General features: G+C 41.2%; 6 protein-coding genes across 6 annotated transcripts; all 6 read right to left on the reverse strand.

Annotated features, from left to right (window-relative positions):
- Nucleotides 1–22,233: 22,233 nt before the first annotated feature.
- On the reverse strand, nucleotides 22,234–68,819 carry kdm4b (lysine (K)-specific demethylase 4B). The gene is made up of 22 exons (XM_070960644.1): nucleotides 68,690–68,819; nucleotides 62,831–63,271; nucleotides 62,447–62,622; nucleotides 61,680–61,794; nucleotides 61,080–61,273; nucleotides 52,854–52,903; nucleotides 48,493–48,596; nucleotides 46,350–46,487; nucleotides 40,366–40,562; nucleotides 38,370–38,617; nucleotides 37,093–37,343; nucleotides 36,465–36,585; nucleotides 35,412–35,572; nucleotides 33,968–34,172; nucleotides 31,929–32,005; nucleotides 31,723–31,778; nucleotides 31,346–31,454; nucleotides 28,405–28,593; nucleotides 27,722–27,898; nucleotides 27,001–27,120; nucleotides 25,493–25,585; nucleotides 22,234–24,907 (listed from the first exon to the last, which is right to left on the reverse strand). The coding sequence occupies exons 2-22, from the start codon at nucleotides 63,242–63,244 to the stop codon at nucleotides 24,257–24,259; spliced, it is 3,846 nt and encodes a 1,281-aa protein (XP_070816745.1). The 5' UTR covers nucleotides 63,245–63,271; nucleotides 68,690–68,819; the 3' UTR covers nucleotides 22,234–24,256.
- A 1,758-nt stretch (nucleotides 68,820–70,577) lies between these two features.
- Nucleotides 70,578–80,611, reverse strand: uhrf1 (ubiquitin-like with PHD and ring finger domains 1). Its single transcript, XM_070960645.1, has 17 exons — nucleotides 80,595–80,611; nucleotides 78,484–78,641; nucleotides 77,752–78,018; nucleotides 76,318–76,472; nucleotides 75,780–75,995; nucleotides 75,255–75,370; nucleotides 74,931–75,117; nucleotides 74,604–74,727; nucleotides 74,219–74,326; nucleotides 73,990–74,094; nucleotides 73,746–73,852; nucleotides 73,472–73,634; nucleotides 73,165–73,302; nucleotides 72,562–72,664; nucleotides 72,297–72,442; nucleotides 71,556–71,654; nucleotides 70,578–71,270 (listed from the first exon to the last, which is right to left on the reverse strand). Exons 2-17 carry the CDS (start codon nucleotides 78,634–78,636, stop codon nucleotides 71,124–71,126), a joined length of 2,334 nt encoding a protein of 777 aa, XP_070816746.1. The 5' UTR covers nucleotides 78,637–78,641; nucleotides 80,595–80,611; the 3' UTR covers nucleotides 70,578–71,123.
- Nucleotides 80,612–81,484: 873 nt separating this feature from the next.
- kcnn1b (potassium intermediate/small conductance calcium-activated channel, subfamily N, member 1b) lies at nucleotides 81,485–89,684 on the reverse strand. The gene is made up of 10 exons (XM_070961588.1): nucleotides 89,530–89,684; nucleotides 87,161–88,306; nucleotides 86,480–86,902; nucleotides 86,016–86,111; nucleotides 85,231–85,649; nucleotides 84,891–85,032; nucleotides 83,974–84,084; nucleotides 83,553–83,680; nucleotides 83,286–83,355; nucleotides 81,485–82,876 (listed from the first exon to the last, which is right to left on the reverse strand). Exons 2-10 carry the CDS (start codon nucleotides 88,289–88,291, stop codon nucleotides 82,589–82,591), a joined length of 2,808 nt encoding a protein of 935 aa, XP_070817689.1. The 5' UTR covers nucleotides 88,292–88,306; nucleotides 89,530–89,684; the 3' UTR covers nucleotides 81,485–82,588.
- A 1,134-nt stretch (nucleotides 89,685–90,818) lies between these two features.
- Nucleotides 90,819–94,194, reverse strand: ccdc124 (coiled-coil domain containing 124). The gene is made up of 5 exons (XM_070961590.1): nucleotides 94,111–94,194; nucleotides 93,304–93,482; nucleotides 92,806–93,004; nucleotides 92,573–92,678; nucleotides 90,819–92,441 (listed from the first exon to the last, which is right to left on the reverse strand). The coding sequence occupies exons 2-5, from the start codon at nucleotides 93,460–93,462 to the stop codon at nucleotides 92,237–92,239; spliced, it is 669 nt and encodes a 222-aa protein (XP_070817691.1). The 5' UTR covers nucleotides 93,463–93,482; nucleotides 94,111–94,194; the 3' UTR covers nucleotides 90,819–92,236.
- Nucleotides 94,195–94,736: 542 nt separating this feature from the next.
- On the reverse strand, nucleotides 94,737–100,080 carry cluap1 (clusterin associated protein 1). Its single transcript, XM_070960707.1, has 13 exons — nucleotides 99,982–100,080; nucleotides 99,374–99,447; nucleotides 99,159–99,270; nucleotides 98,704–98,788; nucleotides 98,421–98,600; nucleotides 97,979–98,074; nucleotides 97,511–97,594; nucleotides 97,269–97,402; nucleotides 96,915–97,056; nucleotides 96,431–96,503; nucleotides 96,214–96,324; nucleotides 96,028–96,077; nucleotides 94,737–95,138 (listed from the first exon to the last, which is right to left on the reverse strand). Exons 2-13 carry the CDS (start codon nucleotides 99,393–99,395, stop codon nucleotides 94,962–94,964), a joined length of 1,266 nt encoding a protein of 421 aa, XP_070816808.1. The 5' UTR covers nucleotides 99,396–99,447; nucleotides 99,982–100,080; the 3' UTR covers nucleotides 94,737–94,961.
- A 5,149-nt stretch (nucleotides 100,081–105,229) lies between these two features.
- slc5a5 (solute carrier family 5 member 5) lies at nucleotides 105,230–116,535 on the reverse strand. Its single transcript, XM_070960760.1, has 17 exons — nucleotides 116,265–116,535; nucleotides 113,622–114,042; nucleotides 113,087–113,152; nucleotides 112,819–112,870; nucleotides 112,165–112,232; nucleotides 111,621–111,775; nucleotides 111,039–111,179; nucleotides 110,392–110,521; nucleotides 110,008–110,096; nucleotides 108,912–109,024; nucleotides 108,595–108,665; nucleotides 108,231–108,317; nucleotides 107,790–107,992; nucleotides 107,440–107,537; nucleotides 107,120–107,205; nucleotides 106,608–106,691; nucleotides 105,230–106,473 (listed from the first exon to the last, which is right to left on the reverse strand). The coding sequence occupies exons 2-17, from the start codon at nucleotides 113,985–113,987 to the stop codon at nucleotides 106,351–106,353; spliced, it is 1,932 nt and encodes a 643-aa protein (XP_070816861.1). The 5' UTR covers nucleotides 113,988–114,042; nucleotides 116,265–116,535; the 3' UTR covers nucleotides 105,230–106,350.
- Nucleotides 116,536–121,676: the final 5,141 nt, after the last annotated feature.

Consider the following 121,676-nt stretch of genomic DNA (forward strand, 5'->3'; position numbering starts at 1 on the left):
TTAGCCCGTCACCACGTGAAACCAGAGGGGTCAGAGGTCAAACCCCACGTCAGGTTCAGCTGCTGGAGGGCACTTCGACAAAGCAGGAGATACAGCGTTGGCAGTTGTGTCCGTCTAGTTTTGGATCAGCTTGTCTCTCCGCTGGGGCTTCTTGCCATCGCTCCTTGTGAAGGCGCTTGTCTCGGCGGTGCAGCGGCCTGATTAGGTGCTGAGGTTGAAGTACAGAGCAGAAAGCAAAGCCAACACACAACCTCTGCTTACCATGCCAAGAAGCAGCTACAGCTCCGGAGCTTCCATGTTGGCAGGCGAGGAAGCCAAACTGTCTGGGAGTCCGTCTGGTCTGGATCTCTGAATGTGCTCCTCTGCAGTCCTGCTCATTCAGATGCAAATATCACCTCCGGATGCCCCGTCACTTTAGCAGCTGTGGAATTTGCCTGTAAAACTTCCAGCACAAATATTTTTTGGTTCATATATAATTGAAAAGAAGAATTTGTGTTGAGGTCTTAAACTTTTTCAGCATGATCTTGAGGGGAACTTTCAGTGATTAGACACCACTGAAAAGGAAGAGAAGTTACAACCAGATGAAGTGTAGATGCCTGGAGTGGTGAAGAGGCAGCAGCTACAGTGGAACTTCTTTCTCAGCTGAATCTCCCATAACAATGTGAGGATAAGAGAATATAAGATGTACAAAATCCCACCAAAAGTGTCCGTTAGGACAGTATGGCAATAGATTTATCAATTAATCTAAAGCAATTATCCTTTAGATTTCAGTCCTGGTTGACGTGGCGACATCTCTGCTTCCTGATGTCAGTTTTATCAGTAATTTGATAAAGCTGTGATATGGTGTTAGAAGAGTGAACAGTAAACAGCGAAGGCAATTTTAATCCCACATGGGAATGGCGGACTCCACCACACTCAATGAAAACTACAATATAAAGAGGAAATAACAGAATGAAAATGGAATGGAAATAACACTGGCTGACCATAAACTGTGCCACAAACAGGTTTTGATTTCATGGACGGGATTAAAATGTTGGTTCACCCGATTCACAAAAGCATTGTCTCGCTTATCCCAAGTGGATTCCAACCATGCAGGTATTTTTGGTTTTACACAGCAAAGTCTGAAGATATCCGTGTCTGAATCTCACTACAGTGAGCTAAGTGGAATATTGTTTGTGCTGTTCAAAGCATTGAAAAGTTATAGCTACTTTTTTTTCTTCTTTTGTGAGTCACATCACTAGACATCACTGCCAAACAGATGTGGAGTGATGCGTATATGCAGTTACAGTACATAGTGTTCCCACCTCTGGGGCTTATGCCTATGCAAAACTAGATAAAGATAAAAATAAAGAACAGCAACAGCATACCCACCGGCTCAGACACCACTGCATCACAGCTGTCAACAATTTTCATTGAGGCTCCTCAGTGGAAAATAGTTACTTTAAAGATCACCATCCACCAGCCAGCTGTTCAACTGAATGCAGGAAGGAGCGTCCTTTGATAGTATGATGTCTAAAAATACACTAGGAAGAGCAGAAAAGAAACAATAGGGCCTCACAATAAGTGAATACATATGAGAAAAACATCAGATAATTTTGATATTCCTTACTGAAATTTCATGACAGTTGAAACTTTTTGATTATTTGGGGCTGAGTTTCTCCTTCACATTCACCTCTTGCGGTCGACTTCACAGGCTCCGCAGGTAAGAGTTCTTGCTTGATATAACACCATCAAAGCGACTGCGATGGTGAGCAAAATTCAGCAAATCCTGCAGCTTTTCTTTTTTTTTTTTTTGTTTCTAAGCAAACCCTTAGTTTTAAACAGCAGAATATTCAGGGAGAAACAGCAGCAACATCGAGCTGCTTTGTTCTTTCATATGGCAGGATTTGAGAGGTTTGGGGTTGGATTTTCCATGAAAGCTGTAAATTCCCTTCCAGCAGGATGTTAAGTAACATTTTCATTAGAGCAGAGAGGACAAGAAGTGTGAGTGGCATTTCTGCACTGTTTCAAATGATAAGCAGGGCTTCTGCAGCGGCAATTGTCGTGTTGTTTTATAGCCAAGAAAAACATGAAACTATAAAAACATTTTAGTGGTGCTACCATTAAATCCAAGGACTGGACGACAGGAACATTTTCAAACATCTTTGGTTTTCAAGACAAAATGGGAGTAAAATTGTTTTCTGACAATGAAGGTCACCACAGTTTCTTCCTCGTTCACTTGCCTCCAGCTGTGATGTGTGAGATGAGAACATTAGAAGTTCTCAAGAAGCTGCCCATTACTGAAAAAAAAACAACTGCATGATGTGATGATAATGATAATGTTGAAAGTCACAGTTTGGGATAGTTTAAAAAAATCAATCCGTCACATTTGTGTTATTTTCGCTGCTCCAGTGACGGACTGTCACATTCAGTTTAGGGCTGCAGCTGACTGCTGCATTTCATCTGACTCTTGATTTTGATTATCATTCATGTGCTGAAAACAGGCCAGAAAATACCATCACAATTAATCAAAACCATCTTAAGCAACTTGTTTTGTCCAAAACATATTTAATTTACAATGCTGTAAAATTAAATTCTCCCATTTGAATAAGGTAATTTTGCCATTTGTCCTTGCAAGATTATTCATGAGGATTAAAGTGTTGTATATTAATTTTTCTAATTTTCAGTTCACTAATCAAGTAAGCGAGCATTAATCCAAAATTCAATCTATGTATTCTAATTCTAGGTCCACCTGTCCAGGCTGCAGGGATGGATGGTTACTCACAGAAGTCACCTGTGGACAGGTGTGAAAAGCTCTCGAGGTGCCGGTGTTTTCTGCTCAGGTGCTGACGTCACTCCCTCCTGTGCAGAGTTTGTCACTTAGCCCCAGCTTTCGCCTCTCATTTGTTTATTTGGTTGTCATTCACTTCAGCTGCATCGACCATCTACACTCTCTTTATAGGTTTATTTGTTTATGATGCCTCCTTAGTTTGTTCTGTCCACTTCTGCCTCTGTTTTAAACAAGCCTAACAGGCATGTCTTTAGCTTACAAGGCCAAATTAAAGTAGCAGCTGTTGACTGTAGTTTAAAAAAAGACAGACACATCATGATTCAGGCACTGAACAACTCTGCATCATTTACAACCTTTATGATGAGGATTATTAAAACTGCATATCCAAGGTCCCTTCATGATTCAATGAAGCATTATTTTCTCCTAAGAAAAAACTCTTAAGCTGCAGCCTGTAATTTTTAACCAGTTTCCCTTCTTTTTTCTGAATGTTAGTTTGGCACCGATGTAAATGTAATTAAATGGAATTAAATTTTTCTGCAGATCAGCTGTGTTTCCCATCTGCTCTTCAACACCTGCGGAGGCTTTCAGGACACTGATTAGGACGCTCAGCTTGGATAGCGAAAGTTCTAGAGTGCAAATTTAAGCAGCTAAGAGGAGGGTGGGAGTATGTACGTACTGCCAGGTGTAGCTGACTCACACCAAAAGCAGGAGGAGGCAGGAAATGGCATGATTAAGGTTGTCAACATACACTGCTGGAGCAAGCGTGGCTAGCGGGCTACACAGAAGTCCACAAAACTGTCAATTATACAACGTTTTATCAAACATTTCCCTGCCATTAACCTCTGCCGCTTTCCTTACACTCACTACAGCCAAACAGCATCTCTGCTGCTTGTGTTATTTCGCCATGACGTTATCAGCCAAGAATATAAAGAACACGTCTTCATACCGAAACGATGATGGCTCCCAAAACGATTTATATAATGATTCCCACTTGACCTCATCTGCATGCTTTTATGAGTTCATTGAGCTGCTGCCATATTGCAACATCGCTACATTCCTGCCAGTGGTTTCATGCTGTTCTACTAACCAAGAGTTAAGATGGAAGCACACAAAGAAGACTGCCAGCTTAAAACCAAGGATGTAAACAATGCCAAATTTTAAAGAAAATTTCAAAATCAGTTTTGTCATATGGACAAAAATGCATTCAGCACGTTTTCAATCACAATGATACACACAGTGCACTTTGGTAGAAACACTGTATATAAACTTTTGCTTGTTCACAGTAAAAAAAAAAAAAAAGCGGGTGAAAACCTTGTTTTGTCGGCCTCCAGGTGGTCTTACCTCGCTGCAGTGATGTAGAAGTGCACTCAGGGGTGTGTCGGTACACTGTGACATCACTGTTGGGTCTGGCTATGGGTGTAATAACACACTTTTGATCAAATTAAAATCTAATTATGCTAGAGAGGACCAGAGAATGCAGTTCTTTCCAATTTCAGACTCTGTGAACAGCATTTCTTTTTGAGTATATATTAACTTTTTAAGTCTGAATCTTAAACCTGTTACCTGAGTGTTTGTGACAGTCAGTGCAGGGGTAGCCCTGCTGTGCTGCATGTGGTGTGCTGAACTTTGCTGAACCTCTAACTGTTCACACATCAGAAGTGATAGAAACGAGAAGATGATACAGACAACAAAATGACTGAAGAAAAGAATTGTGAAGCTACTCTCCACACAAAAACTGTCTAATGTTCGTCTGATATGGTTTTGCAAAAAAAAAAAAAAAAATGTATATGCCAAATACTGGACAAAGATTCTCTTAAAATCAGATTTTAAATTAGAGACACTTTTCAGCAATGATTGAACATCAGTCTACACGGTGACATTCAAACATCCAACTGTAGGAACAAGAGGAAACACATTTGTGACCAGAGGGGGGAAAAAAACTAGGATTTGACAGGCATTTGTGATTAAAGAATCCATTCCTCACAGACAGACAGCATCACTTTCTGTTCTGCACGCCGCCCTCTGCAGCAGATGATGAGCAGTGTCCTGCTGTACAGCTGGGAGGGACGACCAGCCAATTACATCTTCTTCCGCTCTTAAGTCCATTAATCACCTCATTACAAAGGCCTTACTTCCCTTAAAGGAGAGTTCCGTCCCGCTATAACACTTTATCACATTAGTGTTTAATTAAGAATTATGTCCCAGCATCTTGGTTTTAATTATGGGAATGCCCGGCTCCATTTGTAAAGTAACCGTGTGGTGACATGCAGCAGCAGCAGCAGCCACCACTGCAGGAAGGACAGGGAGGGAAAACAGGCTGTGGCCTTTTGTTGAACTAATGGATTTAGTTTTAATGATGGAGGAATAGAGGGCAGAGCTTCCAGGCAACTGTGGCTTATTTGGAAGAATGAACATCGATGCACGAGTAAAAAGGGGGCCTTGTGAAGTATGCGCATGTTACCTATGTGTTTGATTTGCTGACATTAACAACTGTGATACTGTCAGCACAATACAGGAGCTGCTGCAAAGAGGACGATCAGGCTCCTTCATCTTTCTCACATCGACATGTTTGTTTTGAAGAGGGAAAATAAGAGCTGTTGTTCACAGGGACACCGCTGGGCTCTATGCTTAGTCCTCCAAAACTCCTCCTGCTGCACATTGTTTCCCAAGCAGCACATGTTCAGAAACTGATTAACTGTGGATTAAGGGGCAGCCAAAGCAGCAGCAGCAGCAGCAGCAGCAGTAAGCCGACAAATATCTCTTCGTTCATACATTACAGGTTGTGTTCAGTGAGAGCAGTTCACTACTTTGCATGGGTGCCTGTGCACAAAAGCAAAAATGAAACATAAAGACAAATATTAAAACTTAGAAAAATGCAAGAGAAAGGTAAGTTTACAAAGGTGACAGGAGAGAGAAAGGAATCAAATTAGCATAAAATAAATGCAAACTCAGTTGTATGAGATAACGGCCTATCGTTGACCTTATAAATGTAGACTTCACAGACTGAAGTATTGTAAGTAAAGGTCAGAGCTAATGGTTAGACTGAACATTAGACTGATATGAAGACTGGAGTTACTGGTGATGAGGACTGGGTACAAACTTAAGTACTAACTAAAATACAGTACAAAGTAACAAAAATGACTGACAAAAGTGTTGGAAGTTGGCACTGAATGCTTGGTCAGATTTTCAGTCTTTTAGTTCAAACTACGCAAACTTTTCCTGCAGAAATATTTGTTTCTGATAGGTCTTTTTTCAGATTACAGATCAATTAGATGCCAATATCCTAATTTTATAAATGGTAAATGAATTCATATAGTGCTTTTCTGGTCTACTTTGACCCCTGCTTTACAACACGTCACCCTCACACACACACACACACACACACTTACACACCTTAGACACAGCATCTGGAGCAATTTATATCGACCAAGGACACTTTGACATGCGGACTGCAGGAGCTGGAAATCGAACCACCGCCCTTCTGATTCTGATTAACTATATTTAGTATTTTAAATCAATATCAAAATCCATATTCATGTCTCTAAATTAATGTGGTAATGGTTTATTGATTGAACATTTCACTGAGCAGATTGGAGGTGGTGGGCTGACATTATGAGGGTCACCACAAAGTTAAGGTCAGAGTTTATAATTACCAGAATCTTGCAGACATGTGTGAGTATTTGTTGTTGGAGCTGTAGCTCTTTTTTATGCTGATTGTTTCAGTTTAGTATAGTTGTCTTCAGCTTCCTGTTGTTTCTGTGCCAGATATTGGGACTGTGTTGACTCATGGCTGTCTATTTTTAAAAATGGGAATCTGATGAGGACTAGTGACTGTCATCTGAAGACTAATAGGAATCCAACTCAAAGAGAGCAGCGCTCCATTTCCACAGAGAAATGACAGCATGGAGCCTCTTGAAGCTGAAGTTCCTCCACATATGAAAGAATTATAAAGTCCAGCCTTGCTTTCATAAACCTCTCAGATGTTCCTCATGATGGAAGTTTCAGGGTTCCTCACTGGGAAAAGTAAACAATAAGTTTATTGTTTTAGTTTGAGGCGTTGGAAGAACAAACGAGGAAACCCCACACACTAAGGATGCCAAGCGAGTTTGCAGCAGTGAAGAGGAAGTGTTACTTTCAATTAGCAAGAAAAATAAAAGGCGCCTCACTGAAGGGGGCTGAGGTTGGGGTGTTGGATTTGATAATGATCCAGGGGATGACGCAGGAGGAGACGGAGAGGGAGGACTGATGAGGACATGTCAGTGCAGTGAGGGGTGGTTTCTCCTGGGGTGCGCTTCTGTCAGATGTTTAAGGAGGGGCTTCCAATCAGATACGGTGAAGGTTGATGTCTCCATTTTCAGCTTCCGTGCTGCCGGCTCATCATCTGTTGCATCAGCGCTGCAGATGTAGCTCTGTTCACAGACCGATGCTCACGGCGGCTTTGATAACAGCTGGAGTAAATCGATTTGTGTACGGATTGGATGTTTCGTTTTGCAAAATGGGATCTGCCATTTGAGAGAGATGTCACCTACGCTTTCAAAATGATGGATTTGGCCCTCTTTTACACTGTTAATACATCAAACATGGTGTTTGTGTGTGTGTGTGTGTGTGTGTGTGTGTGTGTGTGTGTGTGTGTGTTCGTGCATGAAGGAACATGAAAAGTAATTTTTCTCTCTGAAATGAGATTGTGAGACCAGGTCCAAAAGTAAAACAGAAGTTATGGTTCATTTCTATGGAGAGAAACCCACTGAAGTCTTTTTCTCTCTTTTTTTTTTTTTTTACATTTTTTGGAAAAATGTTAGAACTTCTTCTACTGCAATTCTTTAATGTTTCAGAGATGCTAAATAATAAATTAGACGACGGCTGTTGTAATAAGCTGTAATTAAGTGTCTGTTGTAATAAGATTCTCCACATGTGCAATAAAATGTGTGAAGTAACCTGCACACTGAGGTGATGAGAGATGAGGGGGCGAGTTGTTAAATATGTCCACATTTGTTGCCACTGTCTCATAGATTTATATTGTCTGTTCTGAGCGCTCTTTGTGCGCTCTGTCTTGGCTGTCTTTGGCTGCTCGGTGCCCACACGCTGCTGTGTAATTCAAAATAACAGAGGACCCTGTCAGATCTGGGGCACTCTACATGATGTTTTTGTCTAGTCCTCCGGTGTCAGATGATTGTGTTTTTCAAGTGTAATTTTCCTGAATAAAACACTGTCTTGATATTTTGGCCAGATTGATGTTCAAACCTCCAACTGCTCCAGATGAGCTGCTTAGTCATCACGAGATAAGGGGACAGTCTGAAAATAACGCGGGACCATGCGAAGCGTAAATAACACAGTGAGGTGAGAGTCTGGTTCTACTTTTCCACAGAAGATATCAGTGTCATCCACCAATGTACTGAGTGGCCATTTAAATAAGTGCAAACACACCTGTAGTAAAACCATGTTGTAGCTTGTACTACTCCCACAGAAGCCCCATTCACACATTCACCGCAGGTCTTTACTGTGTGATGCTCTTTTACACCCTGTAGGTACATTGTTTTACAAACGGGCCTGAGGCTGCTAGCAAGTTAATGTTCACACAGCCTTTGAAACCAGGCTTTCTGACTGGAGGAAGACCATTGTCCCAAATTCAGGCGAAAGAAAGCGAATGAAGAGAGGAAAATACCGACAGCAACCAGATCAATTCAAATGTTTTGAATTGTTTTGGACTATCTCAGACAAAAGCAGTTCAAAGTGCTTTACAAAAAAATGAAACAGCAAGAAAGTGCTTAAACAAAAACATCCATGCACATAAATACACATATAGGGGTCAGGGACATGTATGTATTTTGCATGTCATCCAATGCGGTCACACTGATCAAAAGAAATGGTTTAAGGAAGCGTGTTTTCCATTGTGCACGTTGATGCTCTGTCGCCCTCTGCTGGCCCGGCAGCCTCTGTGAGAAGACGTGAAGGACGGAGAGATCGTCTCTCCTGCTGTCTCAGTCCACAATTAATCGAATGAGCATATTTGGTTTTGTTGACAGGAGAGTGACTCTTTTAAATAGAACAAATATGTTCTCTTGTATTAATTCCCTGGCTGTTAATGTTGACCCTCAGAGCCTCGATGGCACACACAAACACATTACACACCACACCATTCTCTCTGTGACTACTGATTTAATTCTGGCTTATTCAAATGAAATCCCTGCGCTGGTGACAGAGTGTGCTGAGCGAGGAGAGGAGGATAATTAGTGGCATTAAAGTGTTCCCTTCCCTCCTGCGTCTTAGCTTTTTTTAATTACGAGAAAGAAACCTCTCTTCATTGTCTCTCTCAACACGCAATATGAATACACACAACCACACAGGCACATACACACCAACACAAACACAGAGAAAGGAACATTATGGGTATGCACGCAAACATGCAGAAACAGAGCTTGGTCATTCAAACATACCAAATACAGACGCACATTCATCACACCATCACGGCTTATTAGCTGGTGTTGTGTTACTGTTAGTGAGAACATTTGTTCAGTAAGGATTTCAGCAGGTGCTGATTTAGCTGTGAACCAAGAAGGACACTAAGATAAGAGCTGAACCCAAAGCAACTGCAACTTGTGATGTCAAAGATGTCTATGACTGTCCTGCAATGGCTTTTTACCTCTCAACAGTAGAAGTGTCAATGTGGCATTGCTGGACAAGTCACTTCGACTCTCCTCCCCTGAGAGACATACTGTATGTCTTGTCATGATAACAAGATTAACAGCAAGACTGGGACTACTCAACGACTCTCTCTTTGATTCATCTGGCCACAAACCACAGGGAAAGGTCTGAATACAGCAGACAAACTAAAAGGATTATCTTTCCCAGGGACACAGAGTTCTTTATTTCTTAGACTGAAGACACATCACATCAAGACAATAAACACATGGCAGTGTCAGCCTCCCTCCCCCAGCTTCTGTCATGCACACACACACACACACACACACACAGAGTCGTGTTTCCATCACTCTGGAGAACATTACATTGACGAACCCTAACTTTGAACCACACCCTCATCCCCGATTTATGTTATGGAGACTTCATTCCCCACAATGTGACTGTGTAACCAGATTTATGTCCCCACAACATGAGTAATACATGTCTACACACACACACACACACACACACACACACACACACACACACACACACACACACACACTCCTCTCACACCCTGCTGTGGCCTGTGATAAGATGCCTGCCAGACCCTGCTACAGATTTAAAAGTCTGTTCTGGGTCTGACTTAACTCTGCTGTGTTTCTGCTCTTAACCCAAGTCTGAATTAATGTAAATGAGTTGTCCAGTCAGTATTCCAGCCAATGTTACCCAGCACATTTATCTGAATCAGAATAGTCCAACAACAACATTTATTCAAACGGTCAATACCAGGAAAGCAGTCCAACACAGGCAAAGTCCAGTAAATGATAATTTTACCACAAAATGTTTCATTTGTCATTAGATTTTTATTCAAAGCAGCGACTAAAGATCCATGTATTGAGGATTTTCAGCTGAGTTTAATTTGGTTCACTTGTCTGCCTTTTAAAAGAAGGTGGTGCCCCGAACTGCAATGAATGCAAAGACAGATAATTGTAAAAGTAGTCATGCTGTTTACCAAGCAGGCAGGCATGAGGAGTCCAGGTGGATTTTCACAAAAAGAGGTTTATTTGCGCAAAAGTTTGTCAATGCATAAAAGTTCAGGGCCCATGAAAGAGGTCAGCTAAACAGAACTTAACTCAGGCTATTTTAACTCAGAAAGAACATAACTGACCAAACAAACAAACAAACTTAGCAAAGAGCAATCCCTTGAAGGTCCTGTGATTCTCACTGTTTACACTGCGTTCATCCTTAGGTTAAAGGTCATGCTGAGTATCATGAAAAAAATGGACATTCATGGACACAAATCTAATAAAATTCTGACTATTTCATGAACTGCCCTGATGCTGGACTGGCATGCAGTGCAGCACCAGCTTGCAGAGTCGATGTTAAGATTAAAGTGATTTGATTATGCGACTTGTGTAACTATCTAACCATTTAGAAGCACACGGGTCAACAAACTTTCTGGCATTCAGAGCAGCCTATGCGACACTGCATCACATTTTCTTCACTGTAAGGGCACCTTAGAGGGCACTTCATGTTTTATTTTCAAGGGGGGCATCCAAGAGGGCACTTTTGCAGCATTTCTTTCAAACATGGGGCCACTGGGGGGAACAATCACTGACCAGTGCTTTCATTACTTCAACAGTCTCTTAACAATAGAGTTACCTCCATCATGACTGGAAACAGACGTTTGCAATGTTTCCTTGGTGCCTGAAATTCTCAGTAGTCGTCTGCCTCGATAAGAGGAATCCTGGCATCAAGTCTGGATAGTTTCTTTTCAATAAATGTGTCTCTCACCTCTGTGCAGAGTGATTTTTTGATTTTTTGATTTTTTTTTTTTCAGAGACTTACATGGAGATGTGTGTCAGGTGTGGAGTCTGATCTGAGCCTTGTGGAGATTGGCTGGTTTTGACTGTTTTCCTGTCTGTTGTCTTTACTCATCATGCAAAGCCTTAGGAGCCCTCAGCACGGTATTCCTTCAGGTTGTCCAGGTCATTGGGTTGTGTAGTCTGATTTTAAAAGGAGAACAGTTGATTTCAGAGGACAGAAGTGATAAGGAGGTCCAGATCAGCAGTTTAGTGTCATGGATCCACTTGGCTTATATTCCACAGCTGGTCTATTGACAGTTGCATTCAGTGTCCTCAGACCTTAAAGTTGCACCAAGTCCTCCAAAATAAAATGAAATTTGTATTTCTCCATCGGCATGTCCTTGCACTGGTGAATGCTTTGAAAAAGCATTTAGACCATGAAGTATTGAAATAAAACCTAACTGAAAGTATAATTTAATAGTCTAGAATATCACCACTCTCTTGACACAATGCTGAGGAGCAAGGTGGCAAAAACCATCACACATTCAAAGCTTTTGGCTTCATACTTAAAACCCACTGGAGTGTCTAAACATCTGTAACTACACTGAGTGTTTTATTTATAGTAACATAATTTTATTTCTATATCATGTCAGACAAGCTGAGGAAACCGATTGTGCTGATGTTCATTAATGTCTGCAGACATGCAATTCCTTTGTCTTTCAGAGATGTTTAATGGCATTTGTCATGTTTTCAGTGATTTACAGGCATACAGACCCTCAGTGGAAATGACACAAAAAACTAACCATTGAGGTTAGTTGGACTTATGACCTCAGTGTAGATTTTGTACGTGTAACATCTGCGCCAGCCTGAAATATACAGAACCAATCAAAGCCACTGCAATGCTGCTTCTTTTCAAAAGCTCACTTCCAACTTTCTCACACAAACCCCATTTTTTCCTCACATCCCTGTCTCTCACCCTATTTATGCACCTGTCAGTATCTTCTTCCTCTCTTTCATCACAACCCTCCAGAGCCTCCTCCCCTCTCTCTGTCTTCTTCTATGGTGGCTTCCTGATTCCTCACCTTGTTGTAGCCGAGCTCTCGGTGCATAATTACCTTCAGCTTTGAAACCATGCGCCTCCCACCCTCCTCCCTGGATGCACTGATATGCTCCCATCTTGCTCACCAGCTTACACTGCCAATGGCAACAGGAAATAGCAGTCATGAGGTGGTGGAGAAAGTCCCACCACAGAGCAGAGTTCAATCTGAAAACTGACGCTTTTACCTTTAAGTTGAGAGACTCTTAAAAACAACTTTATTAGGTTTAAGGTGAAAAGGTGAAAGCCCTTTGCTTTACCCATCCAACCACCCCAAATCCATCCATATGTGGACTTTTCTTGCTCAGTATACTATGTCACATGAGTCTATCTGACTACCCTGCACACTGAAAAACAACATTGACGTTGTACCCAGTGCCTCAAAAAGTGAATCAAAGGCTCCTGATCAAGCTTGTTAGGAGTGAGAACAAGTAGGAGCAGTTCTTGCTCAAGCCGTCTGCAGTAGTGGCTGCTGGGGGAATGAATGGAGTTAACTGTAGTGCCAAGACAAAATCAGTCCATAAATGAAACCACTGTATGAATAAATATCAGAAAATAGTAGAGAAAATTATAGAGATTAGTGGAGAAAATGAAAAACTAAAAACCCTAAGCCTAAGGGTTATCATTCAAGAGTTAGCCTGAGAGGATGTAACTGACACTGAGAGTTTAGGACAACCTGTCATCACTGGGCCACATTATCAAGCCCACTTCAAAAGCCTGTGATGCTGAGGACTTTGATGAAAGGTCATATTAAACATAATTAGGTAGCTGAATGACTCAGAAACTTCACAGACAAAAAGTAAATAAAAAAATAAAAACACACACACACTTAGCCAAACAAAAATTACCCAAATGTGCATTTGAAAAATAAACCCATTTAGAGGCAGCTGCAGAGCAGGCACAGTAAAATTATGTTGTGACTAGCCTGCAAAGTAAAAATGATGAGCGTCCTCATTCTGCAAGCTCTGCAGTTGAGAGCTTCACAAAAAAATAAATAACAGCAGCAGGGCTGGGTGCTGCTGCAGTGAAATCTCTCCCGTCAAATGTAATTAAAAAACTTCTGGCGAAGGCATGAATTAAAGGCTCCCAGTAGCATTGATAACCCTGGTGTGGCAACAAGCAAGGGCTTTAACAGTCTCCTAATGGGCCCGCTAAAAGGCCCTTTAATGTGTTTTCTCCTGTAAATGATCAAAACTCCTTTTCAGTAACCTCAATAATGATCTTTATCAGGGAGTGAAAGAGGAAATATTCACAAAGGATGAAAGGGGAAAAAAAACACCACAGGCGACGGCACTTGGATGGGCTAAAGGCTAATTGTATCGGAAATGAGATTTTAAGCGGCTGAATTAGCAGAGGGTGCAGCGCGTGGCAGCTGAGAAATGGAAAGAAGATGGAGGGAAAATAAGCGCAGGTCACATGCAGATAAGCATGCCAGCTCTCTGTGAGTCTGAATCTGTGTTTGTGCAGCTCTTTAAACCACACAGGATGCCGTCTGGTGATTAATTAGGCTGACTTAGAAGAGCAAACCCTGTCATTACTTAGCGTATTCATTTTTCATTTCAGTCATTTAGACACACTCCTCTGCAGAGTGGTTTACAGTGAGTCAATACAACTGAATTCATAGATCAGCAAATTAAAGTCACTGCAGCCTGACAACAGATGGAACAAAATCTTGCCTGAAAATGATTGTGCAGGGTAAAGAGGTGCAGGATAAAGAAGCACAGCAGCCGTGTTTTTAGTGGAAGCAGAGGGGATACAAGTGAGGATGCAACAGAGCTTCTTGAACAGATGAGTTTTCAGGGTACTTGTGGAAAGAATTAATGTGAATATTTAAATAATGGAAGGAGGGAAAGAAGACAGGCTTGAGATGTGGAGAACAGTGCTTATTGCACAAGTAAGGGACTAAATATGATGTAGCATCTCCAGCTGTGCACTCAACTCTGTCAGCGTGTGTGGTCGGCATGCAAATACGAGGTGATGGATGTATCTGGTCTGGTCTAAAGGGAACAGGCTAAAGATGGAGGGAAAAAAAGAGGAGGCTGTGGTCGCTCGAAGACTAATGGGCCGATTAAGAGCTTCAAGGGGGCGGCCATTTATTTGTTGTGTGTGACTGGATGAAGATTCACTTCATTAATAAGGCCCGGCACTTACCAACATTGTGTTTTTTTTTTCCCTTGCGCTCTCCAACAAGCCTCTCTCTCCTTTTCACTTAATCGTGTCTGGAGCCCAAGAAAACAAATGGGGACAAAACAGCAGCAGAGCAAAAGAGCTGCATCACCACAACAAGACATTCAGGACAAAAAGTTCCCTTCCAAAAGAACGGAGAGCTTCCATGCTTGAAAAAGTGCTGTTTGCTCTTGCAAACAGTGATGAAAACACAACATGTAAACAGGCAATTAATCCTTATGGAGCGATGTGTGAGGTATAGTCACTTGCCTCTTTATTACTTTCAGTTATCTGAGAATCCCTGAGCGACTGCCTCGTTCATCTTAGCAGCAACTTGCGGCGCACTTCCTCTAAAAAGCTTAACTAACCATTAGAATCCATCACCGTCTTCCATTTACAGCCCTTTTAGTGGCATGTACATGGTTATAAAACATTAGATGCAAGTGCAAACACTAGCAAATAAAAACAATCTTCAAAGGAGATACAAATGATAAATCTGTATAGGCGTGATTAAAAAACATCACACTTTGAAACAGATGCACTCCCCCGAAGACAATAAAGCTTTCAGGCAATGTGACTTATTTCAGCTCCAGAAATGGAGAAGTGTTTTTTCATCAGGCGTAAGTAATACAAGAGGAGTGATGGAAAGACAGTTTAAGTTTGTTTTTGTATTTAAGAGATTGAGGGTTTTAAAGGATTGTTTCCTGCAACATTCAAACCACAGGATGTACAGCATCGAGCATCTACTGTTGGATTATGTTGGTTGTGTTGATCAGAACTCTTTGAGTTGTAGTTTGGAAATGAACCTTTGTGGGTTTTTTGTTCATTTTTAGGGCTAATATGTATGTGTTTACAGAGCAGATGGCGAGAGATAAATGTAATCTTTCCAAGAAAAAAATTGTCAAAGTAGTCAGAGCTGCAGTGTGTACAGATCCTCTGTCTCAAACATGTTCCCACTGGCAACACGGCAATGTGACGTCACCATAGAAATGGCAGCATGTAGGCGAAAGTACAAAATGTAGAGTTACTATAGCTACTCTGTCGTAAGTTTTGGTTAAGAAGCAGTTTTAATTAGACCAAGTATTGAAAACATGATTTGTGTCTTGCACCAAATGCCGACATGAACATGGCGGAGCATTGATGTTCCTCAGGAGTCGGTGAAGACCAAAACAGAGCTAAAAGGATATTTAACATTAAGATTAAATTCACCAGAGGACCAAAAACACAACTCCAAGTGAACAGCAGTTTTTTTCCATATATCTACTGCATGTGTAAATTGGCTTGTTTTCACTGCACCCAACTGGCCAAAAATCACTTAATGCAGGTTTTATTTCATCTCTTCCACAAGAAGAAATGTTTCTGCAAATCCAACCAAGAAACAATGTCTGGATGCTGATGAATTATGAGCATGAATTTATTCATTTACTTTAAAGCACTTAAATCATTTATCAGTGACAAACCGGCTTCCTTTGCTTGTGTACAAGGACCACTGCTTTATAAATCACACTTAAAGCCAACATTACCCTGCATCAGTGAAACCTTCACTTCAAGATTCCACATCAGGCGCCATCCCCTCACCCACATCTGTCTCACTAGTGAAAAACATTTGTAGTGGCTTGAGCAGTTCCCAGTAGATGAATGATACGCTCTCGTTGTTCTAACTCATCTGCTTGATGAATTAAGTAACATACAAACCAGCTGTGTCAACATCAGTGCAGCAATGGAGCTAACTAGACACAAACAGCAGGGACATCTACCATTAAAATCAGTTGATTGTCTTTGACTGCTTTTCGCGACCGGTGTTACCCGAGAGCTGGTATCCAATATGGCCTGCTCAGACTGTGAAAAGTAAATGATAAACGTACAGTTTGGTCCAGTGCTTATTCACATGCGTACATGTGTACCGGCCACTCATTATGGTGTTACATTCTGAGGGGGTGAGCGTCACACAGTGCCCCCTGGGTAATGCAGTTTATTTATGAATCGCCCAGAGAACCTGATATGAAAAGGGCAGAGAAGAGTTCCAGCAGACTGAGAGACACATGAGATAAATCTAGAAGCGCTGCATATCGCTGTGGGGAGAAGTTCATAAAGACCAGGCACCTCCAACTCCTCAGTTGACTCCCCTTGAAACCAGGGACAGTATTGACAGACTGAGCTCCACTAAGTCATTATGGTAATACTGCTTCAGTGATGTGATTTACTAGGCAGAAATGTAATAAAAGCTTAAGGCTATAATGGAGCCTGTCATATCAACCAGCTTGTCAACATAATTGCCACTTCCATCTGCAATTAGATCCCACTGCATTCACTAATTTCCATTTCCATGTGAGCCATTCAGCTGTCTGATAGTCATCCAACGGGTTAGAGGTTTCAGTGTCGTCCTCAAGGACATGTTGGAGGAGATGGACTCTCACTGGCTGTCGCAAACTTTGAACTTACATATGTGTGTGTGTGGTCTCGACAGGCACAAGGACACATGCTATAGCAATACCCCCCGGTTATATTATCAGATGTTATTAAAATACCGAATGTTCCTTGTTCCTTTCAGCTGAAACTTTTTTTTTTTGCCTTTGGAGTCCTCTTCCTCGTGTTTCTCCTTAGTTTTACCTCTGGCTGGGTTCAACTGAATAAAGAAATCAAACGCTGGAGTTGTTAAAGTAATTGCCAAGCTGGCACATCCCCAGTTCCTCTCCAAAGACACAGCGGGCACTTCAGAATGTTAATGGCCACCGTGATCCAGCGAGGGCGATGTAGCCTTGGCATATGCACAGCTAGTGTGTGTGCATGTGTGTGTGTGTGTGTGTGTGTGTGTGTGTGTGTGTGTGTGTGTGTGTGTGTGTGTGTGTGTGTGTGTGTGTGTGTGTGTGTGTGTGTGTGTGAGCGCATGCCCACATTAATGATTTGACTATAAGACGCAGATTTCGTGTTCTTTCAGTGACCTTCTCTCGATCCACTTCTATCCTCTTCTCCCTGGACTTCTTCCAAATTTAGAAGCTCTTAACACTGAAGAGTCAAAGTGAACCCTCAAGTCTGAGGACATGAAGGAGGAAAACACTTAAAAAGAGCTCCTAATGATCCCATAGTGTTGGTTAGTTGTGTATTTTTACCGGACCTGTCAACCCTCCCATTTTCCCTGGGATTCTCCCATATTTTAACCATCTCTCCCGCTGTCCTGTTTAAATATTTTTCTCTAAATATGTTTCTCTCTTTAGAACATTCGCTGTAACAGGTGATGAGAAGTCATTCAGAAGAAGATTGAGCATTGCAGTGACGGAGTACCTGCCAAAAAGCAACTGTCTCTCTTGTCAGTAGCCTCTCTCAAAATCACAAGTGAAGCATAGTGTGTAAGTGATGTGTACATATCCTAAAAGTAATACATAAATAAACTAAGTGCTGAATTTATCTGCCCTTTTGTGTTTTCATTAATATAATACAGGGATGTTCACAGTTTTTCACTTTCAACCAGAGTCTAATTCTGACTACCTAATTGTAGTCACTTAATGTAGGAACTAGTAAACACTATCCTTGTTGCTCTGATATTTTAAAGCAAGTGGTGGCTAGTGCTGATTTTAGCATTCACTGTGTACCCCTGTCTAAATGTAAGGGGTATGTGGACAGTGGTGGGATGGACCAGTGTAGGGTGCTGGGAAATTTTTCTTACTTTCAAATCCCAATGTTTACAGGTATGATTTTTCACCCCGTGGCAAAAAAAAAAAAAGGACAATGTACCATTTCTCTTCCAACAGCTACAAATGCTTCAACAATAAAATGGTAAAACAAGATTTGGTCAGAAAAAAAGAGGAAGGCTGGCAATCTAGAGCCAACATTTTCCACTATCCATCCATTTTCTATGCCGACTATCCCTTTTCGGGGTTGCGAGGGGGCTGGAGCCTATCCCAGCGGGCGAGAGGCGGGGTACACCCTGAGCCGGTCGCCAGTCGATTGCAGGGCAACATATAGAGACAGACAACCAGTCACACTCACACTCATACCTAAGGACAATTTAGAGCCACCAATTAACCTAATGAGCATGTTTCTGGTCTGTGGGAGGAAGCCAGAGTGCCCGGAGAAAACCCACGCATGCACGGGAAGAACATGCAAACTTCACACAGAAAGACCCTGCCCGACCTGCTGCGCCACTGTGCTGCCCATTGTCATGACCGGCTCCAAGCCACAACAAATAAAGCAGAGGGTGACAAACATTAAAGCAAAATGATCACAATTTATTTAACTCAACTAAACCAACTAAGGCAACAAACTAAAGCCAACAGTGCAAAACATGGGGAGTGCTGTTCTGGGGAGTGGAGTGGAGCCTCCTTCTCCCTCCTCTCTCCTCTCTCCTTTCTCCCTTCTCCCACCCGAGTCAGTCAGGCGTGGGCTTAAGTAGTGGGAACACCGGGCCCAGGTGCTCCCAATAACATTCATGATGGCCCCGCCTACTGAGCACCTGCAGCAGAAAAGGAAAAAGAGACAGCAGGCAGCCTAACAACCTAAAGGGGCGGGGTCGTGACACCATTTACCTCTATTATTCAAACTATTTCTTCTATGATGGATTTATCATAGTAGAAACTCAGACTATCAGGAAATGGACAAGGCCCAGTTATACCAAACTGTCAGCTCTTCCTTTCTTCCTCTCACTCATTTAGTTACATTTAAAACAAAATCTATATGTACTTGCGACCCATGCATGAGCATGTAAGAACGTTGTAGGACGTGCACATTTATTTATATTGCAATTTATAGACAGCTGATTTCAGAGAACAAAAGCCTTGAAAAACTACTGCTTGGTGCTGAGGAGTTAGCATATAGACAGCAAGTTAGCAACTAATTGGTGAGCAGAGTAGAACATTTATCTGTGAAGAGCTAGATGTTTTCATCACGAGTTCGTGGAGACCACAAACGGAGCAAAAATAAAGTTAATATTGGACTCCAAATGAATGTTAATGTTGCTCGGTTGTAAGTAGCATTTACTAACAAATTCACCATATCAACTTAGCACAGGTGATATGGCATGTATGTTTGCAGCATATATCCACTGGCGTTAAGTGGCCAAAAAATCAACTGGTGCATGTTTTAGCACTTCCACCCTTTGCCAGGATTTGAAATAAAAAAAATGTTTGCAGAGTTATGTGGGGACCCTGCATACCTGAGAGTGTCTGATTTTACAGATAAACTTACTTCATTTAAATCTCATCCACAGTTACATGATAATATAAGTATTGCTCCTCCACAGAGAAATGTATTCAGTTTCCAAAAATATATAAAAAGTGTCATTTATTTGGAGGGAGTGTCAGGTGGTATAATTAGCAGGAACCACCATCCAGATCATCTAAAAATAAATTGTGTGACGAGCCCAGCAGAGAAGCACAAAAACATACTTCCCTGCCGAGTGCTTAATGTGCAAATCCAGAAATCCTGCCAATGAGACACTGCGGTGAGGAATAAACAGCAGTGCTGCTGTTTGCACTGCCAATTACTGAAAATACACTTACAATCACTTCGTCTGAGGAGGAGCAGAAGATCAGGTCTTAAAAAGCTGATTACACACCACAGACCCGCGGCAACCCTGGTACCCGTAATTAAATTTTACCATTACTAAATGAATAAATAGGAAAAAAATATACAGTTTCCCTCAAGGCCTTTAGGGATAAGCATTTCAAAAATAAAGTAAATGTAATGTTGAATCTGGTCCCATTTTCTTTAAGAAGCAAAACACTGGATCCCCACAGGCCTCCAACCCAGAAGGATGTGTTTAGATATAAAAGATTCAAGTAAGTTATTGTTTATTAATGGGATGAACATAAAATTGAAATCGCTGTGTTTGAGTTTGTATTACAGTTGGTTGGGTAAAGGTTTGTGCGGTTAAAGAAGAATACTGGTGGGACTTCAGAACAACACTTGACTATAAATTCTGTAGACTTTGGGGTCTCATTCCTGATTTAACTGCTTGACTTAATCTGAGACTTTAAAAATTTAAACAAAAAGTTCTCTTTGTGCTCTTTGGGTTTGTCTTGTTTTGTCTGTTTTCCCGCCAAGTCGGCTGTGGGAAGTTCCACTTCAAAATTGCAAATATCACAACAGCTAATTTTTCTCAACTTGATTCCCACATTGTAGCGAGGTTTGCTGCTCAAGATCCAAGACATTTGTGCAAATCTGGGAAAGCAAACCTTGTTAACGAGATATTTGAATCCTCTACTCCTCAATGCAAGTTAGCGTGTGATATTGGACACGGGGAGCTCACATGCTTACTGTTGGCTTCTTTTACTGTCCCTCTTGATCGCCCTGCCTCTTGTTCACACAGGTCTGCTGACACACCTGGTGGCTTCAGTTCAATTGAATACAGTGCAAATGCAATATATTTACTGTTTGAACTGATAAATGCAGCATTTTTTGTAAATGTACACTCATTATGAATTTCATACTTTCAACAAGTTCATAAAAGTTGGCACAGGGTCGTGTTTGCCTCTGTGTTACATCCTTTTCTTTTAACAACACTCAGTAAATTCCATTTTTGTCTTTTGCATGTGCAGTCTTGTGTGGTCCATTTCTAAATTGGATTTTTCAGTTTGTTTCCTTAAGTACACGTTGCACACGTTTTTCACAGAGAGCTACAGAAACAAAAATAATGACGTTGAATTACACAGCGCTACGTCTGCTTATTTTCAGTCTAAGCCATGCTGAACAGCGTCTTATTGAGGTGAGCTGTGAGGTCTGCTTCTTGAGAAGATGAAAATTAGACTCTTAAATTATGACTTTATCAATCTAATTAGATATTTTGTTTTTCCAACAGTGTGCAGGCCATGTCTGAATTGTTCAAATATACTGTGTAATTCAGAGTCACTTTTGAATGTGATGTCAGAGGGACAACTACAAATCTGAAAACGAACAGCAGTCAATTACAGAGAATTGCACCATAAGAAGAAAATCAGTGTTTTGAGCAGACCCTCGAGTCTTCAGGAGCAGACCCTCGAGTCTTTAGGGTTGGTTGGATGAGATGAGCTTCCTCCACAGATGCCTTCAGCAACAGGTCGCCCGCTGTTTGCACTGAGGGCCATCTCTTCACCCTCTGAGTACTGGTGGTGGACCCCCAGTTTTTTGGGGGGTTTTTTTACTGGCTATTATGGAGGTCAAATTTGAGCATTTATGATTGATCTGTTCTGGGCTGCTGTTCAAATATGGAGGTGCAACATGGCAGACTCTCAGGAAGAAGGCCAGATCCTGATGCAGATATTAAAATCTCATTCTTAGGAAACAAAAACATGATTCTTATTTTCAGGTGATTATATACAAATGAAAGATACTAAAATTATATTTATATAAATATATATTTATATTCCATATTGCAACAATAGATCCCCTTAAATTTTACACCGTGGACCATTACTGCTTTTGCATTGACTGCTGCTACTGTAGTTTTTTTTCCCTTAAATATCATATTAATATTCTGCATACAAATTCATTAATACGTCATATCCACTGAGGATGAGTTGGAGGATCGAGTCCTTTTCCTCTCTCATTGTTATCTGTCTTCCATTGAATACAGGTTGAAAAATATTTGCAAATCATTGCATTCTGTTTTATTTGTTTTACACAGCATCCCACAGCTTTTTTGGAATCGGGGTTGTACGACACTACAGCCATGAGACTGAAAGCAGGAGGAAACAGCTCACCTGGCTCTGTCCAAAGGTAGGTAGGCACTGGGCCTTTGTGGGTCGTGTTGCATATCAATGAACAGATCAGTTTCATGGTGTAACTGGAGTTACAGGATAGTGAAATAAATATGATGCAGCACCTTTATTTATCAGTTTAATTCACTGGATTAGCCAAAACCAGACATCCCCACCTGGTTAGTTTATACATATGAGAACTGGGTTTCCAGAAAATTGATTATCTTGAGTGATATCACAATATCAATGTACATAGTGGTCATAAATAATAATAATAAAGTGGAAGCTGTTATCTCCATGTCCATCCCTCAATGTCACATCTAATAATAACAAGGAGTTGGATGACACAGAGACTTTTTCATTGTCTTTTCACAGTTAGTCTCACAATTTTGACGTTTTGAATCTCCAGGTTACTGAACACACAAAACACAGAAGAGCTGGCGACTAGCAACCCACTTTAATCCCTATGAAATAAGATTTTCTTGATGGATATCATTGGGACACAGGAACACAGATGTGTTCCAACATCTCAGTTGTGATGACAGAAAGAAAAGGTATGTGCAACATTTACAAATTTCATTCACAATACAGAAGGCCCGCAGTATGTACAAGGTGAGGAAATTCAGTTTGTCAGCAGTTTAATATCTCTGTAGCACCTCTGTAGCACAAAATGGCCATATCAAAGAAAACAAAGCTGTGTTTACCAGTACAAACTGAGTAAAACGCCTCTGACAGTCTGTCACAAATAAAAGGTATTAATATTTTGGATTGGCCAAGTCTGTGAATTCATTTCTGAAAATGAACATACAAAGGATACAGTAATAGAAAAAACAGACAACATTATTAATATACAATATTGATTTATACACACAATTTCAACCAAGAATGGTACAAAATATTTCCAGATTTTAGGGTTCCTACATATTTTCCTTTATTTTTTCAAACGTCACTTTCCACGCTTCCGTCCTTTAAACTGACTTCATAATTCATGAGCGCATCGGAGAAATGTGACAGTAAACAAAGATATCACTCAGTATAATGGACAAATATTAAGGAGCAAATGTGATAATATAAGCAACGGATACTCAAGTGCCAATTATGACTGAGTAATATTTGAGGCAGTTTTCCGGGCTGTTCTGTACTTCATTAACTGTGTGAGGACTCGGATGTTAAAACGGAATTCATTTTCCACATGTAGGAACCCTGAGACAGTTTTGGGTGTGAAAAGTGGAGCCACCAAATGACTGAATGACATCAATACATAAAAGGTCTTATCTGTTAACTACTGTGACACATCTTCACAAAGATTCATTGCAATCTACTAACGTCTGCATTCAACAGGTTTCTTCTATTACAAATAATTCTTTCAATATTTGACTAAGACATTTAAATACTGAGTTCCCCTTACAATACATTTCTTTTTTACCCCATTTCCCCCATTTACCTCTTGCAACAGGACAATAAAACACCTTGCAGAAAATATCCTGTAGATGGACAATGTGACACGTGTTCCACCAGTTTCAAAGCCACAAGTGGCCGGATTGAAAAATAGATTTTGTTGCTGGTTACTTGTTTTTAAAAAAGGAAAAAAAATAGTGAAGTCCACCAGGGCCTCAGTGTTGAGAGGCATAGTCATAGTTATTGGCTTCCAGTACAAAGAAAACAGGAGTGTGCTGTTACTGAATTAATGCAACGAGGTATGGAGTTGATACCACCCAGAGACGTAGTCATAATAAGATGGAGGAGAAAAGCACAGCAGCTGAGCAAAAACAGGAAAAAAAAAAACAAAAAACGCAAAAAAGGCCTAAACTTTAAAAAAGGACAAATAATAATAATAACAATAATAATAATAATAATAAAGTTAAAAATAAAACCTTGACCTCTTTAGCTGCTGCTGCTTCAGAGCAGGCTAAAGCACCACTGCAAATACATTAAAAACAGAAAAGTAACATGCATTAAAGGAGTGCTCATGTGTCCCCATCTTTTCCTGCTCCTGCCCTGAGCTCTCAGAGCAGGTGGAGGAAATGTGTTCTGTCCATTACAGCACTCAGTAGAATCCACCTCCATTAGCTTACTTCCTATGGGCTCAGCCTCCACTGGCTAAGTAATAATATAGTGGAATCGGTTATTAATACAGGGGTCCAGGGCCGTCGTCCTGAGGGAAATGTGAATGGAGGAGGGCCTCCATGTAGGAAACGTAGCCGCTGCTCGGCATGTAGCTTTCAGACATGTGCTGGGGGGGTGGAGGAGGGGATGGGTTAGACAGGAGGGGGTCCGAGTTCAACGTCGAGTGAAAAGGGGTCGGCTGCGGAGTCAGCGTAGGGTCTGAGGCCGGTGTTGACTCCATTGGAGCGTCGGTGAGGGTGACACCTGTGTCCATTGGAGTCTCAGCGTCCATCTGAATCCCACTGATTGGAGCGGGGGCATCCTGTGGGCTTGTGTCAGGCTGGGACAGACATGAGGTCAGCGGTGTACTAATACTGTGATGTTCTGCTGTTGGTGCTGCTACCGGGGCTGTAGTCAGGGGGCAGGCGGGCTCATCGGGTGCCTCCATGGGGGTCTCAGCAGTCGGGGCTGCACCTGAGGACACACAGCGGCGTCTGGTTGCTTGTCCTGCTGCTGTTGCTGCTACTGGGGCTGTAGTTGCGGGGCAGGCGGGCTCATTGCTTGTCTCCATAGGGGTTTCAGTAGGTGGGGCTGAACCTGAGGGCAGGCAGCGGCGTTTGGCTGCTTGGGCTTCATCTCCTGAAGGAACTTCCTCCTGTGTCACAGGTATGGCCTGAAAACAGACAGGTGCAGACTTAGCTAGAAACTCCTCATAAGGCCCACGTGTCCACAGCCTGTGTCCAAACATCACTCCCGACGTACTACACTGCACGCACTCATGTCAGCTCATGGTCTGTTTTATTTAATCACCCAGTGTGGTCGGTTTAAGAATATAACCTGTCAAGTCTGTTGTGTGTCTTCAAGATTGATTAGGATTTCAAGAGTCAACACAGTCTCCTTCTGACACACATTTTCATGGACAGCTTCTCTGGCATTTCAGAAGTCGACCGACAGTTTTTCTTTCCACATCAAATAATATTACATCTAACAACCTACACATTTTGGCCCAAACGCAGGCCTTTATCCTCTGTGGGCTGCGAAGCGTTGGCTGTTCGCTTGAACAAATAGTGTTATCTGCAACTTCTTACTGCTTATTGAACAATACAAGCTATCATTTGGTTGCTGCTGCTACAACCAGCTCTATGATCTGCTGTATCAACCCAGACACCTGCCAAACTGAAGGGTCTAAGACAAGACTGAACACCCTATGTATGGTGTGTGAGCAGAGTAGAGAGCAGACTTTCAGTAATGTACTCACCAGTCTGGCTCGGACCCTCTTGGGCAGTTCCTGATCAAGCTGATGGATCTCTGAGTGTTTTAGCATCAGTTGAGTCTGGTCCTGAAACTCAACCTGGGCAGACACAATAAACCTTTGGATGAATACACTAACATTTCCAATTGGTTTGTCAAATATAAGCAACAAACATATACATGCAAATACACTCAACTCAGCAGGAAACTACATCACTAGCCGAGCAAAAGAAGAACAATCCGTGGGTAGTGAAGAAAGAGTAGCAGGGTGGCTTAGTGTGCAAAAATACAAACTTGTACCCAGAAGTCACAGATGGGATCTCAGCCATTATAAATGGTTCCATCAGCAACCATGTGTCCTGTCAAAATGCCCTTGACCACGGCACTGAACCCCAAAGCTGCTCACTGACTGCATGGGAGCATCAGCTAAGTGTTTCAAATGTTAAAAAAAAAAACGGTCAGGGTTTCGGCCCTGACACGGTGACCAGCTGGAGGCTTGTTTTTAATGCATTGTAACCGTGCTCCTCGGCTCTAACTGGACTCTCAGTGCCGCAGCCAGCAGGCTACACGGGGACATGAAGGGAAAGAGATACGACACAGATTTACAGACAGGACTGAACAGCTCATTCAGTAACTGATATTAAGGGTTATGAAGCAGTCTCCATAAACTCTGTCTCGGTTTTGTGTGTGTGCATGTGTCAGAAACACTTGGAAGCACTTACAAAACCAGTGTCACGGCAAGATCTAAGATTAATAACCTCACTTAACCTTGTCTGGTCATACATGCCTGTATCTATGTAAGTGACTGTCAAGATCAAGATCAAGCCTCCCTCACTCTAGTCCAGAGAATCTTACTCAATTTTACATTTTCCACTTTTTAAGCACTCTGCATATTTGCCCTATAAATTCCCCAGCATGCACCAGTGATGCTAAATGGCTCCACTTTATGTTTTAATGCTACACTGTATCAAACTGCTTCACCGTAAACTACAAGAGCAGCCAAGCTTTTCGCATGAGCCACACCAGAGGGTGGCAAAGCAATTGCACAGACCACCCTGTTCCCAAAAGTGCACAGGTTCAATCACTTCCAAGTCACTCGGCAGAAGAGCATCAGATGATATATGTAAATGATGCCGTCACTCAGGTTTTTCACCTTTGAAACTGTGTGTGCTTTTTCGACGTGTAAAGGTTCATGCACTTGCACACACCGCAGCTGGGAATTACAAACATTGCTTGAAGACATCTGAGCAGCAGTGGCTGAGCAATGCGACTGTTTTCTACGCTCTCTTATAACATAGAGTTGCGTATCAGTTGTATGAACAGTGGATAAATCTCTGTAGGAAAAAGGACTGAACGTCAGTCTGTTCAGAGATTCAGAGTTAAAGCGGTGACTTTCTAGCCTCAGACCTGAGTCTCTAACCTCTAGATGACTTTGGAGTTTTCATCACAGATATTTTAGCAGTTTTGAGTGCAAATGAGCAATGTGCAATGTGCAAAAGTTGTGTTTTTCCTCACCTGGTAGACCTTCTGGGTGTGCTGTCTGACAAAGGAAGCGTTGAGGACTTGACCCTCTGCCGTGCCAACCACAAGCAACTCCCCCGCCTCAGGGGGACCAGTACGCAGGCAGTCATGACTCTGGAGGAGGAGGGACGAGGAAGAGCAACATGATGTAGACAAAAGAGGAAGAGGATGGACAGGAATAGAAAGAGTAGGTGGAGAGAAGAATGAAACTGCAATTAAGAGATCCGTATGTGTCATTTTGCTTCTCCCAATTCACAAGGAATATTACAATGAGTGACCTGAGGCAGCTCACAGACAGACTCTGTACACAGAATAAAGAACTCTGAGTAATAAAGATTTTTTTGACAGGATTTTCATCAGGTCCCTGATGTTCAGTGAAGTTTGACGAAGACAATTCAAAATGCTTCGAGGAGCTTGAGTAGGCAGCAGAGGATTCATCTAAAGTTCAATCTCTTCTTCATCACAGAACTTAATTCTTTATCACTTGTTATTAAAGTTGTGTTAGTTGTTATCATATGGCAGTTTGTCTTCAAAGGTTATTTGAAGTTACATTTAGTTATTATATTTTCATTTGACAAAAATGCTCCAGCAACCAAGCATGTGGCAGTTGCTAGGATATTTCCTCCTGGCTTTAAAGAGGAGAAATAAATTTGTTGAAGTGATCGCTGTAAACTGTACACAGGTGGGTGTCTAACGAAGCTGTAAAAATACTCACTAATATGTTTTCTGGGTGCAGGTTGTCACAATATGAGCCGTCATCGAAGTTGACCTCGTAGAACGTCTGTGTTGCCATGCCGATGATGGTACAGTGGTAGTACCAGCCATCGATGTTGCGACCAATCACCTTCTGGCCTAAGGTCAGACCCGGTGAGCCTTTGGGTGTTGTCCGAGGCTGGGGGGAGAAAACCCGCACAGAGAGTTAGAGGACAGGGATGAAAAGAGATCAGACCTCACTACGGTTTGTGTGTGTCTGTTCAAGTAGCAGTGATAAAGATAGTCCTATGTCTTCACACAGGAACTCAGATGTAAAGCATTAATATTCGAGCAGGAAGGAGCTCTGAAATACGTTCAAATCATGTGCATGTGGTTCTTGAGTAATTGTGTTCTCAAGGGTTTACCAACCAGATGCGCGTCATCTGTCTTTACTCTCAACAAGTTAAAACACGGTGTGTTAAATCAAACCAGTGACTCTTCTGCTCATTAACCCCATTGACCAATTTTTATGCTTCTGTGACACAAATCTCAATGCTCCATGGAGTCATCTCAGAACATACGAAAAACAGAGTAAAGTTGGTCAGCAGAATTATCGCTTCCGTCAGGAAATCCGAAAAACCTCCCATCACATCTGAAACACTGGACGATAAAGAACACACACTCAACCTCTTGATTTGCACTTACCTTTGAAGGGACCCTTTTATGTTTGTGGCAGGTGACAGAAACCACATAGGGCCAGTCGGCGGGCATCATGATGACTCCAGCGATCTGGGCGCAGGTGACGTGGAAGGAGGTGGCGCATTTCTCGTATGAGCACTGGATGCAGGCGCCGCGGTTCTGATTGGCATTCTTGCTGTGGCAGAACATACACTTCTACAATGGACACAGAAAAGAAGGACTTTAGTTGGTCATTTTCCCCTTGAGGTCCAAAGCTTATGTCTATTTCATGCATTCTCTTTCATGGACATTGAAGACTCACAGGAATGCCATTATGGTACTATGGTTCAGACTGGAAGCACCTGCCGGTTGTGGCTTTCAAAGCCAGTGAAAGTAAACATCTACTTTATCCCAATGGGACAGCACAGAAAGCTACTGGCTTAGGCAAACACTGGTGTTGACGATATTCAAAGGGACCATGGCCTCAGATAATCCTCAAAAATGAGCATTAAATCGTTTAACAGTTGCTGAATCTTATTTCTAGAACCTGACGTCCTAAAACCGCACCCTGCTATTCTGAGGAGGTGAAAACAGAATGAAAAACAGAATTTGGCTTTTTGGTGTCTTGCATCACTTATTCAACTTCTGCTCTTTCACAACCATACAAGGAATTTGCTCCCCTCCCTTGGGGCACTTCGCTTGTCAAATCCCTTGATTCCATCCCCACATCCTGAGTGTGAAATTACCACCAGCCAGCCAAATCTTTGCCTCTGGCCAGGAACCTCGTCTACTCTTCACCAAGAGACCCACAAACCCACAAACTTCACTCTTCATTTTCAATTCATTTAGAGTCCTTCTAACCTTCGCGTCCACCCCTCTGTGTCTTTACGCTCTCCTTCTCTGTCACTCAATTCAGTTAAAACCAAGAGAACGAGGGAGAGACGGACAAAAGGCTTGGATGGGAACAAGGAAAGAATGAGAGCATGTGTGGGAATCTGGCCTGTCATATCTTCTAAATACACTGATGTAGGTGTGCTTAAGAAACATTATCTCCCTGAAAAATCCTAAACATTATCTATTAAGATATTATCTGCCAAGAAACATATTTGATGAGAGAAAAGTGGCATTCTAAATGTTTAACTCGTGGCGACATACTTCGATCTAACAGGCAGACTCGACCTATTACCCCTACAGCTTTGCGAGCAGCTCTCTATCTCATGTGACGGCTATCTTTCTGTGTACTTGTCTTATTGTGATTATCTATCATCACACACACTATGTCTTCCCAATCCCTCATGCTTTCTCTCTCAACCTTCCTTCTCCATCCTCCTCCTTTTTGACAAATCACACTACGGACAGCTGTAGCGCGGCGCATGGCCGATCAATAAAAAATAAAAATTCTTTATTAAATTGCCAATACTTCATTTTTGTACTGGTGCAGGAAAAAGAATGTACAACAGCTCTCAACAGAGCTGCGCTGTGTGATATTTCATCGGCTGGTATGGTTTATAGTTCTCTCCAGGCTGGTCTATTTTTCTACAGCTGAAATCAGAGGCAAGTAGTGACATGACACCAGAGAAGCTTGGAAAAAAAGCAGTAAGAAACATGAGTCGTATGTCCTTTTGTTTGTTTAAATCTCCTTCACCCTGCTGTTTTTATATGTACATTTAATCTCTAACTCAAAATCTGTGATATTTTTAAAGAAGCCAACCAAAACATCATTTATTTTCATCTTTTTATACATTTTAAGGCTCCACCTGTAAAATTTTAAAATGTCTAAACTTTGGCTCTGGACCCTGGTAGCATACAAGAAGCTTTGCACACCAGTGCACACTAAATCTACGCTCGGAAGTAAACCAAAACTAGAACAGTGGTTGATAATTGATGAAATCATTGTTTGGGTTTGTGTGCTGCTGCATGTAACAGGAGAATGGACTTGGAATGATAGGTGGAAAACAGTTTTAAGGACCGTATGATGACTTATTTAAGCAGCTTGCTTTTCCAAGCTTGTGGCTGTTTTCTCACAAGAAAAGAGATCGCAGTACCTCAAGGTGCGAGGTGCAGCGCTACCTTTGGGAAAGGTACTAGTTTTGAGGTTTTGCGCATTGTTGCTGTGTCTGAGAAATTCTGAAACACCTAAGACAAAAGAAGCTTGTGTGAAATCTCTCTGTCCCTGTAAACCAAACATTCAAAGATGGAGGAGACTGCTGCACACGGCACAATATTAACTGGTTTCAAGGGTGCGTGTTCACATTTTATCAGCCCAGCCATCCGAATCATTAGACTGCAGAGCTTCTTCTCATGGCCTTTTAAGAAGACATGGAGGAAACCTGCTTTGACAGCACTCAGATGCAAATGTCACCCAGCTTCTCTTTGATAGATTATTCAGAGAGAAGGGGAGTCAAAGAGGTGACATTATTTGCAGATTTGTGATAACGCACCAGCAAGCACTGCGTTGCCTGTGAAGTGGGATCAGGTGAATGGAGCGTAGCAGAGACTGGGAAGCAGGGACGGAGCGGAAGAGGGGAGGGAGGGCGTAAGTTGTGTTCAAAGATGTGGCAGCAGTGTGGAAATTGCCTCTTGCCCATGGGATCGATTCAGTTCATTTGGCGCTGTGAGAAATGACAGCTGATTATTCAGCCATTCCCCTCAACACATATGTTTTACCCCGTGTCTTCCACAGCGCGCAAGAAAACACAAGCTATCCATCCACCAGGGAAGGAGAGAGGATAACGGAGAGAGTGACAGATACAGAAGCGGCGAGCAGGAAAGACACCAAGTCGCTTAAATGTAGGGAAAAGGCTGCAGGAGTGAGACAATGAGAAAGGGAATAAGAAAGGATTCCATAAAATCAAGACAGGGCAAATGAAATAACACGGCGGCGGTGAGCAGTGACTTGTGGGCTTTCTTGGGTTTAAGTGTTGACCACTGCCGGTCTGACATCACACCATACCATGATTACACTTACCAGATTCTTGCGTGATTCTGGTATGGCAGTGACGTCGACTGGCTCCCTCTCAATGGCGTTGACGAAGTGAGCTTCAGCCACAGCGATGGCACAGATAACATGGACCCACCTGGTTACAGAGAGAGAGAGAGAGAGAGAGAGAGAGAGAGAGAGAGAGATACATTTTTCTGTGCTTTCTTTACAAACTCTGTCCCAACAGCAATCTGCAGAGATATATCCACATATTTATTTTTAGGAAGAAAACTGTATGGAGAAATCCTCTGGAGCTGGAAAGTCAGTACAATCTTAATGATATTCCCATCATAGTGTGTTGTTTTGTTGTTTACTGGGGAATGACATTTTAATATGCCCTAGAGGTTCTGTTGTAAGCCACTAACCGATCGTCTGTGGTAGTCTTCAGAGCTCCTCCCCTCAAGTTACAGAGACAACACTCCTGAAAAACACAAAGTAAGGAAGGATTGAGTTTAGGCAGTGAGGGGCAGAGAAGACACAATGGGACAGATCAAACTGTTTTTCTAGACTTGTGTTTGGACCCAAAGTTAAAGTTTATTTATTTCTTGTGTAAGGTGATGCTGCTGCTCACCACGGTCCACGCTCCTTCAGCACACCTGGTGCACATCCAGGATTCACTGACAGAGTCTGGCTTCACACCGTAACAACCTGTAAGAGAGTAGATATTAACGGTTTCACATATCTTTCATGTAACCTTTTCACTTAAGCACACTCTGGGTATTAATATGCATTAATGGTGGGATCCATGGCAACCTGAGTCAGGCTCTGCTATTAATTCAGTATTTATCAAAATACTTTGGAATTTTTATAATTTTTTTTTATATCCTTTTCTGCAAAGGACTTGAAAAAAACCAAGCGGTTTGCTCGCACTTTCTACAGAACTTGTCCAATCCTCTTGTCACCATCTCCAATTTGAGCTTCTGAACCAAAAGGCTTCCACGTTTATGTAACACCTAGACAGGTCGGGATGATTTTTAGTTGAATGTTCAATCCAAAACAATGAGGAGCAGAGGAATGGAGCATAGAGCTGCTGTTTTTGACAAGAGCTCTTTCTGCTTCATGTCCTCTTATCAATAGCAGCACTGCTTCCCCAGCTGAGCCCAGCTCATCCCTGGATGACTAATGAACTGGCCTTTTTGAAGGTGCACTCCAGCTTTAGGGATAATAAGAACCCAGGAGGGTTGACAAATGTGTGTGTGTGTGTGTGTGTGTGTGTGTGTGTGTGTGTGTGTGTGTGTGTGTGTGTGTGTGTGTGTGTGTGTGTGTGTGTGTGTGTGTGTGTGTGTTCCTGATTGGGCATATGTGCACATGTCCATGCTGCAATTATCTGGTTGTATGTGCCATCTGACAGCAAAATATCCACACATGGACATTATGAGCAGATATATAGGTATCACTGTAAAACTTTTTTTTAACAAATGCCACTTAATGAGCATTTATTATGTTTATCTGCACCATGACTAGTGTTTATGTTTGTCAATGAGAGGTAGAGACAAGCACAGAGATCCCATGGCTCATATACAAGCTAACAAGATGCCCTTCCTTTCATGCTTTGCTTTGACAGCAGGGATATGCTCCTAAAAGTGGACTTTCTTTGTGAAAAATGATTATGTGCAGAAATCAGGGTAAAAAAGAGCTGCAGAAGCTTACGATGTGATGCCTTCAGAGAGGCCATTGCGCTGCTTGAGCAGCCACTTAGCTAGTTTAACCTGAGTCAAGGAGAGCTAAACTATGGAGCCTCACTGAGAGTGGAAACAGGGGAATTGAGCAGACAGGTTGCTGCACTGCTGTAGTGAAGTCTCATCTTCTGTGCCTCCTATTTTCCCAACTCTATTCTCAGGGGTCCAGAGAAAAAAAAAGAATAAAAAGAAAAAGTTGTGAATAGAGAAGAATGGCGAAATGCCCAGCAGAGTCTGTCTGTAAAGCTTGTGAGTCCATGTAGAGGGTTTGTAGCTGGCTGAGACCACGATTCTGTGTTAGAAATCAAACTCTGCAGTGTGCCCACAGCTGCTCGTCTCCCAGCTCTACACAATCAAACCGAACTTATCTATAATAAACAGTGGGAAAACTTTACATTTTTTTAAATCCACAAAATAAAGAGTTTTATTCTGGACACTTAGTCTTACTCAAATAGGAAGCGCGGCTTGCCTATGTACACGGGTCTTATAATGCTAACTACATTGTCTTTGGTCTGAATTTTTATTGTATGCTTGCAGCGGCAGCCATCCCCTTAGTTCTTTTTTTAAACTGGATTACATAAATAACATAAATACATGGCAAAAAAATGTCAAAATGTAGATTTAGACCAACTTCTAACATCCTTTAAAACCTGAGTAAACCTGAGGCTGCTCTCAATGACTGCACTCACAAATCCTGGAGCTGCTTCAGTGTTAAAGTTGTAATTAAGTTCTCTATGCTAGAAAGCTTCCCGCTTCTGCAGTGTTGACTTTTCATTAACAGCATACATTGTGAATCTGAGCACACTATGCAGCAAAAATCCCACCTTTTAAATTAGTGCAGCTCTTCCGAGGAGTCACTGCTCCACGACACACTACGTGACACTAGACTACGTGTCACAGCCAGCACTCTTTGCTGCTGCTTCATACTTACTGGCATGAACCTGCATGTGGCAAGACGAACAGCGGAGCAGAACACTGGTGCCATCCTCTCCGATGTGATAGTTGGTGGGTGGAGGCTCAGTGTTGCATGCACCGACACTGAAGCACATCTCTGGGACCAGCGGACGAGTCAGACTGCCATGGCGGGGAATGGAGCTGCAATGGGAGTCGTTTGAAATGAAGCTGCCTTTGTGTGGCTGGAAAGGAAAAATGATGATACAGTTAGTGGATTGTATCGATGTTGATTACTGGTCAGCCTTTACACCAGTCAGGACTGATTTTGGAACTGCTACTACTATCACTGCCCATTACTGCGGATGGGAATTGATAAGAATTTAACGATTCCGATTCCATTATCGATTTTGCTTATCAATCCAATTCCTTCTCGATTCTCTTATCGATTCTCATTGGGTGAGGAAATAAAAGAGTACAAATGGGTTTGTTTGCGTTAACTGTCTTTTATATTTTCATCTCTGCACAGAAAATATGACATATACATACATAACGTCAGAACAAACCTAAAAAGTAGGTGAGCTATTTCTCAGAGTAGGAATGAATGAAGCAGAACTACACTGGTTAAAATAACAACATGCAACTCTGACAGAACTCAAATTTCTGATTTTCATTTGAACAGATATGCCAGATAAAACGAACGAATTAACCAACCGAAATTCAGGGGCATCTACAGTGGCAAAAGGATGCAAACCTTTCACCACAAATCTAGTGACTACTCTGTGAAATTCCATTTTACTCTTCCCTGCCTCAGTGAAAGGAGTGGATAGAGGTGCGCGAGACCTGCCAGTGCCCGCTGCAGCCTCTGAGCCAGTCTGACTCTGACAGTCATCGTCATCTAAATTTGATGGAGGACATGGAGATGATTCATATGGCGAAAGCAGTTTACACAGTGAAATGGCGCTAACCTCAACACAACAGACACGGCTTGTAAGAGTTCAACATTACCTTCGGCACTAATAACAGATGACGCCCTGGTGTTTGCTCTGCCGCTAGATACACAAGCGTCGCTGAGTATCGTATCAAAAACGTGACATTCCTGCAAATTAATTGCATGCTGTGTGGACAAATGTTTTAGCATGTTGGAGGTATTTCCCCCCCTTTGAAGAAATGGAAACTTTGCAGGTGTTGCAAGTGGCCCTGGTGTCATCTTTTCGCGTGAAATATAGCCATACTTTGGAGCGTTTCTGCCTCGATGCCATATCGGCTATGTTCTAAACCAAAACAATGCAGTGTGCGTGACGTTATCGCGCATGTGCAAGACAGGCGGAATCGACAAGCAGAATCGTTAACCAGGCAGGCAAATGATTCCAAGGAATTGAGCTACTGGGAGCCGGTTCTCAAAAAGAACCGGTTCTCGATTCCCATCCCTATGCGTCACTGACACAGACAGTATGTGCTTCTGGTGCACTGGGTGACTGTACCTTTGTGTAAGGACAGAAGAGTGAACAGATAGCACAGTGCGGTTTGAGTGCTGCCACTGCAGCATTGAAGGCCTTCTCTGCCAGGAAGTTGGGCGACTGATTCTGCCACAGGTGCTCCTGCTTCTTCATGTCACTGTCCAGCGGCATGGGGGAGGAGAGCTCTGCAGGTAAAAAATAAAATGCATGAAAGATGTTCTGCTGCAAAAGAAGACATCCACAATCTTAAGTAAATGAAGCACAGTGAAGAGATGTTGGAGGATTCATTACTGGTTAGGATTTTATTTCTCTCTGAAAATGCACGTGAGGCATTTTTTGGAAAAGCAGCAGGGTTTTAATAAGGGAGGCAGACAAAAATAGCACATTGTGTTCCAGACAATAACAGCACCACTTCTGATATAATTGGCTGATGAGCACAAACAGCACAGGCCATCAACAACTTGCTGTAGTGGGTCTGGAATCAATTTCGCAGTGAAGCCCCTGAAGCTACTGATGCAGACTGTTTGTTAAACCTGGACAGAAGGCAGGAGGAACTCTTCACAAGCTCGCCATTTAACTCTCTCTCTTTCTCCTTGTCCCACATCCACCCTTCTGAAGGACAGGCCCCGAGTCAGGTCCCCTGCTGCCGACTTAAAGTGACTTTGAAAGCAGGTAATTGGAAGTCATGATCCCCGGATCAATACATGTCAGTCAGAAAATAAAAAGAAAAAGACGGAAGGGTGGAGAGTGACGAGAGGCCTTGAAGCCTTGATTTCATTATCCCCACAGGGAGTTTTAGTCCCATTTGTTTTTCTGTCTCAAGATCGATAATCAAAACAAAAACTGGTGTGTTGTTCATTTTAAGCAGCGTGATGAAGAGGACAATGAGTGGAATGAATAATGTGGGTGAATAAATGTAACCATATTAGTAACCATAACCCTTGCTTGTTAAAAAAAAAAACGGACTCCACTTTAACAGTAACCTGTCTGCGCAAATGGTCCTGATTTTATAACAAAACAAATACTTAGAATAAAATACACTCAAGGTTAAAGAGATGTACGAACACAGATTCACACCTTTGTCACTGGTCGGATCTTGCTTTAAGATGGATAAGGGGGAACGCATGGGTGGCTTGCTGAGCGGGTGACGGCGACTCTTTTTTACCTCTGTTGGCATCTTCATCTTGGAGTAACATGCCTGATGAAACACAAGATTGCTTTTTTAAGTTCAATGGTTTTGACCTTCAGAAATGCAACAGCAAATAAATCAAATCTTTTCAATGTACTCAAAAAGTTGACATTCATTTTGTAAATTGTTGTTTTGCTGTGGGCAAGCGCTTAATATAAATATATTACTGGTACAGCTGTAAGTTTTAACACGTTTTCTAATACAGAAGTTCAGTGGATAAGCAATATTAAATTAATTGTCTATGAAAAATTCATTTTCTCTTTGTGGATTTGATTTGTGTATTAAACTGATATCAGCATCTTTCTGCCGTCCTAAATTAAACTGCTTTACTTGCAAATGTGGCGGACAAAGCGATTAAAATTTAGAGGTTTGACTTCATTTTCAGATCAAACAGCTGCATTTTTGTGCAGTAAAACACCAGCAACTGTGGCTTGAGAACAATACAACTGTGCTGCCCTGTTGGACAAAAATAACAAGAAGGACAAATCGAATGGACTTTGAGCTGAAAAGTCTTACCTGGGTGGGACTCACGTCCAGCTTGCTGTCTGCGGGGATGCTGCTCTGTCTTGGGCTAAGCAGGTTCCCCACCTCTGCGTGACTGACTATAGCTTTCTTTGAATTCTTTATGCTGGCTGTAGCAAACTGCTCAAACGCTTCCTCAAACCCAGTGATGGCATTGTTGGTATTTGACATCTTCTTTGGCTTTTTGTGCTTCTTTTTCTCAATGTCCTCTGCCAAGTTCTGTGGTTTGGCCTCAGGTTCTGGAGCTGGCAATGAGAAGAGAGGAGTAGTGATGGCTCATCAAAAACACAGCCATGATGAGTTTTTGGATTTGGAATGTTTTCTAAATTTAGCAGATATGAGTTTTCCATATTTCAGCTGCAGAGAGTTCAAGACAATCTGGACTTTTGACTTGTCTGTTTTCCACATGGCGTTCACAAACCTTCTCATGTGATTACAGCTAAACACAACACTAAACGTTTCTGAAAACATTTGTGGTGAGACACAGGCAGTGACAGAATCTTGATTCAGATTTTATCAGCACTGCCTTGTTTGACAGATGTGTCACCCTGAACGCACTCATTTCTATGAAGTCGCAGACGAGTCAAGATTATGCAAATTCTGATACAGCAGTTGGTTCGTTAACTCGCTGTGCCGTGTCCATGATGCACCCCACGGCTGAATCTCCTACGCTCCATTGAAAATGAATAGAATCCATTGACTTGGCACCCATCACTGGATCCAGTGTGCACCTTAATCACTGATTGTTGATTATTTACAGCTGTTATGCTGTTTCATAACCTCTAACATGTTACTTACAGGCCCGCCCTGGGCAGGATTTTTCCATCCATCTTAATCTCTCATCTTCAAGTATGATATTCAATTGACACCTGGTCACTGTGGTCTCTGTTTTAGTGGAAGCTAATTAGGAAAACCAGCAACAAACAGGTTTAAAAACAAGTTTATATTCTTCGCATATAGTTCATTCAGTTTTTGACAGAAGTCGGGGAGGGTGAGTCGTACTCATCCCTGCTCTTACCCTCTCCTGCTTTAGCAACTTCATGGGTTAAGAGAGCTCAAACAGGCTGATGCAGAATTATGCTAATACTGCATGCAAATGTATCCAAATGTATTTTCACAGACACACTCAGAATGAGGAAGTTAGACTCTGGTTTCATGGTATGGGTGCATATTTTCTTGCAGCTTATAAGCACATGAGCATTTTAAACAACTCCCATTACAACACACACAAAAAACAGACTGCAATCCGTTACAGCTCATATCACACTCACCCTTTACAGCTGCAGTCTCTGCTGCTTTGGCAGCGGCCTTGGCGGCCTCCTGCTCCTCACGCTCCATGGCCTCTAGGGTCATCATGGCCTCTCTGGCCAGACGCTCCTCCCTCTCCTGCTTCCGCTGGGCCTCGCGCTCCTCCACCTGACGCTGGTATTCAGCAGCATTCAGCTCAATGCCTTCCTCCGCCAGCACCTTCACTTCCCCGAGCTTTAAACGACGGACCTGCTTCATCTTCTGCATGGCCCTGAGGATGGCCAAAAAGAAACAGTAAATAAATTCATATAATAGGTATAAAAAACATATCCAGGATTATTTACTGCTTGCAAACAAGAGCTTCCGCGTATGTCTGGGGAAGACACACAAGACACTGAAGAGAAGCTGTTACTCTGCAGCAGCTTACACTCGATATCTCACTGAGATATCATCACTCAGGTGATATTTCACTTTGATTTGGCCACATGATTTCCACCTATCTTTCTTTAGGGGACAATGTCAGACCTAAATGCAATTCCTGAGTATAATGTTTAAATGTATTAACTTTAATTAAGCGGTCTACAATGTGCAGTTGTCACATTAGAGATAAAGAGGAGGTATAACAAGCACACTGAGTGGTCAGCGTTCCTTTCTTGCCTTATTTGTAGTAACAGTGCTGCTTTTTTCTGATTGGGGTTTGAGGTGTCGAGCCAGCTCACGCAAAGAAAGGCCGGCTCTGTTGAACCTGCTTCACAGTACAGCTCCGAGAACACAGGCAACAGGACACCTGGTCTCCAGTCCCTCCAGAGAGCTGTTTCTCATAACGCTCTCTTCTACCATCTGTGCTTCTCCTCCTTGCTCGCCCTCTTCTCCCCTGTCCTTACATGCTTGCAGTCTTCACCTGGCAACAGTTGTCATGCAGTTGATATGCAAATTGGATAGTTTGAAACAGTCACACGGGGGAGGGGTCTCTGGCTCTATTTACATGGCATTAATATGTGTCTTGGGTGATCCGATCACGAGTGAACAGCTCTGAGCACAGGTGTGAACGCACCCAGGACGCAATGTGATACGATCCTTTCAGACCACATTTGGAGGTGGTCTGGGCCCAATACACACCTGGGACACATTGAAGGACCGCCTGCTCAACTGATGTCCTCTGTGTCAGTACACACGAAACATGCTGTCTGATTTCCATTTGGTTCGCTGTAATGTTTGGGCTCTCTCAGCAGCCAAGATAAGCAGCAGATGTTTGTGAACACACTGATCTGTTTCAACTGATTTCACCAATGAAATAGAAAAAGGATTATCCCCAGACTCCTTTAATAAAAAACAATCAAGCAATTGTGATAGTTGTTGAGTGAGGAAGAACGTAATGAACTTTGCGATACGCCAATGACAAAGTCTTAGTGATTCATGCCTTCTTGTAAATTCGGCATTAAATGCAATACATTAAGTTCTTTTTATCTGTGTAAAAACATCATATCAGTTTATTGTGGCATCACTGTACCGGTCTGCTGGCTGTGATCTGTGTCAGTCTTACCTACTTTATACACAGAACACAACATTTTACTGACAGTTAACATGTTAAATTTTACAAATTCAGTTAACAGTAAACAATACAGGCCACTTCTTTTTCACCTGTGGACAAAGTCTCCAGAATTCCTTAGAAAACTGTGCAATTTTGTGAGTTGTTAAGTCAATAGAAACTTTGTGAGACGCTGTCTATGACAAATTCTTGATTATTTGGGTCGTCTAGTAAACTCAGCTTTTTCAGCAGTTTCTTTCTGTTGTGTTTGTTTGTCCCACCATGTTGGTTTCTAATGTTGAGCTGCCAATTAAAAACAACAGCGCATGTGGTGTTTGCAAATGAGCTGTACATGTTTATTAGCATATAGCGCTGGGAAATGAGATCCAATCACAGGCGGTGACTGGCGTGAACTCGCACACATAGAACATTCCACTTGTGACTGGGTCACCCAAGACGCATAATAATGCTTGCTGAGTTTGACCTCTCACCTTCGCAGGAGGTTTGCTCTTTGGGTTACACGATGCTCCCTCCAGCGCTCTAGTTCAGGGCTGTTCAGCTCAGTGGCCTTAAGATGGTCCAACACCGCGCTGTCCTTGCCCTGCTTCCACAGCTCGTAGCGATCTGGCTGCAGGCAGCGCACAAACACATCCATGGAGATCTTCACCATGTCCTTACGACAGGTACACTAGAGAAAAACACGCAGAGAAGGAAGACATGACTGTATGTTAGAGAACAGCTGCAGATAGGACATGACGCAAACTCTAGGTTCCACAGTAAACAAACAAGGCTAATCCTCCACAGTGGCAGAACACTGCTGTTTGTCTACATATGGAGCTGGTGCTACAGATGACACGTTTAGTTACACTTCACAGATTTTGGACGGCAAACTCTGCAGTGAGTGATCAAAAGAGGAGGTAACAGTCTGTGGCAAACTGATGAAGAAGCCCAAAAAGCAGCATGGAAGAGGATGATAAAGAACAGCAGGGGAGAGCAGCAGCAGAAATGACACTTAGCAGAGAGACTGTTCTTAAACTTCAATTATATGTGTTCATTTTAAGAACTTGTAAGACCTTATGAGTATATTATTAATTCATGTGTGTATATAACATTACTTGTACGCCTGGCATAATGTTACTAAACAGATCCGCAGTTTGCAGAGAGAGACACTAACAAGGCTATGCCTGTGCAGTCAGTGTATTACTGGTTAATTTACTATTTTATTCATGAGAGTGATTTTTGAATGCTTCTGATTTCAAATGAGGAAAACCAAAAGACCATTAGTTCATAAAACATGGAGATGATTGCAGTCTTTACATGTTTTGCTACAGTTTACCATGGAAACAGCAGCATGCAAGTGGTTTAAAGTGCTGCGTTTGGTCACTTTTAAAGCAAAACACTTATGAGGGCAACCTAAGTGGGACACTAACTGAGCTGAAAAGGTTTGGATGATGCGTCATTCTAATCTTCATTTCTGTGAGTTATCTGGGCTCATTTGGAAAAACATAACCCACACATCAGACAGGCCATGAGTATACAGGGTAGTGGGCAATAATTGGTGTCCCATGAGGCTGTAAATTTTGCGAAATAAGGTGAGTAAAATATGACAAGTAATAAGACTTGTGCAGATAGTCCAGGGGTAAATGAGAGTGATATCTGCATCGTATCAACACTCACACCTCAAGATGATTCCACAAACTGTCACACTGTAATGACACTGCAAGTCCATGAATCATTCTGCTGACTGGAGAAGGGAGGGAGAGGGACGGAGCAGTAAAATGAAACCACAGCACTCAATCGGAGAGAGAATGGCAAGTACAACAGAAAGAAGTTTGGGAATGAAGGACGCAAAAGGAGGGAGATGAAACAAGCAGAGGAGGAGGGTGGAAATATTTTCTTCTGTGCCTTGCTTGCTGTATGACATTCTGCCGCTATTATTTCCTGAGTTGTACTGCAAGCCGTATGTTCTTATGTTCAATTACTAGAAACACAGCAACTCACCCTGCCCAGCAAAACAATATCCAACCTACATCTCATCGAGACACCACTTGATAGACAGAAACATTAAAATATGGTGGTGGTGGTGGAGCGTAAAGTGTGAGGCAATGGGGGAGCAGGGGGGATGTGTGGGGGCAAGTGAGTATGGGTATAGCTGACTGTTATCATCATGAAACCTTTTGTAAAAACAGCAACACGGCGCACAAAAGAAAACAAGATAAATATTGTTCCAACAGTCCAACTATTAAGAGGTTATGGAGATTGTTGCCATCCTCAAGGGCCGGGGCCAGTTACACTTAATTATCATATAAAAAACCTTAATTGGAGGAGGGAAACAAATTTGGAGATGCACAAGATCTGGGAAAACAAAAACTCACCCTGAGGCAGGCAGTCAATGAGCCCTGAAGTATACTTGGGCTCCTAATGAAGCTAAATTGTTGGAGCCACAGAAAACCCAGAGCCTGGGGACTCTCTATGGATCACTGGACTCTGCGGATGTGCCAAGTACTAATAGCAAAACAGGGTTTTAGCCTGACCTGTGTGACCGGAAAATTTTGATTATACAAAATTCTTTATGCTTGCTTCGATCACAGTCGCTGACGAGGACTGACGTCAACATTCAGCACGGCGGTGCTGAACATTTGTTGTTTGGTTAATCCACAGGAAAATAAGGTCCGCAGACAGTCATCCCAGGGGACTTTGGTACCGACGTTCAGATTTTCTGTGAGTCCTTTCTCTCATAATGTCATCTACACTAGCACAGTAAAAACTTTCCTTCATCTTGTCCATTGCAGTTTTCACTTCCGGCCCTCGGTCTGAAATTAATGTCACATGACTGCAAACAACCTATCAAAATGTGTTAAGATGAGAATTGCAGAATATATAACGCAGCTGGGCTGTATATCATCATGCTGTTAAAACCTACTGTGTCTATATGAGGCGAAAACTTGCCTGAAGTTTTACTTTCTTGTGTCAGTTTCACAAACATTTCTGAAGTTTTTCACTGAGATGCATGCTGGAGAAAAAATGCTGACCAAGTTTAACTAATGACTAAATTGCTCTCATTTTTCTCACCCTCCCACTTATTTACCTTCTTTATCTTCTAAAATACACCCCCATTCAACAACAGCTGCTTAATATGCTGAAAAGAAAGGGGTAGATTAAAAAAAAAAGAAAAAGTAAGTGATGCAGAAATATCAAGTACTCAGCGGTGTATGGCTTTCACACCTGTCGACCTGACTGTGAGCCTAACAAACAGTATAAACAGCACTGTATTGTATCTGGCTAGCTAACTGCACAAAGTTTTTGGTGGTAAATGTCAGCAATATTTCAGCTGAGACGAAACTGTTTCCACTACTCCTACTGTTAGGCCACAAGTCTCTGGTCTGCTCTTCTCACAACTCAAGACTGTCCTACATGACAACATAGCTATAACATCCATTCTTCAGATCATCAGTCTACCGCAGGCTACTACATAAGACGTAAATGAATTAGAAACCCTTCTGGACTAGCAGCTTTCACCATCATCAGGACACGGTGAAAGCTCTGGACATGTCGTGTGTGTGTGTGTGTGTGTGTGTGTGTGTGTGTGTGTGCTGCTTTAATAAATGAAAGCAGGTTCATCAGAAGTAACACATTTCAATTGCTTTAAGTCTGATCTGTGATGCACTGGTGGTAAATATATGCACATACATGTTCGTAAACTGACCTTGTAAACTCAACGAACAAACTCTGGGAATTATTTTCCGCTGCTAGATTTGTGCTTCAAATAATGCTGTTTTTGTGAGTGTGGACATTACTTGGCTTGGGCTCTCCAAGAACAATCATACTCTTTTATCTGTTTAATAATGCAGTGCACCTACCACACGGCTAAAAGAGTGCATTTTGTGTATTTGTTATCATAGACATAGGTCGCATATACACAAAGTCTAAAAAAATTCAGTATGTCCAATCACAGCGTGACTGGGTCCAACAAGACAAGATGCAAACAAACATCAAAAACACAGACTGAGCCCTCTCCGATTCACTCTCAAGATGAAAAAGTGATGTGATTAAGTCTGGGAACTGGGAGGATGATTTCTGCTCCACTCCCAGACAGAGAAATCACCGTGGAGGCCTGCGGGAACAGCGGCGAAGTGTGACTGAGCACCTAACGAATGGAGAGAGGCTTTCATTGAGAATACTACAGACCCAGAACACAGAAACTGTTCATATTCAGCAGCATAATGGTGCTGCAGAAATAAAAATATTCAGGAATAGTCTGCGAGATCCTTTTTGCCAACTTCGGCGCTGCAGCAGGCTCATTGCTGAGCTGATTTCAACCAAATTTGCAAAAAAATTGCATGTACAGCACGTAACCATTAGTGTAATGGCACTAGTTAAATCGCTGAACAGACTTTTTTCTAAGCACTAGATGTCCCTGGCATCTATTGGGAAGGTGATGTTATGTGGACAGAGGCTGTAATTATGTCTTTTTAAGATGACCCATACAATCGTCAATTAGAATCAACCTGCCTGAAGTAATGTGAGTGAGATGTTGAACCCCTGGATTACAAAAAAGAAAGCTAAGGCACCTAATGCATAGTCAGAAAAGTTGAGGTGAAGGTTAATTAATACTGCAATGTCTGAAATAATAGAAGTCGAATTACATGCACACACAGCACGGAAGGAGTGCTGACAGTAGGCCTGCTTCGACTGCAGGTGTGTGTTCGCTCAGGAAGTCAGACAGATGGGTCAGCAGTTGGGGAGCTTGTACTTAAGAAGACTGAGACATGAAGCACGCCCAAGTTCACTCTTTTCTCCTCTCTGTCATGTGCTGGCAGTCCCCAAACAGTGACAAATTCGATCCCGGGTCCCATCGCTCACCATCCTGTTCGGAGCTGACAGAATAAAGCTCGGCAGGGGGAGGGCGGGAGAGGAGGTGGGAGACAGCCAAACGAGTTAACAGATGACTGCTTGAGCCAAAGGAAAGAAAGATGGGGGGAGTTAAGTTAAAGACCACGAGAGAATGAGAGACTTCATTGCTTCCAAGCAAGAGGCATTTTACAAAACTATAACCGTTTACGTATAAAAGATATTAATTAAATAAAATAGAAATGGAGTGGATATAACCTCACAGCCCAATTTCTCACTGAAAATGCAGCACAATATTTTTAAGACTGTACTGAAAGCCAAACTACGTCACTATGCAATCATTAAAAGTTCAAGCTGACTTGAAAATGCCAAAACTCCTTTCAGTTAGTAAAACATCTATTTAAGGGGCTCGACTGGCAGAAATTTAATTTAATATTCACAAGTACGTTTTCATATGTGTGTAATCACTTGAAAATACAAATTGTTGTGTTTTCGTTACCATTTCCAGTGAAGGGGCTTTGAGCGTGAATGGGTTCTGGGATTTGCTTGAGGACATACAGTACAACTGCTGTTGGGAACGCATTTAAGCAGGTCAGCATGCAACCACACACCGCGGCAAAAGAAGGGAAATATCTGCGTGAAAGACAAAGGAGGGGGAAAGAGATGGACTGGCGACGAGAGCTTGTCTCATCAGCCGAGCTGTCCTCTTTCACATTGCTCTGACTGAGGGCGCCGCTGTGCTGTCGGTTTGTAGACTCGGATTAGCAGCACAGAGTGGACCACTCTTCTTTATCAGACTGAGACAAGAGCAGTGGAGACGCTCTCGTGAGCACTGGGCTGGTTTGAGGGAAAGCTGCTGGAGCCTGGACTACTGGTTCCTAAATTACAAGCAGCCACACGGGTAAAGGAGGAAGACCGAAAATGAGAACGAGGAAGACGGGAGGGAGATGTACTTCTGCAAACTGGCACCTCATAAATCTGACATGCAGCCAAGTAGAAAAGACACGCGCACACATGTACATGTGAAGACTGCACGCAAGGGAAGAGAGAGGGAACTGAAGAGGAAAATGAAGTGGAATGTATAGAAAAGAGACAAGGGGGGAGGTTCTTCCAGAGGACATTGTAGTTGGGCTCCCGTCCACAACCAACCCATGCCCCGTCAATTTCACGCTCAGCAGCCCACAGGCAACACCGCAGTGTGCGTCAACGGAAGGATGCGAGTGTGCGGTTAGTGTCGGTAACAGATGGTGTGCAGCAGAGAACCAGACGCTGCTTTTATATTTCAGTGTGATCTATTACTTCATACCTTCAGAGAACCAAACAGCCAGAGCAGGAAGGTTACGAAGTTGCTGCTGAATCACACATTGGATCAATCGTCTTCGTGGAGTGTTAGATGTGTGTCTCATACCATATGCAAGATATGCTTTCTTTCACCTCGGAATTTCATACCTTGGTTTTAACAGATTCACGCCACTGATGCCAAAAGATTACAGTTTCCAGCCACACAACAGTGTTTCTGTTAAATGTCATTTTGTTAAATGATTTCACCACATGGAATTTAGCTGTTACAGGGACTTCATCTCATTGCTGCAGGACTGAATATTGTAAGACAGTCTCATCTTACCTGGGTAGCCATCTTGCCATAGTCCACCCAGCGCAGGGTGGCAAAGTTTGTGGACTCTGCGCAGTTGAAGCCATGGTTGAAGCCAGCATGGTAGCCGTAAGGAAAAGTGATCATAAACTCCCCTTCATTCTGAGTTATCTGTTCACAGAGAGCAAAAAACACAAATTGACAAATTTAGGAATACAACATGTGATGTATGTTAGCTTTTTGAATTCAGCTTTAAATTTTTGTATTCTGTGGACCTGATTCCAACTGAATCTCCATTAAATTCAGCTTAAGATGCAGAAAAAAAGCCTACTATGCATCTCATAAACTAGCTGGTTAAATAAAAATAAATTAGGTCTCTGAGCAAGGACACTATTAAACATTTTCTTAATTAGTTTGGGGATCAACACTTGTTTCTTAAGCTTTTCTGCAGACATTGTAAATATGGTCATTTCTTGACATCCTTCATCAGACATTTCATTTTATTTTGGAAAGGCATTCTTTAATATGACAACCTTGTACACAGAACACTTTGTCAGAGCTTTTACATTTATTCATTTGATTTCTACACAAATCACTTCAAAGAAATTGTAATTAAAATACTTTCTTTTGACTGTGTGCAATACTCACAATTTTCTGACCCTTAAAATATCACCTGATCTTAATTCGAAATATATATTGCCATTATTACTCATGAGTCTCACATCCATAACACTTGCCATTGAGGTTTTAAGAGTTCAACTCCTCAGCAACAACTTTTCTCTTAACTTTTGAGACTTGCCAGCAAAATTAATTCAGCCTAACACGACTGCTGCTCCGAGCGCTGAGCATCTTCCCATGAGCTCAGTGTTATTCTGAGATTGTTTAAAAATGTGAGGACAAGTTAAGCGCATTCTTTTTTAATGTGTTGCCCCCAAAACTTAAGCCCTATATGTCTGGCAGTGGATCTTGACGTCTTTGAAAAGCCTGGATCCAGGCAATCAAGAGACACATCAAGCCAGACAAGGTGACAGGCATGAGGGGAGAAACAGGGGTAGAGGGCTGAGAGAAGGAGATAAACTTCCTCAACTAAAGGCAGTGGTTCAGATATCAAACGTCCCTTTTTTGCTCTTGCAAGAACGCAAGAAGACGGTTTTATTTTTACACATGAATCGAGAGAGGTACTGTAGGTGTGTAACAAGTAACATGTTCGCTCGCTGTGATAATGACATCCTGAGGGGGAAATGAAGAGAGCATGTCTGCTCTGCGCTAGTTTTTTTTTTTTTTTTTCTTCAATCTTCCATTAATCTTTGCACGGTGAAGATTTAGATTACCTACTGAATAGAACAAAAAGCCAATTAATTTCCTATGACAGACACAAGAGAAGATCATTACTCTCAGTGTATCATTACCACAGCTTGTAGCAGTTGGGATGTTCGCATCAAAGCTGAGTCACTAACCTCCCTTGCGTCGTCATTCGTCATTCAAAATAAGCCCACATCTTCTGCCGTTTACACAAGACCCACAAATGTCAGAGGAGGCCAGGCAGTAAGTACTGGAATACAAAACCTGCATTCCTCTTCCAAACATTATATATTTTAAGCTCTTCTATTAGTCTAATATCAATGTGTTTGCGCCATGGCACCTGAGGATGCATGTGTATAGATCTTATTGTGGACGTATAAATGCATGTTAGAGGCTATTAGAATCACCTGGGGTGCACTCATCTGTCATATGTAAAAATCATCCTGTGGCCTGTGCACTATGAATGATTTTCTACAGAAAACTTGCAAGCTAATGTTGTTCAAGCACTTTCAAGGTGCCTAAACCCAATATTTCCTGACTCTCTAAGCCTTTATCACCACAACTAAATTGTTAGAATAAATTATTTTGCGAAAAAATAAAGATTCAGAACTTCTTTATATCCACAGCAATCAATGTATATTGCCACATTATTCTTTTTACCAGCTGTTCATATGAAATTTGACTGTATATTTTGATCATGATTACTTAATGATTGCTAATTTAGACAAACAAATTATGACAACTGTATCATCAAGCATTTTTCAACACATTTTTCAAACCATGAAAACAGTTCAAATGAAGCATTTTTCAAACTCTAAGACTTTGTGTGAACACTGTCTCATGGTGACCCATAAAATGTCCAGTTCCCACTCACCCTGTCAAAGGGAATGCCGTATTTCTTCAGGATGGATGGAGATATCAGCGTCATCTTGTGGCGAAGAAAGGCATCACAGCCTTGGGAGCTGCCAGGGAAGAAGCCTGGAGGAGGGGGAGCAGGGAACGCGGGATATTCAAGTTATTTCACTGACACTTCAGAGAAAGTCACATTGTGTGATAGAAATAATGAGAAATACAAACACTGAGGCTTTACGACAACACACAGCGTGTGTGGTACACCTGTCCTGAAAAAAAGCTTTCCATCATACTCTGTCAAAGTCCAAGACAGGCAAGGCGTGGCGGCACATCATGTAGCAATGCATGACTTGATACTGTTTTACTATACATGTGGTTATTTTCATATATGTGTTGGAATATCTCTAAATGTATTTTGATGTGTAATGATTCTGTAAGAAAACTGTTTAATGATGGGAGGCTGCTTCGTGAGGGTTTTTTTCTTTTTTTTTTTAAGTTTTGGAGGGGGGATTAGTTGGCAGGTGAGTATTTAAAGAATGCAAGATAAGCATTGCTAATTATACTGATTTCTCCAACAGAGCTGTAGCTGTGTCTACGATATTACTGTTAATCCCACAACCTCGAAAAGGAAATCCGGTTTCCCACTGACATTGGTGTGAATTAATTTACTGCCTAAAGTGTGGAATAATCACATTACCGCGGTGCATGTAAATGCATTGTTTGTGTGCCTCCAGGTGGCATTTCAGGGGGTATCTGGTGAATTGTATTACTGTACGTCACAAAGAAAGCCTACAGCACAAAACTGGGGGTGGTTGCTTACAAAAATCTTTATCCCATTCAGCACGACCAAAAAGAAAACCTTTGCCTGAAGAAGATCTACTTTGCAATGGCAGAAACGCGTACGTATAAACATTGCTCTGTTAATTTTAAGAAGCAGCAGCACAAACAAGCCTGGAAGACATGCGACTAACTGTCTTAACCATCACCATCATACCCAATCACGATACTGTCACCTGTTACCAATGAACCTGTTTACCTGTGGAATGTTCCAAACAGGTGTTTCTGGAGTATTCCACAACTTTCCCAGTCTTTAGTTGTTCTGTCAACGTGTTTGGAACGTGCATTAAAGCTGATGAGGTTAAACATTAAATATATTGTCTTTGTACTGTTTTCAGCTGAGCATGTGTCCAAAATGTAGCAAATGAGCCCACTCTGTTTGAATTGTGCTTTATACAACGTCAGATCTTTTCTGGAATTGGAATTACACAACAAAAATGCAGGCAAAGGCACACTTGCATAAGCTGCTCAAACTTTGCGCCGTTACCTTTTGTGTTGCAAAATAACTGCCCCGCTTTCTTAAAAACACACACTGCTTTGAGATCAAAATATAGCCCTCTGACATTTTGGGTTTTCAAAGCCCCAACTCTCCCTCTAAAACAAAGGCTCGCTTTTGCTCTTGAAGACAGGGAGACTCAGACAGCATAATCAAAAGCAAGAATTTCTCCTCCATCACTCACTCTCTGACTCTTTACTGTCTGTAGCCACCAGTGCCTCAAAGGGGGGTCCGTCCAAGCCTCCACCCAGTTAAACTTTAATGTGACTGACAGTATAATCGGCACCCATTTCATCCTTCATTTTCACTGCATTGTTTCAGCCTCTGTTCCACCCTACAAAGCAAGAGAGGGGAGAGGGGGCCTCTATTCTCTCATCGCCTGCCTGCTTGTTGGAGCTGATAAAGGTGAATAATGTGCCGTCAGAGCCCGGGTATTAATCCCCATTAAAATGCAGCTGGCTCTCTGAGCTCTCCGCGGGGTAATATTAACTTAAAGGCTTCATTCTGTCCTTTTGAGTTTGAAAATTAAGTTCCTGCCTCCAACCCTGCACCCTCTTCTCCCAGTCCCCCCACCCAATAAGTCTGAAGCCATGACTAAAATAATGCAGAGATGAGGAGCGATAAGAACAACGGCTGTCGCTCTGTCAAATGTTTGGAGAGGAGTTTTCACGTAACAAGACCATCGTCCCGGCCCCATTAGGCATTCCTATTGCGCTCATAACTGTCTTTTTAGGACCTCGTAAACAGTTGGCTACCTGTGCTGACGATGGCTTTGATAGGTCAGCGGATGCTTGTTAAATAACGTTGGCACTGCTTTCCTCCCACTGCCAGCTGCTTAAATAGGAGTAGAGAGGGAGGCTGCAATCTGACTGTGAATAAAAGCCCAATGCCAACAGTGATAGTGATAGAGAGTGATAAAAAAAATGTCTACAGTGTGTATTTTAAAATCCAGTGCAAATCAGAACCCTTTGGAGTCCTTTATCAAATCTGGGTTTAGTTTTCATCAATCTCCTTGAAAATCTGAATTATTTTAACAGAAAACATGATATGAATTAAATAAAACTTAAATTTGCACTTCAGCTACAGAGGAAACGTTAGCTTCACTGACTCAAACTACTTGTTATGATTACTGGAGGTCCACATTGAGAACTGTTCGGTCGATAAGTTTAAAATAATAATAGGAAATATTTGAACCAGTCAACAAGGATTCTTCATCAGCAAAGACCTTTCTGCCTTCTGTGACTTAAGTGGCCAATAAAATAGGCTGGAAATAATAACACTAAATGTGACTGGATCCCATTTAGATGGAACAGTAAGTCCACCTAAACACTGAAACAGCTAAATAGAGCGCAGCTATTATTAATGCCTGTTGTGGAATTGATCTATTTTATCCAAATCAGTGGTTCTTTTTAATGCGTGAACTGATTTTTAGAGGTCTTTCACCAAGTATTTAGCTTACATGTGAGTGGGAATCAGCACTGATTGGAGGGCTGCAGTGAAAGGAAATGAGGATCCCTCACTGTTGATGATCAGAATTCAGCGTAACAGGTGTGACTAACAACATGAATAGAGGCTGCATGCAATTCAGGTGGACCAGTTCCAGTAAGTCTGCTATGACTTCCTGGAAAACAAACCTGAAGTGGAGCCATTGTTACACCTGTGATTTCCATTTATATAAGCCATACTCTTAGATGTGATACAGCTAATTATCTGACCACCCTAACAGCCTGTTTTAACATCAATAATACTGTGAATTGTGTGTTTAATATCACCTGGGTGGTCCTGGGGTGCTTTTATAAGAGATTGCTTGTCTATCACATATTGGGGCGTTACATATTCTAGCCACTCTGGATCAAAAGAATGATAGTAAGTGCTTATCGATTTGTTCTCAGCTCTTCACAACAACAAGGACAAACGGCGTGTCTACATAATGTAGTATGGGATTGGGCATCTGTCCATCATCATCCCCACATCTTATACCTCACTCTGAGCTACATGCAATGCACAAGCTAATCCTCATTGATCAACAGAGTGGATCGGAGGAGGAGGAGGAAGAGGAGGAGAAGAACATGAGTGGTGGAAATACGAGGGAGAGATGCAAGGAGAACTCTTGTATCAGAGGTCAGATGGTTGAAGAATCACAAAGGGCAGAGTGGTTGAAGGCTATTTCACTTCAGGCCTTATTTATCTGAGTCCCACAAGATTTGCAGAACTTGAGACAAAACCCTCGTGTCAGAACCAACTCTCGTTCTAACATTCAGCAAAGCATGTAATGTTGAAGGAAATTAGAGAAGCAGTCTGACGCTCATTTAAACTGCTTCTAATGGAATTGATTTCAAATCTGCAATGCAAACAGCGACAGCCGACGCTTGCTCTGCGACACAATGAACATCAACGCGCAGTCCGGACTCATTTGACTTCATTGTCGGGCTTTGAAAGTTTCCTCCAACTCATTCTGCAGAATGCACAGTTGATGCTGCTGGCATCAGTTCAACCAGCCTCTCCTGATCTTTTTGGTACAACTGACTGCACACACTAAGTGCTTCAAGCTGCTTCTGCTTCTCAAGCTCCATTTAAGCACAGCCAGGTGACAAAGAAATCTATGTTGTTGTATGTGGTGAGAAAGTGGGATATCAAAGTTTCTCACCCACTGAGTACTTGCAAAGGAATTTTCAATGTGTGGCCCACAGTGCGTGACACACTGTTCGTTGTGAGGACCACTGTGTTTCCCAGACAAGAAACTGCAGAAAGGTTGTTTATTGTGAATGGCAAAGGGTTCCTAATGCTGTTATACATGCTGTGCTCAAGAGGAATGAGGCATGGTGCACAAAGATGTGCTACTTTATTTTCTATTCTCCTGTGAAAGGGGGAACAAGACAGTGTGCTTTGAATGTGTGCTAAGTGTGTAGCATGTGTATGAGTTCATGGGGTGTGTTGAACAGTGTGAAACACTTTCTCCTTCACTTACTGTGACAGTCAAAACACAGTGTGGAAAGGTGATATAGGCAAAAACCAATGGATTCTAATTGAAAGCATTATCAGAGCCTCACCTTGTGCCAGCCTCTCCAGCCTCTTGCCGTGCTCTGGTGGGATGGCATACCTGCAGAGAGAAGGGAAAAAAAGGTGAGCAAATCAGTAAAGGATTGTCCTGTTCTTATGAAAAGTTATTGTATTACCGGGACGCAATTTTGACATTTGTAGCACCATCAAAAAGATCCAATAAGGAAAATGTGGGAGTGTCAGATTGCCATTGGGCTGCCTTCTTGCCATTCAAGATGTCAACAAAACACTTCTCATAAACAGCTTAAGAGTCTTCTGTTACAGGTCCATTCGAATGTAAAGCAAATTTTAGAAGCAGCATCACAGGATATAAACTCAGCCGACAAATTAGTATCAATCACTAATTCTGCCCTACATAACGGCACTGTGTACTTGAAAAAGTTAGAATTTGAAGGGGAGAAGAAGGGGAAAAGGGAGGGTGATGGAAAAGATTAAATGACCAGTGAAGGGCAGGACAAGGAGAAATGACTGTTTTGGGAGTGCTGGGTTTTTTCACTGCCCTCAGCACTCACTGTTTTAAGAAATGAAATTACCCATGACGTACTCCTCAGCACCTTCTCTTTAACACATGCACTCATCATGCAGACCAATCACTACTCTTATCAATGTTTGGTGGCCGGTGTATCTGAAAATTAGCAGTTAAGTGTTTTATCTTATTTTACTGCTTTTCCTACCTTGATATCTCTGCTTCTCTTTTATTACTCTGCAAATAAAGCAGCTCTGTAGTGCTGGTTCAGTCATCACAGGCAGAGCAAGGGACTAACCTAACTGAGCAAAAAGTCAATATCATGAAGCAGGCACTGTAAAGCATGTACCATTACAACAAATGTCAGATGCTACATTTAGAAAGCAAGTTTATTTGTAAAACAGTGAGGGAGGGAGCTGGCAAAGCTCAAATATCACTCGTTCATTTGTGAACTTATCACAATGTTCTTTATTACTGCAATTATTTCCACTACACTGCCTAACCCACTAGAGACATTGGGCAATGAACTATGGGTGGAAAAACAGCCGACATTTCGCCCTCCTTCCTCAAGCCTCAACACCCGCATGTATGTTTGAGACAAAGGGAAAAAGAGAGGTGAAAATGAAGAAGGAAAGAGCAAAGGTGTAGAGATGGTGAGAAGCAACAGCACTTAAGGGGAGGCAGAAAAGGAATGAGAGAGAGCAAAGACAGAGAGGGAGCGAGAGACAACAATGATAAACGCAAAGGAAGTAAAAGACAAAGTCAATTGCTGTCAGACATGCCAAGACATGGTGCCACACTGCCACCTGTGGACCAAAGCTCAGAGCTTCAGAGAGGTGCAGCTTCTTCTCTTGTTCAACAGCCCAGCCTGGATCCACATCAGAGGCTCGTGACCAAAGTGCCTCATGCGTATCAAACGTATTGAAATTCAGGTTACAGACTACAAAGTTGTAACTAGCCTGTTTTAGTGACTAAATATGCAGTTAACTATCCTCCGTATCACTGTCCTGGTAAAACTCAGAGAACCTTTCGGCTGTCATGTTACCTAAGAAATTGTCACAAAGCAGTTTTGTGTCATTTGCTGTGTGTTGTGAGCACCTATGTGCACTAGCAGCACATGTCACGTTTATAACCATGTGGCACTGATCATTGTGATGTTAGTTCGGATGTTATGCTGGGGCTCAAACATACCAGGAGGATAAAACAAGGTGGATGTAAAGTAACGTGCGTTATAGTGCTTTTGCTTAGCTAGTCTAGACAAGTCTGGGTTACACCCGTTTTGAAGATGAAATTAATATTGATCTTCTCATAAAGCACTTGGTCAAACAGCAAATAAGAAATACATCAGAGTATTCCTTTAAGGTGTTTTTATCCTTGGGAAGCATCCCATTGCAGAGGCCTCTGTGTAAATGTGCACACATCAGAGCAGCTAACACCGGAGAACATCCCTCAGATGATCCCTTCCATCCCAGCATCAAACTCAACAAATCAGCCGATCAGCACATCTCCCCTGCTTCCTCCTTCGCAAGGCCCCAGTTGCCATGGCACCAACACGTCTGTCACTCCGGCACAAGAGAGACTCGCACAAATAAAACAACACACAGCAAATGAAGGCTTGAACTTTTCCACCTAGTATGAATTACCTACGGCCGGACAGCGTTGCTGGCAGGTAGAACTAAGCTATCAGAACAGCATGAGAAGCCACACGTGCATGCGTGTGTGTGTGTGTGTGTGTGTGTGTGTGTGTGTGTGTGTGTGTGTGTGTGTGTGTGTGTGTGTGTGTGTGTGTACTGGAACACGTCTCCTTTGTTTAACATGTGACTTACGAGGAAAACTACACGCAATTCCAATTCCCGGTCTCAACTGTCTTTACTCATACCTCAAGTGCAATCTAAGTGCTGATTGCACGTCCGCCTGATCACACACGTAAGGTGCTTTGTTTTATGATTGTCAGGTCAGAGAGAACAATGTGATCCTCTGCTGTAGTGTAGGAGAAGCTCGGAAATGAAAACCAAAAAAAAGCAAATAAAAGATCTATATTTAGTCCAGTCATGTATGTCATTTATTCAAAAAAACTGTGACCAAATAATACCAGATTTATAATGCATTTGCACAAAACAAAGAAACTAGGAGGGACAAGAAAATCTCCTATTATTCCAATTTAGGACAGGTCATACAATATTCCAGGGCAGTCACTCCCACTCAAACCTGATAAATTGCCTAAATTCCCTACTTTTGCTGTGTTATGCGTTCAGAAACAGCTACTACTCCACTCCACCAAAGCCACAAGGTTTACAGAAACAATCATTTTACCATGGTAAAACACACTCAAACTCGACCAAACAAAACTCCCCAAAACCTTATTAGTGGGGGGAAGAGCTGGAGTATTTTCACATCAAAACTGAATGTCTGGATTTTTTTTACAATGTCACTAGGTTTATCCAATTACATCCAGAATCATTTTGGCCTGCGTCCGTTGATAACGACGTTTGGAAATCGGAAATGAACTGAGAGGCTCCAGATTTTGGAAATTGCTCTGATGATGCCAGGTCAGTTAGAAACTGTTGCCCTCAGAAATTCCAGATATCTAAGACTCCAGATGACAACTGGGAGACGGTAACATTTCTTCTGCCAGTAACTATGGTCTGAACATTAACGTTAACATCCAACATCCAAACCGCAGTTTCAACCCAACTAATGCTATATGCAGATCTTCAGCTCTCGACTTCTCTCCTGTGGGACAAAAAAAACTGTCAAATGAGAAACGTTCAAAACCTTTAGACTACAGAGGAGCTTGAGGACTGATGGATTCATAATAAACTCCTCCCTTCCCGGGAAGTTGCAGCTGGGATGCACTTCAAAATATCCCTTTCAGTTCTCTTTCGTCATTCTTTCCTCCCCTCACACGCTCAAAGGCTGATCTTTTATCTGACAGCAGATTCACTGGTGTGTGTTGTAGTAGAGGGGTTATCGAGAGGGTTTTGGTTATGAAAAAGAAGAGAAAAGGAATGATGGAGGGATGAAGGCAGGGAGAAAGTGACAGTGAAGTCTTTTACAGATCCGCTATTGTGTGTGTGTGTGTGTGTGTGTGTGTGTGTGTGTGTGTGTGTGTGTGTGTGTGTGTGTGTGTGTGTGTGTGTGTGTGGCAGGAGCAGTCGTTATGGTGGGGTCTGACTTTGATGGGAGCAGAGTTGCAGGGGGAATGGACTTAATTTCACAAACGGCTGCACCATGAAAGCGGGGATGGGGGAGGGAGAGAGAGAGTGTATGCATGCGTGCGTGTGTGTTTTAAGGGGGCATGCTCTGTTTAACTGCCTGTAATTACCACACACAAGTGTAAAAGTGAAAATGATTCAATTTCAGAAAAATGAAGGAGGGAAGGCTTGGTGAGCACCAAGAAAGGGTGACAGAGAGAGAATAAAACCAAGTAAGAAAATTAAAAGGAGGAGAGGAAAAGAGAAGAAGAAGAAAAGGCACGCTTAAAAAAAAAAAAGAGAAAGAAATGAATGGTGTGCATCCATCTATGGGTGAATTAGTCTTAACAAATGATTGGGAAGATGGGTATGGGCAAAGTAAGTGGAAGTACAAAGAGGACGAGAGCAAGCTCAGAAGCAAGAAAGTTAATATGCATGAATGTCTCGGCAAACTGCAGACTCAGCATGGGCAGATATCGGCTTTACAAAGACACAGACTGCAACCCCCAAAACCAAGGATGGTATCACTCACTATTGTGAGGCAAACGATTTTTGGGGGGTTGGCCTCACTCAGAGGATAAATACTTGAACCTAACACCATTTCATTAGACCAGAGCTGTCCTATCTATCTAGCAGGCTTCATGAACTGATGAAGCCTGCACGGATGAGAGGCGAAACGTCTTCCAAGACAAACTGACAAAGTCCATTTGCAAACGATTGAATGCCCTGAAGCTTACAATGACCTGGATGAATGAGAATATTCACAGGCACATCAGTTCAACATTTTCCCAGATTGGGGATTCGGTGCCGACTGCGGCCATCCAGGCTAAAGAAGAACGCATGTGTTAACCTGTACTGTGCTCCATAAGCATGGTGTCACCGCTGGGCTCAGCACGTTGAACGCCAGACTGAACATATCTTTATGCGCACACGCATGTAAGAACACACAAATATATACGTGGACAGTAGGTTGTGATGATCCCTTTCTGGTCTCAGTGAGAACTGTGAAAAAGAGCCAAATAGGTGATTTTAATGAGATCACATCACAGACTGAGGGGACACATGTGCACGCACGAACACACACACACACACACACACACACACACACACACACACACACACACACACACACACACACACACACACACACACACACACACACAGTACACCACTCCTGACAGGAGGGGGGAAAGGTAGACGGGAAGCATGCTGTGACAAAAAGAAACACAGGTGAGAGAGCAAACTCACACACACACACACACACACACACACACACACACACACACACACACACACACACACACACACACACACACACACACACACACACACAGTACACCACTCCTGACAGGAGGGGGGAAAGGTAGACGGGAAGCATGCTGTGACAAAAAGAAACACAGGTGAGAGAGCAAACTCACACACACACACACACACACACACACACACACACACACACACACACACACACACACACACACACACACACACACACACACACACACACACACACACACACACACACACTCTCTCACACAGGTAACACTGTCTTTCTGAACTGGGGCTGGGCTGGCTCTGCTCACCACCTGCGGTTTCATGGAAGGAAACCCTGCAGGTAAAGCAGGCGAGAAAGAGCACACACAAATAATAGAAAATCACAAGACTGAAAAAGACCTCCAGGGATGAGCAAGGGAAACAGAATGAAATGTAATAATGATGCACAGAATAGAAAGTGAGAAAAGAACTGCTCAAACCACTATTAATACCGATTTAACAGCTGCTGCAAATGCTTTCAGCAAACGTCAGACTTCACATCTGTGAAAATCAGGTCATGATGTACTGTTTTTCTTCTGTTCAACATGTTTCATTTCATTGTTCAGGGAGGTACTGAACAAACTGCGATTCTTGAGGATCTGAGAAGAAATCATACTGATTTGAAGAGAAAACTGGAGGACAACATTTGCAAACAATTCTTAAACACGGCAGCTGGAAATGGTGGAGGAGGAGAGGAAGGATAAAACTGGATGCTAGCATTATTCATGTATGTTTGCCCTGTGTTGAGCCTTACAACATGTTCGGAAAAAACATAACACAGAGCTTGCCTCAGCTAGTTTTGCCATTTATCAAGCAGACGACTCTTCCCACCTATGGCGCTGTGGGCACTGGGGGCATGTCTTCCACCATGCCTTTGGTGCCTGCTGCTCAAAGAAAGGGGCCTTTCTGTGTGGAGTTTGCATGTTCTCCCCGTGTTCACCTGGGGAATCCTCCATAAAAAAACCCACTACAAACATGCACGAAGATCACCACCTGACCCCCGGGTGCTGCTCTCGGCTGGCAGCCCACCACTCCTGGTCTGCCGCGGAGGAAGAACTACCAGGATGGGTCGAACGCAGAGGAATTAATTTCACAGAAGCATGGCATGTGCATGTAATTTGTGTGGAGTGATTAATAAAGCAGGTCTCTTCTCTTCTCTCTTCTTCTCTTCTTGTTAGCAATAGCTTGTGCGACACTTCAGTGCTCCTTCTCACTGTAGGTTACTTCAGTGGGTCAAATATGTTGACAGGAAACGCATTTAGACAAGAAGTGTGTATCGATGATTAATGACAGTTGCTGCCTCCTTCTTCTGTTTTATAGCAGTTGGCATCCATAAGCATTGCATTACTGCCATCTGCTGGGTTGTGACTGCTTCACAGTGCAAACTATTAACACTGCCCACCCAAAGTGATCCTATTCACAACACTGTCCATTGTATAACCCAGACCCAACTCAGTTGCAGCCTGGTACACAAAGACAGACAAAGACATTTCTGATTTCTGTTGCATATCCTCACCTGCATACAGGTTATGTGCACCCCGTCAAAGCTGCACAGAAAAAATAGAGATTCCCAATAAAAGTATACGTATTTAAAGCTTGCTGCTCCTGAAAAACACGCCTAAAGATAATCTGAGAACTGTGAATGATGTAGTTGGCATAGAGTTGTGATGTCTAATACCTAATAGAAACTTCCCACTCTGGTCTGTCATGAGCGTATTGGACTGATTCACTGAGTTAAATGGGTTGAGGGCCCCGGGTGTACAATACAGAGCCAATGAAAAGCAGGAAAACTGACAAAGGAAGAACGTGCGCCACAGGGACCGGAGATTCGAGTGAAAGATCCCGTCCTGATGACTACGCTTAGTTGATCCTTCAGCGTGTGTGTGTGCATGTGTGTGTCTGTTTCTTCATACCAGTCCCTCTACAGCCATGTTCCAACCAAAGTACCATTTCCAAAAGAGAAAACTGCTCATTAAAAAATGTGCTCAACAGTGTCACAAAGCTGCAACGATTAGCCGATTACTGTAGTTGATGAGTCGAGAAATTGAACAGCAACTATTATGATGATTGATCTGTTTGAGTCATTTTCAGCAAAAATGATCAAATTCTCTGATTCTAACTTTTCCAATGCAAATATTCGCTGGTCTCCTTCATCGTCCACCTTTGCAAACCCACCGCTGTGCAGAGCACACCTTGGACTCAGAGAAACAGGAAAAGGTTTTTTTGACAATTTCCTGACATTTCATGGACCAAATAGTTAATCCATTTATCGAGGAAATAAGTCACCAATTAATCTGGAATAATAAGTAATTGTTATTTGCAGCTCTAGACTGGAACAAATGAAAAAACTGCATGACATGAAAAAAGCTCTGACCAATTGGACCAACCAATCATAATGAGCTGGTCTTCATTATGACTGTCTGATTCATCATATCTGCTCTATCTCCACCACATGTCAGGTTATGTTCCAATTAGGTACCACATGGACTTTAGATACGTGTCCAGGGCTTCTTCTTTTGCAGTTTTAGCACAGGTGTGAAAGAAATGTAAAAATGTGTTTTCATCATCTGATTTTTCAAGCTATTTTGTGGGAATTCAAAGAGGGAATCTCCAGTGTAGAGACCTGTCTAGAATTGAAAAGGTAAGAAAATGCAGTTGCTGGACGTAATGGTGCAAGGAGCATGAAATCACTTCCAAATTGTGCTACTAGTCGTATGGAAGAAACACTCCGAAAATAAATAAAACACTTGGACACAAGGTCAAGTTTTTGCAGGGTCCCTTGTGCAAGACTTCATAATCAGAGATTCAAAGCAGAGATCAGAAATAAACCCTGAGAAGTCAGATCAGAGCACAGTCCAAAGTGGCTTTAGATATTCTGAAACCTTTAATAGGCAATCATGCTTTGCAGCACGAAATAGCAGCAGAATTCTACTGCTGACTTCTAAAGCATCGCTTCTATGGTCTGAATATAATCAGCAGCTACAGTTTACACACAAAAAATAATAATCAAATTGTAAAACAAAAAAAGGACATTTGATTGTGAAAATGAATTTGTGATTGTGAAAGGGCAGCACTGCTAAGGCGGGTGTTCTTGCATGGGCCTGAGCTGCTGCACTGAATGAACTTCTGACAGACAGTATGGAGTCACACAACCAGAGTTAAACCAATGCCAAGCATAAAACTACAAGTGACAGGACTGAGGCTTTGCAGAAAGACTCAAGAAAACAAACACAACAGTGACTCACCAGGATTTGGACTGTCCAAAGTGCAGGTAGTTGATGCTGTAGAGGTCCATGTCCTCCGTGTGCCAAGCAAAGGTGGTCTTCCACATGCCAAAGTACAGGTAGGGAGTGTTGACGCCCTCGATGACAATGCCACACTCCTGCTCCACCATATCCAGCAATGTGTTGAGGTGGCCAATGTTCCACTCTTGAATGTCCTGAATGGAGAAAAGAGGCATTTTTTATTATTGTCATGCATGTGGTGAATAGGCTACACACTCCACTCAAAGTGGACCTTAAAGTCTATCTGTGACCACTAGATGGTGCTGTAGTCAACAGAAATGTACTGACTGTGCTCCTTATGCAGGGTATTAAAGTAACACCATTTACTGTGTGCAAACCATTTTTGATGCTGGCAACAAGTCATAAGTCACACAACTTTTAAAGTGGATTTCCTATATTAAGGGTTTAATATTATAATCAACAATTATCTATAAATTAATTTATCTAAAATATGAATCCCTACAGTGGATTAGTTAATCACAAATTGTATCTAACCCTAACCCAAACAGCAAGTCAGCCAATACAATGAAAACAATAAGGACTTACAAACACAAACCTCACCTCATCATAGATGGAGCCACTGACATCTGCACCATAAATGGGTGACACAAATGTGAGGTTCTTCCAGTACTTCCTCTCCAGGTCATCAAAGTCTTTGTGCCGGGGTGTGCAGTACCTGCAAACAGCACAGAAACAGTCATCTTGTAAGTAGTGGGCATGTAGAAGGCCCTTTAACTAAACCACTATGTTGATAAGCATCTAGCATTATGAGCACTTCCTGTTTGTATAACAAGCTACATGCTCGTAATTGTAAGTTGACAAACAGGCCAAAAGACCCACACAGGATAAATACATTCTAACCACAGGTGCTTTACAAATCGCTTCTTTAAAGCAGAAAAAGAAACAGAATTAGGACATTGTCACTGTTTCTATATGCAACACATCAACATTACTATGACTTCTGATTATTACTGGTGTTGCTTTGCATGTGCATCCCTCAAAATCCTCAATAAATAATGATATTATTTTCTATTGTCTTAACTAAACTTCATGTAAGCACTTTATGACCACTAGAGGGCAGAAGAGATACTCCAAAACAAACCGACAGCAACAAGGCTTCATACAGCTCCTATAGAAGCAACTAATGCTTACACTGGATTGATTAAAAATTCTTACAAAGGTTGTGTCAGAGCTCATCAATCTTACAAAAGCAACATAGAAGCCTCACATCATTAGTCTCAATCCCACCTTCACACAATGTTGATGATATTCACAAACATTTAAGAGCAACCACGTCTATAAATGAGACCTCTGGACTGGTAACTTACTTCTTGCTGTTGGCCAGCTTGCGGTACTCGCCCACGGTCATAGACTTCTTCTGAATATTGTACTGAGTGAACAAACCCGACTGTCCAGTCACCACTTGCATGATGGGAGCTGGAATGACCATGTCCTCGATGGTGTCGTAGGACCTCCTCGGCTTCCAGCCCTCCGGAGGAATCACCTGATGGAGACTTACTGTTAGCACTGACATTATGTTTTACACTGACATGCAGCTAAAACTTTACACTAAACGAGAATATTATCAAGAGCCCATTCAAGTCTCGCTGCTCATTATCTAGAGTTAGTCCAGCTTTCTAAACTGGCAGAACATTTATCTCCACTCTGAGTGAATATATGTGTCTCTGTGTGTGTATGTGTGCTGTCCTCACTTTGGCCAGGCCAGCACGGTGAGCCCCTTGACTCTCCATGTAGACAATGTATTTAGCGAAGTCTTTGAACTCCTCCATGGTGGGCCGGAAGGTCATGATCTTGCAGCTGGGGTTCTTGGCGCTGACTGGCGGCACTGGTGGCAGCAGAGAGGTTGGGGGCAGCTCAGAACCTGGAACAAGGCCTGGGGCCACGTCTGGGTCTGTTGGCTGAGCCGGGGTGAGCTCTGGACCAGCATTGTGCTTTGAGGTCACTGCTGTGTCGGGGGTTTCAGCTATTGCTGGCTCCTGGGTGGGAATCTGGTCTTGGGCTGCGCTGGAGCTGAGAGGAGGAGGGGAGGCTGGGGCGGTGTCAGGGGGGGAGGCTGGGGCAGGGTGAGGAGCCGGCACCGTGTCCATGGGCATGTCGGTAGCCATTGGGTCTTTAAAGGGTTGCAGGTAAACCTGGAGGGGAGAGCATGGGCAAATATTCAGTCTGTTTCAGCTTCTTTCAACATGCCACAACCTTTCTGCAAAGTAAACTGCTGCAAGGTGGACGGCATGTAGGTGTTCACAGGATTAAACATCTTTAAGTTTTTAAAAGAGTGCAGAGCGATCTCTTAACACTCTAAACCCTCAGCAGTTTCTGGGCATTCTTTGCTCCACCTCTAAGTCAAAAATGGATCTATATACACACACCACATCTTTCCACGTGGCCACAAGTGTTACCAATATCGGAAAAAAGGGGGAGTTCCCCATGCTATACATTTTCACTACTTACAACTTCTACAAACAGAAGCATTCAGGGCACATGATACATGAAAATTTGATAATCCTTCGATTATTTCTATTTTTTACAGTTTAAGAGGGTTAAACTCAAACAATAAAACATTTTCCAACATGACCAGGTGGCTTCTTAAAAGCTAACCAAGCAAACAAAGTGAAGGCCAGATGAATGAACATGAAGCACTAACACAAAAAACAGATCGTGGCAGCAGAACCAGGTATGTTGTTCTAGCTTCTGCTTGACGTTTGGACAAAAATAACTTTTGTCACTGCAATCTTGGAAATAACATGCATATCATGATAGTCTTTATCATGAAGTTGAAACAATTAGTCAATTAATGAAAAGTAACTGCTTTGATAACCAATTAATCATTTAGGTAATTTTTCAGGGAAACACCCCTTGTTGCAGTTTCTCGACTAATTTGCTGCTTTTTTGCCTTTTGTGACAGTAAACTGGTAGTAAACTAAATATCTTCAGGTCTTGGAGTTTTGTGCAGATGAAACAAGTTATTTTTCTGGCATTTTAATCAGTGTTCAATTGAAAATAAAAACAATCATGACTTTCAGTACACACATACATCCTACATGAACAAACCACTTGCAGTAACATTTAAGAGGTAAACTGTTGTGAGAAACAAAACCAAGAACAAACCAAGTTCCTCTAAAGTGGCATTGAGATAGAAATAGAAATAGCTATAGTTAGGTGTGAGGAATGAAATAGTACTTTGAAACAAAATAAAACATAACCTTTCTGAATATTTTTTCAACAACTTGGAATATTTTATGCACTTTTATGATTAAACAAAGCTTTCAACTGTGCTTCCAAGAGCAGCTAATAGTCTTATTTTGGAACCAAGTCATTTAGTGTTTGTTGCATCATCTGCTTCGGAGGGCACTACGATGCGCACAGCTGGATGTAGTCCCAACAGACCACACCTAACCACACCCAGCACCAAAGCTGGGTGTGCTCTAGTTTACTGCTGCATGAATCGACTTGGATGTTGCAAAGGATTGGTATTAGTTACTTGCTTTTGCATTAGCATGTGAACAAACAGCAAATAAATACATTTTTGCATCTCTCACCTCAGGCATGAGTGAGGTGACTATCTCTCTATTTAGACTAGCCAGGAAGGCTATTACATAACTTTGCACAACATTTCCACCCCTAGACCTAATATTGATACTACTGGCAACTACTACTTGCTTACTGTGTGAACGAAGGTTGTACAAATTGTAGCGGCCCCGAGGTTTGTGTTTGAACAATCAGTGACATCAACCACAACAAACTCCATCCTGATAGCTCCAAGGCCAACTAGAAAGAGCTACCTCTAAGACACAGACATTTCCAGGGCAACTAAATATGCACCTTCAACTCAAATTTAGACCTGAAACAATTAGTTTACTCTTTTAGTCGACTGACAGAAAATTAATGAGTAACTCTTAGTAGTTGATGTTATTTTCTCTAGCAAAAGCACCTCTGGCTCCAGCTTCTCCAATCTGAGGATTGCAGTTCTTTTTTACAGTCTAGTAAACTTTGGGGTTTGGACTGTTGGTCTGACAAACAAAGCCATAATAAGATGTCACTCTGGGAACATGAGACAGGCGTTTACATTCTGACATTTATCAAACAAAATTATTCATTGTAATAATAATAATTACAATAATTGACCAATTAACTGATAGTTTCACTGTTAGTTGCATATCTTCGACCAGTAAAAATGCAGATGGAGTTCCAGACTTCTTAAAAAGGTTGAAGGGTATTTAAAAAAAAAAAAAAAAAAACTAAACTCAGACATGTTTTAACACTTGCTTAATGGTTCTCTGCTCAGCATCAACATCAACAGGTTGTTTTTCCTTTGTCTTCCCCATCCACTTCATAAAATCCGCAATGTGTTGCTGCTGTCTCTGTTTCCTGAATTCCGTTTAAAATCTTGTTAGTCAACATTTCATTGCTTTGAACAGCAGTTTTATAATGTTACCCGTTTTTGCATTCCTTGTATGGAAGACCATTTCCTCCAATGTGATGAAAAAAGATCTTTTAAGTCATTATAATAACAAGCTTTCTTGAAATAATGACTTAGTATCTCAAAATGAAAGACTTCCTGAAAATAATGATTTATTATTTCAAAATGAGTTTGTATGACAATATGATAAACTTTCAAAATAATGACTTAGTAACTCAATCTGAAAACTTATCTCAAAACAAAGTTGGTTCTTCTGTAGCTTTCTCTCCAGGGGCTGGAGGCTTTATTGATACTACACATTTTGTCCAAAACCACTCAAAATTTCAAAATTTGTGAATCCACGTCTTAAGTAGTGTTCAATGACAGTAGCTAATAGGACTGTCAAATCTGGCCAAAAACTGACAGGCTCAGATTGTAAAAATAAATGTCTGACAGTATTATAGAAAGAATCCCTACAGAGATAGACCTTTTTGTTTAAGAGTACAATTTGTTTTGTTCAACCAGAAACAGCTTTTATATCTCTCTCGCCCAAGCCACCAGACTCCATTCACAAAAACAGTCATTTTATCACTGTCAAACACACTTCATTCAAATGTGAGAGAAACAAAATAAATCTGTGCTCAGTGTGGCCATATCACAGCATCCTATTCCATTTCACATTATCTTACAACTGTTACAGAAACTATTCTTACTGATTAGATTAGATTAGATTAGATTAGATTAGATTAGATTAGATTAGATTAGATTAGATTAGATTAGATTAGATTGCACTTTATTGATCCCTCTGGGGGGACCCCTCAGGGAAATTGGAGTTCCAGCAGCTCAAAGCAATACAGGTAAAAAGGTATTAAAATACAATAGAATAGAGGAAAATATGAATCCTGTGTTTTACCTGTATTGTGGACATATGTATTGAGCACAAAGTAAAGTTTTGGTGAACAGGTATAGAAAAGGGACATGGTGGTTATCGGATCAATGGAAAAGAGACAACAAACTGGTTTGTACTTAAGTATTAGAAATTCAATCTGATTAATGGGACTCAGCCAGCAGATATGCCGCTCCACCAGAAACTTCTCAGTTCTGATGGTAAGTAGTTGTTCTGACCGTAAATTCGTTAAAAATTGCCCTGATGTTAGCGTAAGAGAAAACAAATGTCAGTTCATTCCTTCAATTGTCGATATATATGATCCAATCTCTAATCGGCACGAGCCAAACGCCAACTCATTACTTTGAGATACTAAGCATTATTTTGTCGAGCAAGTTTCTTAATTTAATCACTTGCAGGATTTTTTTCTCCATCACATTGGCAGAAATGGGCTTCTAGATATTTGCAATAAAATGACATCAAAATGGGAAAATATCCTTATTAAAATCATTATAATGATTTCAAACATACCATCCAGCTCTACATGCATTGTAACCCTCAACGGGTTGACTGAACAATCAGCATGATTATTATATTATGTTATCATCATTATATTATTATTATCATCATCAGCCATTACCATCATCATTATTATTATGATCTGGCTGAATCGGAGCATATCCACAATGATAACTTCCTTAATAGATACACGACACAACTTTTGACAGTGGGGAGAATCAACTTGTGTATTTTGTGATTTTCAGCAAAGCACATAGTTTTGTGCTCTTGAAAGACCCCAAATCCATCAAAAGAGAATTACAATGCATCAAACACTCAATTACTTTTCTAAGTGTTCCCATCTCCAAACAAAAAGGTGACAATGACTTGATTGTTTCACACAAACAAGTGACGAGACCAGTTGAACTTCAATGACAGTGGCGCTGTCAATCACACAGCCAAAACCTCAATCAACATTTTCTCAATGACTATCCCCAACTGCAAAAAATGTGCCACTTTCAGTGTTTCATTACACTTGACTTATAATAATGGCATGTGGATTTATTAAAAGAATTTAGCTTAAAGATTGACATTGTCAGCAAATATTTACCCATTATCTATCTACATTGGCTTTGCAACCCAATGTTTAGACTGTGCCAAATTCTATTTTTGGCTTAAACACATACATCACCACACACACACACACACACACACACACACACACACACACACACACACACACACACACACACACACACCGGTACATCCTTAAATATGCATTGCAGGCAGCTTCAAAACCTTTAAGCAACACGGGCTGCAGGACGTTTCTTAGTTGTACTGTGAGGTCCTACTACATGGCGAGGCAAACGGACACAATTCAACAAGTCATTTGCATGAAGCACAAACGCCCTGGCGTGCATGAAACATGCTGAGAGCTTAAAACGACAGTCAGGTTTCAAGAAGCTGAATGAAAACAGCGGAGTTGGATATGTTTAGCTGAATTTAACATTTCATAAATCACTCTAACACAATACCATTTTCCTGCTCAGTGACTGAGAAAGAATAATCGATACTATATTATGATTTTAACAACAGCTAGTTGCACTTAATGCTAAGCAATTAACAGTCACACATGCAAAATTTTGAAACGTTATCTCACAATCAAGGACCCTCTTTCGAACCGGGACTGACCTGCTCGGGAGATGGAAGGCCACATGACCCCCAGCTGTCTAACCATAACAAAAAGGGGCCTACACAGCCCCATTTAACTCCATCTAGGCCTGCAACTTGTGGCAATACTGCAGGTCGCTGCCCTATGTAACAACTACTGAGATGCTAACACTTACAAATCGCATTTGGCTGACTATATTCCTTTCTCTGGCTTGGTGTGAGCAAAACGACGCTGCTCGATTTAAAAGGAGCTGACAGGCTGCTGCTGCTGGTGGTGCTGCTAAAGGCGACGATGGCTCTGCACAGCAGATAGCATTTTATCTAAGATGACGCGTTTCAACATTACTACAACCTAGGACTAACATTAACCTTCAATGGAATTTACAAATGCGCAAAACAACCGTTTAAACAGAACTACACACCACCGTATCTTAACGTTTGTGTATTATTAGCTAACATACACTAGCTTCTAGCTAGCTACTTCCATATCTGCATTTAGAAAAAACAAAACACCGCGACGACAGACACCACACATCACTACAACACAGGAACATTGTCTTCGTAATTGGAAAAAAAATAATCTGGTTTCAGAGATATTACCTCCTGCAGCAAAGCACTGTCCTCTCAGTTTTGATCAACCGATTTGGTTTCGTTTGGTCAAAATTCCCTGGATCGATTTTCTTCTAGCATTAGCAAGCAGTCTGAAGCTATTTGGAGTTACACCTACTTCAGAAACTACGTCTTGCGATTGGTTGAATCACCCGTGTGATAGCAGTCTTGGTCACAAGCTCAACGATATGGTTGGTTTATTCGGTTACGGACTCACATATCAACCAATGAAAGTAGGCGCTCACGACAACTTGCCCTTGGTACTCGTACCTATACAGTGAGCACGCCTCTCACGTAGACACTGCCGGGTTCGCTAAAGGCAATTATGTCCTGTTGAGAAATAAAATACCCTCAGTGCAAGAAAACACGTTTTACCAGAATTCTCGTGATCCCTTTATGTGCCCAGGAGTTAATCCAAAACCTGAACATTATTCACTAATATGTTGTTTCTTCTTTAGTTCTTTTTTCCTGACGTTTTACTTTTTAAGATAAGAATCAAGTTTAAAAATAAGCCTCGTAGGTGATCTCCGTCACTGTAAGGCTCTCTGACTTTTGTCATAACTAAAAAGGCACAACCAGTTCATTTCTTAGTTCAAGGTCATGGCTTAAACCTTCAAGACAGGTGTTGAAGATCAAGATTACTTGCAATTTTTCATTGAGACAGAGTCCACCCTTCCAAATAAACAAACAAAAACAACAAAATACCTCTCACTTTTTTATTGAGTAACACTGAAAATGTATTGACAAATCTTTGCACCGAACATGTGCAAACAATTCTAAAACTACATATCAAAACTAAAACGGACCAAAAATTATACAATTTATGAAAATATACATTTCTCAGTCTATGCAAACCTTTCATTCTCCATTGAAACTCCAATGCTGGCATGTGGATGGACACTGATACACACTGCTGATGAAATTCAACACCGAGTATTCATAAAAGACGAAGGCAACGGCAAAAGTAAGATATATATATAAAAAAATTAAAAAAAAAAAAAAAAAAAAATCAGATAATTTAGCTGAATCAGTATCAAATTTCAGGAGCAGTGTGAGGAATTTCCTAAACATTTCAACTTAATGCCAGAATCCTTTTTTGTGTGTGTGTGTTTTAAATGAGGTCAGGTTTTACAAGTGACCACAGGAGACACAAAATTCTGACTGAGCAGCCCCTCGCCCCCCACCCCTCACCCCACAAATGGCAGTAATAGATTATAAAAAGATGAAAAAGTACAAATTTTAATTTTAGCAAAAAATACAAATAAAGTTTCTAGACTCAATTAGGTTTCAGTGTCAGGGACAATTTCTAAAGATCTAGATAGATGGGGGTTCTACTCTTGGTTAAGCACTTGTTTCTTTGGACTTTATCAAAATGAACCTTTTCAAAAGAGGGGAAATCCAAATCTATAACACAGAATAATCATGACTTTTAGAATCTATCGTGAAGAGCTTTCAATTGTCTTCTTTCAAAATCACAGTAAGTGTTAAATCAACAAATTTCAAATACAAATATGAAATTACCGCGTAAAAATATTTGTGAACTAATTCACAGGTTAGGAAAGCCAACCACGTCTGATGACAGCACTCCCTGACAAGACACTTCCTCTCAGATTGCTGAAGAGAAGAAAACTTTAACTGGATTACTTTGTGTTTGCCTCTTAGAGCTCAACTACATTTTATAGAGTGGCTTTAGTTTCAGAACGCCCCTTTGGTCAAATAATGTTAGTGCAATTTCAATCGCCTGATCATGCCGGGACAAAAGTGTCATATTTTGAAGCCTGGCAAGACTTGATAGTTTGTTTGTCAACTGACCTTAAAAAAAACAAACAAAAACCTTGAGCTGCATTGTGTAAACAGTGAGACAAACAACAAGCTGCAGGAGATATAACAGGGATCTCCAGGTCAGGTGTGAATATAGAACACCGGCTGCATGATCAGATAAAATAAAACTGCACCAACATGACGACTGACCGCAGCCAAACTGACAGCAGACCAGCCAAATCTAGATTCTAATAATCATTTACAAAAGAATCTCCAACCAAATTGGGCTAAAAACGGCTAAACCACTTCGGACTTAATGTTCTCTTTAGGAGTGCTAAACATGGAGGGATTTAGTTAAAAGTAACAAACATTTTACATTATGGATAACATTAGCATTAGTTAATGGAACAAAAAACTGGGCGTAAAATCACTGTTGAAGGTATTAACGGAGTCATGGTACAGTTACAAAGAACTTTCAATTTATCGTTAACTACACATCACGCAGATAAAAGGTGAAAAATGGTAGCACTGAAGTCCACAAAAATTGCAGTTTTACAATCACAAAAATATATTAAGAGAAACTGATTCTTTATTGCCTTTACTGAAAATTCCCCTTACAGTTTATGTCGCATTTCCTCGAGGGCTGAGTAGGCAGAACAAATGATCATCGCCCATTGCTGTACCCTGGGAAAAACTGATTTAGAATGTCTTGCAGGGATTTGTTGACAGCCATGGAGTAGTTTTTGCCCAGGTCGTGCCTACAGGCTGGGCAGGTGTACACCTCTGCTTTGAAGGACCGCTGAAGGCATTCCTGACACAATAAAATGAAAAGGCATCTTTAAGGTCATATCATTCATTGAAAGCACCTTCTACAGCTGAAGAGGTAAGATTGAAAAACTGCAAACAATGAAGTCATATTAAAAAAACAAAAACAGACTTTCAATTGCTTTCCCTGCTATCTACAGGCTGAGAGCGCATCTATTTTAGTGCAATGTACTGAAATGGTCGTGCATTGTTGAGCTGTAAATCCATCAGCCATCTGTAGTTTCTATAGTCACTCTGAACCCCCAAAGTAAAGACAAAAAAAGTTTCTTACCCTGCAGACATTGTGTTGGCACTCTGTGGTGATGGGCTGATAGACCACTTCTTGGCAGCAAATGCAGAGGAAAACTTCTTCAACTTTGTTCAAGAATTTCTGCACAAACAAAACATGTGAAAAGATTACAAACTGTTGTAAATTATCCAGAGCAAGAGGTTTAAAGCTTTTACTGACAGACACAGCCAGAGTGAGATATTTCCTTAGCACCTCAGTTATCATTTGCTACTCAACAAAACACCCAGCTTGAGACAACAACTTCAGACTGGTTTCAAGGAACAGAAAAATCCAGGACTGAAAGCTCCACAAAAGCGGCACACAAACCCAACTTTTCATTCATTCTACCTATTTTTAGTTAAACAATACATGCACTGCAAGCACAGACTAGTTGACGTCGACAGAGCTTTGCATAACAGAGCACTGTTGCAATTTCTTCAGTTCAGTTTTGTTGAGTTGTCGCGAGGACCATGTGTTGCTGGCAACATATTTCTTCATTTCCAAGGTATAATGTGCTGGACATGTGTGGCTTTTTCATTTCAACTCACACCAATGTGCTGCATTAAGTACTTGCTTGCAGTAAATCTGTGATTCAACTGTACACCACTCAGTTATTGCCACAAACCATTATCACCGAAATTGTCACACAATAAAAGGTGTTGAAGTGGTTTAGAAATTCCAAGCTCAATTAACAGTTCTGTTGTGTAATGTAAGCTTAATCTTGACCAAACTAAACATCCTCACCGGTCCAAGTGACAGTGACTCCATGGCTTCATCCCACACTTTCTTGTTTGCCTCATCATTCTTGATGAGGTCTTTCTGCACCTTAGTAAGCTTGTACACCTCCACCTTTATCTTCTTCTTCTTCTCTGGCGTGGTGTGGGAGGATTCTGACAAAGAAATACATTTTAAATACACTTTTTATTTATAGCAGTCTACTATGAACTTCTGTTGAATAGTACGTAATAAAAAACCCCAACATCAACACCTACACGCACAGAGAACTTACCGCTGCCCTGAGATTTTCTCTTCCTCTTTGCCTTGCTGGGTGTTGCAGCTTCCTCCTCCACTTCATTTTTGTTCTCTTTCTCTTTCTGATAACCAGCAGGATACTGGAACAAGATCAAGTCCATTTAAGTCAAGTTCTTGTTAGCGATCAGCACACATTTGCATACTCATTAACGTGTCCTTTGGAAGCTTACCGTGGATTTTAGAAACTATTCAATCTTATCACTCCAACACGCACCAGTTAAAATGATTAAATGAATAGGAGCAGGCGAAATGTGAGTGTACATAGTGTTAGTAGAATGCTAACATTAGCATGTTCGCATGTTAATCCAAGTTTAAGTTCAGAATCTGCTTATAAAACAAGGCAATCTTTTTTTATTCATTTAACAATTTATTTTTGCATTACATACAAAGATCTAAGAAAAACTATGAAAAGCTTTTTTTACATTTCAAGCTCAAAATTACGAAAGGGGGGCTAAGGACTTTTCAGTCAAAGTAAGTGTTAAAGTCTTTAGTTCTGAACTGTGAATCCTGCAGTGTGAATGTAATCAGGAGCTTTTGATAGAAAAAGTTCTGTAGGTATATACTGAATGATCATCTGTACCTGCATTGTGAGAGCGAGTTTCTTGATGCGTTCCTTGCCATCTCTGGTCCATGGTGCTGGCTCGTCATCATCACGCTTCAGCAGATACCGCCAGACCAAGAAGCCAGACTTGCCCTTGTCTGGCCAGTACTTCACCACCTGGAAGAAGTTTCTATTTATTTTAGCAGATGTTTGCAGTTGAACCATTCAACTGATCAACGTAATGAAATGACTGTCACACCCCTTGATTAAGTAGTTCAACAGGTAGCATAATTGTTCAGCTAATTTGACAACTACACAGCACAAAGAAACCAGTGTTTCTGCATACCTTATATATGCCATCATATCGGTTTCCTTCCTCAGGAGAGTATTTACTGTGCTTGCGTCCCTTGCAGCTGCGTACAACTCTAACCGGCTTGCCTTCCTTCCAGTTCTTTGACTCAGCTCCGTTTTTTTCGTTCACAGGGACGTTGCAGTTGAGAGCCAGCGCTCTGGTGAAAAAACAGACAATTTAGATATACAAAAACAAATGCAGCAAAAACGGACAATTCAGAAATCCTGTTGATTAAAAGGCAGTTATAGTAGGTTATATCTATCCATACCGGTTCATGTGGGTAAGTGTCTGATCACATGACTGCTCTGCAGTTCTCTTGTTGCCTGAAAGATCTCGCCCTCCAGAGCCAGTGTACGTGAACTCATTACCATCATCCTACAATGTGAGACACATCACAAATATTACACACGTTAAGACTGCGTTGAGGCAAATTTGTGAAAGATACTCTCACTAACTTATATTTATTACTACATATCAAAAATATATATACATAAGAAGAAGACAAAACATACCACATCATCCTCATAACCTCCTGCCAGGACTAGAGAGTAGGCACCATCATTGCTCCTGCCATGAATCCCAGCGACATGTGGCCTGTGGACGCCAGATTCACTGACCTACAGAGGCAAAGAACTGAAACATTACTGCTGGCCATTTGAACAAATGACCACAAAAACTTTGTATTGTTTATGCAGTTTCTCCACCAGCAGTAATTTCAACTCTCCAGCTGCACGGGCTGACCTGCACTCTGAACTTCCATAGGGAGCCGACGGGGATGCCAGGGATTGGGCCGTAGTGGTTGGACGGGACGATGGTGCACTGCTTGGTTCGACCAACACAGGCCATTCCCTGAAGGGCAGGAGTACATCATTGGTATTTGAAGAGGCTGCTTATCCAGTACAATATTGTTGACAAGGACACCAAGCATGTAAGCTTACTTCTCACAACATACTGTAACCAGTGCTGCTGACCTTGGTATAAAACATTTGTTGTTGGTCATTTTATTTTCAAAACTGCTTTTCCCATTTAAAATCTTAATTTTAATTATGGAAATATGATCACAAATGTTTTTGCACCTCTGTATTAAGTAAGACTGACTGTATGGCAGCGTTTTGTCAGCACTCACCTTGCCCCAGTCCCTCTGGCTGGAGGAGCTGGCAGAAGCCATCTTAGCTTTCTTCTTGCTCTCCTTCAGCTTCTCTCCAGCCAACACAACCTCACTGGCGTCATTACGGCAACCTGGGCAATACCTGAGAGAGTATGACATGTGGAGTAGAGGTCAAGTCAAGCACAATGTACGAATAACACAAGTGATGATTAAAAAGATGACCCCGAATTCAGGTTTGGCCTGTTGATTTCTGAGTAACAAAACAGACTCAGCATCATTCAAGCCAATATTGAGTGCAACACAACTATAGGTCACAACTGTATAATAAATACTGATCCTACTGACCAGTCCTCATCTTCTGGGATGGAGGTGAGTGGAGGGTTCAGGCAGTAAGTATGATAGGCCATGTCACATTCATCACACAGCAACTGCTTGTCAGGATCCTGCTTGATGCCACAGATATGGCAGTTACACCACTGACAGGTTTTTCTTGGGTCATCCTTGCAGTACTTGCACTCTGGTCCATTTGATCCTGCAGAATACAGACATTTAATTATTCTATATTTTGTATTTCATCATAAAGCATTTTGAATAGGATGGGGTAAGGCAGGCTTCATATGTACTAAGTGAACTTAGTTAACAATTTAAGCACTTCATCAACAAACCTACTTTTTAGGGGACTCTCAGATCCAGCTGGGGTGTCACTCAGAGAACCAGGTTCCTCAATTTTGTAGATTTCAGTCAGGAACATGATCCGGCAGTCATTGAGAGAGTCACCAGCATCACTACAAATTAAACATGAAACTTAGCAGAGATAATAGAAAACTGCACAAAACAGAAATGCTGTTTGTTAAGGCGACAAAATCATCAAATGTGACAAATGTACAGTTTTTCCTCTAAGTATCAATGAGATCCAAATCCAGAGACAGTGGTGAACACACCAAAAAGTTAAGATGTTGCCAGTACAAAGCAGCATATTCTACAATTTGCAGGAAATTAATACCTGCCCACCTGCTACTGTGCTATCCAAAAAACAAACAAATTTTGATAGATAGATAAAAATGAGACCACAAGATGCTGATCACCTGCCACTGCAGCAGGTTGAGTAGATATTTGACTTGTGGCAGTCCCTTCTGCTCTGTGTACGACCACAAAATGCTACAAACAAACCGTAGCATGCAACAAAGCCCTTACCCAAGGATAATCTTGCAGTAGACCTCTCGCTGGGTGCGCGTCTCCCTCTTCCTCTGGATCTCAGCATCATACCAGTAGCCACGCTCCTTGGGGTCATCCGGATTATAGTTGACCATAATGATCATTCCCGGCTCCAGCTGGTGCCACTGGTACACCGTACGGGCCCGCGGACGAACATCCTTAGCCAGCAACTGGATGACCCCATTCTCTGGGTAGCTGTGATCATACATGTGGTATCATATCAGTTTGCAGTTCAGAGGCAAGCCACACACCACCACAGGTGCTTCCTACATTTCCACAGTGCCTGCCTCGAGTGTAACTGAATGTATGGAATGATTGGATGATAAAATTATTCGTATGGAAACCAATTAGTTTTTCCTCCTGCAACTGTAAGTCCTGACAACCAAAACAAAGTTCTACATTGTAGGTGGATGATTAGATAGATGTGATGTTTGTTATCATATTATCTGTAGGCTTACTATGGAAAAAACACCTCTGTGGAAAAACTGATCATGAGTAACAGAAAACAGATTCTTACTCTTCATATTTAACGTGGTACAGTATCTCCTCCTCTGGTGGCTGTGCCTCCGCGGCCTCTTCTTTAGGCACCTTTGCTGTTTTAGTAACATTCACAATCTGGGCCTCAAACCATGCCCCCATGTTCAAGTCCCTTGCATCAACCAGCTCATTGATCTTCAAAACATACAGACAAGAAAAAAGACAGGAAAATCAGAGACATTGCATAAGTGTTTTTTTTTTTGTTTTTTTTGCAGTTAGTAAAACAACAAAAATGGCTGCTCTGAATATCTAGTCTTGTCAAGCCTTCATCCTTATCCACAGAATTTCAAAACATGGGGTCAAATTACACATTTGCACAATGTCTTTAAGAAGCTGGGCAAAGAAATGGAGACAGAACACATTCCAGTCACTATACCCCCACTTTATCCGAATCTCCTTTATTTGTAAATGTGCTCATATGAACAGCCATCTCACTTTGTGAATGGGGCAATGAAGTGGACAGTAAAATCATCCAGCACTGAGTCTGCAGAGTTGCCAAACTACAGGTTTCCACAGACTTGTGTTTTGATACTTTGCAAATATTACTGCAGCCACACACACAAAACTGCTGTATTTTCCTTTGCGCTCTCATGGTAAATTTGGACAAAAATCACAAATATATGTTCTGCATTCAAAAGGAAACACTTATACAACAATATAAATCACATACTCTGCATAGTATGATTGCAGAGTCTGCAGCATCACATAACACACAGAGTAATAAGCAGTAAAAAGTATTAGGTCAGTTGCACTGAATTGTACACACAAATTGCGTGTTGTGTAAATAATCACGAAAAAAGAGCTAAAGAGAAGTTCAAACCCTGGACACTTTCTCACTTCTGGAAAGCCAGCCATCCACTGCATAAAGCGGATAAGAACGTAGGATCATCCGTTTCAGAAATTTTTTGACATTGGCAACGTCAAAATAAGGAAACGTCGGTTGCTGAAGCTATTCGACAATCTGACAAGTAGTTCTGCAGAATGGATGTTTCCTGCTTATAGTGAAGGGTGGAAAAAGCAATATTTTCATTTATCTATACCCTCCCCTTAATACAATGTGGCCTTCACAACTGGGCACGACTTAATGTAGGGCTAGCAAAAGAAAGAGATAGAAATCACCTCAAAATTAAACATGTCTAAAAAGATAAGAAAAAGTTAGATGCAATCCATATTTTTACCATGCAATACATATTAGACATGCACTGGTCACTGATCTAATCGGGTCAACACGTCTGTTGACCATGCTTCATGGTCCCTTCCCAACCTGTGCTGAAGACATGTCATACGCTACAGCCTTTCACCACTTACCCCTGACAGAAATATTCGATTTCCCATGTCCCCTCAAAGCAAAAGGAACCTGTAATCACTAATATAAACACTTAAATTGATCCCAACTATCACCTTTAAAACCCACCTTGTAAAATCCAAACCCCGGGTCGACAAGCTCTGGGGTATTTGTCTGGGAAGAGGTGCCAGCGGTTTGACCTTCTACCTCGCCGTGAGTTGAACTCTTATCAGACTCACTCTGGGTTGAGCCACAACCAGAATCAGAGTCAGAGAGCTCAGCTTCTTTGTCCTTGCTTTTGATGACATCGACAGGGGCAGGTTTCTGCCTAACAAGCAGCTGCACTATGTCATTTAGGCCCACATTGTAGTCAAATATGGTATGGCCGTCCTCCATCTGAGACAACACAAAAATATTTGACGTGGTTAAAAGGAGAAAAGCAGCACTTCTTATTTTTTGTTTTTTCCAGTGATGATTTCATTTCATCCCTGCTGGTGCTCATTCAAACAAGAGTTATTTTTCATAATAGGAAATTTTAATATGTATTCATCAAATGTGTTTAAGTTAGAGCATGTTTTGTATTTTATGCACATTGGTTTATTCATGAGTAAATGTTAAAGCAGTAATCATGAATGAAGTACAACTATCACCCATATTCCTCTCATAATGAAGAGTTAATGTTACCTGAGAATAAATAAAAACACCTCTACAACTTAACAAAGTGACTTTGACTACGTTAAAGATGCTTCCTTTTTAAAACTACGAATACTTTGAGAGGCTTTCAGCCATTAATTGACACGAATACCACAAAGAACAGCATCAAAGATACATTTCTATTTTATTTTAACCCTGTCACCTCACCTGCTTGCCACGGTAGAACAGTCTCTGCCTCTCTGGCTCCACCTTGAAGAGCTCCATGATTTTGACACGCAGCTCATCTACCTTGGTGAGTTTGGACAAGGAATCCACCCTGTGGGTTTCCTTTCCATCCATCGTGCGTACTTGAATCCACATTGCAGCTGCCCTGTGTCAACAGTCAAATCATGACCCATTGTTGTCACAACAACCATTGCAATCATTTTACTACATACTCTAAATAAATACAGTGATCAGTCTTATTTGATTTAAATGTATAAACTTTCACTTGCAGCAGTGATCAGAAGCTATCCCGTTTTGCTGACTTTATCAACAGTGAGCAGCAACAAGATTTGCATAACATTTGTTTTTTTTTTATTAAAAGCACTTCTTAAATGCATCCAATGCAAAAATGTTAGGCAAATAGCATTTTTAGACAAAAGTCATAGATTAAATAAATGCATAGATGAACACTAATAAACAGTCTGATAAGATCTGTCAGTTCAGTTTGTTTGGGGGATTTTGTGCTGGAAGCAGCAAAGTAGTGTAGGTCTTTCAATTTGTTTTGCAACAAAATAAAAGTCTTGACTTTCTCTGCTAATTGCACAAATTACTAGAGGGATATTGAAACACTGAAATAAAATCCATGACATGTATTTGCATTCAGATAATGTAAATTGATTCTTACCAGGAAGCCAAACATTATTTTGAAGATTTAAAATGATGAACACAGAAATTCAACATGCTCTTGCTCCCTATGCACTGTTGTGTTTATTTGTACACTGTGTTGTGTTGTGTTTTGTTTTGTTTTATTCTTGCGAACCTTGTAAAAGACACATTTCCTTGTTTTCTTGTAATGGTCAATGAAAAATTACTGTTTCTGAACATGCAACTGCAGCCACTGAGGCTCTTTTCTTTTACACTTCTGTACAATTCAATCCATATGCAACAAACGATTTCGTTCTCTGGATTATTGATTTACCAAATTACTCTGTGGACATTGTGTAAGCGTATTGACTCCTGCCAATTCCATCATTAAAAATTTGGCCGTTTTACTTTCAGGTCTAAACCGAATCAACTTTATTGAAAGAACTAACTGAATGATTATCAGTAGCAGATATATGATTATGCCAGTCCGTGTATTGTACTGCTGTCAGCACTGGGCTGTCAGAATATCAGAAAGGGAGGGAACAAGCTGATTTAAATACAGTGCGGGAAACTGAGCTGCAGGCCACTCCCAGTTCTTTTAAAAGCAAGCACATCCGGACGGGAGGGAGCGCTAGCAAACAATGTGCCTTCGCTCTCTGACAATAAAACATACCGAAATAATTCCTTCTATGCAGTTTGGAAACGATCAATTTGATACTAAGACCGTCATTTGCCCGCATGGACTGTGCTTTGTTCTTACTAAGTGGTGAGCAGCGAGCTCGACGGCTGCTTGGCTTTTACTTTTGCGCTCTCAGCTGAGGTGCTGTTCGCTCTGCTGGCTCGAAATAAACCAACACCGGGGAACAAAACACGAGTAATAACACCGAAAACAAAGTACTTCCTCTCACCTGAGATGCCTTATTTCACCGACACCATTCATTTTTTTTTTCAAAACGCAGACGAAAACACGAGCTAGTCACAAGCCAATACGGAAAAACATGAAAATAAGCAATCTGTTTAAGGTTAGCTTATTTGTTTTGCTTCACAGGAAGCAGCGGAGTGGCAAAGCTAGTAGAAATGTCACCATGTGCTGCACATTATGGAGGTACACTACAGATAAACAACACAAGATTAACAGCTCGCGGCAATCAAGTTCATCACCCACCCATTAATGCTTAGCTACAGCAACCACGTTACAACTTATTGTTGGAGAGCTTTCAACTGGTATGTTCCCAATAAAAAACTGAGTGCATTCAACAGCACGAAAACTACCCCGGTGACTAAATCCTTGGATTAATTTTGAAATCTACGTTTGGCTGGCTAGGGAACTTGGTGTAGTACGTTAAGCCAAACAGAAACGAGGTAGGACTTTGTCAAGTTAGCTAACTATAGTAAGCTAGCTACTGAGTGAAGATATCAATGAGTACAATTTTAAAAGTTATTATAACATGAGAAAAAGACTACTTTACCTGTTTGTTCGTCCAAGTGAAACCAATAAATTGACGTTCAAGGAGTAAAGCGCACGTTTTCCCCAAAATAATTTCTATGCAAGGTTTGCACGACCAACTCTATGCCTTGTTGGAGATTGATCAATGAGTTATTCTTCAAGACTTTCATATCCCGCCTGCTCTAAAAAGTCTGCTTCACCATTGGTCAAGTTCCTCTAAGGAAATCGAGTTCATTGGATAGCAGAGCTGTCAATCAAGAATGTGACTGGAGCTTAGGCTCAGCGCGCGAAACGACATTCTCGTGGGTGCCGCTGCCCTCCGGATTTTTATCGCGAGATTACGCAGCGCCCTGTAAACCGGTAACCCAGAGGGACAGATGGTGGTTCTGGTAAACAACCTCCCTCATAGTGTTGTCTGACATGCCTAACGTATGACTGCTTCGCTATTTGGTTTCACAATGAGCTTGATTCTTCAAACGAATTGTCTGAATTTGTCAGACTTTAATGTGAACCCCCTGATTGACTCAATGATGCTATTTAATTAATGATGTGCAATTACCTCCCGTTCAGTTTGGCGATAGCTGAAAGTAGATGAGGCCAACTCGGGCCAAACCGGAACACTGAAAATCAGATGTAGGCGTTTGAGTGAGAGGAGAACTTGTATTTGGGCCTATAGGAGAGAATGTCTTTGCTTGTAAAATTACATATACACAGCACAAGACTTAACCTCTGTCACTTGCTTCTGCTTTTTTTTTAGTGACTATACAATAAACTTGCGGTTGGGGTGTTTTGTGGCCAACTGATCCAGGAGAGCACAGCGTCTTCATCCTCAAGTCTGGCCTTCTATTATCAATTAAAAGCAACATGTCAAAAAAAATAATAATTCAAATATGTAAATTTGCTGGTCCAAGAGAGGTGAGCATAGCTTTATGACGGGATAAACACAAATTAATTTAATCCATCTATAGCAAATTTTACTCATGAGTCTTACCAAGACAAACATTAAGAAACCTGTACAAGTATTTTTGAATTACTGAGTAGAACAACACAGAAATGTTGAGTTTTATCAGTGACTGTAATCGAAGAAGTCTATAATAAAATACTTTATGACTGCTACAAAAAGTTTGAAGTAGTAAAATAGTAGTATAGATGAAGTATACATCACCTAAGACAGATAGAGTGTAGGATGTGTTTCTGTCTAAACTACTTCATACACACAGACTAAAATATTAATGTAGTGTAGGATAAGGCCACTGAAACACAAAGGAAGGTAAGGAAGATTTCACAACTATGATGTTCCCAAGTAATTAAACCTAAATATATGTTATCTCTATTTCATGTTTCTAAGATTTTTAAATTTACAACTTAAAAAATACTGATAGCAGGCCTACACAGGAACAGTTACAAGAAGCAACTCACACAAGTAAATTAGGTCTCAAATGACTGAATCGTAGATTATATTTAAATGTTTAAAAACTTTCATTTCAATCTTTCTTGTTGTTTTACAGTCCTGCTCTGCTTTTCATGTGTAGAGTTTCACACATCCTCTTGTTGGATCTGCCCTGCACAGCCTCTGCCATCAGGGGGAAGCAGCTTTTCTCATCACAGCCAGTTCAGCATAGGAACCAGACTGAGACAAGCACATTTATGAGACAGGTATTGATAACTAGTAATTAAAGATTAAAGAAAAATCATCTTCCTATGTGGATCAAAGGAGGCTCTATGCACTGATGGTTGTCTTATTTGTAGGTTAAACCCTGACCCTGGACTTACTGTGAAACTTTAAGCAGAGGAAATGAAGTAATAATGATCTTCCCTTCCTCTAGAATCCCCTAACTGAGGCACTTCCCTTCTCATTGGAGCTGCTCAGTAACTCCCATGGGTGAATGTGTATAACTGGATGAATGTGTAGCAGAGCACGACTAGTTGTACTCCAAAAAAAAGTGTGCATGTTGAGAAAATCTTTCCCAGCATGAAAAAAGGTTGCAGACTAAGAGGAAAACCACTGAGCGAGGCCTAGGAGCTGTATGGTGTCTCTGTTGTGGTGGATCCTGGATAGAGCTGCCTGGCAGGGACTGAACAGCACTCAGAGCTCAGGGAGGATGACAGGAAGTGGACCCGACAGGCCAAGTCGTCCAGGAAATCCTTTTGTAGCTTTGTTATTGCTTGAGAAAGCACAGCGGGCAGCAACTCCACACTCAGGAGGATGGAGTCCAGTTTCTCCTCCAGAGCTACAATCCTCCTGTCCAGCTCCTCGCTACGATGCTGCAGCTCAGACACCAGATCATACATCATGTTCTGAGTCTGGAAAAAAACAGGGAGGACAGGTAAGGGGAGTAGGGAACCTCTTTTTCCAATTAATATGGTAGGAAATAACATACATACTAGATATACTATTTTCCAGGAAATAAAAGTAAAGGGAGTCTGATCTAAAAATATACAAAATCAGAATGCATTCTGGAGGCTTCATGTTTCCACAGCACACTCGTGTACGCTGCAAATTGGACCATCACTGGTTTCCACATTAGCTGCAATGTAACAAAATCCTACTCGTACACGCACATGTTAAACTCAGATTTAAGGTGAGCGCTTTGAGGGTGAAAACAGCCCTCTGGTGTCAACCTCTGAAGGAACAAAAAGTAAAACACTTTTTTGAGTGGAGATGGACTTCAAGGAATTTTTAGAAGTTGTGAAAGATAATTCATATACAAACCTTGGCAAGGTCAGCAACTGTATTGGCCTGATCCATCAGTTTCCTTTGCTCCATTTTGACTGTCCGCAGTCTAAAATCAGAACCAAAGTAGCTTTTGTGCCAGCAATTAAATAAACATTAGTACAGTTTGTCTTCATTTGAAGTCACAACCAAACAGTACCTATCAATCTTCATATTATTCTTATTCTCATTCTGAGCTGTGATGGTAGAATGTGACTGACTTCTCTGTTTGTCTTCACTCCCTGGTGACGACACGTTTATACCTACTGGTGGATGGCTTGCAGGAATTTACGCTGATGGTGGCGTACTCTCGCACGGTCAATTTTCTTGACCAGCTTGGTGTTTTTGTAGATGAGCCACGTCTCCCTTAACACATTTGCTGCTGTGTTTTTTATCTGAGGAGGATCATGGACCATGCGGATGACACAGCAGAACAGGAATGTAACGAAATGTTTTCAACAGCATTTACAGTAAATAATGTTTGTATCATGCACTTTTATTTCCTTATTGTATTTTGTTGGAATACTGTATCACATTGTTTTGTTGAGTGATTGTTGAGTATTTTTCTCTGTAAATCACACAAAACATAAATTGCCCCAATATGGTCAAAAAAGCAAAAGTAGTGTAACTGTTCAGACTGAACTATTGTTAATATTAAAAATAACATAACATGCACATGCAAAGAGACCTTTTTGTAGAGCTGAGTGTCCATCATGAAGTTATGGACGTGTTTCTCGGCTCTGGTGAGTTCCGACTTCCTTGCGACAACAGCGACCACTAAGGCTGTGCAGCCCGCTCCCTGAGGAGGACAGCAGTGGTTACTGACGTTGTGGCGTACTGTAGTAAAGGACATATCTATTGTGGTTTGTAAAATTAATAACTGTAATTTGACAATTGTGAATCAAAGCAAACTTTGTTTTAGAACCGTTCATAATAATTCTGTCGAGAAAGCTAAAATTATGAATCCTTTCAAACCCAGTCATTCTCTGCCTTTGTTGAATGACCGACCAAGGTCGACTCGTGTTTTCGCCCATGCTCTATCACTGTCCCTTTAAGTTTTTGGTTGTTTTCTTTTTCTTTTTGCAGATCCTGTCCTAGTATCAGCCATAAATACTGAATATAGTGTCAAAAATACAATTCTCTAGAGGAAAATCTCCTCCTGCTTCCTCTCAACTGCCTAACTGACTGACACTTACTGCCTGGGAAAATGTGAGGATAGGCTCCTCATGCCAGTAATTATTTTGTCTGGTTTCTCATATAATCAGAGCAGTGACAGGCATTAAGAATAACTATATAGAAATAGCCAGTGTTCTCGCTGATGGTCTCATTTGCTTCCGTAGGTCATAAAGTATTAAATTGAGACTGTTCCATTAGCAGTTAATGACTCCCTGTAGTATGTTAAAGTGACACTGTTATGAAAGTAAAAACAACAATCAAGTATAACACAGAGGTGTTAGGTAAAAATAACATTCACTGCATTAAAAATACAGCATGACTACATGTTATGGCCATTTATGGTCAAGCAATGTTGCTATACTGTAGTATGCCATTTATAATTACCCTCCATCTGCATGTCTGGTTGAACTGTATCTGCATAAATCTCACCATGATTCCTGTCAGCAGGCAAACCCCCTTCCCACAGTAGGTGTGAGGGACCATGTCACCATAGCCGATGGACAGAAAGGTGATGGAGATCAGCCACATTGCTCCAAGGAAGGTACTGGTCACCTCCTGTGCATCATGATACCTGTAGAGACATGACTCCTGGTTATAGCAGTAGCTGATGGAAATCCGAAACACTGAGAGAAACTGTGTCTTTGCTCAGTCATACCAAGTAAGATCCGTTACAAGTAGAGTATCACTGATTTGGGTTTCACAAAAAAATAATTGTTTGAACAACGTGGGAAACGCACAAAGCTCTGACACTGAAGTGTTAAGCTGATACCTCTCACACACACGCACGGTCCATGCTGCGATGATCCAACAGGACACACTGAAGACCAGCAGGACTGTGCCGGGGCAGATGGTCATCAGTGTCTTCATGACAAAACGGGTGTCAAAGCTGATCTTGTTGAGGGCCCCGATGCTGCGGGACGAGGCATCTGTGAACAGTTTGCTGTGGAGCAGCATGACCCGGCCAATCAGGTAGAGCCTCAGGAACATCGGCACAGAGAGGATGATGTCGACATCGGCGTCCGCTACTGATGCTGTGTAGCTGAAGGCCAGTCGAGTCGTCCAGGTGAACACATACTGGCCCGGGATCGGATGGATGGCACAGATGAGGAGCTCCAACACAACAAAGAGGATCCGCTCGATGGTCATAGCTATCCTCCAATCATCTGCTCCGTTGTCCACCATGAAAAGCTGTTGAATGAAGTGAAGATTTTAGGGTGATGAATTTGGATATTGAATGACCCCAATGACCGCAAAAGAACAGAGGAATTTAATGATGCATTTACTTGTTTGGACTGTATTTTTTGTTAATTTTAATGTTTCACTTAAGCAGTGTTTGCCTTTTGTTTTATTGAAAAGATTTTCCGGCATCTTATCAAACTAAACCAATAGATCATCCACCTTTTCGCCTTAAGTTCTTAAATACTTAAATAAGTACTTAAATCTGGCCAGCTTTTCCAGTCAGAGTAATAAGAGTACCCTGATATTAGGCGGTCCTGGATAACAATAAGGTCTACCACAGGACCTGCATGGAGTTCTCTTAATTCATCCACATACCTGGATTTCTCTTGCATGGTACATCATAATGAGTCCAAGAAGAATAACAGTAGAGAGGCTGATCAGGCCTTTCAATACATATGAATATATGGATTCCTGGAAGACAAAAACATGGAGAGTGCAGCCTGTTGTGAAGACACACTTAATGACCAAAACAAATAAAGTAGGTGAATTCTGCCCACAAAAGGTGTCACTTGGCCCTTTTTTATATTACAAACAGTGTTATTATGAGAATTAAGAGTTCAGACGCCTGGTGGCCCGGTGGTCCGGTGGTGGAACCTGCCCTTGAGTCTGGTAGTACATGCAGCCAAGTATCATATCACCTGGCTATTCAATGTTGGCATAAATAGGGTCATTTAAAAGGTCACATTTGATAACAGCCTGCTCTCCTTGTTCAAAGTGTCAAAATACTCTACAATATAAAATATTTTTCTGAATGAATGAAGTGAGTCTGAAGACAGTACCTTACTGTAAAATCCCCTCGACAGCTCCGTCTCGATCACCATGACAATAATGCCAAACATCCCACAGACCAATGCATAATCGCTCAACTGTTTGCGCTTCCCAAAGAGAGCTTTTCTCTGACCCAGCCTGTAGCTAATATCCTTGGTCTTCTTTTGTGGGACACTGCCTTCCTCCCTGGTCAGGTTCTCATCGTTGGCCTTAATGGAATCTTCTCTGATGACTTTGGAGAAGGCATCCTCCAGGATGGCACTGTGAAGAAGCTGAAGAGGCTGCTGGCCTGAGTGCACATCTGCAAGGCTGGATCTGGATGTGCCATGGCTGCTCAGTGGCCGCACTGCATCCCCGTTAACTACATCACCAGTTTCCAAGGTGTCAGAAGGTGGAGGAGTGTGTTTGGGTCCACTGAAGTGCTGAGAGGTTGTCTGTAGAAGAAAGTAAGACAGTCAGCACAGGGCATGTAATAGAGCAGACAACATACTGAAAGCTTCAGTTCCTTTAATTTACAGACTGGTAAGACAGCTTTCAGGATGTGTTTGAAGTTGTACAGGTCATAAAGTTCAACTATAATCTTGCCATTTGATAAGTTGCCCAATATTTCCCTAAGATTTACTTAAATTTGTCAAGAAATTACCTCCCAGACTGGGTCAGGAAGGTACAGCATTTAAAGAAAATTCATGTACCTGACTCTGTCGCTGTCTAGCTCTCTTCTCCACTAGATCCTGGTTCTCCAGTGAACTATACTGGCTGATTGATAAGGACTGAACAGTTTTATTACTGGCTGAAGTAGGCGACCTCTTCACTCGAGGGTTGCTGGTTAAGGGGTTGTAAGGGAGGTGACGGCACTTGAAGACAATGGCCGGATCTCCAGATGTTTTGCAGGTTTGATCGCTGCTCATTGAGCAGTGAGAGTCTCGCTTTTGACATTGCTGAACCAACAGCGGTTCTTTACCAAAAAGCTCTCGCCAATTGAGGTCTGCCATGACAGCAGGCTGAGGATGTTGGTGAAGTTCTTGATTTGTCTCAGCACGCTCAATGGAGTTCAGAGGGATGTTGAACAAAGTTGCTTGGCCGCTGTCTTTAAATTTAAAATGATTGCAAGGCTGTTGCTGCAATATCTCCTTCCGACCTTCTTGGTCACTGCACTGGAGCATGAAATTATCCTGTGGGTGGTTTGGTGCAGGTTTCAAAAGATCCTTTTGGTTTGTTTGTTGTGGTAAAACCTGGCAAGTGGTCGGAACTTGGGTGCTCTGAGAGAAAGGCTGGCTGTGTGGTGAGGATGAAAGGTTTCTCTTGTTTGAAACTCTGGAGAGGCAGTCCTGGACAGTGCCCTGTTTTGATTGTGGATGAAAACTAGAAGCCCCTGAATGTTGGTGTGCATCAGGACAGGAACAACCACATCTGTCATTGTGGTTTGGATGTCCCACACTGGTCCCTGCTCTCTCTGCTGAGGGTGAATCATCTCCTACGCTGCTAACCTGGCCACAAAGCAGCAGCCAGTCCTGATCACTCAGCTGTGACAAGGTGAGGTTTCGGGTTTTCAGTGGTGACATCTGGGCTGAAACTCTCGGTGGACTGATTCCATTAGACCTTTCATGGGGTGAAGACGAAACACAGCACAGACTCGTCTCCTGTGGGGAAGACGACACTTCCACAGAGGTACCAGAGTATCGATTGTGCCTTCCCTCAGGAGAGTTTGTCAGAGGTGATGGACCTCCTGAGGTACAATGCTCACGGCCCCCATCATGGAAGACTTCACCCGTTGAGTCAAGACGTCGTGTTGCATTGGTGGGTTTAACCAGAATCAACCTCATGGCATCACTGCAGAGCTGAAATGAGATTACACACACACACACACACACACACACACACACACACACACACACACACACACACACACACACACACACACACACACACACACACACACACACACACACACACACACAGATCATTTTTCACATGTAACTGTAAAGAAAGAGAATCACATGCAACAGATTGACTGATGCTATGGTTGAATGCACACAGTATCCATCACTTGACGTTTTTCTCTCCTTTTTTGCTACCTCAGGTATGAAGTCTGGTCTGCAGGAGGATTTCTGAATGAGCCAGGAGGAAGAGAAACATCTAAAGTTGCAGCCAAATGTTATTAATTCTTAGAAAAGTAGAAAAGTGTTGCAATCACAGGCAACAGAAGAAACATAAAAACTACAGCCATTTTCCTTGAGAAGTGCAGCTTTTTAAAACTGTGATGTCTTTGGCCTCAATAATGACCTTTGCTCAATGTGAAAAACAGTTTATCAAAAGTAAACATAACAATTGGTTATTTAACTAATAATACACACTCCTGTGCTCACATGTGGTGTATTTATTCGAGGTAAAATCAGCACTGTTATAAGAGCAATGATTTGTTTAATCTCAAACTGTGTGTTCAGCTGGCTATGAATGTGCAACACTGTCAGAAGCATATGAGACCCCCCTCTGATGTCTCAAATCACTACAAAGGTTCAAGTGCATGCAATGATGTGTCTAATTTTTGATCATTTCACTGACAAAACCACAATGAAAAGGCTTCTCAAATTAAGAACTCTCATCAGTGATTATCTTTTAACCACTGAAACCCACATTTTTAACAAGCACTGATTTATACAGTTATTTTATTTCTATGACTGATTCTACCTGATGTGTGCAACCTGTTTAATTCATGAAGCTCGGCCCTAAATGATGAATATGTTGCAATCCTGCTAATAACAAGTGGGCCAACAGCATCAAAGTGTGTTCAATCTGAAATAAACCCCATTAAATGAACATATTCACAGAGATCAGCATGAGAACTGTAGCAGTTCATCTTAACATGCTTCACAACTTAGATAACATTTTCCATTGGGGCTACTTATTTTCTACGAGCGTGAACCTTAGTATTCCAGATGGTGGTCATCATATTTTAAAATGTAATCCTTCAAGTGCAAATTAAGATTTCAATTTTATGGAATTTCTCCTTAATAAAAAAATAATACATGAACAAATCCCCACTACTACCAGTGATCCTTACCTTGTTATTTTTCTCCAAACTTGAAAAAGCAGGTTACTAGAAGGAAATGCTCCCAGTCTGCAGAACAGAAGTGTAACGAGGAAGAAGAACAGCCTGAGTGGGTGTTGGACAGCGGCTTGCCTCCTCCCAGTACGAACACTTGATAAAGGAGCTTTGGAGACGCTTTCCTTTGAAAGTAATGATTAGAATTCAACATGAAGAAAGAAAAGGGCAGCAGCAGCTGGCCTGGTAAAGGGCTGTCATGCAAATGGCCAGGGAGTGGGAGGGTGCAGCAACAGGTCAGGATGCAGAAAAACAAAACCTGCAACATCAGACCAGAGTTTTAAGGCGGAACATCACACGTACACGCTCAAAGAACTCCCTGTAAATTAGGAGTGGAGTGATTGGTTGCTAGGGGAAAGCAAAGGAACTGGTCGTATTCAATGCAAAAAGGAAAATAAAAGGTCAGCTGAACTTGTCATTGAAGCTCTGTGGTTCAAAGGCCTTCCCACAGTCTCTTATCTCCTCCGCCACAAGAGCCTGGCTGGACAAAGGTGGCCATTTTTAAATCTGGTTCTGAATGAATCAAGCTACTGAGCTCAAGGCCTCCTCAGATGTGTCCTGTGTGAACTAACAACATGAACAACTTTGCAATCATTCTCGGAAAAGATAGATGCCCGATGATTAAGTGAATACCAAGTGTTTTGTTTTTTGACATTTAGGAATGAAGGCCTGCTGACATGAAACAACTCCGATGTCTTTCAACGTGAAGTGCACTGCAATCAAAGAAAGCAACTTTCCAGAAATGGAATTACTTTTCTTGATTATTGGCCAAATAGAGAAAGATCTTTATAATCCCTAATCATTTAACACCTTCAATAAACACTTGCTCTGCATATTTTCTGTTCATTCTCAGGCCTGTGGAGGAGCCTTATTGTGTGGTTAAACCGCATTTCCCAAATCACACTGCAGATATTTTAGTTTAACTCGTTTTACCCTTATGTTACTTACATTTAGGGTGCTAAAGCTATCCCTGCTTTCTGTCTGTCTGACTGGCATCAGAAAAACCTACAAAGGCTTCAGCTTGCTGCCTCAGCAGCTCAGTATATAAATGTTGCTTCGCTGGAGAAAACCTTTGTGACCAACGGCAGCACTGGACACCATTGCTGGCTGTATAAATGAATACAAAACTAATTCAAAAGCAACGACTGCTACCATGTATGTGTTCAATCAACATCATACATAAACAATGCTGGAAATTTTAGGATATAAAAAGCAAACAGGAAGTATTTCATTTTGTTATTTTTGTTAACTGGATTTTAGTTGTTTTGTTTTAGCAACCAGAGACATTTCTCTCAACAGCAGTTTACAACCCAGATGTGCACTTCATATGACTTATAAAGGAAAGTTGCATCCATGCACAGCATGAGCCCACAATCCAAACACAACAACAGAGCTCTGAGTGTTTGGATCCCGAGTCTTCGGTTTTCAGTCAGTCAGTAAGCCCAATACATTTATGAAGATAATGGGACCTTGAAGTCAGAGCTAGCTAAAGTCCAAACGATTTGCAGGAGAAGGGGACCAAATTAAGCCACAGTCTGAGGCCTGGTTAAAATATTAGAGCATCTGTCAGCCCATAAACGTACCTGGATCACATCTATATTTCTGCAGTAGAGTTAAAGGCAATGAAGTGACAGTTTCTGTTATTGGTAAAAGCTGATAAAACTGGCCTCTGCTGAGGACAACACCTTAAAACACTGGAGGGGAGGCACCAACGATCATATCAGGCATTCACAAGGCTGAATAGCCAGTGAAGAAATCATACTTGTATAAATACTTCAGTGTCAGCATTTGCTCTCTTCCAGAGTTAATGTCTCCACAGTTGATCTCTTTAACTATTTAGCAGTCCAGCCATATTAAGATTAAATGCTGCTGTATGCCTAAAACACACAGTAAGAATATATATATATTACTGTGCATTCTCTTGGCAAGACTCTTGACACACAACAGTAGATTCAATATTCAAAGCCAAACTGTTTTATTATTTAAGCAAGACGTTCCTTTGAAGAAACTGATTATTCACTTGCCAAAGAAACTAAAAGGACTGAAAAAATTGATTCCAGCCACCATTATTTTAAATTTACAATGATTTTTGCCGATGATTGGTGAGCATTTTTTACCGTGGACACAAAACTGTAGTCAACTCTCTCCATTGATGACACTTTTAAATCTGTAACTTCCTCTTCTTTTCAGAACAGGCATCACACGACAGCAGCAGCTGGCCAAAATGTTTGACTTCAGTGTGTTTGACTTGATTTGTGTGACACCGAGAGAGAAGTCTGGCATTTAAAAGCAACAAGAGATGTTGATGATCGAGTGGTGAACTTTAATAAGTTACTCTCAAGATATCTGCTTTCCCACCTCCCCAGAAGTGCTAGAAAAAAACATGATGTAATTAAAATCATTAGATGATGAAATGCCTCATTCGAGGCTCAGACATGATGATCAGTTGTGACCTTGACTGGTGGAAAGTGAGCTTTTCCTTTCTAGCAAATGGACCCACAAAGCTGAGTCCTCCGGCCTTGGAAGGACAGTTTCTGGGTAGGTAGTGGTGAAACTCTCATCAGCAACACTAATTTTTAGATGAAATCATTTGATTTTTCGATGGAAGTCTCCAATGTGCATAGGCAGACAGTTCTTAGATGGAGTTATGGGGAAAAGAGTGCATTCACTTTGAGTTGTAGGTGGCAAAGCGTTGGTTCAGAGGGTTCTCTGGCGCCTTCATCCACTCCTTCTTCAGCTGCTGCTTCAGCTGCGACAACCTCATGTTGGGGTTCTCTTTTTTAAGGCGAGGCATGTTTGCCTCCTCATAGGCAGCAAACGCTGCTTTCATCCTCCGCTCTGGGTGATGGTCCAGGTCCACGGGCTCCGTGCTGCAGTTAGGAAGGCAAGACTGTTAACATTCACATATTTTATGGCCATAAGATACTTAATTTAAATCAACATCAGAGTAATCACATGATGACAACAGGATGTCACAAACAGTACGGATAACGATCAGGACCTGAGCGCAGCAATGGCGTCTTCTATTGTTCTGGCTTCCACGGTTCCTTCATCAGGGATAATTCTGTTGACGTTCTCCTCCAGTGGAGCCTCCAGGTGGCTCTTTTCTGTGGGAAGAAATTTTAGTTGAAAAATGTAAAAGGTGGTGTCATGGTAAAGAAAATGTATTGATTTGATCCTCCAAACAGTATACTGATTGTATCTCTTTGTCATCATATTCAACCTGAACTTTACCTTTTGGCTTGAGCTCCTGCTGCTCCTTTTGCAGCTGCTCATTCTGAAGCACCTCCTCAATCTGGGCACGAGTCACTTTTCCTCCAGATGCAGCCTCCTTCTGGGATTTGCCTTTCAGCTTAGCAGACTCCTCATCCAGAAGTCGCTGGTTTTCTTTTTTCCTCTCCAGAAGCTCGAGCCTCTTCTTCTCCTTGTCGTCCTACAACAGCAGAACGCTGTCTCATCAGACTTTTGCACTTTAAAAATTATGCTGTTTTAAAGTAGTTTGGCCACTACACATCATAACAAATGCAATTGTTTCACGACTCCACGAGCCTCACTGATCGTCTCCTGACGTCACTGAGGATAAAGACTTTTTATAGCATTCTGTGTCAAATACTATGAGGTTAATTAAAATAAAAAATAAATCCCATATTGCAAATTCTTGAAGCCAAAAGGTGCAGCACACCTATGAAACTTCCCACATTTGCACATGACACCACACTGAGAAAAGCTCACCTTTCTCTGCTCTTTTTTGAGTACATGTTTGTCAGTTTCCTGCCACAGAGCATCCTCTTCCTGCTGCTTCTTGCGGGCATCTGCCACTGCCTTGGCCTCTGCCTTGCGGGCTCTGGCTGAGGCCGCCTTAGAGTTCTCGCCCTGGAACTTCTTTGGCATCACAAAGAGCTGCTCTTCAGCTGAGAAACAAGGGAAAATCAAAAGAGTTTGACTGACATGACATCAGGGCTGATGCCAAATACTGATGGAGCCAGTTTTACTATTGTTCAATTCAACCAAGCAAATACTTAAAATGATTCAAACCCCCACCTAAAATAGTTTTGTCAAAGACTTCTCTTTTTGGTGTCCATCACCTTGCTATATATATTGGGGAAAAAACTTTGATTATTCAGCAATGCCCTTCTACAATAGCTGGATGAATAGGTAGCTGTCTGAATCTAAACTAACATCGTATAACGCCTGAATACAATACTGCAACCTAATAATTCTTGCTAGGTGGCGACCAGAACTAAGCATCAGTTTGAAAACGTGGGTCAGCAAAAACGAGGTTAACAACACAGGCCAGTTGGCAAAGCGAAAGTTAATCAAATCTTTGGTAAATTCTCTATTGTACCAACGGCAGCAGCCTTCCCTTGCATGTCCAGTCTAGCTTGTCAGTGTAGCTAGGTAGCTATAGCTAGCTGATGTTAGCCTGATAAACTAGACTGGTTTGCTTGTCAGCCATTCCCTATTCAATCTTGCCGAAATTTAGCTAAGAGGACAATAATCATAATGGACAAACATTCGAGGACAAACAAGGTTTCATACCAGTATTAGAGGAAAAACAGGTCGTAAACAGATGACAGTTGATTGTTGTTTCGAAGAGGCATCTGCCACCTCCTCCCTCAAACCACCGCGCACTCTGATGACGTTGCTTCTCCTGAGGCCACACCGCTCAGCGAACAACTTTGGCCACTAAACTATATTTTAGAGGACCACACTGTGTTTTTAACTCTGCTGTACCATTGAGATAAGTACTACTTAGTTGTTAAATTTTCATTAATATCTAAATGTCAAGAAATGTGATTTTCTTCCATTTCTTCCCAAATACAACAACCACAAGGTCCTAGACAGCATAGTTTGCATTTCGAGTTCATGTATGTTATTACACACACACTTTATCTTGTTGCAACCTTTCCTATTCTGTCAGGTTTGTTATTCAAGATTTTTTTTCCCCCACTTGAAGTAATTTTTCACCACACATTGAGCATCCAAACAGAATAAAATCTCATTTAGATATAATTGTGAAATGATAAATTAGTTGAATGTACAGTATTTTCCTTTAAAAAGCAAAGAAGAAAACTGTACAAAAATGAAATACTCATCCTCAATATATGATTGGTTGACTCTAAACTGTATGTATGCTGTAATACTGAGTCAAGGGACACAGAAGAGATATTACATTTCAAATATTTTATTGGCATAAACAGTTTACACAAATATTCAAAAATAGGAACTATATTGATACTTGCAATAACAAGATGATGTACAGGGTGAATGTTATATTCTACGGATATTTCTGAGAAGTAATTAGATGGTCTGATCTGAGCTGGAAATCATCTGTGTGTGTGCGTGCGTGCGTGCGTGCGTGCGTGCGTGCGTGCGTGTGTGTTCTTCACTCAGAAGTCATTGTCACTCTCCTCCAGCAGAGGTGGTCCCATGCCCCCTCTGGAGGGGCGAGCACCCCTGGACACAGGGCCCTCCAGAATGTCATCCTCCAAATCCCTGCTCTCCCCCTCCTCGCCTTCCTCATCTTCCTCGTCATCCTCGTCCACATCAATCTCACTGTCTTCAGTCTGAAACAGCAGGCAAGTAGGAACACACAGTGGCAACAACAATTACAAGAAGCTATAGTTCTCAGTGCAGTCAAATGATTAAATATGTCAACTTTACTTTCAGCTGCAATTACTCAACACACAATGTATAACTACAACAGGGATGGACATGTTTTCACTCTAACTAAGCACGGACCCAGCTAAAGTCTCACAAACACGTCAATCTAATCACTAAATCGCTTCTTCAGCCGCTATGAAAACACAGAACTGTTTTAACAGTGAATCTAAACTGGGACATGTCCACCTGGAGCCACATAAATGCAGCAACCAGTTAAACCATTTACCTAATTTAAAGGAAAAATCCTTTCCAAATTTCTGCATAAAAACAGCAGTACCAACTTATGCTCTACCTCATTGCTGCATTCACACTCTATTGAGGACTAATGAGGATTAAATCCCTGTCCAATGTGAACAATCTCTTCTGTGTAAGAGAATGTCTGAATGGATTTTTCCTTTAAAAACACAGAAGAACAAGGAGTGTCCTAGGTCCTGGTCCTCGACAAACCTTTCCTTTCCGTTGTTTTTTGGCATACAGGTTTGATCTTCTGGAAACAGCTAAAGAGGGCTTTTAAAAAACAAGTGAATAACACCGAGAGGTAAGATACAGAATAGAGTCTGAGATGAAAAGAGCTATATCAGAGCTGGTGCAAGGGACACTAAAAATGACAAAAAGTGAGCAGCATGAAATTCTGTAGCAAGAAAAACAGCACAGAGGGCGCCATCTAGGGCCACTGGGAGCAAAATCAGCAAACAGGTGTTTCATTTTTCTAAGCTGGCCACGTCAGGCTTAGTTTAAGAAGAAAGAAGAAGGATGTATTGATCGTACTGATGTTGTTATGACAGCACCAACCTCATCACTATCACCACCTTGCATGTTCCCAATAAACCGAGCTCCTCTTCCTATGAAGCAAAGAGAAGGATGTTGTTAGGTAAAGTTTGTTGGTAAGTTTAAATATATATAGCACTTATTTTTATGAACCGCAGACACCATAGGAAACCAATCAGAATCATAGGAAGCGCTCCCTTGTCTGTGTACCTGCCATGATGCCATTTCTTGTGGGCCGTGGCTTCGAAGGTCGACACTCTTCCATGTCGCTGTCTGACCCTTCATCCTCTGGAACGTCCATGTCAGAATCCTCATCTTTCACTGCAGAAAACACAGTTTATGAGCGACATGTGTGAAATCCTAAAAAGTGGTTGAGATCATGCAACAACTGCTTTGCTTTCACAGTATGTGTTATTGGTTGTCTCACAAGAACTCCTCATCAGATCCCTCTCCTCCTCCCTTAATTTGTGCTGCATCATCTTCAGTGTGTTTTCAGCCTCCTGTAAGGAATGAAATGGACAAATACATGCAGCCTGTAATCCAGTGGGCCGGTGAGAAAAGACTACTTTTGTACGAGCCTTCATACATCTGTCAGATCCACTTTGTTGAATTTGTTGGAAAATGTCTAGCCATGCCTTAATATAGCACAGTAGTAGAACTATGGTTTAACAATTGTTAAAACAGATTGAGGAGGATTGATTAGAGGGGCTAAATGGACGGAAAGTAAAGTTCTTTATTCCATTCACAAGAAAATTAATTTCCATGTTTCTGTATTTGACATTTTTAGATTTTTGTGTGTTTCAAACACATTTTTGCGGACCAATACAGGTCTCCGATACATGTCTGCTGAGGATTACTGGGGCAAAGTGTAAACATGTTTAAGCAAATGATGTAAAAACGCACACACGCACCTCAAACCTCTCCTGCTCCAGTCTATGGTATTCATCCAGCTGAGACTCCAGGAAACACAGGTTCCTGAACTTCTCCACAAAAGTGTCATATTGCTTCTGCAGGTCTTCCTCAATCTTCTCATATTCATCCATGAAGGCCGGCCTAAAAAAAAAGAGAGAGGAACAAAAACAAGCCCTCAGGAGGGTGTGAGCACACACGTACTTATTTGTGGGTTGTAGGTTAAAGTTTTGTTTCTTTGCGAGTCAAAGAAAGAGCGCAGTGTAAAGTGAGCAAAGAGTGCAAATAATTCAACTTATTTACCCAAATCATTGTGGAATCATTCCTGTGTGTTACCTGTCGGTTTGTGCACTGACCTGACACTCTGCAGTGTCTGGAGCCTCTTCCGATTCCTTTCCAGCTCCTGCTTCTTCTTTTCTATCTTATTGTCCAGACTGCTTTCATCAGACACAACGTTACCCAGCATGTCTTTTGTCTTCTCCACGCTTTCCTTGACAATGAGCACAAAGCCATGGTGGAAAATTCAGAGCCATTCCATAGATAAAAACAAGTCCCGTATGATTTTTTTAAAATGAGGGTTGTCAAGATAAATACATACCAAAACCTCCTTGATGGAGGCTCTCAGGGCCTTTTCTGTCTCATTGATTTCCAGAGGTCTGGCAATGGCTGCGGTTCTCATTTCCTGTGGGAACACTAAATATGAGCAAACTCCTGCAACACCTACATGACTATACTGACGTCTTTCCAAATGGACTGTATTGCAATTGTACGACTGTTCAGCTTTGGTTCACTGCTGGAAAACAAAGCCACATTATGCTACCAGCCTCATCAGCACTCACAGTGGAATAATCATGTCTTTGTAGACCAAGCTGTGACAAGCGGTCTGGGTGTAATGCATGCAAAGAAAACCCATGAACACTTGCTCTCAGTGTCAATTTTGAATTTTGACCTTACTGAAGGATTATTAACATATTTATTTATTTATCTATTTTACTGTTGTGAGGACTGAGGATCAAGGAAAATGGAAACAAGTTTGTTTCCACTGTTCATTCATGTTTGCCCTCACCCTTAGGTCCACCTCTTTCCCCAGTAAATCATACAGAGATGCTCCTTTAGACGTGACTTCGGATGCTAGCTGCCGAGCTGCTTTAAGATCTGAAATCTGACATTAAGACAGAGAAAGACTTAATCAGCAACACGTAGTTTGCTCTTCTACCTAGAATTTGATAAAAGGAACGGAAAAAGCGAACAGGAAATGGCTCAGAAAACTGAAAAGGCTAATAATATCAAACTTAAATACAGAGGAATACAGAAACACAAAATGAACAAAAGTTAATAAAACCAATGTGAAGGCGGTGCACATTCACATCTGCTAAATTGCACACTGACTCAACTTAAATGTCTCTCTCGCTCAACTTTCTTAAACTGATAGTTTAGTAAGTAAGCTTATAAATGAAGTGACATATGACATATGCGTAATATAACATTACACAATGTAAAAAAGTCACCCGTGAGCCAAGGTCGAACTTGAACTTGCTGTTGTCCTCTTCGATTCGGTCGCCCAGGGCCATCTGCTTGGTTTTCATGGCGCTGTACAGCACTGAGGTGATCTTCAGCATCTCTCTCACTGCGTAGCCATCAGCCTGGTAGAGACGCTTTGTGTTCAACTTGATATGAGCCTTAGTTGCCTGCAATCATATGAGACACTGATTAAGACAGACCGACTAACGGCAGGCTTCGATAGCTAAGTGTGATCTGTACATTCTGTGTAAACTTGAGAAAAGACGTCACCATAAACTGCGCCACGGCCTTGATGAAGAATATTCTGTCTGACTCTGTATCTACATCAGTGGGAATATCCATCTGAGGCTCATATCTACAAGTGATGGGAAAGAGAGAGGAGCAAAAGACAAAGAGTGAAATCTATCACAGTATCCTCCATTCCATGGATAATGCCAATACATATCTTTGACTGTTTTACAGTAAGAAAAAACAGACATTTGATCCAAACCAGGGGCAGGCAAAAAACAAAGTACAGAGCAAATGTAGATAATGTACACCCTGGGATCCATATATTACAAAGTACAATTTTAATTCAATTAATGCTAAACAATGTGTGCAAAAATACACTGAAAACAGAGAAAACTGAGTGGTTATTTGCTAATGGATCAGTCGGTGGTGTACAGTGACCATCACAGATTGGATTTTCTACACTTGAATTGGGAAGTTGTTCAGTTCAATCATACCTCTTTACAAGCCATATTAGGATTTCTGCCACTAAAGTGAAATTTGGTGTTCTGAAGTTCTCCATAGATATAAGCCGAGGATAGCCCAAGGCCCTCATCATTTCTGTGAAATCTGTCAAATGAAATTCAACAATTACCACACGTATACATACACAAAACACCATATCATGTTTATTATTACATACAACGAGGAGCTGATACGGAGTATCACTTACTTCTTAAGTCTCTGAAGGACATTTTGACCTGCGAGCACTGTAACGTTACAGCGAAACATGCGCTGGTTCCTTCTCTGGCAGAAAAGGAGAGAGGATGTATTTACAGTCAACCAAGCACCTGACTAGGCTCATCAATTTGTCTTTGAGAGTCGGTCAAAAATAAGGATCCAGGCTGTCGTAATTACGTCCTCTCAGACAAATCTGTAATTTGGGGCTCAGGTTAACTGTTACATGAACACAGCTGATTAAAAATTCTGATCTTCATCAGCATTTTAGGGAGGCAGAAACTAAAAATGATCCTTAGCGTGCTCTAACAGAATCCTTAGTGATTAAACAATTAGGATATAAATGCTAAACAATGTATGTTTAACCAGCAAACGAGTATGTGAATGTAACGACATTGTAACTATGTTAGAAGACCTGTCTCCACATAGCTTAGCTAACGTTAGACTGTGGCAAGATGGAAATTAGCAAAAAGCTAACGTTTGGTGTAGCCGATTGTTAACCGCAAGTCATGCTGTTAGCAGATAACATTTTGCTGTAATACCTGGTTAGCGGTTAACAAATGTGGCATATCGTGTTTGTGTGAGTGAAAATGGTTTTGTTACCTGCCGTTGGATTAGCTGAGCTAGCTTAGCTTTAGTTCGCCTCTACCGCAGATGGTCTCTATGGAAACCGACTTTTGTCTACGGAAGCTTAAGGTAGTCAAAAAGACCGGCGAGGACCTTTTTGTACAGTGGCAGCAGGACCAGCTGTTACATAATTTCTGATAATAATTGGGGTATACGAATTTAATATTATTTATTTTTATTTATTGGATATACCAATTTATTAATGGACTTTGTTTAGCCTGACGGATTCTCTCAACGTCATATATGATAAAAAAAACAATAATAATAAAATAAAAATCAGAAACTCCCCTTGTTGAACAGAGGGTGGTGCAAGCAGCTTGGATGTTTGTGCATCTTCTTGTTTCTGTTCAGCCTCCGTAGAACTTTCAGGGTGCATTGATGAATGTTGGAGGAGCTTACTTGTGTGTGTTGCTGTGTGGCACGTTCTCAGAAGAAATAATACATTGTGCTTTATTTTACCTGCAGGCGAGAAAAAGCTCCACATCGCATTACATTTCCTGTCTTCAAATTTCTCCTGTTAAATAGGTATTCACAGACATGAGACAAAGGCCAGTTAAGGATACATAACTTCTTAATCAACAAACCAAAGGCAGAGGTTGAGCCTCAGCTATGTTACATTTAACTTTATCAGGGTCAAGGGCATAAAGATGATCCTATGAAACACTTGTTGGGGAAGCACTATCCAACACAACTCCAAGTATGTTGCAAAAGTGCTGTGGATAAGAAGTGCCTTGTTACTCTTGCAGAGGTTAATGAATTCAACAGCTCAGGAGATTCAGACACAGGTACAGGATCATCACCTGCCTCACCTCCTTGCTTTGATGTCCTTGGTGACCCGACTATTATTGGGAACCTTCAAGTTAAGTAAGGATTCAATATTTGAAAAATCTACTTTCAACAATTTTCAAGTTTAGTGATAATTCCAGTTATGTTGGCAAGATATTATTTGTATGCTCATTATTCCCATCAGTTTCCATTAACACCAAAAAGAACACTGTAATCTTATTACACGAACGCTTGTTCAACTGGTCTGGAAAGCATGCAGAAACTGAAGGGATCACACATCCTTTCACACACAATATGCTTAGTTCTGTAATACCATCAGGCTCAAAATCCTTCTGCCTTACAGCTATAGCCCAAGCATTCCTTAGTATGCCAATAATTAAGAGTGCATTATTAAAGTGTCTTTGACTCTTTCACTTACATAGTCACAAACACACACAAACACACAAGGTCTGAGAAGCTCAATGTATCTACAGGTCTACCTGCAGAGGTATATGGACAAGCTGGTGGAAGGGACAGGCCGTGCTCTGCTGCTGAAGATCGCACAGTTGCATGTTAACATCTTCATTGAGCAGGAGGCCAACGTGGCCCTGGCGGCCATGGTGCAGAATTGCAAAAAAAGTGGAGTCCTGAACGTGCTACTGAATACAGGGCTGAGGTAAGACCACAGCGGCAGATCAGAATCTATAAATAAGTGTACTGACAGCAGCATTCAAAGGAAATAAAATGAAACAAAGGGAGTGAATTTGTCTTTGTCCTTCCTCAGCCACCTGAGCTCTGCAGTGAGGGCCAGCACAGCTCAGCAGCTCCACTCACTGGCTGACATACTGGGACCAGAGACAGTCTTTAGCAAAGGGAAGACCTTCACCCAGCAGTTCCTTAGGACTGTCTGTAAGATTTCTATGGACGCTGCCACCGAAGTCAGGTCAGTTATCATGCTGTGCATTGGTTCACAAGGCTCAAAGGTATATGATCTGATGCCTTTTGGTTTGTGATAAATTCTCTTTTTTCAGTCTCGTGTTTTGTACACTGAATTAAGAAGCATGTTTCTCCACAGGCCCCACGGACATGCTATCCTCCAGTGTCTGGCCCTTCACAGGGACTTTATGACTCTGTGGAAGGACATCATTGCAGATAAACATTGACGTCTGCTGGAGAGGATCCTGAGGAATGCAAAGAAGGAGTAGAAGTGGGGACGATGAAGGACAGACAGGGCGACTGTTTTAATGTAGCTGAGGTAGCTGAGTGGAATTAAGTATAACCACACTCAGACATTAAACAGACGGTAGCAACAAAATAAAGAGTTGCCAAACAAATACACCTTCATGTATAAAATGATTTTGTTTGAGTCAGGATTTTTATATTGGATGTGTTTGCATTAGGCAAAGATATTATAGCAGCAAGTGCAGTCATAGCCACAGTTTAAGAGAGACTCATATCAGAAAATAAAAGATATGGAATTTATAGTTAAATGACCAAATAATCAAATGTATAATTTATGAAGCACAGACCTTAGTCATTTATTAATCGGCAAACAAGCAGTTGTATCCCCAAACAGAGATTAAATGTATATTATTAGAGAAGATTTAATTAATTGTTAAAAAGTCACTTGAGATGCTAAGAGTAATTTAAGTCACTTTACTCCTCTTTCTTTCACTCTTCTGGACCCTTTGATTTTTCTTTTTTTTTTCCTCTGTTTTTGGAACACATGCATTAAGTGGGAACTTTTTTCTTTTTCCATCATAATGAAAATTGTATTTCAATTCTAATTCCCCACTGACTCAGGCAATAAAAAAAGTAAATGCACGGAATTTAAGAGTTACACAATCTGCATGATGCCTCATCTCTTTATCATATCTGAGATTACAAATCACTAAATCAGTTGTGGGTTTGACCATTGAGACGAGAGCCTACTTCTGAACAAAGGCTGGCTAGGTCTGCACGACCTCGAGGATAATCTTCATGGCTTCATGATACATCATTGTCTAATACTGATATTGTAATTATAAGCAGTTGTAGAAAGTAGCTACATGCTCTTCATGAATCAAGTACTAGTATACCACCATTTCATGGTATTCATGTTCCATTTTAAGGTACTTTATACTTTTTCTGCACTACACTGCAGGAGGAAATATACACATTACATTTATTTTTCAGCTATTGTTACTAAAATGAAAATTAAGCTGTTACATAAAAGCTGATATGATTTGCTTACAAATTACAACTGCTATAAGAAAAAAATACCCAGTAGTATACTTTTAACTGAGTGAATGGACACTGAGTAGTTCCTGCATCTTTTCCTCCTCTGGTAAGAGGCTTCAGTGCCTGTTAATGGTGCAGTAATATTTGTGACCACAGGGAGGCGACACCTCTCCCTCTGCGTCAGAAGCCGTTCATATCTATGGGCTGCACTCCTGACGCAGAGCATGATGGAGCAAACTGGTGAGCCACCACACAACAACAACAACCCGACTGGAAATGAACCTCCTGCCTGCGGCCTCCACAGTAAACGCCTAAAAGAGCTGGAGAATGCCGCCCTGCAAACCACTTTAATATCACGGATGGAGACGGAATCTGGGGCTGACGCCGGGAGCTGGACGGCGCAGCAGTCCGGGGAGGGCGAGCAGTCGAACGGCGTGTCCTTGAACCACCGGTCGGCCCCTCCGCAGCTCAGCGCGGACACCGAGGCGGAGGAAGTGGAGTCGGGTAGCAACGTCGTCAAGGAGCGTGTCGAAGAAGAAAGGACCCTGACGGACCATTTGAACAAACGGCTGCTCTCTTCGTTTCTGGAGAAGCTTAACGAAAGGGACCTGGCGCTTCCCGGTGTTCAGCGCCTGGACTGTGCTGTAGCGGACGAGGACTCTAACAGGGCCGCAGATGAGTGGTGAGGCACCGGGCTGAAGAACCGCAGCAGCAGCAGCAGCAACATGGAGGTGGCTGAGGGATTCAGGACCAATGTGCACGGAAGCACAATCCCACGACATCTAAGACAGACCTTCTGTTAGGCCTTCTAATTCATTGTGGAAGATAGATTGTCTGGAAATGTTATGCTTACTTTTGTATAGTGAGAATGGGTGAAAGCTGAAGAAAATGCAATAAATGACCATCCTGTGATATGAGGCGCTTTTGTACTCATTGGTTTCATGTAAACGGCAGCCATAATGGATGTGTGGAAGTCATGTGTGTGCATCTGAATTTAGGAGTGACATTCAGTCAGCAGGTGTCAGTATACGCTAAAATATACTTTAATACAGCACAGTACTCGGAAGTGAAACTGCAAAAGCTCAATGAAGATGTGAGACAGTGGTATAAACGCGTGTCCTACACATACATGGTTATTTTCTTCTATATATGACACAATATGACGTTAATGTACTTTTGTAGAAAAGCACCAAAGTTGAAATTAAGTTGCTTCCCGTGAGCCTGTTTTGAAAATGAATGTTCATAACTGCATAAATAGAAACAAAACCACTCCTTCTCCAAGGAAGTGATCCTGTCCAAATACGTAACCATCTTTCATTAACTTCATTAAGCCAGCCAAAAAATTATCGCAGTATTTCAGTTTGAAAATACACATATAGGTGAAAAATTATATACTATATTGGTAACAGACTCATGAGCACATAAAAGCTACATATTTACAGTAATAAGACTCTGTCTCATGTTACTTTACATCTGCTATTCTCAGTTTGATGTACCCACTGTTTTTGGTCTCATATTTAGTTTAAATATCAAAGTATATACAGTAAATAAGAGATTAGAGTTAGACATTCACAAAAAACAAAAATAAAGTTAGATAACACTGAGATGTGAGTGAAGCAGAAGCAGCCATGAAGCAATAATCAGATATGATATTCATTTAGAGATAAATAAAGTTAAGCCTCTCGAAGCTGCTCTCTGCATCTGTCTCCTAACTTCATGACACAAAATAGTACATTCTAGTACTGTACTTAAGTAGAAAATTGAGATGCTTATACTTGAGTATTTCCATTTTACGCAACTTCATAATTCTGCTCCACTGCATTTCAGGGTCAAAGTTTTAGTCCACTACACTTGTCTGACTGCTTTAGTTCCTGGTTGGATGGATAAAATGAGTCAATAAACAAGGAGAATAAAAAAGTTACTAGATACTTTAAAGATTACTGTTTTCCATACCTTTCCTGCCTGGTGTGTACCATGCAGCTCCCACTTTGGTGACTTCTTCGGCTAAATAATGTGATCTTTTCAAATCCGATGCATTATGTAGATTAAACTACTCAACAGTCTATGGAGCTAAAATGATTACAACCATAAGCATCGACAGCAGTAAAATGCAACGTGCACATTAATGCAACAGTAATATTAAACCAAAAACATCACAGGAAAACACTGACAAGGACCATTTGATTGCAGAATAGGCTGGGGATTTTAAGCATGAATGTAATCACAGACAGAAAACCTTGTAATGTGGGGTATGTTTTATTCATTGCTGTTAAGTTGTGCATTAAGCATGTACTCTAAAACCTCCTTTAAAATACAGAGAAGGTGTTTCAGCTGTGGCAACAAGCAGCAATTATGGGTTAAATGCTAAATCATAGTGAAGCAGCAGCACAAGTTTTGATTGAACATTGCACGGTTTGTTTTATTGCTTATGAATTTGGCTTTTCATTTGCAGGAGGAAGATTTTGTTATTTCTTATTTCAGAAGCTGCATATTCTCGCTTCAGTGTTCCACCACTGAAACTGGAGCCGACTATTGGCTGAGCAGACATGTGAGCAGCAGCAATCAAGGGAGCACTTCATATCCACAAAGTAATATTAATAAACTACTCACAACAGAAGATGTGTTTCATAACTCTTCCTTTGCTTCTGTGTATCCACTTTAGGATATAGTAGAGTTTGTTCGCATATAACGCTGCTGTTTATGGTGAATTGGGTTGAATCATTATAATGAGGGCGCTGCCGAAAGATGCTGTCTGTGTATGGGCTGGATGAGCATTGGACTTTGAACTTGTTAGCTTTTATGAGACCTTCTGTGACTGAAAATGCATCTGATATCTTTACAACCCTTTCTGCATTTCACATTTATGTGGAAAGCCATAACTGGCAGGGACATCTCCCATTTAGAGGATTCAAACAGTATCAACATAGTCAAACTGCTGCGCATTTAAAAGGAAGCTTTAGAGAACATAATGAGAAGAGCTGAGCTCAGAGTGGAGAACAAGGAAGCAAGATCTGACATACTGTTAATGCACACACAGCCCAGACTCTGCCTGTCACATATCCATGAACACCGGCTGAAGCACAGGTGTGCTTTGCTCCAGATATGGGACATACCAGAATGAATGTCCTGATGAAAGAGTCTTCCAACATTAAAGGAATTCAAATAACACCAGAGGGTATTTGAGTGGAGTCTATACATTCCTTGACACATGAGAAAGACCTTTATTCACATTTTAAGGAATAGATTTTTTTTAAAAAACAGTCTTTAAAGAAACAGCAAGTACTGAAAAAGGTTTTGGCTACAAGACAAGGAAATGTCATCACTGCATTTTGGGGAAAAAAAACTTCAGTTGTCCAACATCTAAATTCTGAGTGGTGATTTAATATTCCCAACATCTGTTAGTCCTTCCTCTTTTTCATTTGAATCTTTTTTATGCAGGTCCCTCAGAGGTACAAGCTGCGGTTTATCTGCTGCCCTGTCACCCTGCAAAAAAGACCAAGATGCTGCTTTTAAACCAGAAAAAAAACCAGAGTTCATACCTTCAGTATGCTTCCAAGTGAAATGAATTACACTTTTCCTAAGTGATCATTTCTAATTTTAATAATTAATTTCTTTACCTGGTTATTGCTGTCCAAGCTCTCATGTGTATCCCAGCATGCATTGCGCAGAAGGCATGGACACATCCTGGACATTGCTCTAGTCTTTTAAAACAAACACAGTCAGCCAACACATTCACATTCATACATGCTGTGTCAATACAAATGTGCTCCAAAATGATCTATTGATAACAATACAGGGGTTAGAGTCATTTTTCTGGACAATTTACAAATATTCCACTTGGGAACAAAACCTTTCATTAAGAGTCTCAGGTGCACCTGAGATGCATGTATTTGGACAGTGGAAGACAAAAAGAGCAGCTGGTGGAAATCCACATTTAATGGAGAAAATGCAGCCCCCATGCATAAAATGTGAACTCACCAGTCCTAACTAGCCAAAGATAATAAACAGATAATCTCCTGCATTCATTGAGACGTCTGTTTCATCCTGTACTTCAGTTCTCCCACTGTTCTGCATCTACACAAATGAAACAAGGGGCACCTAAGTCATAGGCTTGTGATGTAGTACTTACTCTGCGCCCTGACGGGACCTCTACTTGCTTTTTGTTCAGATCCCACCATAACAGACCCTCTTTAATATGATTCCTCTTTGTTGGCCCTGTGTGTGGAGAGACACAACAGTTCTTGTTCAGCTTTCCGAGCTGAATCACGCTCTTCTCGTATTGTATCATAAACAGAACTTTATCGGTTTTTATTGTATGGCAGCAGTGTTGGGTTTCCATGAATGTTGGTTGAGATATCTAAAATATGGGCAATTAAAACAGGTTCTGAATAATGTACCATTGTGTGTCAGCAATTTTCAAATGTGACTTTAGTGTGTTTATCTTCTTACCTGTTGCATAGCTCACTATCAGCCCAGCTATCACCACCGAACTTGTCGCCATGGCACCGAAGTAGAGGTAGGACATGGAGTAGAAGTTATGCAGGCCCCTAGTTTTAGAAAAGACAGTTTTATTGCTCTAACTTGTGTCTAGGCCTGTGTTAGGACTTGTTTTCTTTATTTCATCTGACATCATCAATCTATAAATTACACAATCCAGACTGAATTTCTCATTTATCTTATCTCACTTTGACTTTGTTTCAGCACAAATAAATTGTGATTACTGACACTGATCTCCATCTTTAACCAATGCAAACCACATGGGGAAAAAGCAGTTGTGTGGCCTTGTTGGACTCACTGACCCCTGGTTATTGGGGCGCAGCGGGGTGGAGATGGAGTGTTGATCCTGGGGAGGGCCGCTGCTCTGAGTGATGTTGCTGGGTCCACACTCGCCTGCGAAGCTGGGCAGGACACCCATGGTCTCCTCACTGGGCGGGTAAAGAGTTGAACCAACAGCCAGCCACAGAGAGACGCAGAAGCCCACCAATATTCCCAGGAACGCCCCCTGAAAGATCAAGTAGAAGCTGTCGCAGATGATGTGAGGCAGTTTGAGGCAAATGGGATGTGGCACATCTTTGTTAACAAATTTTGTTATCCATCTACGCAAGTTATTTTTGAGCACACCCCTTACTTCTGGCTTTTACTTCAAGGATTTAAAGCATGCTCCATAATGAAAATTTCTGGGGTTTCCTGGATAATAAAACAACTACGGGGTACAACACATGACAGATCTACTCACTCACCAGCCTGTTTGTTGCTGGGAAAAACATACCCAAAATGAATACGCCCAGTAATGGACCGCTGACCACACCCATGACAGTGAAAGAGCCCTGAACAGAGAAGACACAAGCAGCTCTGGACACTCAGCCGAACACTCCACTGAGACATTATGACACAATATGAGTTCAACCCGAACCATTGATCATCAGCCCAGAGGTCAGAAAACTAAATAACTTAGCCAAAGAGTTCTTGCTTTCATTATGGGTTGTATGAGGCCTGCACATTGTGTTCTACTTAAAGCTCTTTCAAAGCTACATTTGTACAAAAGATTGGAGGTTGCACAATGCATTGAATAGCATGCAATATGGTATTATTTAGCTAATATACCTGAAGTACTCCCCAGTCCAGGAAGGAGGAGAGAGCAGCTACTGTGATGCAACCAACTCCATACAGCAAGGCTTTGAGAAAAAGCAGAATTAATACTGAAGTAATGAACTGTCAAAATGTTATCTTTTGCATCCAACATGGTACCAAAATAAACAGGAAGGGGTATCATCTCCTCCTGAGTCAATGTGAAATGTAATATGACACTTTCCTGACTTATATCATGACTCTTTTGGCTTTAAAACAAAGGTGGTTTTATGAATACATGCGAGAGTAAAACAACTGAATGAAGTGGATAAAGTCAGAGAGGATCAGCCTACACAGTCCTCTGGAAATGAGGATCAGTTTCTTCTGGGTCATGTGGAGCAGATGAGGTCGCAGCAGGTCCTCCATCGTTACTGCAGCCATTGCGTTGATACTCGTGGAGGCCGTGCTGTGAAAAAGACTTGTGGTCACCAGTTTTCCCACCACAGCAGCGCACTGGCTATGTTTAGACATTAGACATCGGGCACAAAGCTCATTAAGTTTTTTTTTTTTTTTTTTTTTAACCACCCTGAAACTACAGAAAGTACTACTTTTAAAGTTCCAAAGAAAAGTAAATGCAGAAAGTTACCAAATATAGAGCCAATAACACAGCACCATGCACAGGCTCCTGCCAAAGTATTTTTGGCACTACCACTAGGGGTCGCCATAATTAATCAAATTCTCCCTGTATTTTTAATGGGCTGGAAATAGTTCCCTGCAGTGGCATCCTGCTATTTTAAAAGTAATAAAGTAGTAATACAACAGTGTAAAAAAAAAAAAAAATACTGTATTATAAGCAAAAGCCCTTTATTCAATAATAAATAATAAATCTTATTACAAATACAAAAGTATCTGCCAAAAAATGTATAGGTGTATGTAGATGTACTCACAAAAACTGTGTTGAAAATTTTATATAACATTTGTATATTTTTGTTTATATTTATACATTAATGGATAATGTATACATGGCCTGTACATTTTACAGTTGTAGCCACACACGGTGAAGTTAGTTTTAAATATTTTATATACAGAACGGTCAGGTAGTTTAGTCCAGTGGTTCCTAAAATAGGGGTCAGGCCCCTCTGAAGGGTCACAGGATAAATCTGAGGGTCAGTGAGATGATTAACAGAGCAGGAAATAAGAAAAACTTCTTTCTGTACTAGAAAATTTGTGAAATACACACAATAACTAAATGTCCCTCTTTGAATCTCAAACATCACAAGTCAAAACATATTCATCTTAACCTGAAAAGTTACTACTAACTATAACTGTCAGTACAATATTTCCCTCTGTGTAAGTAAAAAAAGAAAATTGAAATTCTTCTGTTCAGCCACTGTTCCTACAGTATTCGGGGGAAACCTGTCATAAGTTTAGAAACCAAGTCTGAAATACCTCAGAGTCCCACTGTATGCGCAGGCAAGGAAAAGACCTGGAAAGCCAGGGTGACTTCTGAATATGTCCAACACAAAGTACGGCATATACTTCATTCGACGAAAGAGAGAGAGGGGGAAATAAAGGAAAAGGAAATGTCTGTGTTAGAAAAAGAAATGACTTCCTGTTGTCCTTCATTGAATAAAATCAATTCATTGTTCATTTTGCAAATGAATTTTCTCATATTCCTGAGTCACTAAACAATAAAAGGTAATTTTTTATCCCGCTTAAAATCTATAAATTGCTCTTCGGCTTTCAGCGGATTTGACCGTAGCCACATCTATAAACAGATCATGCCGTAGTCTTGCATAAGTAGGGATATTTATTCTGGAGTGTCTTGAGTACCAGATCAGGGGCAGAAATCCTCCCAGACTGCAGCGGATCACAGTTGAAGTAATAAGCAAACATGACAATTCCACAGATTCCTGCACTGGACACAATCAGGAACAGACCCACTTGGTTCACAAACATGGCCCTGCAATCAAAAGCAACATCATTTACCCACCAGGAAAGAGAAGAATGCCCCGAGGATGGCTCAATAATCATAAAATCTACCATTTCAAGCAATTTGGTGAAGCTTGGCAGGCTGCTGTATGTTTTTTAATGTAATTTCTGAGAAATTAGATCCTTACCGCTGCCTTGCTTTCCGGCAGTTTGTTTAGTTGTTTGTCTGACCTGCTTGTTTTGTGCTGTATTGTCTCACTCTTGGAGCTTAGATTTCCTCACCTGCTCCTCATTGGATCTGTTTGCCTGCAGTGCTTCATCTCCTGGCTTTGACCCCTGTCTGCCTTTTTGATGTGACCTTCCTCACAATGATCACAATGCAGGGGTGGATTGTTTCGTGTCTTGGCCTTGGCCAAGCCTCAGAATGTCTCTAGAAATCTGTAGCTGCTTTTCTAATTTCTAATTTAACTAATCTAATTCTATAAACTCCACTTCATGAAAGCTTTTAATACAGTAGATCTTCAAGTGCCAACAGGTCACTCACTCACCACTGAGCCTCTCTTTCTGATCTGCAGGAGATGTAGCGCTGGACTTGAGCTTGGTTCACCCCATACATGGACAGCCAAACCATTGAACCCCCAACAGTCAGACTCCAGAAAGTATAGCGCTGCCGTGGATCAATGTCAAAGCTGGTAGAAAACATGATTGAACAAATCAGTGACACTCCACTCTTTACAGCCTCTTTGCATTATAAATATAAAAATATGTTCCATATTCAGTACATTTAAATGTGCTCATAATCTTGCCAACATTTTTAAAACCTCTAAGTAAAGTTTGACAAAAACTCTTAACTCCAGGTCCACGTACAAGCTTTTTCCAGAGCTTTTCACAGCATCTCATAGACATGAAGACCGTCTTTGAACAGAAATGTAACTGATACAGTTAAACCTGTCACAAAACTGAAGTTCAATGCTTTGGTTCTGTGACGACCTGTGAGCAAAGTCTGTCCACCAAGGTGTGAGATTTGGTTGAAAGCTCTCGAAAAACCTGCTACGTGGACTTTGAGTTAAGATCTCTTTAGTCAAATGTCTGTTTCCTCAGTGAAATGGGGAAAAAAACAGTGTTTTTACTCATTGAAATTAATGCGCGATCCATTGTTGGCGATGTCCAGTACCCGTGCAGGACCACCAACCAGGACTGTGCCATGGATGAAAATGGCCACAAAGCCCGATAACATGACAAGAATCTGGAACACATCAGTCCAGATCACAGCTTTCATGCCACCCTGTTACAGACATATTATGGAAGAGACAGACAAAAGCAGATTAAGGGCAACATGTATTCATTGCTTATGCTGTTCCACTAGTTCCAGTACTGTTCACATTACAGTCACACTTCATATCATATCAGTAATGATTCCCAATAACCTTACTATTAACTTTAATAAATTCTGTACATCTGGCCAGGTCTCTTGGGAAGAGGCCTGTGGCGTTGTTAAGAGGTCTGTCAAACACGTAGAGGACAGAGGAGTCCTGCCAGCTGTGCTGCACCCTGCCAATACACACATCTGGATGCACTTTTGAGTTTGAGCAGAACCCAGTCCTGTTTGTTTAAGAGTGCATACTGTGTAAGTGTAATATTGGGTTGATGAGATGTAAATAAATGTGTCCTCACCAGCGTGGTGTACAGGGTGCAAATGATCCCAGTAGAAAACAGAGACACCCACAAGTTGAGTCCAGTAGCTGAAATGACAAACAAACACAGTTGTTAATGTGTTATATGGAATATTTAACATTTTATTAATAACTAATAACTGATGTTGAACGCCCTCACCTGAAAACAAGCTTCATCCACACTGCTTAATATTAAGATGAAGCAGTAATGAGGTTAACCTTAAGGTTAACCTTTTACAGTACAGGTAATAGCAGAACAGAAGACAAAATGTAAACTCATGCAATCAGTAGTCCTAATATGCTTTAAGAGGATAATTTTCAATTATGTGATGGCTCTCTTGCAGGCAGACAAATCTCATGAAAATGACTTTTAATTAAATGTATTATTATCGTTATTCCAAGGCAGCAAAGATGCTTTGAGCATGTCAGAATATAACAGTACAATTAAAATCACTTCTTTGACAAAAAGCAGTTTAGTTAATTATTGTTTCACCTCACCCTAAACTAAGGACAGGAAAAGCTCTGATCAAACAATCGGTTTCAATGATTACACAGATGCTAAACAGATTTTTATTCCCTGTGTCGAGCTAATCTCGCACTTTGCCAGCGCTGCGATTAAGTGACAGACAGAGGGGCAACAGGTGATGTCTCTTACCTTGGTTGAGGATCAAGGCAGGTGCATAGATGACGATCCCTGTGTAAAGCAGCTAAGACAAAGGAAACAACTGTGATAGTCACTGGATTAAAGAAGCTTAAGAGTCATGCTTGGCTTGTGCAAATCAAAGGACTGCTGCCTTGGAGATGACTTGGCAAACACAGTCTGACTCTGAGCCAAAGCAAATATTTGCATGATTAAAGTCGAGAAAAGGTGTCATTCAACTTATAGCACAGAGTATGAGAGAACACAGTGATGTCTGTCTTACTGTCGCCACAATAAACTGGATACTCCCCAACAGCTGCATCCCTCTGCCAAATCTCATCTTCAGGTACTGTGACAGGCAGAAGGCTGGAGTTATAACACAGCACAGTATCTCTGCACGCATCCCTCATCCTTCCCCACCTCTTCTATTCATCATGTTTAATGACCCACAGGTGCATTTCAACACCGTGTGAGAGAAATGTGGACCCTGTCTCTGCACTGGTTAGAAATACCTCCTCTGACTTTAATGATTCTCCTGATAAGTGCACTATCATTGAAAACTAATAAAATATTGCTGTTCCTTTGATAATTCTTTTAGAATATCCATCCATTATCTATACCGCCTATCCCTTTCGGGGTTGCGGGGGGCTGGAGCCTATCCCAGCTACAATGGGCGAGAGGCGGGGTACACCCTGAACCGGTCGCCAGCCGATTGCAGGGCCTCTTTTAGAATATATTATTTCTAAACAATACAAAACTGCAGTCTTCCGATCAGGTTAGAAGAATCTGAAATTAACTGGGGTACTGTTCATTATAACCTGATTGGTGCTGGTGATGCCCAGTCGAAAGAAAACTGGCAGGAAGAGATAAGCTGTCAGCAGGGAGTTGATGCTTTGTCCCAGACACATGTAGATGAATTTAAAGCCATAACGAGAAGCCTCAGAGGGAACACCCAGAACCTGGACCGCTGACATAAAACTAGCACAGAGCGACAGCCCAACGGGCACTGCTGGCATGCTCCGACCACCAGTGAAGAAGTCATCAGCTCTGGCGTCTGTGCGGCTCTTCCTCAGGGCCTGAAAGACTCCAATGGCCATAGACACGAACAACATGGCAGCAAAGACTGCATAGTCAGCCAGGACGAAGCCTGAACTGGATGGCTCACTGGCAGACCGCTTTTCCATGATTCTACTTTGAGGCACTTTGTCTTGTAGTTTGGTGGATCCAGGTGTTTGGAATCTGTCAGAGTGAACGAGAGTCAATCAGTGACCACACAACGACTGATGGAAACACAAGGCTTACAGTATACTGTTTGTAATCTATTCTAGGTGATAGCTGAAGGATTTCGACATCTCAAATGTGATACCTTGCGACAGGAAGTAGATGACAGTTAGTGGTAAAAGGCACTGGTTATCCATGCCCTGCTCTAACTGCTAAACAAAAACTGATGGAGTCTTTGCTGCTTCTGTCTCAGCCCTCTGGAATCATTTTCCCTGCTCTGTCAGATTTGCTGAATCTTTGGACTATTTCAAGCCGCTTCTAAAAACTCATCTTTACAGGCAAGACTCCAGGACCAGAGCTTTGTTTTGGTTTATTTCAATTTTATTATTATTATTTTGTCTGGTCTGTCTCTCATTGTTCTGTGTTTTATATTGTGATGCATTTTTCCCTATTTATTCATTTTTATCATTTTTGTGTGTGAAGCAGCTAGAAAGTGTTATATACTTAAAGCTTTACTTACTTAGTTTATGTGTGAAAGAATAACATTTATTTGTTGCTTCATGTAATTTCCCCAGACAAGGACTAAATAAAGTAAATAAGTTACAAGTAAACAAACAAATCATATTTTATCCTTGACTTCTGCATGGTTGGCAGTTCGATCCCCAGCTTTGGATTAAAGTCCACTGACCATTTAGTGGATTGGCTCATAAAAACATTGTTCCTTAGTGCTTTGGGTGGTTGAAAGGTGTCTTTACCTTTCATCCACAGAGCAGCTGCTTTGATTGTACACTGGAAAGATACATTGGGAAGTCAAACAAAGGTGTTGGTTTCTTTGTAGATAAAAGAGCTTGGTCTGTACCAGCTCTATATGGAAAGTGTCCTGAGACAACTTCTGTTGTGACTTGGCGCTATACAAATAAAATTGAATTGAATTGAATTGAATTGAATTGAATTTTTTTTAGTAGTTACTATTGCCAAACAAAATAAGATCACTACACATGCTCAGAATGCTCTTGATGCATCCTTGATGTTGACTTTATCGCCACGTACTGGCCCGGAGTGCTAGCTCGGATGTGGAATTGGAATTGCTTTCGGCTTCCTGTGTGTACAAAGGTGTTTTATTAAACAAAGATCATGAGCACAGAATTGAATTGAAATAATGCAAAATAAAATAATGTATTTTTGCTGAAAAAAAAAAAAAAATCACGAACAATTAATTCATTATTTAAACTGTAGAATAAATGAAAGACCTCCTTTATGACCACATTTCCTTCTTCCCATCAATTCTTTTGCTTCCTGTCATGATGAAAATCTTTGTATATTTTCTCAGTTAAACAACAGCATCTGTTACATCACAGAAAACTTTAAATGCCTGCGATTAAAGTCAGAACTAAAACAAAAAGTAGCCTCACATTCTTGAACTGCTGCAAAAGACGAGAGGAGTTTGGAGTGAATGTACATACGAAGCATCTGACTCTGACACTGCAGGTCGGAGTTTGTGTCTCCTACCAACAATCAAAGAAAACAATCAATCCAGTGCAATCAGTGCTCTGTTTTGGTCAATATTTTCCCAGCATTAACAATGATGATCTTTCCCTGGACCAAGCTTTCCTTACTTAATTCCCACCATGGCATAACCAGACCACAACCGTTCCCTAAATTTACTACCAGTGTGTCTTCATCTTACTATAGCTGAACCAGAGAGATGCTCATATGGGCTGCTGACAAATGCTGTGTGTGCATTAATATAATGAGTGCTCCAGTAAAGTAATGATCAGAAAGACTGCTTTGAGTATTATCGTCCAGGAATAATTTAAAATACATGAATCAGAGAAGTTTCAGGTGACAAAAAATAAATACAAAATTAATATTTATTTCTAAATATTTTTCTCTGATTGAAACCTGTTCTCATTTGATTTCTTTCACTTGTAAAATACAAACTGGAGAGAGTGGGATCTTGATTTTCAATATATTTTTATATGTGTAATTAATGGTAGAATTTAAGTTGAAATAATAATAATAATAATAATAATAATAACAATAATAATAATAATAAGATGTACTAGTATGCTCCTACCACAATATCCTTTCATTAAAGTGAAGTGGGTTTTAGATGGTACATTATTGTGAATATTCTATAATATCTGAGTGGTCAGTGTTTTGTAAAACACTCTACCAGTGATTAATCTGCAGTGTTTTATTCTAATTACAAAGCTGAATTAAAATCTCGAAAGACTCACCACTGCTACTCCATTCAGTCCAGTTGCTTCCACTCAGTGAAAGAGGAATGTGCTGACAGCCTTCTTCAAAACTCAGCAGCTGCTTTGCCACCATACACCTTCTTTATGAACGTGCACACGCATGTGAGGTGTGCACGCACCATGAAAATTCCCGTCAAGGTTCCTCCCTCACAAAGGCACTCAGGTGTGTATGGTGAGAGTGTCAGATTGGGCATACACTCAGAGGTGCATGACCAAAAACCAAAGAATGGTGAAGGAGCTGTTGAGGAATGCAGGGACCTGCTGGAGAATTAAAGTAACCTACTTTCTGCAGCACATGACCCTTGTGGTGTGTGTGTGTGTGTGTGTGTGTGTGTGTGTGTGTGTGTGTGTGTGTGTGTGTGTGTGTGTGTGTGTGTGTGTGTGTGTGCTTAAGGCAGATAGAAATTATTCAGTAATAATGTACTGATTAGTCTGTGTTGAAAATATGACCTACTGTATTGTCTTCTTGCTGCATACTGCACTAGTAGATCTTAGAGGGCTGCAAGTAACTAGAACTAATTAGAATCATTGATAGTCTTAAAGTCTGCAAAGTCATAATTTCACAGCGCTCAAAATGACAACTTCAAAATGTCTTAGATGTCTTGTTTTGTCTGACCAACACACCAAAACCCAAAGATATTCAGTTTACTATCAAAGAAAATATGAACATATTCACATGTGAGAAGCTGTACCAAGAGAAATCTTGACATTTTTGCTCAGAAAAAAAAAAAAATTCTTAGAAGTAATGAATTGATAACTAATTAATCAACTAATTGTTTCAGCAGCACTGAAAATGCAGTCAAATGTAGGCATTTTTTGCTAACATTGCTCATTGTGGCCATTTGAAGCTTGCTTGTGATATTGACCTATAATAATGTTTGACTTTGACCTGATTTGGCTGTTTGGCAACTGTATCTTGTTATGATGGGTGTGGGTGTGCTGATGTTTCTCACTTTCACTTTTTTTCCTTTTCTTGGCCCCTTTCTATAGTTCAATTTCTGATCCTGTTTGTCCTACACAGGCAACATGCAATAGGTGCTTCGCTTAGCTTAGGAGCATTTCTTGGCAAGTAGCAGCGGCTTCTGACTCACTGCAGAGAAACAGTCCAGCATATAGCCCTTCATAAAATGGTGAAGATCAAGTATTGCTGTGGCATTATCCAAGCCCATCATGGCATCACACAACATCAAATAAAGCAAACCATAAAACTGAAACACAATAAAGTTCATAAAACAAGTCTATAAAAGTGAAATAAAAGTTAAAGTTCATACAATATCTATGTAAGTGGTTTAGTTTGCTGCTTAAGTAAATAAGAAAAAAAAACACCAGACTTGAGTTCCTCCAAAATCTTAAAGGATGCTTGCGCATGTTGTAGTTTTTAAGAAGATTTCAATTATAGAACTGATTTTGTTGGCATGAATGCCAACAAATCCTGTGAGGATGATCCAAAAGCTCTGAGTGTTTGACTGTAAAACCTCTGTTATCTTTGGTCGCTATTCTGGACCTTGAAACACCCACAAGTATACTATTATGAGATCTATGGCTGAACATGGGTCTATTACATAAGGCGGGGTGAAGGAGGCTGAAAATGGGTTCTGTATTAAATCTTAAAATCAACTCTGAAGACAAATGACATAATAACATTGATTCATATCAAATTATAGAAGATTAACAGTTTGTTTAACCTAACTCAGAAAGGTTTATATGGATATTGGACACCTGAAGGACAGTCTATAGTCTAGAGTTTATAAAAGTTGACTGTCACATTGCAGTGGGAGCATGTTGAACAATTAAGAAATAGTATGATTCAGTTCATTCAGGACAATAGTCAAAATCCATGAGCATGAATCCAACAATATCCCTCATGGCAAAAAGTGACAATGTGAATGCTGACCAGAACAAACCCTGCCAAAACAATTGCAATCATCATCCGGAGGACTTGCAGTTTCTAAAAATTACAACGATTTCTTGCAAAATAACAAGATTTTCTAAAAAGCTGGCAAAACGTACAGTAAGTAATTTCTGGCAGCAACAGTGCTAAAAAAATTGTACTTGTGATCAAGTTGGTTCTGTTGACTAACTGACCTGCAGGTAGTACTAGAGAGACGCGTCCACTCAAGGCAGCACCAGTATCAATGAGCTCAGTATTATTGAGGCAAAGTGCTCATTAGATGGATTTGGATATTACACATAACTCTTCAAAAGAACATTTTCTGTCATGCACACTGGGTAACTCTTCTTCCTTGGTGGTGTCCCTCAAAGCTCATTTCTCGGTCCCTTTCTGTTTTCTGTATACATGCTACTTCTTGGCCAGATTATTCAAAATCATGATGTTTTACTGTTTTTATGCAGATGACACTCAGCCTTTAAAACCCACACATCCTGGCAGCCTAGCTAATCTCACAACCTGCCTCTCTGATATCAAATGCTTCAGATAAATCTGAAGTCCTCCAAATTTCATATAATATTATGCAGGCTGTTAGGAATCAAGGGGTAACACCTGATGCTAAGAATTGCTGTTGCTCCTCTCCAAAAGGTTGTGTATGATTTTATTCATTTTCTTCTTGCTTTTATTTTATTTTTATTTTATTTAGTTTTATTTCTGCTCAAACTTATTTATTTTATTTTATTTTTACGTCCTCTGTGCTCATTTACTTGGCCTTTTTCTAATTTTATCTGCCTTATCTGGTTTAATTTTTTCCTTTGTAGTATTAAGAAAAGTACTATATAAATAACATTTCTTATTTATTATTAAGTAGAAATCTTGATGTCTCAGTGATACTAGATGGAAGATAAGGAGCCTCCTTGAATCATTAGTTAGTTTCTGACGGATGCACAGACACTGACAGACCAACAATGCATGTCAATAGGCAATGATACAGTATTTATTCAAAGCTTAGCTTCAACCATTAAACTTTGACTTCTGTATTAAGTTTTTAATGTCTTAAACTCTTGAATTTCACTAATTTTGGCATGGCTCTTGGAACGGCAATGTTGGCTGTCTTTCGGTTGGTTTGTCAGTTGTCTGCCACTTGGTCAAGGCTCAAATTTCTCAGAATATTTTGTACTTTTGTGCATGGTCCCTGAGAGATAAATCCTACTTATTTTGGATCTACTTGAACCTTTTTCTAACACCACCATGAAGTTGAAGTTGCATGATATGTCTCAACAACTATTGGATGGATTGCCATGACATTTGCCATTGACGTTCATGTCCCTCTCAGGATGAATCCTAATATCTTTTCATTGTGCACCACCATCAGATCCATCCATCCATTATCTATACCGCCTATCCTTTTCGGGGTTGCGGGAGGCTGGAGCCTATCCCAGCTACAATGGGCGAGAGGCGGGGTACACCCTGAACCGGTCGCCAGCCGATTGCAGGGCCACATGCAAGGACAAACAAAAATTCACACTCACACTCACACCTACGGACAATTTAGAGTCACCAATCAACCTAATGAGCATGTTTTTGGTCTGTGGGAGGAAGCCGGAGTACCCGGAGAGAACCCACGCATGCACGGGAAGAACATGCAAACTTCACACAGAAAGGCCCCGCCTGACCCGGGGATCGAACCGGCCACCTTCTTGCTGTGAGGCACGCGCACTACCTGCTGCTCCACCGTGCAGCCCCACCATCAGATCAAATCTTTTAAATTTGTAAAGTACTTTAAAATTAATGATATTCCCATCGGCCTAAGCTGTGCTTTGTGTTTAGTACTAATTAGCAAATGTTAGCATGCCAACATGCCAAAACTTTGCCCGCATGATAAACATTGTGCCTGCTAAATATCTGCAAGTTAACATTCAGCTCAAAGCACCACCACCACTCCACCCTAAACTCCACCACTCTCAGGACTTCACTGCTCTTTTTGCTACCTTGGGTGGAGCAGTTGTTAGGAGTGTCTAAAAGTGCCACAGATGTTTTTACATTTGAGTTAGTTGAAAGCCTGGTGCATCTCATACAGATACTGAAGGGTACCTTGTGTGTCTGGTATCTGACCTGGGATACCCTGGGACCCTGGGAAAGAGACTGGGCTCAAATATGCTGCTTTGATATTGTGTTATCAATTCAATTCAATTCAATTTTATTTGTATAGCGCCAAATCACAACAGAAGTTGTCTCAGGACACTTTCCATATAGAGCTGGTACAGACCAAGCTCTTTTATCTACAAAGACACCCTCATCAATGATCTAAATCTGTGCCAGAAGCTGAGTCATTATGTGAATTCTGGCTCAGCATTTATTCTACATAGAGGAGATGTTGGTTTTAATACCTGATACTCAAATGAAAGACTATTTTTAAGATTAAAATTTAAGATTATTTATCATGCATCACTTAAATGTATTTACTAAAACCATCATTTAATGTGTACCCTGAAAAGACATGAACATAGACAAACAGCGACACCATTAAGAGGAACTAGGCAGAAAAATTAAACATGGGACCAAAAACGAGTCAGAAGAAAAATCTGTTATTAAAGGGTCATGTAATCCAAACATTAAAATGTTTGCAGTTCAGACCAGATGGTTTTCAAACAGCTCTAACAGGAAACTGCTAAAACCCACACTGCTGAACAGGGAAACCACAGCAGTCAGCTGCTTCTCTTTTCCTGTAATGTCAGATGAGTTTTTTTGTATTAGAGTTGCATTTCCTTTCACTCGAGGAAGACTGTAATTCATTGTGACTGTGCTTGCTGCCTTATGTGTTTTAATAAAGCTTTTGCCACCCCCACTTGAATTTGCTGTTCTGTTGTGTTTTTGTCCCTCTGGCTTTCCCTCCAAAATTTCTGTTTCACATGGACACTACTGTGAAAAAGTTTTTTTTTTTTTGACTGAAAATGAAAGATGTGTGCTGTTTTGCACACTGATTTCTCCCCCAAATCACACCAAAAAGCCAATGAGGACATTATTCTTAATGAATCTGTTATTTTAATTTAAAGCACCATGTAAAGCTTCACTGTGCTAGCCAATGGAAGCTGAAATGTTAATAAAAGAAATACTGTTGATTCTGCTTTTTTTAAAATATTTTGGCAGTTTTCTTCAAGTCAAACTTGACTTAGAGGAGAGGTCATGCAGTCAAGTTAAAATCAGATCAAATAAGTTTATCTCCCTTGGGAGTAATATGAGGGATTTGTGAATTTCATTCCAATTTGATATTTTTTCATGATGGTGGGGGCAGGGGAACAGGAGCATGGTCAGCGGGTGGCCTGAGGTGGCATCAGCCACCCCTGTAAATATATCCTTACCCTAACCCCTATATATATATATATACACACACACACACACACACACATACACACACACATATATACACACACATACACACACACACACACACACACACACACACACATATACATACACACACACACGCACATATATATACC

Source organism: Chaetodon trifascialis, chromosome 4 (assembly GCF_039877785.1).
Source record: "Chaetodon trifascialis isolate fChaTrf1 chromosome 4, fChaTrf1.hap1, whole genome shotgun sequence".
In the NCBI taxonomy this organism is placed as follows: domain Eukaryota; kingdom Metazoa; phylum Chordata; class Actinopteri; order Chaetodontiformes; family Chaetodontidae; genus Chaetodon; species Chaetodon trifascialis.

Coding starts and splice junctions, on each gene's coding strand:
- kdm4b (XM_070960644.1), bottom strand. CDS start 63,244: ATGGCTACCGACATGCCCATGGACACGGTGCCGGCTCCTCACCCTGCC. Junction 31,455..31,722: donor AAGACTACCACAGACGATCG/GTTAGTGGCTTA, acceptor CTCTGTAACCAG/GTGGGTCCATGTTATCTGTG. Junction 24,908..25,492: donor AGAGGGTCCGAGCCAGACTG/GTGAGTACATTA, acceptor GTCTGTTTTCAG/GCCATACCTGTGACACAGGA.
- uhrf1 (XM_070960645.1), bottom strand. CDS start 78,636: ATGTGGATTCAAGTACGCACGATGGATGGAAAGGAAACCCACAGGGTG. Junction 73,853..73,989: donor GAGGTTATGAGGATGATGTG/GTATGTTTTGTC, acceptor CTCACATTGTAG/GATGATGGTAATGAGTTCAC. Junction 73,635..73,745: donor ACACTTACCCACATGAACCG/GTATGGATAGAT, acceptor TTTTTTCACCAG/AGCGCTGGCTCTCAACTGCA.
- kcnn1b (XM_070961588.1), bottom strand. CDS start 88,291: ATGAGGTTGATTCTGGTTAAACCCACCAATGCAACACGACGTCTTGAC. Junction 85,650..86,015: donor ACCATGCAAGAGAAATCCAG/GTATGTGGATGA, acceptor TTCATTCAACAG/CTTTTCATGGTGGACAACGG. Junction 82,877..83,285: donor CAGTTGCTGACCTTGCCAAG/GTTTGTATATGA, acceptor GTTTTTTTCCAG/ACTCAGAACATGATGTATGA.
- ccdc124 (XM_070961590.1), bottom strand. CDS start 93,462: ATGCCAAAGAAGTTCCAGGGCGAGAACTCTAAGGCGGCCTCAGCCAGA. Junction 93,005..93,303: donor TCAAAAAAGAGCAGAGAAAG/GTGAGCTTTTCT, acceptor CTGCTGTTGTAG/GACGACAAGGAGAAGAAGAG. Junction 92,442..92,572: donor GACGCCATTGCTGCGCTCAG/GTCCTGATCGTT, acceptor TCCTAACTGCAG/CACGGAGCCCGTGGACCTGG.
- cluap1 (XM_070960707.1), bottom strand. CDS start 99,395: ATGTCCTTCAGAGACTTAAGAA. Junction 97,057..97,268: donor CAGACACTGCAGAGTGTCAG/GTCAGTGCACAA, acceptor CTTTTTTTTTAG/GCCGGCCTTCATGGATGAAT. Junction 96,078..96,213: donor AAGAAATGGCATCATGGCAG/GTACACAGACAA, acceptor TTTGCTTCATAG/GAAGAGGAGCTCGGTTTATT.
- slc5a5 (XM_070960760.1), bottom strand. CDS start 113,987: ATGGAAAAGCGGTCTGCCAGTGAGCCATCCAGTTCAGGCTTCGTCCTG. Junction 113,153..113,621: donor GCATCACCAGCACCAATCAG/GTTATAATGAAC, acceptor TGCCTGTCACAG/TACCTGAAGATGAGATTTGG. Junction 111,776..112,164: donor GCACCCTGTACACCACGCTG/GTGAGGACACAT, acceptor TGTCTGTAACAG/GGTGGCATGAAAGCTGTGAT.